Source organism: Diplotaxodon limnothrissa, linkage group LG7, assembly GCF_057381915.1.
Source record: "Diplotaxodon limnothrissa isolate DT_005_m linkage group LG7, D_limnothrissa_male_GT1.1, whole genome shotgun sequence".
In the NCBI taxonomy this organism is placed as follows: Eukaryota; Metazoa; Chordata; class Actinopteri; order Cichliformes; family Cichlidae; genus Diplotaxodon; species Diplotaxodon limnothrissa.
Window position 1 is genome coordinate 37,409,025 of NC_140602.1, and position 144,179 is coordinate 37,553,203.

At 40.1% G+C, this 144,179-nt stretch overlaps 2 protein-coding genes across 2 annotated transcripts in view; one reads left to right on the forward strand and one right to left on the reverse strand.

The window, feature by feature from the left end:
* Positions 1-38,800: 38,800 nt before the first annotated feature.
* Positions 38,801-105,741, forward strand: lrrtm4l1 (leucine rich repeat transmembrane neuronal 4 like 1). Its single transcript, XM_085357070.1, has 3 exons — positions 38,801-38,804; positions 56,479-58,109; positions 105,676-105,741. The coding sequence occupies exons 1-3, from the start codon at positions 38,801-38,803 to the stop codon at positions 105,739-105,741; spliced, it is 1,701 nt and encodes a 566-aa protein (XP_085213196.1).
* Positions 105,742-119,359: 13,618 nt separating this feature from the next.
* The window catches only part of LOC146628721 (putative flavin-containing monoamine oxidase A), a 51,799-nt gene continuing 26,979 nt past the window's right edge, over positions 119,360-144,179 (reverse strand). The window contains exons 9-12 of the mRNA XM_085359662.1: positions 137,364-137,522; positions 135,246-135,332; positions 129,186-129,286; positions 119,360-120,877 (exon numbers count right to left, since the gene is read on the reverse strand). Coding sequence (XP_085215788.1) covers positions 120,532-120,877; positions 129,186-129,286; positions 135,246-135,332; positions 137,364-137,522 — 693 coding nt within the window. The 3' untranslated portion in view covers positions 119,360-120,531. The remainder of the gene's footprint in view (positions 120,878-129,185; positions 129,287-135,245; positions 135,333-137,363; positions 137,523-144,179) is intronic.

Consider the following 144,179-nt stretch of genomic DNA (forward strand, 5'->3'; position numbering starts at 1 on the left):
TAATTTAAGTTTGTAATTATTTTGTAAAAACAAAGTTTGCAATTTAAAAAAAAAAAAAACATCTAAAACTAGCTACGGTCACATGTCAGCAGCTCGGGCAGCAAACAGTCACAAGTCTGCCACACTTTGTTTTATCAGTCAATTTCTATTTCTATTTTTTTTTACACATTGTTATTTCTTCTGATATAAATGTTTCTTGCAAGAAAAACCTCAGTCAGAATAAGTTCAGAAGCATTGATGTTGTGGATCATAGTCATCATGTAGATCATTGCCATATCCACAATAACAAATGGATTCAAACACAAGATCAAAAAAATCACTGCATGTTTTACCTTTTTATTAACACAAGGTAAGGGCTTGTACTGGTACGTACTGCAACACAAAGCCCAAGCAGTGGGGATGGAAGACTTCCAGACAAGTGAAAGGGAAAGGTCAGTGCTTTTTCCAGGTGACTATTGAATCTGAATTATTCATTCATGCTTGAGTGAGTTCCTTGAATTTTCCTGGTGGGTTTCCAGCTGTGGGAGGCAAAGTTTCAACAAGTACTGTAAGTGAGATGACTGGTGGCCAGCTAGGCCTTCCTGGAAGATCCTTACTTCTCAAATTTGTCGATTTGCAAATTCTGTTTTTCATCCAGTTAAAGCCCACATGAGAAGGAGAACACCACAACATTAACAACAATCTGGCAAAGACTTGAGGTTTCAGGTAGCCTGTTGAATGACAGGATAATGAGTAGGTGAGGAACAGGTGTGATGGCTGGGATAGGATGCAAGAGCAACCCCATCCATGGGTGGGACAACAACAGAACCCCACCCAAACCCACCTGAGAGCAAAGATGAAGAGGAAGAAGAGGAGAGACACAAAAACCACAAAAAAAGATCTTGTTGGAGCCATGGCAACATTTCTTTACAGACATAAACCACACATGACGATAATCTAACACTGGATCGGCTATTTTGGACTCTTAATGCAATTCAGGTTTTTACACTTGTACTTCATTTATAGAAAAGTTGAAGTGACAATATTCTGCATACCACTAAATACCACTATAACAAGTCACATATGCTCAGCTCTTCAAGTATGAAACATCACATTTCTAACAAAGCGTTATTTAAGAACTTTTTGTTTAACTATATTAACTTCTATGATGTATGTAAAGATTATTTAAATTTAAGTGAAATGAATCAACACGGTGTATGCAGGACTTTTAGCTAATTTGCAGCCCTCATCCCTGGTTCAGTCTTTAGGATATATGACCCTGGTAAATCATGAAAACAATAACAATAAAACAATCAGATAATTAAACAAAGTATATTGTTTTGTTTTGGGGTTTTTTTTTTTAGTTCAGATTGGCTTCGGCTTGTGCCAAAGTTTTCAATATGTGTTATTTAATATGACATTTGTGGACCTTAACTGTGGATGAGGACTATCACAGTGTAAGTTTCCATTTTCCGTCTCCTAGCTTTTCTCATTGCAGTGACACCTTTGTTAATGTGTAATAAAATTATGTGACTAATTCAGCCTGGCCAGGGCTGGTCACAGATTTAAATATTAATCTTGGATATTAAAAAAAAGAAAAATCAAATTCTCAAAGGTTAGCAAGTTATACTTATTTTTCAGAACTTCATGATATCTGGCCCAATACCTTGAAGCTTGCTTGTGTAATAACACTATGAGTTTCACTTCTGATTTGACTGCTTGGCCCGAATGGTCGGCAAATAAGACATTCATCAAATTTAATGATTTAAATGAGTTGAAATAACCATCATTCATGCAAGACTTCACAGTTGCCTAGTGGCAATTGTTAAGTCTTTCATGTGGGATGTGGTGGAGAGAAAAAAAGGGTTTTAACCACACATACAGCCTAAAAACACTGCCTCGTTTCTACATCCCAGTTATGGGTGTAATTCAAGATGTTCTTTTTAATTACTACATTTGATATAAATACTCAACTCTATAAGAACAAAGGCCACAAGAAGAGTGGGTCTGTAGCCTATGCTCTGAACCATATACAGATTCAGCCTTTCCTTTCATTTCCCTCAAATCCAATGAAGCTGTGGTGTTGACATGCAGTAGGGGGCTGAAGTGTGCTGCTGGCATGGGGGAACAGTGTGGATCCTGCCTGCAAGCACCCTGCAGACCTGTTTGTTGATTACAGATAGAGGTTATATACATAAATGTTTATCATGTATTAAGATGGCAAATACTGTTGTAGAAATGGGAATGAAACATTTCATTAATTAGCAAGTAATTGAACAGTTAAAATGCACATTATTTCATTTCTCTAACAGGAAATATAAATTTAGAAATAAACAGGCAAACCAATTAGCTGAAACTAAAAGAAGAGTCATTAAAATGTTTATTTTAGAAATGTGAAATATTAATACATCAATAATTCAAATAAAAAAAATATATAAAAAAGTCAACAGGAAAATCATTTAAAAATATACATGATTAAGTCGTGAATAATTAATAAACTTTTTTTTCCATTTTTTTTCAGTGCAGTTTAAAGTGAGTTAAAGATTACAGGCTATAAATGTACATTCAGTCCCTTTTGTTGATTTGTGTTTTCGGTCGTTGTGTCCTTGGGCAAGACACTTCACCTGTTGCCTACTGGTGGTGGTCAGAGGGACGGTGGCGCCAGTGTCCAGCAGCCTCGCCTCTGTCAGTGCACCCCAGGGCGGCTGTGGCTACAATGTAGCTTGCCATCACCAGTGTGTGAATGTGTGTGTGAATGGGTGGATGACTGGTTGTGTAAAGCGCTTTGGGGTCCTTAGGGACTAGAAAGGCGCTATACAAATACAGGCCATTTACCATTTTTATTTTGTTATTTTTTCTATTCATTGTTGGATGCGATTTGTCATTTAGCTTCTCTTTTTGGGTCTGATATACTGGTCAGTGATGTGCTGGGACAAATCCAAGTTGGCCATCACATTGACACAATTAAAAAGAATTGTTTAAGGGAGATATTGTCACACAACTTCTGACCTCGACATGAGCTTTTTAGCTGTTGTATATCACAGTTTGGTTAGGGTTAGGCACAATAAGCATTTGGTTAGGTTTTCGAAAAACTGATGGATTGCCTTGCAATCCGGTTGTTCAGTGATGACGCGACGAATCCTACTTCCTGGTCTAAAGTAAAAGAAGATGGCGCCGGTGAGGTCGGCTGCCGTCACGACTGCTCCGACCACTTTTTCTTTGTCTTTGCTTTTTAAGTTAGTTTTCAGCGTTTCTAAATCGGCAAAATCATCACCATTGGGTACATTAGGTATGACAGTGACACTCTTGTTTCTATTGGTATACAATGTACTCACAATTCGAAGTTTTTAACTCCGAATCCGAGCTGGCCGAGTGAGATCTTGAGGGAGAACAAAGGGAAGCGGCGGCGGCCTAGAGGGAAGCGAGCTGGCGTCAGGAACAGGCTGAGAGCTCGTGCACACCGCACACCTCTGCCTAGCATCCTGCTCGCCAACGTCCAGTCACTGGAGAACAAGCTTGACGAGCTCAGGGCCAGGGTAAAGTTCCAGAGAGACATTCGGGACTGCAATCTCCTCTGCTTCACCGAGACATGGCTGAACCCAGCGGTGCCGGACCACGCCATCCAGCCGGCCGAGTTCTTCTCGGTTCACCGCATGGACAGGACACGGGACTCGGGGAAGTCAAGGGGAGGCGGCGTGTGTTTAATGGTGAACAACAACTGGTGCAACAGTGCGAACATTGTTCCTCTCACACGCTCCTGCACACCAAATTTGGAACTACTGTCCATCATGTGTCGTCCTTTTTATCTACCTCGGGAATTTACATTGGTCATTATAAATGCCGTTTATATTCCACCACAAGCGGACACGGTCACCGCCTTATGCAAGCTGCATGAGGCACTCACACAGCACCAGACACAACACCGGGACGCTGCGCTTATTGTGACGGGGGACTTTAATAGCGCCAACCTCAAACGCGCAGCGCCGAACTTTTATCAACACATCATCTGCCCCACCAGAGGTGAAAGGACACTGGACCACTGCTACACTACGGTCAAGGACGGCTACAAGGCACAATCCCGCCCTCCGTTTGGTAAATCTGATCACGCCGCCATCATGCCAAAATACAAAGAAAGGCTGAAACAGGAAGTTCCGGTTCAAAGGAAGGTCGCGCGCTGGACGGATCAATCGGTGGCCGCGTTACAGGACGCACTCGATGACGCAGACTGGGGCATGTTCAGAAACAGCTCCGATGATGATGTCAACGTGTTTACGGAAGCGGTTGTGGGATTCATCGGGAAACTAGCGGATGATACCATGGAGACAAAGACTATCACAACGTTTCCCAACCAGAAGCCGTGGGTGGATAAAACCATCCGCGACGCTCTGAGATCCCGCACCGCTGCCTACAACACGGGACTCACGACGGGGGACATGGACCCGTACAAAGCCGCGTCATATAACGTGCGGAGGGCGGTGAAAGAGGCGAAGCAGCGCTACGGGAGGAAACTAGAGTCACAACTCCAACAGAGTGACTCTAGGAGCATGTGGCGGGGACTAAGGACAATAACGGACTATAAAGCACCAACAACCGGTATGACGAACGCGGCCGTGACTCTGGCAGACGAGCTGAACACTTTCTATGCTCGCTTCGAGGCTGCAGCTAAGGACTCCAACAATGCTAGTGCTAGCGGCGCTAACGGCTGCAGACAGGAAGATACTGCCAGCACCGGAAACGTTCTCGTCACCTCCGAGCATGAAGTAAGGAGAGCCTTCAAAAGAGTGAACACCAGGAAAGCAGCAGGACCAGACGGCATCCCAGGTCGTATCCTCAGAGACTGCGCATACCAGCTAGCTCCTGTGTTCACTGAGATATTCAACATCTCTTTATCTCAGTCAGTGATCACCACATGCTTCAAAGAGTCCATCATTGTTCCTGTCCCGAAGAAACCCCACCCTGCTTCTCTCAATGATTATCGCCCTGTAGCCCTCACCTCAGTAGTGATGAAGTGCTTTGAACGCCTGGTCAGAGACTTCATCACAGAGAGACTGAGGAGGAGCTTCTTCCCGCAGGCGATACGGTCTCTCAATCACACCACCACACAGTACTGACCCAGTACTTACACACACACTGGACATTGTTTTCACTTCATCACTTAAATCACTTTAAGCATATTTGCACTGCACAAGACATAATGTGGATTGCACAACACTGGTCACTACATTCTTCATTTCCAGTTAATACTTGTACAGCTGCTGTTATTGTGTATATATTTATTTATATTTCTTCATACATTCTTATATAGTTCTATATTGTGTATTTTGTTGTACAGTTATTTTATTTTCAACTTTAATTTATATACACTCAACAAAAATATAAACGCAAAACCTTTGTTACTGCTCCCATTCCCCATGGGATGGACGTAGAGACCTAAAATTCATTCCAGATACACAATATAACCATCCCTCCCAAACAGTGGTCACAAATCAGTCCAAATGTGTGGTAGTGGGCACATCTGCTATATTGAGATAATCCATCCCACCTCACAGGTGTGCCACATCAGGATGCTGATCTGACATCATGAGTAGTGCACAGGTGTACCTCAGACTGCCCACAACAAAAGGCCACCCTGGAATGTGCAGTTTTGTCTCACAGCAAAATGCCACAGATGCCACAAGCAATGAGGGAGCGTGCAATTGGCATGCTGACAGCAGGAATGTCAACCAGATCTGTCGCCCGTGCATTGAATGTTCATTTCTCAACCATAAGCCGTCTCCACAGGCGTTTCAGAGAATATGGCAGTACATCCAACCGGCCTCACAACCGCAGACCTCGTGTAACCACACCAGCCCAGGACCTCCACATCCAGCAGGTTCACCTCCAAGATCGTCTGAGACCAGCCACCCAGACAGCTGCTGGAACAATTGGTTTGCACAACCAAACAATTTCTGCACAAACTGTCAGAAACCGTCTCAGGGACGCTCAACTGCATGCCCGTCGTCCTCATCGGGGTCTTGACCTGACTCCAGCTCGTCGCCGTAACAGACTTGTGTGGGCAAATGCTCACATTCGATGGCATCTGGCACGTTGGAGAGGTGTGCGCTTCACGGATGAATCATGGTTCACATTGTTCAGGGCAGATGGCAGCTGAGAATGTCCCAGTTCTTGCATGGCCAGCATGCTCACCGGACATGTCACCCATTGAGCATGTTCGGGATGTGCTTGACCGGCGTATACGACAGCGTGTACCAGTTCCCACGAATATCCAACAACCTCGCACAGCCATTGAAGTGGAGTGGACCAACATTCCACAGGCCACAATTGACAATCTGATAGACTCCATGCGACGATGTGTTGCACTGCATGAGGCAAATGGTGGTCACACCAGATACTGACCGGTTCTGGGTCCCCAGACCCCCAATAGCGCAAAAAACTGCACATTCCAGGGTGGCCTTTTGTTGTGGGCAGTCTGAGGTACACCTGTGCACTACTCATGATGTCAGATCAGCATGTGGCACACCTGTGAGGTGGGATGGATTATCTCAATATGGCAGATGTGCCCACTGCATCACATTTGGACTGATTTGTGACCACTGTTTGGGAGGGATGGTTATATTGTGTATCTGGAATGAATTTTAGGTCTCTACGTCCATCCCATGGGGAATGGGAGCAGTAACAAAGGTGTTGCGTTTATATTTTTGTTGAGTGTATTTTATCTTATTCTTTCCCAGTTAAATTTACCCTTCATTCTAATTTGTGTTGTACAGTTATTTCATTTTTAACCTTAATTTATATTTTATTCCTTCCTAGTTAAATTTACCCTTTTTAATTTTTCATATTTATTTCCTATCTTATTCATAGCCTTTTCCTTTTTTGTTTTCTTTAGGTCACGAGCAGTTGTCCAAGCATTTCACTACATATCGTACTGTGTATGACTGTGTACGTGACAAATAAAAATTTGAATTTGAAAGTAGTCTGCGTTTAATATGGCTTTTGTGTTGTTATGCTCGCTTCGACGCCGCAGCAATTAAAACAACAAACGGCTGCGCGCACTCGGAGTGCACCAGTGAAGAAAATGCATTCGTCATCACAGAGCATGCCGTGAGGAACACCTTCAGGAGGGTGAACACCAGGAAGGCAGCAGGACCAGATGCAATCCCTGGCCGGGTCCTTAGAGCCTGCGCTGATCAACTAGCACCGGTGTTCACGGAGATCTTCAACCTCTCCCTGGCCCAAGCTGTGGTTCCCACGTGCTTCAAACAGTCCATTATTGTCCCTGTTCCAAAGAAACAACAGCCCGCTTGCCACAATGACTACCGTCCAGTAGCACTGACTTCAATTGTGATGAAGTGTTTTGAAAGACTGATGAGAGATCACATCACTTCTTCACTTCCTGCCACCATCGACTCACTTCAGTTTGCTTACCGGACTAATCGTTCCACAGACGATGCCATATCTCACCTGCTCCACACATCCCTGAGTCACCTGGACACTGGCAGAGGGAATTATGTTAGGATGCTGTTCGTGGACTACAGTTCAGCATTCAACACAATAATTCCCTCTAAGCTTTTCACCAAGTTGACGGATCTAGGACTCAGCTCATCACTGTGTCAGTGGATCCTCAACTTCCTCACAGACAGACCCCAATCAGTGAGGGTGGGAAAACAAGTCTCCCCCTCCATCTCACTCAGCACTGGAGTGCCTCAGGGCTGTGTTTTAAGCCCCCTGCTGTACTCACTGTACACTTATGACTGTGTAGCCACATCCGACACCACCTCCATTGTCAAGTTTGCTGACGACACTGCTGTTGTGGGCCTGATCTCCGACAACATCGAGACGGCCTACCTGGAGGAGATTAGGAACCTGGAGACCTGGTGCCAGGAGAATAATCTCCTCCTAAACATCAGCAAGACTAAGGAGCTGATCGTGGACTTCACTACAAAGCAGGCGAGGAATTACAAACCATTAACTGTAATGAAGATAACAGCAAACTCTTCTTCCTCAGAAGACTTAGAGACTTCCATCTGCCACTGAAGGTGCTCAAGAACTTCTACTCCTGCACCATCGAGAGCGTCCTGACGGCAAACATCTGCACCTGGTTTGGGAACAGCACCAAGCAGGACAGACGAGATCTGCAAAGGGTGGTGCGCTCGGCAGAACGCATCATTCAATCAGAGCTCCCTAACCTGCTGTCCATCTACACCAAGCGGTGCAAGTCCAAAGCTAGGAAGATTATGATGGATCTCTCCCATCCCAACAATGGACTCTTCTCACTGTTGAGGTCTGGGAAGCGCTTCCGCTCCCTTAAGGCCAAAACAGAGAGAATGAGGAGGAGCTTCTTCCCCCAGGCTATTCGGGGCCTGAACCAGGTGTAGGACTGGACTCTCCCAAACACGTCACTATAAGACTGGACTCTCACACACGTCACCACACATTTCCTATAATCCTATAATTCCTATAATTTATAATCCTTATCTTTATAATCTCTTCTGCTATTTGCACATTCTTTACTGTAAATTCCTAAGTTAATTTGTCAATTTTTGTAGTAAATTGTAAATATTGTAAAACTTTTCTTCTGTCATTTAATGGTCGGGCATTGTACAGCTACAAGCATTTCACCCCCATGTCATACTGTGTATGGTTGTGTGTGTGTGACAAATAAAATTTGAATTTGAATTTAACATGTTTAATGTTATTTATTTTCTTCTATTTTTCTATTTAATCTCAAAAAGCTCCTAAAACAGTCAGTGATCACTGTTGACCTCCCTCAGCTTTTATTATCACTAATCATTTATTTAAGCTCAGTTTTTAAAACCTTAGGATGTAACTACAGCCCAGCCCATGCAGCAGTATATGAATGACTAACCTCGTATTGTGGATGGTAGGGATGGGTATCGAAAACCGGTTCTTGTTGAGAACCGATTCCCACTGTTTCAATTCCTTGGAATTGTTTGCCATTTTTGCAAACGATTCCCTTATCGATTCCAGTCGCCCCGAATGACGTCACCACGTTGCGGAGCGTCATTTACCTGGCAGGAAACACGGCGCGTAAGCGGCTCAAACGCTCAAAAGTTTACGAGAACGGATGACAACAGGGCAACTTGCAATACTTCCAAAGTAGATACTTAATTTAAGGGAGGAAACACTACGAATATGCAAAAGCATTTGTTCACAGAACACGTGATAACCTTAAATGAATGTCATGTTTTTAATTCCGCTCCGGACTCGTGAATCTCAACCCAGCAGCAGCGGTAACGTTTGCACGTCCTCTCCCGTTAATGCGGCAGGTAAATCATCAACTAACAGTGCATATTATGTTAGCGCGATCTGCCTTATTACAAAACCTGCCATTACTGTGCATTTAGGTGACCATGATGAGACAGACAGACAGAGTCTGGCTCAGATGCTGGCAGTTCTCGCTGCAGTCTACCGGTAGCGTCTCCTTTCAGGCCAGGATAGACGAATGTCACCGAGCAGTGACTAAGTTTGTGGTAAAAGGCTTGCACCCATTTGCCACAGCAGATGCCCCCAATTTTAGGTAAGTGAATGTGTTTAATTGTAGGCAGGGACATTACTGGATATTCTTGTGTAATTGCTACAGAATAATTTATGTTATGCTTTGTTATTGCTACAGAAGAATATTTATTTTATTATTTTACATTTACAATTTTTTTTCCTGGGGACCCTGTGACACCCCATTGAAGAGCCGTAGGCTGGATCTCTTAAGATTTCACTGTTGGGTTTGTAAGGCCATGTTACTCCTAAATATAAAACAAAGTTCTAAGCTAATCGACCTTAGTGTTCTCCTTTTTTAAAAAGAATCGATAAGAGAATCGATAAAGAATCGAATCGTTAAACAGAATCGAAAATGGAATCGGAATCGTGAAAATCTTATCAATACCCATCCCTAGTGGATGGATTATCTCAGTTGTTCTCCTGGCTGAAGTTTGGTCTTTTTACAGCATCCTGCCATGCGATTACATTTGTTCCTGACCACCGAGAACACTCACGTTAACTTTTATCGAGTGGAAAAAAAGTTAGCTTGTTTATATTATGCCAACATAGCTGTGTCGCTAGCGGTCACGTAGCACATCATTATATACCAGCTAGCCCAACTTCAGTAACCCTACAAACGTCACTGCTGTTTAGTTTTCTGTCTTCATTTATGCTGGAAGTGATAACAGAGCTGTACGTTTTAATTTGTTTCCAAAACCCCGCAGTCAGGACATGCTATATTGTATTTAGATAGAAGCTAGCGAGCTAACTTCCTGCTAACTTCTAACTCCGTTAAATGTCATAAATTCCGTTTTCATGGATGCCTGGATGTTAAACTCAATTGTTACACCTGGTAGAGCAGAACGCTGATCATTTTATTAAAGATTAAAGACTTTAGACAGTTTTTCAACTCTCAGTAATGCCATAGTGATCGTTTGATATATGGACCTGTAGCGGAGTTTAGACCCAGACATGGCTAGTGACGTCAGACTGAACAATCGGATAGACTCTTTTGCAACACTTTTCACAACATCAGCAACAAGCTTCTCTTACTTTGGATTGCTAAAGGTCTCTTGGGTTAGACCACCCTGCACACTGAAAACTTTCACTAAAGGGAGTGAGCCATGGCATAAAAATACAATGCCAATGGGGCCTGCCAGTGCTAAATATATGACAGTTAACGCTCAGCCCCAATCTGCGCCAAGGATAAATCACCAAAGAGATAAAACAAGGCAAAATGATGCAATCTGTCAACTTCTCTGATTGTCATAAAGTCTAAAGTGTCTAAAGCTTGTGTGTACAAATAAAATCCAATGCAACAGAAAATCCTTTCATATCTCCTGCAGTAAACCTGATGAATGACAAGATTATAACCCATTTAAAGTGCAGCATACTGTGGACAATGTGGAAAGTATCAGTGTGTAGTCTGAGGAAAATAGCACTTCTTAAATGAAATTTTGCTGCTGCTCTCTTTGTTGCTGGTTCCCTTCTATCTCTTCAGTCTCTGCAACCTAGCAACCAAACCTGCTGCCTATGTCTTTACATCATGACTTGGACACCCACTTAAAGGCAGTCTAAACTGAGCAAAATGAGGAACAGCCTAAAGTCAGAGTCCTTTTGCAAGTATGCACTGTTATACATGGCAGCCCAAATCATTCCCTGGGTTGAAAAGTCTGATATTTGTAATTATTGTTTATCAGAGCTCACATTTTTTCCCAAACGAGGCAACAAGGCAAATATCAGTCTTGGCTGAATCTCATACAAACACGGGCGATTCTGTTTGCTTTATAGCTACACTATACAACATGAAAACCATACAAATGATGAACATTGCTAGATTGATGAGCAGCAGCTTTTTTTCCTCTTTGTCTTTCCTCGTGTTTCTCTGTGCCTCAGCTTTTTCAAACACACACACACACATATAGAGAAAAAGATTCTATTAAGATTAACCTGTATGAAAGTGAAACTTCATCTTCAGCTCCAAATAAAGTACACTAAGCTTCTAAGGTTTATTTTATCAGTTTGCTGAAAAAGAAGTCCTTGATCCTCCATACTCAACACACACAGAAAAATAATAATCTCAACAATCTAAGAATTGTGGTTGTATCAATATATATATATGTCACTGTTGAATTGATTTTTTGACCCTTTGTAACATTTAATCTTCTTGTTTAACAAGGTACTTTTTAAGAGCTGATATAAGCTGCCACAGCCAACATTTGTCAGTGAAAGTGAAGATAAGCCCTAAAATGAAAAGCTATGTCCAGAATGATTTGTCTAGGGTTTGAATTTGTAAATAATAAACTGAGCCAATTCTCACAGTGACCAAAATAAAGATTTTTGGTCACTGTAAACATTCTGGAAAATGTTTATAGTGCTTTCGTTTATAGTGCTTTCCCTACTTTCATTAAGGTGACAAGTATAGTAATAATAACACTTTGAGGTTGACAAGTCAACAGGCTACACTAGAAATGTATGATTTTTTTCAACTTTAGGAAACACTGAACAATTCAAATCTATCTGAATCTATCTGTATGTCTTTAAAAACACTGTCAGTACTTATTCTAGGTATCAGAGTTCATTTTTTAGATATTTTGTTTCTGTCAGTGAGAGAATTTTTTAACAACAAAAAGTCTGAAAGGCAATAAAACACACCACCCCCTAGCCAGATACCATGCTGGGATAATAAGCTGGCCAAGTGAAGAGCTAGAAGCCGTGGACATTAAGACAAGGAAGCGCCTTACCAGTTCCTTGGAGGGTTTCACCCCAGATCCATCACCCACACACTGTACACTAAGTGGAAGGAAGGAGTCAGAGGACTGGTGAGTGTCAGAACCAGTACTACTACTGCCCATCACCCTTCCCAGGGTATGGACCACCAAAGGTAGATCTCCACAGATTTCTATCCTGGGCCATTCTTTCTAGATGTGTCCAGGTGTAGCCCATCTTTTTCGCTTCTGCCTCGAGGTCTCTTCACTAGGTGTTTCTTGGGCGTCCTCTCTTTAGCTTGCCTTGGGGCTTCCACTAGCAAGATGAGGAACTGGCAAATAGAGGAAGAGGCTGATATGCAGAAATCCTGCCAATGGCTCCAGTCAAAAAAATGGACTGAAAGAGAGCACGGAGGCACTAAGCATGCACAAGAGGTACTCATCAGTGCAAGATCAATAGAAGCTGGGGGCAACCACATGAGGCAAGACGCCAGGTGCAGGCTGTGCAAAGATGCCCCTGAAAACATTCAGCACATAACAGCAGCGTGAAAGATGCTAGCAGGCAGGGCACACATTGATTACCATAACCAAGTTGCTGGCATAGTATACAGGAACATCTGTGCCAAGTATGGCCTGGAAGTCCCGAGGTCAAAATGGGATACGGCCCCTAGGGTGGTTGAGATTGACCGAGCTAAGCTAGTTATTGTATGATCCAAAGTAATCATATTACAGGCTTTAGCTCAGGAGGTAGAGTAGGTCATCCACTAATCAGAAGGTTGGTGGTTTGACCCCTGGCTGCACCATTCTGCATACCAAATATCTTTAGGCAAGATAGTAACCCAAAGCACTTGGATACACTTACACAGAAAAGTGCTTATGTGAATGGGTGAATGAGGTTGCTTAAAGTGCTTTGAGTGCTCAGTGTAGAAAAGCGCTATATAAGAACCAGTCCACTTACCATGTTTACATGACCAGACATTCCCTTGGCAGTTACCGTAAAGACCATTGCAGTAACATTTGCTAGTTACTGCTGTGGTAACTAGCAAAACCTTTAAAGTCAAATGTTTTACGTAAAATTTAGCAGTACTTGGCTTGGGGTTTACGGACATCAAAAAGTTTTCACCTTTATCAGAAGTTTAGTATAATCATCTGTTAAGCGTTATGTCTTTTCATACTTAAAAGTTGTATTTCTAATTCTTCATTTCATATTTACTGGTGACCCAAACTCAATATGAAACAGAGAACTCAATATCGCAGTCATGGGGGTTGATCAAATGAACATGATATAAACGAAAATCAAAAGAACTAGAATTGATTATTTTTTTTTTTAAATACTGACGATAATAATTGCTGCACAAAACAGAGCCCACGATGATCTGTGGTTTGTTGCCTTTGTAACATAATTTTAAATGTAGTTTGCAGAATCTTCTATCCAGGTGTCGGAGTCTGTGTGAGATTACTACAGCCTCATAAATGCAGCTGTTCCTCTTGCTTACTTATTATCATTCTCCTTCCAGAACAGTTTTTCCTGATTGGAAAACTTTGTCTCAAATGGCACTAATAGTTTCAGTGTCCACTGTGGCATCAGAGCAAAACTTTAGCCTTGACTATTAAATTCTAGTCTTGCATAAACTGCCTCCATACTTACTGTTATTTTTGATTTGATGATACTTAAGCGGGAAACAGTCTAGTAAAACAACCTTTTCTTCATTAACTGTAATGAAGATAACAGCAAATAAATAAATAGGTGAAGAAAAATTTGATTAGATTATGATAAAATGTTGTGATCCAGCCTGTCAAAATAAAATAAAATGAGAAATTCTAAAGAAGCCTCTGTTTGGCAGTAGAACATAGCAGTGGGCGGATTGATCCAAATATTGATAGATTGATGCTTTAGTTTTTTTCTCTTCTGTAAATTCAGTATGTTGCTCCTGTTTGTCAGAAAGTAGACATGTCTGTGCAAACTCTGTTCCTGTCATGCAGGCACACTTTGTTACGCCCCCTTTTGCACGCTCTGCTGTGTTTAGTTGTCCTACGGTCATGTGACTCATATGCCAATGAGCAGAGCTATCTAGGCTGACTTAAGCGAGAAAGCAAAGCAATGTGTATAGGTGCTTTGCAGCTTTAAATTAAAGTACTGCAACCAATGATACCTACTGAAAGGAAATTCTCTACTTTGGCAACACCACCAACTTATTGAAAGACATGAAAAACCATGAAAAAGTGAACTTTGTCCTGGAACAAGTAGTAAAAGAGAGAAAAAAGAGAGAAAAAATGGAAATCCATCAGACAGACCCAGACTCCCAAACCAGAGACAGAGCCCATTGTTACAGTCCTTTGAGAGAGGGAAAGAATAACCAGGTAGGTCAGTGGTGAAAGTAATGTCTCAGTCATAACTGACACTGGATCTTCAGCAATTGTCGTAGTTGTTACTTTAGGCAATTGCCTACTGTAGCAGAGCAATCACCTCAGATATTCAGATAATATATTCAACCCACTGAACTGTGTTAAATACATTTTATTGGAAATGGAAAAAAAATACCTCAAACACGAGCTATGAAAAATGTCTCACTATACTAACCTTTTCGTACTGAATGTCTGGTCAGGTATTTCATATTATATCGCGCATTTAAACAATGAGTGCTTTAGCAGACACGTTTACATTCCAGGTCTCATTCAAAGTTGAAAGGTGTGTTTTATTGTGTTAACGAATTATTATGGAAAGCAAAATTCCGAGTGATTTAATGGTGATTAAATTTGATAATTAAAATTCAGCTTATGAATCATAACACAATGCTCCCCTTTACATAAGCTGTCTTTATAAGTTGAAAGTATTGATATTGGCAGTCCTGGTCCTGTATTTACCAGGTTTTGGAGTTATACCAAAATTTGCAGTATCACACACCACGTCGATACATTTTCTGGCAACAATTTCGCACTTAGCCTTGAAATATTTCTAAAAGAAAAACAAGTTCAGGTTGATGTTTTAAAAAAAATGCATTAAGCGTGGTCACCATAAAAGCAAGATTAAATGCTGCCTGCATCTATTCTCACAAGGGCAAGAAAAACAGTCTTTGATCTGACAGCGTTTTCCATTTCCAAATCTAGGGTCTTAACTATTTACTCTTATGTTTGGCTGAATGGCTTGTGTTTTCTTTGGACTGCTTCTTAGACTGTGATGCATGTCTTTTCTTTTTCAACAGTCAGCTCTCATCAGTGCTTTCCAGCTCCCAGAGGTTGCTAGACTGGAGTCCTCAGTTTGAATCAAAGCAAATTTTCACCTTTCTACACATCACGCTCGTTTCTGTGGTTACACTATACACATTGGCAATGTAAATCTGCACAGAATAGTTTGAAAATTGATTCATGTATACAGCAAAGTAGCTGTGGCCAAATTAAATCTAACCAAAGTTGAACTGCAGAAGTGGAAATTTTGTTGTTGTTTCGCCTTGTCTTCTTTTCTTTCCTCTTCTTTTTTGAGTAAATGTTATGAGTCCTGAGCAATACCTTCCATCCATTCTTAAATACACATTTCATCTATTCGATCCTTAGTGGCTTGTCTTGCCTCTCTCAATCCCAGCTCGCAGGCAGCATTATGGGTCTTTGTGCGCTTATGCCACAGCAATATTAGATGCCTCCGCCTTCATTTGTTTGCTGGTCAGGTTTAAACTCCAGAAAGCTTGGTTATTTTTTGGTAAAAGTATGCTCCTTCAAAATATTATGCCTGTATGTCCAAAAATTCATGGCTGTCAAATGTGTGTACACGTGATGCAGAGAGGTCTTTTATGAATGACGAAATTGCAAAGGACTGGGAGTGACAAACACACTGGGAGTGACTCACAATTGCCATAACACAGTCCATAACAGCACAGATGCCAAAGGACACCATGTGTGCATCTCTAAGATACCAGTTGCTTGGCAAAACATTTTTGACGGCCTGGGAATAGATGTAATTCTTCTATAAGAAAATTTGCTAGTTATGTATACCTTTGATTTTCAAACTCAGGACTCTTCACATAAAGCAAAACTTCTGGCACGGATTAATGGAATAGGCTGAAAGGCAGTTTAAAGAAAACACAAGCGTTAGAGACAAGTATAATTGGTAAGACCTTGGATTTGAAAATGGAAAACCTTGTCAGATCAAAGACTGTTGGCAATATTTTTTTAAAAAGTACGTTTTTTTTCCCCCTTTGTGAGAATGGGTGAAGGCAGCAGTTGTTGTTAAACTCATTTTCACAGCAAACCCATTTGGGGCTTTTTCTCTTGTAGGAGGTATTTTTCTTTTTTAAGAGAAAAATGATAATAATTTGCACTTTGTGGGAAACCATATCAGTAATGCTAACATTTGTAAGTAGAGTGAGGGACTGCTGTTTCTGCTATGTCACCAGCTAACTCGAGGTCTAAATACCACTCGCTGAAGGTCAGTTGTTTGAATAGACATTATATTTTGAGCTATAAAATGTAAGAGCTTTCGAACTTACACTCTACTAGTACAGTGAGTGCAGTAGACTAGAACACTCTTATCATCTCCATCTAAAATAAACAGCTTATGCAACAACCAGGTGCTGCTAACCAACTGCATTTGATTAACCGATTATCAGTGCATGTGACCATCTCTATAAAAGCAAGAGTTTTGGCAGTTTGCTGCTCTGGAGCATTTAGGTATCTCTTAACACAATACCACAGTTCTGAGGAGTGGATGTCCCAGAAAAATCCACCCCTTGGTCAGACTCTGCAGTGCTTAAATAATAACATAAAAGCCCAAGAAGAGCTACATCTCATACTCTACAGGCCTCAGTAACTTTGCTAAATGTTAAAGTTCAAGAAAGTACAACTAGAAACAGACTGAACAAGGATGGCTTGTTTGAAGGGTTACCAGGAGAAAGCCTCCTCTCCATAAAAAGAAGATGGCTGTATGGCTTAGCTTTCCAAAGCTGCATTTAAACAAACCACAAGACTTCTGGAATAATGTCTTTTGGACACCTCAAACCAAAGTAGAAATGTTTGGCCATAATGCACAGTGTAACATTGGTGAAAACCAAATAAGATAACCAAAGAAAAGTTGGCCAAAATGTCTCCATGACGATGTGAGACACTGATAAAGACATTTCATGTTATTGCATTTACAAGCCATCCTATCCAATAGTTGATCTTACAGGAAACTGTAAAAATAAATAAATAAATAAATAAATAAAATGAAAAATAAAAAATACGCTTTTTTACAGGAAACTTCCATTTTCACATGCATTTCATTTTCAGCACTTACATCTAAAACAGTCACGAGGTCTTAGTGACCAGTAAATAAAAATAGTTGCTTTTACATGTTTTTATTTAAAAGCAAACACTCACAATGAGACCGTGTAGGTTTATGGTGTGATGATGGATCTTGATTAGTGCCAAAAAGATGCTGTGATATATCTTGATGATAAGTACCCAGTGGAGGCATGGTGTAATTATAGAATTAATCAGTTTCAAAATTCCATTTATGAAAATTCATTTTTTGCTCTCCACATGGACTCTTTACCAACATAATGGACCCCACTGACTATAAACAAACTCTAAAAAGTAAACCTTACCATATGTGAACAAGTATAGAGCATTTTGATCATCAGCTACTTGAGCTAATCTGAACAAGCCATTGGTGTCTGTAGCAACCGATCTTCAGTGTGTGTGAATGGGTGAATGACTGAATGTAGTGTAAAGCGCTTTGGGGTCCTTAGGGACCTTAGTTATACAAATGCAGGCCGTTTAATCCCAACTGTGAAGGCCACAACTTCTAATAGATTATTTTCATGTTGCATGTTTCTCTTTGTTTGATTGGTGCATTCCTTCCACATTTTTTCTGTGGGAGATTTACATTTTTTTTTCTTTGATACCGCTTCTTAGCCCACATCACACAGTACATATTATGACAATTCAGCTAAAATGGAAAATAGGGCTAAATATTTCCATCCTGCTTAAAAAATGTCTTAAATGTCTTTGCAATGAAAAAGAGATAAATGGCAAATGCTGCTCTCACCTTTTCTTACAAGAGCAGAAAAAAGCTTTTTAAATGCTCCATGAAAAACGACGGTGTTTGATCTGACAAGATTTTCCATCTTCAAATCTGGCATCCTCCCTATTTATTCCTGTGTTTGCTTTTGGCTCTGTTTTCTTTCCACTACACATAAAAGGTCATTTTAGACTGTGACAAATATAACTATTGTAAATCTACTCAAATTGGTTTGAGTATTGAAAATTATGAAAACTGCTAGATTTTCCTTTGTCGAAGGAGCTGAGTTTAACCAGAAGATGTGGGGTTTAGGTTTAGTTTTGCTTTGTTTGACTTCATGCCAAGCAATAACTTCCTCTCACTCTTAAATACAAATCAAATCATAAATCTATCTGATCCTCTCTCAGCCAAAACTCACTCCCAGCATTATTGCTCTTTGGGTAGTAAAAGTGGTCTTTGTCTCAAATCATGGCATTCATATTCAGGAGGATCTATTCACACAGGCTATCAAGTAGCTGATGATTGGATGGTTGCTATGAAAACCAAATGTTTGTTGAGATCACTGAAAATGAAAGTAATCCCAGGGTGATGTGATTTTTCTGACATATGTACACAGTATAAGCCTGAACAAACATTCATATACATTTCAGGAGTGACACTGGCCATATATATATATATATATATATATATATATAGCTGAAAATTTCCCATTGATTTTATCTTTCTACAGATAAATAGTTAATCATAGAAATAGTTACTTTTTATCTATATTTATATAGATAAAAGAGTTAGATGTCTGTGTGATGTGGGTTTTTTTTTTTTTCTATAGATGAGAGATAGACGTGTGTGCGCATGTGTGTATGTATATAGTAGATATACCTATAGCTTTAGATATACACACACACACACACACACTGTCAGGGCTCTGTGTGCGGGCAGGCAGAGATGAGGATCCAAATGCAGGACTCGAACACAGAATTGAAACTCAAAACCCTCAGCTTTATTGCTGGCAGGAAAACAAACATGAAGTGATGATGGAACACTGAGACCAAGGACACACAGGCATAATCTGATGGTACGACGCGACACCGAGCATGGGAAAACACAGGGCTTATATACACAGGGTAGTAACGGGGGAATCGGCAACAGGAGGGAGACACAGCTGGGAGAGATCAGGGCTAACGAGACAAGGGGAACAAAGCTGCACACACTAACATCAGACAGGAACAAGAACCCTCAAAGTAAAACAGGAAACAAAACACACTTTACTAAGACACAGACTAGACAGAGACAGACTTGACACTGACCAAAGGCTACTAAATGATAATCATAATCACAACAGTATCAGATCATAAATCATAATATAGAAAAACACCAAGATAACTGAAACACCAAGTACCAGAGAAACATAAAGGAAAATCCATGATGCAAAAGTACCAAAACATAATGAACTCAAAATACTGGGTCCAACGGACCCAGAACCGTGACAGTACCCCCCCCTCTAAGGGCTGACTCCCGACAGCCCCAAACAAAAAAAAAAAAAAAAAAGCACAACAAAGCACCAGGCCAGGGCGGGCGGAGTGGGTCCAGGATGGAGGGACAGAGCCCAAACAAAAAAAAAACAAAAAACAAGGAGCACCAGAGTCCAAAAAACGCAGGAGAGCATATCAAAAACAAAACGAAACCAGAGCTCACCAAGAGTCCACAAAAAGTTCAGGGGGCCGACCGTGCACGCGGCAACGGCGGCGACGGGCGTACAGTTCTGGAGGCCGACCGTGCATACGGCAACGGCGGCGACGGGCGAACAGTTCCGGAGGCCGACCACTTGGAAGGCAGTGGCGGCCACTGAGCAGGTTCGGAGGGCGGCTGCGATGCCAGCGGCGGCGACAAACCCTTTCCGGAGGCCGTCCCCGAAGGCCATGATGCCACCTTAGAGGCCCGGAAAACGGCCGGCAGAGGCGAGGCGGAACGGGTCGAGCTGGCTCTGACGGCGGCGTGGCAACCACAGGACCAGGCGTGGATGAAGACACGGAGGCCGGACCAGGCGTGGATGAAGACACGGAGGCCGGACCAGGCGTGGATGAAGACACGGAGGCCGGACCAGGCGTGGATGAAGACACGGAGGCCGGACCAGGCGTGGATGAAGACACGGAGGCCGGACCAGGCGTGGATGCGGCTGCGGAACCTGACGGCAGCGGGACGGCTGCAGGTGATGATGTAAAAGTCGCGGGGGACGATTCAGCAGGTGATGGCTGAACCAATTTCCCCGGACCATCAGCAGGTGTGAGGATGGGCTGGCTGGGTCCCCCAGGACCCTCAGCTAACGAGGCGTGGTGCTGGGTGGGCTCCTCGGACCCTCCAGCAGACGTGGCGTGAGGCTGGACGGGCTCCTCGGGCCCTCCAGCAGACGTGGCGTGAGGCTGGACGGGCTCCTCGGGCCCTCCAGCAGACGTGGCGTGAGGCTGGACGGGCTCCTCGGGCCCTCCAGCTGGAGTAGATGCAGGGCCAGAGGCAATAGGGACCCCTGACTGAGGGTGGAGATGAGAGGCTGATTTAGCAGAAGACAAAGCTAACGATTCCTGCACTAGCTGCGCTACTGACTGGGCCATGGACCGTAATAAAGTCTGCAAAAAGTCTGATTGAGGTAGCGACTGAGCCATGGATAACTGAACTTGAGGTGATAGTGGTGGTGGTGGAGTTGGTGACTGGGCTACAGACGGCTGCTGACCGGAAAACTGAGCTGAAGGTGGCTGCTGACCGGAAAACTGAGCTGAAGGTGGCTGCTGACCGGAAAACTGAGCTGAAGGTGGCTGCTGACCGGAAAACTGAGCTGAAGGTGGCTGCTGACCGGAAAACTGAGCTGGGAACTGCCATAAAGGTTGTAGTGATGGTGGTTGTGATGGTGACTGAGCTAATCCTCCTGAGCCTTCTGAACACGACAAAAACTGCTGGAAGGGCTCACCTGAGCCTCCAGCTGACACAGGAACGGGTGCCGGCACCAGCTGAACACCAAACCCTTCCACCCGAGGAACTGAAACGGGTGGAGGGGAACGCTGGGCCCGAGCTACCCTAGAAGCAGAAACAGGAGGAGCGAGAAGCTCAGGAATGGTCTCAAAATGCCCAATATTGCCAACTGGGTCTGGGCATATAGTCTTAGCAGAGTGGGCAACCTCAGAAACATTCAACCGGGACACAGAACAGTCCCTGGGAAGAGCCACGGTCTTAATAGACTGTAGAGAGGTGCAACTAGAGTCCTTAAATGTCCTTGGGGAACAGACAGCCCCTTCCTTCAGAGAGCCTGAGTTACAGCCTGCAATTTCTGTCCCTACCAACTGCCTGCGCCCTTGCTGAAAAGTACATGGTTGAAAGGCTGGCTTAGAAACATTAACCACCCCCCTTTCAGCTGACTTGAAAACAGAACTTGAAGCCTCCGGAAATTTCACAGCAGTTCGAACATTTCTCCCCCCAGATTTAAGTGGAGTAGTCTTAATCATTTTAACACTAGGTTCAGATTGGGCAGAATGAAAACAGGTTCTTAAATCCTCAGAGCAGGGGTTCACAGGGTTAACAAACACAGACTCAACTACCTTTAAGTTAGTGGATTTAGATTCACTTGAATGGCAGGTAGTCTTCAGAATCTTAGGGGTGGATTTATTGTTTGTTATGTTCATGAGTTCAGGAGGTGCATGAGATAGACAGTCTTTGTTGCTCACCACTGCTGACTGTCCAGAGGAAGCGGAGCGACGGCTGCGTGAGCGTCGCTCACTCTGGGAAGAGGGAGATAAGCCAGACTGCGAATCCTCCTGCAGACCGGGCCGAAAGTCTTTCGGTGGGCCGGGCTGGGACGAAGAGGCGGGAAGTTTGTGTAGCTCCGAACGTGGAAGTCCCAAAAACAAAGCAAAGGATTGCAGTGGAGTAAGCCCAGTGTCTTCCACCACATAATCCTTCTTTCGTCGCTGCTTGCCCCTCCTGCAGGGCCTGAATTCTGAGAGCAGCGGTGGAGTGACGCCAGAAAACGGAGGAGCTACTGCCGTCGAGGGAAAGCGCTTGGCCCCTCGCATCCCTGACGGAACAGCTGATGGAACGGCGGTAGCCATCGCAGTTTGGAAGCTGCGGGGCCCACCCAGAGCCAAACGAGACCCATCGAATGGTGACTCGTGCTCCCAGGCACACCTAGCCCCCTGCCTCTCCCTCTCCTTGAGGAAGGTGGAGACTGCGAGTCGCCGATACCATACGGAGTCTGCTGGATCCATTACTGGTCGCGTCGTTCTGTCAGGGCTCTGTGTGCGGGCAGGCAGAGATGAGGATCCAAATGCAGGACTCGAACACAGAATTGAAACTCAAAACCCTCAGCTTTATTGCTGGCAGGAAAACAAACATGAAGTGATGATGGACCACTGAGACCAAGGACACACAGGCATAATCTGATGGTACGACGCGACACCGAGTATGGGAAAACACAGGGCTTATATACACAGGGTAGTAACGGGGGAATCGGCAACAGGAGGGAGACACAGCTGGGAGAGATCAGGGCTAACGAGACAAGGGGAACAAAGCTGCACACACTAACATCAGACAGGAACAAGAACCCTCAAAGTAAAACAGGAAACAAAACACACTTTACTAAGACACAGACTAGACAGAGACAGACTTGACACTGACCAAAGGCTACTAAATGATAATCATAATCACAACAGTATCAGATCATAAATCATAATATAGAAAAACACCAAGATAACTGAAACACCAAGTACCAGAGAAACATAAAGGAAAATCCATGATGCAAAAGTACCAAAACATAATGAACTCAAAATACTGGGTCCAACGGACCCAGAACCGTGACACACACACACACGTCTATCTCTCTATCTATCTATAGAAAAATAAAATTAATTGGATTTTTTTTTTCAATTGGAAATTCTCAGTGCTCATCATCTTCAAGTGTTGTTTTCTTTCATTGCAAGTGTTGTGCACTTAAGGTGCGTGCCATTTGTCTTGCCTCTACTCATCATGTGTATGGCCATGATGGATAGTCTTCTTGCGATAATGATAAGCTCAGAGGAGCTGAGGATGCATGCATGAACTGTAATTGCTATCTGTCGGATTCAGAGAGGAGCAAAACACTGACAGAAAGAACTACACAGAGTGGTTCTTTCTGGACATGCTGTGGCAGCCTTACCTATATTCATGAAGCAGATCTAAAACATGTTTAACTTTAAATCATATCCTTTACATTTTCTAAATCCCCTGTCTCACAGGATACGGTACACCCTGTGAGCTCTTTCTGTCTTTGCTTTCAAAGGAAAAATTGTGTAATATGGAGTAGACAATATCCTGAATGTCCAAAATGCAGAAGTGGATCAAAAAGGCTTGGGGATATATTCTTAAGCCTGATATGACACCAATTGTTGCTTTTTCAGTAAATGTATATTGATACATCTCAACACCAAGTACCCATGTTTAGAGCTGAAAATGACACGGAAAATAGTGGAAACAAGAGTTCCTGACCAATGATTATTTGTATTGGTTGGAATATACTTGTTCCTCATCATATATAGCATTTGAAAAATAGATGATTCCTTGCATTAACTTGTCACTAGGTGAAACCACAGGTTGTCCAAAGTAGAGCTCTGCTGTTTTTCTGTTCCATCATTTATAATGTCCTGAGTCTGTGCATGTCGCATGCTGGCAGATGGAGTTATGGCAAGTGAATAATGTTTACATAACAAATGTGTGGAAAGAGGCATCACTAAGGATCTGAGGCCCTGATGATTGCTTCCAATATGCCCCATTGGATTATGACCTATATACCTCTATATACATCTTTCTTTTAGCATCTAGGAAGTTGGACAAACATCAGTGCTAATTTTGACTGTAAAAAACATATTGCTGGCACAATTCCCAGTGTTTCCAGGTCATGTATTTGATAAAGCTGTGAACCAAGCCTTTATATACGATGGTCAGATAAAACCACGGAAGCAGTTTTATGGTCTGATCCAAGAAAATAAAGATATATTTTATGTTTCCCAGCAGAGCAGCTGGTGTTTTTTCTCGTTTTCAAGCAAGTTTGGTAGAAAACTTGGTAAAAAATTTCCTCATTGAATTTGGCCATCCACCATGCCCTGATAATGTCCTTCTATTTATCATAATATTACAGGAAAAACAAAAATCCAAGTAGAATGATATAACTTTACAACCTTCATTAGACCTCTCATGTTTAGGCAATGTGAAAATTACAGTAGACGATGGACATAGAGATAAGCAGAGTTTCTTATTCTACATTGCATCTTTGTGCTGACTCTGATAACAGCAAACATGTTTCATGACTTTCTCTGACTGTTTTAGATGTGAAAATCTACTCAAGTGAATGCACTTTTAGAATGACAAACACGTTCACGTTAAAATGTTTTCACAGGAAAAACTTTGCACCCCACCATTCAGTAGCTTGTAGAACCACTTTTCAATTTAATGAATCATTTTCTGTATAATTTTATCAATCTCTAAAAAATCTTTGTGGAGGAATTGTGGCAAACTCTTCTTTATCATCTTACTTTAGTTCATTGAGCATTTGTTTATGAACAACTATATTAAGGTCTAAAGTAGACTTTGGGCTTATTTTTTTCAGCCATTCTGTGGTTGTGTTCTGTTGTATTAACAAATTTCTAGCTGTCGGACAGATGGCCTCACATTTGATTCTACAATACTTTGGTTTAAAAGGAGGTCCTGGTAGATTCAGGGACTGCAAGCTGCAAAACAAACCCAAATCACCCTTCCCCTGCCATTGTGACTGGCAGTTGATATAAGGTGTTTGTGATGGCGTCACTATAAATTTTGAACAGTGACCTTGGTTTGACTCCAAACTGTGTATTTCACTGCTCCATTATCCAAAAAAGGCCCCCAAAAATAAAATTAAAAAAAGAGAAACCATACTTGTTCATTTTTTTTCAGCATCAAAAGACTGTCAGAAGGCTATATCCCAATAAAGGTTCAGTAATTACTGAATAGCACTTACATATGTAGCCATGTGTTTGAGAAATTGCATTATACACTGATTTGCGCTCATGCACTGAAATAATTTTTGGCTCTCATTGTTGGGTATTGATAAAACTTCACTGGACAGGATAAGTGGTGTCTTATTATGGTAATGTGACCTTATCTGCTTGATTGACCTCTACTTATACTGTTGAATAATTGATATGCATGTTTACAATTTATATCAAATTTAACATGCGCCGTTTAATCTAGTTAAGAATCATACAAAGCCTGAAGCCTTTTCTTGTATTTTTAAACTGATGTACAAGAACAGGACAGCACTTAAACTTTCCCTTTTTGCAGCTTAGATACAAGATGTTTCCAAGGTCTCGATTCAGTCCTTTTCTTTTAAATCTTTCATAACTCTATTTGTAAAATACTACGTAACCAATTCCAGTTTCTCGCTATGAATAGAGAAGAAGTAAAAGCAAAAATCTGTATAAATATATTAGTAAATAGTAAATATACTTGTACTATGAAGAGACCAATAACCTACAATAATGAGATGGAAAACTACAGACCGTTATGTTTTTATTCTTGCAGCTGTGAATCCCTTTATTTTAAGTCATTAAAACTGAGAATGAATTTGGAAACCACACAAATGTAATTATCAGCCTAGTGGGACAGAAAACCAGCAGGATTCTGCACCTTGAGAGCTCCAATTGAAAACCACTGATATGCAGAGATATACCAGCACGCCACTCAAAGCTCTTCACATAATCTGAGGAATGTGGTAAAAACCAGTTACCGCATGCATTTTTTAAGGGCTACTGACCCTGCAAGCTGCAAAACAGATCCGCTATAGAGATGATAAAACTCAGTTGATATTTCATTTAAGAAACCAATGTAAATGAATGAAGTGGTTACAAGTCAGTAAATTGGCCAAGGAATAACTTTCCAGCAGCAGTATTTCTATAGAGGAGTAGTCCAGAATTTTGCTAATAGACATGTTTTGTCTGAGATGATTGACATCACTCTCATATCTACAATATGAATTAATGGAGCTATGGTTTGGAGTTGTTAATCGTACCTTAGCAAGAAGACTTGAGTCTGTGTATAACAGCTTGTCTGGCTCTCTTAAAAGTTCAACAATACAGCACCTCTAAAGCTCACTAATTAATACTGTATCACATTTTACCAGCTGCACCAATGTGGCTGGCATTGTTTTAACTTTGTGTGTGTGTTGTGTGTATGCATGTGTGAGAGGGAGAGAGTGAGAGTTGCATGATGGCCAACTGTATTCTGAAGGGACCTAAAGAACTATCACAAAAAACTTTAGACACTTCTTTGGGAGTCAAAAGTAACTGCCATGTGATTCATGAAATGATCGAAGCCATGGACGGTGTTATGGCAAGATACACGGAAATTGTTAAATCTAAAAACAAACTAAAGGCTACATTTAAAAATTGTTTTATTATTTCTCACTGAAGATAATGATATTCAGCATGATGATTGTCTTGCGAAAGCCTTTTTTTTTTTTTTTTTACCAACACTGCCAGAAAACCAGTGGAGGTTCTTTCTATGTCCACAGACCTTTCTGGCAAAAAAAAAAAGTCCATTGCTGTTGAGTGTTTATCCTTTTACAATATTTAATTATAGCTCTGACATACTTATAATTAGTAAGGATTTACTGTTTCATGCTAGGCTCAAACTGCAGCACATTTAAAGTCTTTATAAGTTTTGGAGTCAACTTACATTACTCATATGAGGAGAAACTGCTACACAGTCATGTGCAATGTTAATGAATGTGTAGGTAGTAATAGTAATGTAGTAATGTTACTAACAGACAAGTATCAATAATACTGAAGCAAAAAAAAAAGACAAAAGGCTGAATGTGTTGTAGATGAGAAAGTGGTTATAAAGAGGCGATGAACAAGAACATTGAAGATGTTACCTGTCCTTTATCTGTCATATACATGACTTTAGCATAGTCATGTATATGACAGATAACACCAATTTATAGGACAATTTAAAACCCAGCAAAGAGGATGATAAAAATTGAATGACAACAGGAGAAAAAAAGTTTTTTTCTTTTTTTTAATCACGTTAACTGCTGATTGCATGCAGTATTTATGTCTGTGTGTCCACAGAAAATAATGTAGATAATTCTTCAATATAACTGCCCAAACAGGTGCAGGTGGCATTTGAAGATGGCTGCCCAGTGGCAAGACTTCTTAAGGGTGTTTGCCTCTGGGCTAGAATATTTACTGTTGCTTGGCAACACTGGAAGCTCCTTGTGTTTTCCTATATATTGAAAGTTTTTACTCTCTACTGTCCAACACATTTTCCCACATAAAAAGAAAAGAAAAGAAAACATTTGCACAGTAAGTTCTGATTGCCATTTCAAACATCCGCTGTTGACGTCTGTCTCCATCTTTCTTACTGATTTTTGAGAAACTGTTCATATAATCACAATCATCTGGCTTTTATCCCTTAAATATCAAATACTTTTTTTTATCAGTGGTGTGGCTAAATCACAGTCAGAATCAGAATTGGGATGCTTTATTAATCCCAGAAGAGGTTGTGTGAGGTTGTGACAGTAAGAACAGTAATTAAACAAACTAAATTTAATATTACAATATATTACAAAGTGACAAAATATAACAAAAAACTCTAATAAATACAAATAGCTCTAATTATAAATATTCCAGTATATTCCACATAATTAAATATAAATAGTTGACATTGAGGTGCCCCTCTTATTATATTGACTTATATTACATTTTCTCTGTAGAGGAAGTGATATTATGGGTGTGCAACTATTGCAGCGTGTACTGTGCTTTAGAGTTAGGAATTGAGCTGAGAGAGAGATCTACAGGCAGGAATGATTTCCTGTGTTGTCCGGTGGTATATTTGGGTAATCTCAGTGAACATGCTTCTGTGACTGGCCTGCAAATCATGGAGTGGGTGGGAGGAACTGTCCAGCATTGTCCTTATCTTGGACAACAAAATAAAATGACTTTTGTTTAATATAGAAATTTGAGAGTTGTAAACACCTCATATTAAAGTGAATTTGGGAAGAATATCAGTGAAAACGGGGGATCAGATTTCTCTTTGGACAGTCAGTGAATTAGAGCTAGAATGGCTCAAACCCCTGCAATCCAAAACCAGAATTTCATCATCATCATTCTGAAATGTACATTTAGCAGACACGTTATTAGGTTCACCTGTTAAATTAAACTCCTGTTTGTTATTTTTAATACTAATATCTAATCAGAAAAATATATTGTAGATAAAGTGATTTAGTGAAAGTGATTTGTGTCAAGACGACCTGCTAAAGTTTTAACTGAGCAACCGAATTGGGAAGAAAGTGGATTTAAGTGACTTTGAATGTGGCATGGTTGTTGCTTACAGACAGGCTGTATTTCTAAATATTTCAGAAACTGCAAATCTACTGACCTTTTATCATACAACAATTTCTACGGTTTACAGAAAGTGGACTGAAAAACTGAAAATATCTAGCGAGCAGCAATTCTCTTGGCCAAAATACCTTGTTGTTATCAGAGAGCAGAGGAAAATGGCCAAACTACTTCAAGCTAAAAGGAAAGTGTCAGGGTCCTGGGACTGGGCGACCCAGGATCCCTGAGCAGTTATGTATTATATTATTATTATTATTATTATATGTATTTTGGTATTGCTGCAGCTCTCCTCCATGATTGTAGATGTGAGTGTGTGTGTTTATGTCTGCGGGGATGCTTGGAGGATGGAGCTCAGCCACCTGCAGGCCTGAGGGGTGTGGCCCTGCGGAAGGACTGGCCACACCCGAAGCCACACACCTGCCGCTGATCAGGGCTCGTCGGGGGAGCTACTTAGGAGAGTCTTGGAGCTCCCACCGACGCGGGATCATTGCATGAGACTCCACGTTAGTCGTCCAGTTACTGAGTTAGTGTGTGTGTATGCCCGCGTTGTATGTGTCCTGACGGCTGCGTCTTTTGTTTCCCGCAGGAGGAGCGTGGAAGACACGGGAGCAGCTGACACGGGAGCGGAGAGCACAGAAACACGGACTATTCACGGGGAGACACGACACGGGAGTCTGGGAAAACACGGGGATTTATTGTTACGTTGTTTGGATTGTCACCATTGTAAATAAACACTGTCTATACATAGAGCACCGCGCCTGGGTCCTCCTTCCCCACTCCTTCCACGGTGTGCCATGCCATACCGTGACAGAAAGGAACACAAACTTGAATAGCCACTTGTTAAAACCGAGCAGAAGAGCATCTCTGTATGCACAACAGCTCAAAGCAGATGGCCCACAGCAGTAGAAGACCACACCAGGTGCCACAGCTGAGAACAGGAAAGTTATAATTTACACAGAGTCAACAAAACTGGAAAAAAGAGGATCTGAAAAAATGTTGCCTGGTTTGATAAATCTTAATTTCTGCTATGATATTCTGGCATGAATAACATGATATCCCAGCCTTTTACTAATGCTTTGTTGTATACTTGTGATAGCAGTGTAATGGAGTGTCATATTTTGTGACCCTTCAGTAGTAAATAAGTATAATTTAAATCCAATCCACAGCTCCAAGTCCTTTGGGATGAGAGGACCTTTGGGATATAGTGAAATGAAACAGTGACATCGTGGATAAGCCGTCAACAAATTTGCAGTAGCTACAAGATCTTATCACACCAATATAGACCAAAATTTCAGAAGAATGTTTCCACCACAGTGTTGATGCCAAAAAGAATTAATACAGCTCTGAAGGCTAAAGAAGGTCCTAGTAAGGTATACCTGAGAAAATGTCCTAAACAACAAAATTTGAGATTTCAACTTGGATTTTGGAATGATGTTGTCTGTTGGTTGTTGGTTGCTGTCACATTATAGACTCAGCAGTCAATAGTGACCAGAACACTTGTTGAGAAAGTAAAGCCACTTATCTCTGCATGGCTAAACTACAGTGGATAATTGAAGACTGCTGAAGTAAATTATTCAGATTGAACACGCTAAACTGTGTCATGCAAATTATTTTATTACTTTACTTTCATTGTGGCCTTTACTCCATGGCTTTGTCCTTTCATTTCTACTTCAGTTACTTAGTTCCCACATTTCTACAAGAAACCGACATGAAGCTGGTGAATCAAAAGGTTGAAGAGTGGCAGCATAAATACTCCCAGCAAGTCAAATGGTTGGTGTATATGAGGGCATGTCTGTGATAATACTGTCTGGTGGCAGCACAGTATTGTGAGCTCCCAGTATTTTCATCTCTGCCTCTTGAACAAGAAATCTTTCCCCATGAGAGACTGACACCAGAAGCTTACATGTATGTCTGATGTTTCAAAAGAGCTGAGGATGTTAATCTATCAAAACATTTAGCTGTAGCTAAGCTACAAAAGTAATCCTGTCAATGTTATCCTACTTATTCCACTATTTGAAAAATCAGACAAATATGTGGAATTAGTTAATTGATATATGACTTATATCGCAAATTAAAGTTAAATTTAACAACTATAAATAGTTTAAAGTCTAGTTTCTACATTACCAATGCAAACGTCTCTCGTGATTGTCTACTTCAGAGTCATGACTCTCCTAAGATAATTTGCAGACAGTAATGCCTTACAACAGCAGGGCGATGTGATCAAGAAAGATGGCTGCCTAGTTGAGACATTTAACATTTCATATTCACGGTACAAGATGTTGTTGTCCTAGATATGACAAAAAGTTTTCACCGTCAACTTGCAACTGATTTGCAGCAGCAGAATCACGTCCAGATCCTAGTCTAATTAAATAAAAAACAGTATGCCAAAAGATTGGGAGAAATTTGATGCCACATAAAAAGTTATGAGAGCAGGCTTTTAGTCTTTCAGTTTTATATACGGCCAGTGACCATGGTGGAGAATTTTCCTTTTTTAATTTGTGAGAGTTTTGCAGATGTGATATAAATTTAAGCAGATGTCACAACAACTAATTGTGTATTATGCACATGATAGGTGTTCACATATCTGTTCACATAGATTATAAAACTTCACCGCTTACAGCTTTAAGCCAAAGTATTTCTCCAGGTTTTAATATATCCTTGTCCAAAATAAAATTAACATGAATGAAAACATAAGTGAATGGAAAAATGTGGCGCACATGCTCCGATCATGAGCAGGGTCAACCTCCCCAGGGCCCTGTATAGGCATAATTTTGCTCAGGAGCCCTCCTAAGTGACCCATGAGTCATTTAAATCATTTGCGATTGCCTCACAGTCACACCTGACACTCTAGCGCTCCAATCAATCCTTCCTCCTTTAAAACGTCTTGCTCCATCTGTCGGTCCAAGAGGAATTAGATCTACAGAACAAAATGGGGTATAAACTGACAGCATTTACTAAATAAAATATTTCAGTTTGTAGGAAATTAAGTGAATATTAACTTTAAAAATTAAACACTATTTATACCAATTTCACTGACTACTTAATAGTATTTCCTGCAAGATAAGCTTTTATATTACTCACTTTGGCCTGCCAATCGATATTGCAAATTAAATATTCAATCAATACTGAATGTCAGTCCAATTTCCATCTTGTATTAGTCGAGTGCCCCCACTGAATCTGTCTTTCCAATAAAAAACAGGTCTTTTAAATAAAGGCTAAATATTTGTAATACCTTGCTTGGCTGATGTACAGAATTTCATCCCCAAAGACAGGCAGATGTAGACATGTGAGTACTTATTGTGTTTTCTTTGAAAGTTAAATCTCAGCCCACATAAATATATCAACAGCAGTGATCACAAAACGGTGTATAACTGAAGACAGTAGTGAGATCTTTAACCAGGTCTTCCCACTAACACCTGACCTGTCCAGAGGTTCAGTCAATGAGCTCGTCAATAGCTTCAATGCTAAAATGTTAAATGTAATGGACACTATTGCTCCCATTAAGGTGAAGGTTATCTCTGGAAGGAAAAAGTCTCCATGGAGAAACTCCACACTAGTGAAAAATGAAAAAGGAGAGTGTAGGAAAGCTGAGCGCAGATGGAGAAAAACAAACCTCCAGGTTCACTATGACATCTATAAAGAGAAACTTCACAATTATAATTTACAACTGAGGAATGCAAGGAGGTCCTACTTCTCTGACATCATCACTAAAAACAGCCATAATGCTCGGGTCTTATTTTCTACAGTTGACAGGCTAACAAACCCTCCTGTGTCAGTGGCAGCTGAACTTCATTCAACCATGGCCTGCAATGACTTTGCCAAATTCTTCACAGAAAAAATCCAAAAGATTAGACAAGCAATTGGTACATCAACAGCAGATCCAGACTATGTACTGTGTCCACTGAAAAACTGTTTAAACACCATGAAACAGTTTGACCCTATTAACAGCAAAGACCTGGAGGACATCTTAGGTCAACTGAACTCCTCCTCCTGCTGTTTAGATGTCCTGCCAACAAGTTTTTTCAAAAAGGTCTCAAAGACTTTAGAGTCAGACCTGTTACAGATCGTCAACTTTTCTTTATTATCAGGTGTGTTTCCAGAATCACTAAAAACTGCTGTAATAAAACCTATACTGAAAAAGGACAATCTTGACAAGACACAAATGAACAACTACAGGCCGATCTCAAATCTCCCATTTTTAAGTAAGATCATTGAAAAAGCAGTTTCTCAACAGCTCAATTACTTCTTAAAACAGAATAACTGCTATGATGCCTTCCAGTCAGGTTTTAGACAGAACCACAGCACTGAAACTGCTCTGACCAAAGTGTTTAATGACATATGTCTGAACACAGACAGTGGAAAAATGTCAGTCCTAGTTTTACTGGATCTCAGTGCAGCATTTGATACAGTTGACCACAACATATTACTCAAACGACTGGAGAACTGGACAGGTCTTTCAGGAACTGTACTAAACTGGTTCAAAACATACGTAGAAAACAGGAAATACTTTGTATCAATAGGTAACTTCACATCTGAGCAGACAAGTATCACATGTGGAGTTCCCCAAGGTTCCATCTTGGGACCCCCTCTGTTTAACATTTACATGCTCCCACTGGCACAGATTATAAAGAACAACAAAATAAACTATCACAGCTATGCAGATGACACACAAATATATATCACAATGTCACCAGGAGCCCGAGGCCCTGTACAGGCTCTTGGTAAATGCATTGAGGAAATTAATGACTGGTTGTGCCACAATTTTCTCCAGCTAAACAAAAACAAAACTGAGGTAATAGTCTTTGGTGCCAAAGAAAAACGATTACAGGTCACCAGAGAACTTCAATCGATACACCTAAAAACCACAAACCAGGTGAGAAATTTGGGTGTAGTGATGGATGCAGACCTAAACTTAGAAAAACACATTAAGACAATAACAAAATCAGCTTACTATCACCTCAAGAATATTTCAAGGATAAAAGATGTGATGTCTCAACAGGACCTGGAAAAACTAGTCCATGCATTCATCTTTAGTAGGCTTGATTACTGTAACAGCATCTTTACATGTCTACCTAAAAAAAATCAGTCAGACAACTACAGCTCATTCAGAACTCTGCTGCTCGAGTCCTCACTAAGACCAAAAAAGTGGACCACATCAGTCCAGCTCTGAGGTCTTTACACTGGCTGCCTGTCCGTCAGAGGATAGACTTTAAAGTTCTGATGCTGGCCTATAAAGCTCTGAATGGTTTAGGACCAAAATACATCAATGACCTCCTGACCCAGTATGAACCATCCAGATCCCTCAGGTCATCTGGATCCGGTCTTTTATCAGTTCCCAGAGTCAGAACCAGACACGGAGAAGCTGCATTCAGCTTTTATGCTCCTTATATCTGGAACAAACTCCCAGAAAGCCTCAGATCAGCTGAAACACTCAGTTTATTTAAATCCAGGTTGAAGACTCACCTGTTCTCAGCTGCATTTGAATAAAGCACCAAATCCGCACTTAAGCTTAAATTTCAAAACTTATATTTTAACTACTGATTTTATCTACTGTTCTGATTTTATCTGTTTTGATTTTATATACGGTTTTGTTTGTTTGTTTGTTTGTTAATTAGTTTGTTTGTTTGTTTGCTTGTTTTAATCAATTTTAAATCATGCTTTTTATTTGTTTTTGTTTCTAATGTCTCTGTAAAGCACTTTGAATCACCTTGTTGTTGAATTGTGCTATACAAATAAACTTGCCTTGCCTTGCCTTGCCTTACTTAAAACTCCCTTTGTGCTTGTTCTACTCTGGAGTAGCCACCAATAAGTCCACTCACATAGAAATAAACGTTCTGCTCACATTATCTACAACATGAGGTATTGATCACATGATCTATAACCTTGGTACACACTTTTCTAATAAAATTAAGGTCTCCGTTTCTAGTTTCAATTTTTACTGAATACATGATAATATTGTGTAAATTATAGAGTTGTGTTTGACAAGCTGTTACCGTATTAAATTTTGAAAATCCCCCCCTCTTCTTCACTCTTTGTGGTTTCAAGACAGGAGGGGATAGGACTTCAGTCATAATGGGCAATGCTATGTCCATCTTTATATAACGTCTACAGTGAAAGTAATACCATGTTTTGTCATGTCTGGTCATTTAAGTCTTCCCTTACTCTTACCACCATCCACTAGCTAATCTAGTTCCATCAACCATCCTCACTCTGTCATGGTGGACACTTCTATCTGATTCCACATGACATCTCTTTGCTGACACCACACTTTGTTGCAATTCAATCCTCCTCCTCCTCACTATCAGCATTAAGACCTTGTCTGCTGTTAAGAAGAAGGAGGAGGGACTGTGCATCAGGACTTTAAAGCCCTTCTGATTTACAGCTCCACCTCCTTGCGCCTCTGGCTCCAGGTGGCAGAACAAGCTACAAACCTTCAAACTTGCTGCTCAATATGCTTGTTAAATGAAATTTTACAGTACTTCTCACTCTTAATCGCAAGTGTTTTCTCTGTCTGAGCCACTGAAAGTGTTATCGGCAGATTCCACTTCAAAAATGTGTAAAACGCTATGGAACATGTAGCATAGCTGAATGTTTTTGAGCTGTGTGGTATGCAAAGAGCTGAAAGGCTGAGCCTTGGGAGCTTCAAGGAGACATGGTCAGCTTGCTAGTTGAAATTCAACTAAATAAATAAATAAATTCATGAGTAAAATAAAGGCGCTCTTGTTAGTTTACAGCTGGTTCAAAGAAAATGACCATATCTGACATTCAAAGATGTTTTGATCCATAAAATATCACTGTGCTTCTACAGCTGTTCAGCTCAGCGACACGAGGAACAAACAAATAGGTTGGAAAACATGCTGCTTTGCATCTGTGTGGCCCAGTTTGTACTGACATTGCTTTACTCCTCTTATTACACATGAACCCTGCCTTTGAAAATCAGTGGAATATATATATAACATATATACAGAAAATTTAGTAGGCTCTAAATAAAGAAGCCAGGCTGCTCACATCAGCGGAGGGCCCGCTGTCCTTCACAAGCAAGGATGCAAACATCCAGGGAATACGTCAATGTTGCCTGCATTATTTATTTATTTATAATAAAGAAAAAAAAACTTGTTTATTGCTCATGTAAGTGGACACGTCCCAAAAGCATGCTTTTTTCTCAGAAAATCTCACTGAGCAATGCTTTTGCATTAATTATTGTTTTGACACTAATCGGGAAAAGGGATGGTGAACAAGTGCAAGAGACAGAGGGAGAGAAATGGTACTGACGAGATGTAAGGAGAAAAAGAAGGAGATCATCAGGGAGACAGACAGAGAGAGGGTGAGGGAGTGTGTGTGTGTGTGTGTGTGTGTGTGTGTGTGTGTGTGTGTGTGTGTGCGCACAGACAGATTAAATATTAAATATATCCTTATACATTTTCTAGTAGAATTTTTAAAGAAAAAACAAAACAAAACTGATCAGCAAAAGAAGTACCCCAAGGCCCACCAGACATTTGTGCCCAGGGGTCCAACAACATAAAAACAACTGTTGGAAATTGTTGGGTATTTAACCCCTTGTTGTCTCATTGGAGGTGGTCCAGAGTGTCGTTGCCCACTAATAATCATGTGAGTTACCACATGAGACAAGATGTGAACAATGGTGCAGGTCATTATCATCACCAGAGCAGAGGTGTGATTCTTGTATGAGACATTTCCCAACACCACCATCATTTGCGCTATTGTGGTCACATAAATGAAGGTGTAAGTGGGAGATGAAACACCTGGGAATGGATCTCAAGACTTGTAGCTGGCTGCTGGCTGGAATTGTAAGTCACTGCCTCCGTTCAACAATACTCGTTCATTCATTTTCTCAGTCCAAAATGTGAACATTAGCATCTTTCTAACACTAACAATGTCCTTTCTCTAGATGCAGGCGTCCAGCTGAGTCTTGTCCTGTTAACGTAGCTTTCCTGTGCTATGCCTTGTGTTTGTTGAATGGCCGTTTGGTTTCTCCCATGTAAAGGATCCTCACTGAAGCCTAACCAGTTTTGTCTGAGCTTGATGCTGTGTTTGAAGTGTCCTGGAATGTAATGCTTGAAGAAATTTCTTCGGAGTTCCTCTGACAAACGCGCAATTGAAGAGATGACAATCTTGTTCCATTAGTCCCCCTTTTTCTCCATCAATAATGTCTGAGGTTCTTTCCTGTGCAAGTTCACTAATTTAAGTAATTTATGTTTGTGTACTCCTTGACTTACGTGGCAATGACCCTCAGGACCACATTTAACAGGACAACTACGGGTAAAATATCACAGACTCTCAGATGTTTTAGAACAGAAGAAGCCTCCTGGATGAAAGGTGAACTCACAAATCAGGAAGAAGTCAGTTGTTCTTTTCAAGCACTCAGTGGAAGCAAATTATGTGTTTGTGACAGTCTGCTAATACCTGCTAATAAGCACCTAAAGAGACCGTTTAATATTGGTTCTTTACTAAGTGATCTGTGATGTGTAGACACAACACTGGCTCATCCCTTGAGTTTGGTGCCTTTTTTTAATACTTAAATGATTCACTGGTCAGTGTTAAGTGCCATAACAACAAGAAGAACAATGGTCAGTTACAAGGATTGAAAATGAGTGAAAGCAGCCAGTGTCCAAAGAAAAACTTGGAATGATCTCCACAAAGCCTGGAAACAAATTTAAAAAAAAATTCTGGATCCTTGGAAGCAAAATATTAGGAAACAAGTAGCAGCTCGAGACTTTTACACAATACTACAACACTCTAACTTTTGACTCTCAGGCTCTTGAGATGTGGACTGTTCCTCAATAAGGCACTTGTAGTGAGAGTGAGAGTGAGAGAAAGATGTGTGTAAACCTTGCACTTTCAATGTCATGGTGTTATAAAACGTTCAGTGAATCACTTTAGCCCACAGTCTGTCAAGCCTAAACTGAAAGCTATTTCATAATGGGCACATTTTTATAATTGATCTTCCTTTTTTAACTCTGTGTCTGAATCATCTAAAATAAAGGAAGTACCGTTTGGGTGACTTAACACCATCCCAGGGATTAGTCAGAATGTAAAGTGAGTCAAAAAAGGAAGCACCAAATCAAACATTTGAAATCATTATAAACTGGTATCGTCAATGTAAGAGAGGAATGCCATATCAGAATGTAATTTTTTACAATTACGCAAAACTTAAACAACCACTATCTCTCTGGTTTCTCAGCAGTAGTGTCATGCCATCCTACAGAGAAATATCTGGATATGTTTCAATGTTTTATTCCTCTATTTTTAATTAGCCCGACACCCTGTCCAACAGTTTCCCCGCTCTAACAGGTTTCCCGTCGATCTATCTGCAATAATTATGCAACACGAGGTGGGATCAGGCAGGCTACCCACTCATGATATAATGACGACCACATATAGCCCTCAGCATATCCTCCACACCTGCATAATAGACTTGGAAAAGCATGTTAAATGGGGGGCGGCTCCTCCGCTGATTTGTGGTGGCGGTGGAAGAAGCAGGCGAACCTAAAGAAAAAAAATAAGAACAAAAGAAAATAAAAATTTCATATATGACCAAAAATATGCCTGCAGCTGTTGAATGCTGCGTCGAACGTGTTCTCCCTCTCTCTCTTTTTCTTTCTCCCACATGCGCGAACACACGTTCCCTCGCGCGGCCGTGCGCGCACACGCAAACCTCGCCAAAGCACTGCACAGGAGCCCCCGACAGTGCCCGTGCTTGCTTGTGCTCCGTGCCTAGCGCCTCTGCTGCTCCGCTGGACGATTGCGCAGAGGACACCTGGCGCACAGCCGTTCATTGCAAGCGATCCCAGTGGTAAATGCTCGTTTTAACCTCTTAACTTTTGCAGCGTGACTGTTTTGTTTTTTTGGTTGCAGTTTTGTTTTTTTTTTCTTTTTTTTTCTAAAGATACCTGCTCCGAGACCAAGGGTCTATCAGGGTAAAAGAACCCTGTAGAGCCAGGCGTTTGGCTTCCAACTTAGGGCTTAATGACACGGCTATTCGCGACAGGTCTGGAAAGTTGCTTCGTGTGAGGAAGCATGTGCGCAAACTTTAAAAGCTTTTTTATAATCAAGAGACAGTTTTTTCAGAATGAAGGCAGGTGAGTCACCCGTGGCGTAAGGGGCGAAAAGAGCTCCTCGGCTCTCCACGTACTGGAAAGACAAGAGAGAAGAAGTCGTGATCTGTGCGGTGGATAGCACTACGGAGGACTGAGGGAACGGACCGATGAGACAATATGGGTAAGTAAGTGGAGAACTGTGTCGTTTTAAAACGATTCCCGCCCTTTGTGAATGTGTAGACGTTTAGGGGGAAAAAAATCCCCAAGTCTTCTGTGGCATATTAATGCGCAGCAAGCTGGCATCTCCTTTATTTAAGAGCAGGAGACTACTTTTGTCCTATTCGCTCAGAATCTGTGTGAGTACTTGAAAAAAAGAGGCTTTCGTTTTCTATTTGGGAATTTGAGGAGAGGGGAGAAAGGAAGGAAGAAACAGACGGGAGAGTTCATGCTTGTGAATATCAAGGCGAGGAGACAGAGAAGACTACTGTCACCTTGTTGGTGTGGAAGTGATGTAGCCCTAATCTGAATCAGTCGACGAGACATTGCAACACGAGCTGAAGCTGAACAGCTCATTAATTGTCCTTGATTTTTATGCTGCAATGGCAAGTTTGTTCACCCAATCTGAACCTGACCTGAAACGGGCAAAAAAAAAAAAAAAAAAAAAAAATGGTGGTGAGATGTGCCTGTTTTCTTTGGCTTCCACCTCATACCCCCTCTTGTTTCTCCTTTCTAAGCACTGACATGTTTTGACTGCCCCTCTTCTCCTGACAGCTCTGGGTACCTACAATCTCATCCCACACTGCCTATCACCTCCTCCATTTTACTGACTGTGGGTGCTCCAAAGCTAAATTCACTCCTCAGCCTTACAAACCCACACTTCTCTTCAGTGTTTCAGGGGATTCTTCGTGTTCTGCAGCTCCAGCACTTTTTTTTTCTTTTTTTTTTTTCTTTTTTTTACATATACTTGGTCCTCAAACAAGTTGTGGGTGTTTGGGATTGTCACTGAATATGCGATGAAATGACGCTGTCACTTTCAAGCAGTCTGGAGCTGCTCAAACAGAAAACCTCATGTTTCATGTCCTTTCCTTTCAGTGCAACTTTTGTTGTTGAATAGCTCAGTGAAAGACTATTATTCATATCCAGGCATGCACGAGCGCGTACACGCACCATTGGACCAGAGCATGTGGTGCACTGAAACCTATATGAGTTGTTTTCTTTTTTCCTAACTCTTCCTAACACTGCAGCCACTCTTTTTGTTTGACTTGATTTTCTGTTGGATTTATGCGCCTTTTCTTTGTTTTTATTTTTCTATTACTAAATCTAATGAAAAGCTGAAACAGGCCCAAGGAAAGCATGGTGCCTACACATCTGTGCAGAATTGTGGCATTTTCCCAAGTAACGAGGAGCTTAGTGCTGCTAATGAGCACATTTTAATTATGTCATCACAATTACTATAACCCAGAATAAGTGGCTGCATTTGTTAGGATATCCACACTTCTCACTAAAGCGCTCTCTTACATCCCAGTCGCACCCATCACCTTGTTTTCCCTCATTCAGGGGCTGATTAATTAGGGGAAGTTTATGCTGTTGGCAGGGCTGAAGTTTTCTTTGTGAATTCAACAATAAAACTTGGCATTATCTTAATATCATATACAGAAAACTAGCAGCTGAACAGTTTAGCATCAACAGAAGATTGCTCAATTGTCCTCTCATTAATCAATTAATAGCTTGGTCTAACTGTGAATAATTCCCATAACAACTTTCTTCACTGTGCCTGTTTTGCAAGACTGACTCAGCTTCAATGCATTCAATTTGCATTGATTAAAAAAAAAAATAGAAATGCAATAAAATGTCACATCTCACATTTTTCTTTTTGACCATTTCATGTTCAAAACTGGTAACAAACAATCAAGTAATATTTTTACAGTGCGTAATTTATCAGTGTGCAATTTCACTGACAGCTAAACAGCGATGGATGTGAACTCCCCGCTCCATGGCCCAAGCAGTGAAACTTGTATTCATCCCACAACAATAAATGACACAAGGAAGCTACATTTTCAGCTCCAAGAGTGAAGCAAGAGTTTCTGTGATACGGCATCTCTGTGTTCACCAGTCTGTCCGTACACACTCATCTACTGTAGCAGAACTGAGCAGACAAGAGCAACAGAGCCGTTAGACTGAAATAACGTCCCTTATATTCAATAATCCGTCAGTTTCCTCAAGCAGACTGAGACGCTAATAAGTCCACGGAGCACTCTTGAAAAGCCTCAACTGAATGTCTTTGAAAACAAAGAAAAAAGAAAAGAAAAAAGAAGAAGTCACCTGTGTGCACAGCTTTTTTTTTCTTTCTTTTTTTTTAAATTTCACATTTTAAGGCTTATAATAGTGCAGATAATTAGGAGATCTACTGTTGTTTATAGGTTGCTCTTGGCAGTAAACCATCCACTTTTCTGCAGCTCCTGCAGTCTACTTTTTTCCTCAGCTTCTTACATTCATGTTGCCAGTAATACTGCCAAGTTTTAATCAGATCAAATATAGTAAATAAGTTTATGTAAAAGACAAGGTCTCTCTGCCCTATGGATTAAAACTATAACAGAACTTGTTGCAGTTTCCTTTAGACTTTGCACGACTTTATGACTTTTACAAAACCCTGTCTCTACTTTATAGAAAACATCGAGACAAAAAAGTCTGACTTTGAACAATCTAAACAGTTGTAGCTCTAGCTACTTTAAAACCTGCTGAAGCCACCACTAAGAATTATTCTCTTTGTGAGGAATCTTTCCTTATTCTGAGAATGACTGAAAGTCCCCATTAGTCATTTTTTTTGCTGAGGTTTAGTAATATGTTCTGTACTGCTTCCCACTCGTGCCATCAAACTGTCATAATATAGCAGATTCTTTCAGTGTACCTCCAGGTCATTGATTTGAAGGGTTTTTGTCCCTGTTGTTGTGCAGACTGTTGGGCTATTTTGAAAAGCAATGCCTTTTCCAATTTTTTTTCCTTTTCTTGAAATCCTGCAATGACTTCAGCTGTGAATGGCTTTCCCAAACAATGTGTCCTGCACATTGAACTGATACGGTGAAATATGGGCAGACACACAAAACTGAGAACAAAGTCTGGCAGTAAGAAGTGGGAGCTGAGCTTGGAGAAGAAAAAGATTCTGCAGCTAGAGGCATATGATAACGTTTTATGCCACTGAGGTGCATCACGGCCTGAATTTGGTTGTCATGGTTTTACATTGGATTATGCAGGCTTCTTAATATTTTGGCTTGATTTGCTTTCTTTGCAAGTCCACCAGCCTGAGCAACAGAAAAGATAATTAATTATCCAAAATTATTCTGGTCTGCTACGATTCTGCAACTAAAATCACTTGGTAAATAGGAAAGAGATTTGGGTTTTGGTTAAAAGAAACCGCCAATGACATCATCGAACACCTCTTACTCAGTTACCACAGTCATTATTCATGTGGCCACAAGAGGTCACTTGTCAGAAAACTTTAAACATAGTGAGTTGAGAAATAAAAACAACATTTCTGTCAAGCTTAAAGGTTCTTTATGCTTGATAGTTAGATGTGATGATATAAGGTTAAATTTTCGCTTAAATACTTATTTTCTGTCAGAAGTTGAATATGATAAATGTACTGTCAAGCAGTACAGTGAACTCAGTGTGATCTTCGAGGCTAACGATGCAAGCAGCAGGAAATCAAGGCTAGTCAGACCAGGAAATGTTTTTCAAATTCTCTAATTTTCCAGCTTTTGTGAGCCAGTTGAAATGACAGGAGTGGTACTTGTTATGGTCTTCTGTTGCTGTGTAGCCCATCTGCTTCAGCGTCCAACATGTTGTGAATTCGGAAATGCTCTTCTGCACATCTTGGTTGTAATGAGTGGTTATTTCAGTTACTGTTGCCTTCCCATCGGCTCAGAGCAGTCTGGCCATTTTCCTCTGACCTCTGGCATCAACAAGGCATTTTCACCCAGAGAACTGCCTCTCACTGGATATTTTCTCTTTTTCTGATCATTCTCTGTAAACTGTTGATATGGTTGTGTGGAAAAATCCCAGCAGACCTGCAGTTTCTCAAATACTCAGACCAGCCCATCTGGCACTAACAACCATGCCACTTTCAAGGTCACTTAAATCAACTTTATTCCTCATTGTGGTGCTGAGTGTGAACTTCAGCAGGTCATCTCAACCATGTCTAGATGCCTAAATAGAGTTGCTGCCATGTGATTCTCTGATTAGTTATGCACCTTACAAACAGTTGAACAGGTGTACCTAGTGTCGTGGCTGCTGAGCATCCATGTGTTTGTCATCAATTTTAATTATTGAAGACTGTGTTCTATACTTCCTATTGTATTGAAGTATAATATATATCTTGATACTATAAGTAATGGTTTCTAGTTAATATGTTAGACAAATCATAACAATATTGTTATTGAAAATGTCTTGACTGTGTTCATTTTTTTTCTCTCCCCACAATCCAATTTTCCATCACATTATCCGGTGGCAGTGCCTGCAATCTTCAACTTCATTCAACTTTTTATGGTTATATTTAGACACTCAAAGAGAGTCGTTAAGGTTACGGTGACTTGACAGAGGTGTTTGCTTCAGCTGACTAAAAGCACAGTTTTTCTCTAAGCTTAACCAAAGAAATTTCGTTGCCCAAATCCTAAACAAAAATCTGGATGAAACCTGTGTCGCTGACTAATGGCGTATCTTCTTAAACTGGCCGCAACTATTATGCATTAGGCAGACGATGAATTCAGTTGTAAAATGCAACTCATGACTATGTTGCACTCCCTGCATGGAAGTACATGACATCACTTTATTCCAGTAATGTCACCCACACTCCAGACCTGTGCACATGATGACAATTTGTTATGTGTAAGAACCTGCAGTGGTTCTAACTTTGGCAGAGAAAGTGTTAATTTATGTAGTAGCCCATCGCTCATATGACCTGTAAGAGGCTGACTTAGAAATTAGATTTCCAGGGGCTTTAAAATAATGAAAAGTAATGACCAACACTGTCATTTATTCTGACTACCACAGCATCCCTGTGTATGCTCATCTTCATGTGTGTGAAGACACATGAAGAGAAGAAGAAACTGTTCAGATAATATTTATGCCAGTTTTGTGCCTTGGATATGTTTTATTCAGAGCAATTTGTGCATTGGGTGCTTTATTCTGATGAATTTCTGCCAGGAGTCTTGATTTTTCAGGTTAGCAAAAGCATTTTGGAAAAAGAAAATGCACCTTGTCTTCAACTATCTATGCTACCCCACTTTTTTTTTTTCCTTTGGTTTTCACTGGAGCCAGTTAAAAAGAAAATGTAAGAAGCAGTTAAAATAATGAAGGCAGAATCCACGATCCAGAGTTCAGATATCTAATGCAATATAGCTTTCTCAAAGTAAAATGAGCTGGTTACAGCATGAGCAACAGAAATCATTAAACTGATTATAATGCACATTGGGACTGACTAATCACTGGCACAAAGTGTTGAATTCTGATTAAACATAAATGTGTCTTGCCACAATTTTGGATGAAAGTAGCCTGCAATGCTTTCGACCTTTGCTGATTACCAGCATGCCACCACTCACACGCGCACGCATTTGGACACACACTTATGCATTAACATCATCTCTGTTGTTAATTCCTCAACATTTACAGCAGACGCGCTTTGCAGTGGCTAGCTTAAACGGTTCAGTTTGTGCTGATCTTTTGACATCAGCACTTCTATTGATCTGCAGAGCTCTCTGGCTCTCTGCACCGATTTATAAACCAATAAGCTGTGCATGTGTGTGTGAGTGTGTAGGCCCATAGGAAAGGCAGGAGCAGTAAAGTTCTTGATATGTACGATGTTATGGGGCTGTGAAGAGTTTCAGCTGTCACTGACAGCCTGAGATGGAAAGCGCTGTGGGTGTAAAGATGGAAGACTTTGTGATATGGCTGATTTATTGGGTGGAACAGTTTGAGAAGCAGCCTGTCTGCCTCATGCAGTTTGATGCTGCCTGGACTTTAAAGAAAAATCTTTGTGTCTAAATGCTGATTCTTAAAAATTATATAGGTAGGTAAATAAAAGGCAGATCCACCCCAACCAGAACAGTAAATTCCATCATAATAATGGGACAGTTCATCCCAAAATCAAATTTATGTAAAAAAATTTCTGGCCCGTAAATCTCTTTATCCATCAAGATTGTTTTGGTGTGAGTTGCCCTATTTTGGATGTATCCACTGTATGAAGATGTCTTCTTTCTTTTAAACATAAACAAACTAAATGGCACTGACCTTGTGATGTGCAGTGTGCCAAAAAATACATTTAAAAAAAACTCAGCAGCAATATCTCATTGCAGAAGTCATGACCTAGTTACTCCAAGCAATCTTACATAGTGACTTTTTCTGTCTTTCTGACAAACAGTATCTGCCAACCAATAGAAATATTCAGCCATTTAATATTACAATATGACAAGGTGGAGATCATCAAGTGGTTACATTGTGTCTCATAAACTGGCTGATTTTTGGATTTCTATGTAATGATTACTTGAAGGGAAGTTTTGTGTTTATTTTTTTGGAAGACCAAATTCAGTTAGTTCCTGTATAGTTAAAAGAAGACAGACAGTTGTACAGCTAGTATTTCCAAACTGGACTAATTGCACCAACGCAATGTAGATAAGTAGCACCAAAGGCCAAAGGAAATAATATGAAATTTTTTTTTTTGGAGTGAAACGTGCTTATTACTTTATATTGTGCATTGTTATTTGTGAAGAAATTGCACTTAAAATTTTGTGTATCTTTTCAACCAAGGAATTAAACGTCTTCCACTAGACTAGAAAAGATAAAGAGTACAATAGCTAGATAAAATAGCAGATATCAAGGTATAATAAAAACTGTCCGCTGTTTGATAACTTTAATTACACTCCTGCAGCTTCCTGTCTTTCATGGATCTTCGTAAGACACGTCATGTCAGATCAAAACATTGCAACCACCAGATAATTAAAGTTTTAATGGGGACGTTAAACAGTACTCTGACATCTCTTAAGTACCACAGATTTCCATCTATTATTCTCAGTTTTCAATATGTCATTTTTGTGATAGTCTGTGATATTCAGAAACACATAGGCTACTCACACATGCATAAACAGATGTGTATTTATGGATATTCATGTGGCTCAAAGTCACACCAATATCAGGCCAACAGTATGGCTGAGAGAAAACTGTAGGCACCAGACCAGAATGGGCTGGCTGAAGCTCACTTTAAAAAGTCACATGGCTAAGAGCACTTCCATCCAACTCTTCTCATTAAGGCTGGCTTTTTCGAAAGCGGGCAGCTTTCATGGGCATGAAAACCTGGTGGTATAAAAATGTTGACATTCAAAATTACCAATTAGCCCTTTTAAAGGTCTTCCTCTTTGCAAATTAAGAATGTGGTGTGTACAAATACTCTACATTAGGTTGTGACTTGTGTGAGACATCACTTTAGTCGTCATGTTTTTATTTGCTGGGCTCCTTCGTTTAAATGACATCGGTTAGAGCGCCAGTCTAAACTGTAGTAATGATTATTTAATTGGTCGACACCTCCAAAAAAGAACAACAAGTGAAAGAATTAATTCATTTCCTTTTTGAAACATGATTGCCAAATTACCTGATGTGGTCTGGCAAATTATTTTCAAGAAAATTGAAAATGTTTTGTTTTGGTTTTTCTGATGGAAAATAAAATAATTTAAGATTACCTTAACCCTTTAGTTTTAGCTCATGGAAACATAAGCAAGATTCATTTATTTTTAAAGAAGTAAGTTCATGGGTAGGTCATGGCCACTTGCTTTAAACCATTTAACTAATTAACATTTTGTGTTCATCTAATTTTTGTTCCGTTTTTAAAATGTAATGCAAATCCTCACATTGCTAGGCAACACGTACCTTTAGACATGATGTTTCACACACTCTGGCTCATAGATTTAAAGCTCTATCAAATTTGAAAAACCTGAAGTTAATTTTCAGTAATTGTTTGCACATACTCAAATTAAAACAATACAGATCACACCCAGTCTTTCTCCATTCCAGCTGCGATACTGTGGTATTCTTTCTGACACACACAGACATTATTTCCCCTCTCCTCCCCTGCTTCTATCTGTCAGACAGACATCCAGAGATGTTAACTTTCTGTCGCACCACCACTTTCCCTGCCATACTTTACTGGCAACTTTATCCAAATGTCTTTATTTTCCGTGGGGTTTCAGTTACATTTACATTCTGCTTTCCCCTGCAGCAGTCCCTTAGACCCACAGGCTCGTTCTTCACTGTAGCTAGCTAAAGAAAAGTCCTTTTCCTGACATTCTTTGACTAAGCCATGAATTTGCTGTCTTTAACTGCAGGTTAATATTAGCTCTTTCATTTAGGTCTACAAACTGATTCCTGCATCAGTGATCTCTGGTTTTACTGTCTGCCCGTCACAACCAAGAATTCTCAGTGGAAGCAGCATATCCATCGTTAGTCTTTACTTTCAGCACCTCTGCACAGGATTTATAAATAGGTATTGATGTTTGTTACAGTTAGTTGTGGATAAATAATAAATGCATAAACAAGGAATTATGTTACTCATCCTATTGATCTGGAATATTATATGCTTAAGGGGCATTCACACAGGAGGCGTGTTGGCCTTTGGTTGCCTGAAATGTCACTACAGGCTCCAGTTGCTTAGGTAACCCTGATATATGTTGATTAACTTTAATTGCTCACCCCAAAATTGAGAAAAGTTTCACTTGGGACCTGCCTTCTTGATGCTGACAGCAGTTATTTTGACTGCCGTGTGTTCTGTGTTCTTTGGTTGCCAACAAGTGACTTCAGTTTCTTTAGATTTAGAAAATCCTGATTACAAAATTAGGTCTTAAAGAGTTAATCTATAGGCGTGCCTATTGGCAAATTACAGATTTTGTATTGTCATATTTAAAGAGGCATAAACACACACAAAACCATGCAGCAACAGGTTTCTTTTTTTAAATTTCATGACAAGAACTGCTAAGCTTTCCTGAATGCACGTACCTTTTATAAATTAACAATGCGTAGAGTAGTATAAGCAACAGATTATCAACCAAAATTATTCAGTCATGCTCCCAAAACGGTTGAATTCTCTGCAATTTCCTTGACAAATAGCCAACCAACCCACCAACTGAACATCATATCAGCCACTTTTTTCCCTGTTTGAAGCAACTGATGCAAGAGTTCTTTAAGTGCACTGAAGAGCACTTTGATCTGTTCCCTGTCCAATTCTACATTTGTGAAGGGCGGTGCAAATGTACCTTACTTTTGTTTTGGGTTAACGTGCATAACTTTAAAATCCTGAATGCATACTGCTTTTGTTAAGTTACCAAGATGTTTAATTTATCTTTCCTTTTTTATACGCACTTGTTCACATGGCCACTAGAAGTAAGTTCACTTTTAAGATGTGACTATATTTCATAATAACAGATTTCATTGTTATTATATATGAAATTCCGGTTCAGCAGAAAAGTAGAAATGGAGAAGATCTCAAGGCAAAGAAGCCTTTCAGATGACACTTTGCATCTGCTGGGCAGAATGTCAAAGCATACCCTCAAACAACTGTACAGAGTGGATGCACAAATGGGGTCTACGTGGAACACTCATCAGTCTTCACCCTTATTTATCAAGTTAATGACATAAAAGTTAATTAACATTTGGCTAATTCTTTGCTGCAGTGGTTGCACTTCTTTTCTGTTTGCACACAACTCTATGCCTCTTTTCCTAGTGAAGGTTCCAGCAAGAGCAGCTCTGTCTGTCTTCATTTCCCCATTTAACTGCTATGCTTGAGTAGGTCGTGGACTCAATAGACCTCAGTTACTACGTCTCCCACAAATCCAGACAGAATAACTGAGCTCACAGAATTGACTGCTCATTTCATTTAAAATTTTAATGGATGCTGCCCCATTTAAGCTGTATTTTTCTATTACTGCTATTAAGCTCCACTTTTACATATATTTTGCTCACCATATGCAGTGTATTGTGTATGTAGGACTGGCTGCTTGTCTGTATGCACGTATGTGCAGCTCCAGTAGTAGTAAAATAAGCTTTTATCATAAATCAGCTGTTTTATACTGCTTCATGCTTTCGCTGCGAGTTGAAATTACAGCTGACTCCAATTTTCAAATTAATGGCCGTAAAATAATGGGTTTTAAGTGTGTAAAAGGTACTTCATTTCAATATTGTAATGCCACTGTGTCCAATTAATCACAATTGCATGATAGGCCCCGTGACTGGTAATATGTCACGTTCTTCTGTCCTCTGGAAGTATTTTTAATTCTATGTGCCTTAAATCTGAGTGAACACACTCAATAGTGTAATATATCACACATGCTGTAGTACCATACAGTTTTGCTTGCCTAAGCTCAATCACACATCATACACTTTAAAATTCTTAGATGCTGTGTCAGAACAGAAGTGTCAGGTTAAAAAAGGATGCACAGGAAGTAGGACTGGGAGAAATCGTGTTACCTGAAGCTTTAGGTTATGCAAAAATACAGATTAGAATGTATTATACTCTTTTATTTCTAGACTAAAGCCTCATATTGGGATCAGTATTTCTCACAGTCACATCCTATCTTAATTTAGTTTAGTATGTTGGCATATTTATAGAGAAGAAAGAAAGAGAAAGTGACAATTAAGCCTATAGTGTAGACGGTCTTCTATTTTCCAATTTAAAACAGGCACAGCTGCAGCGAATGTTTAAATATAAAACGCTAGCTATACTTTTCTGCCAGTCAATAACCTTTAAAAGCCACCTCATACACCCCTCCTTTTAATGTGTATTATCTTTTATATGGTAGAACATTTAATAAGAAATATTTAGTTTTTTTTTCTTCTTTTTTTTCTCCACACTTTCATTTCTTTGAAGTGCCCCAGCATGTGGCCTGTTGCAGCATGTAGTACTATTGGCTAACCCACTTGGGCACTCTGGGTAATAGCCTTTGCATCAGTGCCTGAGCACTGTGCATTCAAATGAAATATCAACTTGTCTCACCGCCAAGGAAGATGACAGCTGACTCTGCTGGGCCTGCCAGAGACCACTCTGTCCTGGGGGGAGGGGCAGTGTCACTTTTATGGGATTTCGGGAAGGTTGCCACTGGAACCTGGCCTTGGGTGAGGTAATTGGAGAAAATATATATTTTAGGATATTGTGTAATAACTTTAGCTTTTTTTGCATTTGAACCCATTTCAGCTGACATTTAGTGTGCACATTTAAGTGTAACTTCAGCAAATTACCTCTGTTCAGGACGTTGTTGAGCTCCAGGGATACCGGAGCACAGAACTTGTTTCTTAATTAATATTTATGGTCTTCAATTGCATTTTCATCAGCTGCAAATTGTGTTGAAACATTGGTCGCTGCACAAAATAAAAGAAAGTCTGCTCTACTTGTCTCCTACATACTTGACTAAGAGTACAATTCCATCTTATAAGAAATCTGTTTTTAAAACCTTTTATTGCTATTGCAAGAAATCTTTAAATGAAATGCTAAACTAATAAAGGTGGTGTTAAATTTGGTATGGGTTTAGTCTTTTAGAAATTTTTGACACTGTCCCATCTGGGTTTTTTTTGTTTTTTTTGTTTTTTTTTGTTTTTTTTGGCCATCTGAGGCAACAAAAATTATATTTGCATCTAGTTTGGTTGCTGAAACGTTTTCTGTTATGTACATGTTGAGAGTCATTGTGTACATTGAGTGCATAGGAAATATAATCTAGATTATCCTTACTGAATCAGTAAACTAGGTTACTTAATGCATTCACTAAAATATATAATATATTTTGTGGTAGAAGACTACTACTATTTTACTACTACGCCAGCTCGACCAATCATCGGCTTTATATGGATTTAAATTTAGATGTACCCACAGGTCATTGGAAATAAAACCGTTCATCTGTTTATCTTTCTCTGACCTTTGAATTTACTCTTTATGTGTTGACAAAATGTACAATGAGATTTACCGTGGTTCTCATTTTCAAGGTCACTTTTGATTTTTCTTTAAGACTTGTGGTAGTCATTAATGTAGGATTCTTTTTAAAACAAATAGTAAGAGAAAATTAACTTCAAATAAAAGCTAAAGGGTGAAATACACTTTACAAGGCTGTTACATAGGTTATAAGAAGACATTTGCACAAAGTTTAATACAAATCGTTTCTGGCTTATAGGGATTTGTACAGAATCTGATCTGATATTGTCTGTAGTGATGTCACTTGTTGCCTGGAGACTTCCGTTCAAACAAACTCCTACTGCTCTTTGTACTTAATGTAAAATAGGTGGCAGTGACAAACTGGAGCTTAATGCAATGTTGGTGCTGCTGCACTATGCTGGTTTTGTTGAAATCTCCAAGATGTTAAATCTACAAGATATGAAATCTTTAAAACCCTCCGGCTCTGATTGGTCACGCTCTACTGAGAAGAAGGAGCCTTGCTGCTGGAAAGTTGTAGCTTACCACAAATCCCATATCAAATCTGATCTGCAGGGGAATGGATTTAATATCAACCTGTGGCAGCTCTATTTTATTTAAGCTGTATTTAGATAAAGGTTGTAACTTAATGATTTTCTATATATGATTTTTAATATTTTGGTTGTGTGGGGGTTTTTTTGTTTTGTTTTTTTTGTTTTTTTAACTTTAATAATGACACAAACACAGCTATATTGAAAGACACATTTTATATTATTAAATAATTTATTTGTAATAGTTATCATAGATATATTTACTTATGCCCTGGTGTACATCTAATACGTGAAATCAATGGAAGCCTATGACTGCCTGCATGTAGCACCCCATTTAATTTCTGATTAATGAAACTGTACTGAGAGTAAACATTTCTCTTAATTGTATTCTATAAAGCCTCTCATGGGAACCTAGCGCACATATGTCCAAGGGGCTTTTATTACTATTCTCTCTATGCAGAAATCCATGCTGAACCATTGTGTGCTAATTAAAGACACTGTCATGCGTAGGCGTCTATGAGCCCAGTGGCACATTATTGTGGCTGCATAGCTTTGAGTTTTCTGCCATCTAATAACCTCCTCTTGTTTTTTCATATTTTGCTATTCTTTTTTTTAGGAGTACATGCACATGAAATCCCAGATGTAGTTTTAGTGATATGACATTGTGAGGTTGCCCTGGGGTTTTACAACACAGCCAATGTTCCAATGGGATTATCATTTAGGGAAAACTGATGGCTGCGTGTAGTGCAGCAAATGCTTGGAGAGTTCACAAAGTAGTTACAGGAGGTGATGGAAGTGCCACTGCATCTTTTGCTTCAAGGATTAGAGTGATTTATTTATAAAACCATTATTTTTTTGTTGAGTTTATCTTGACTTATTTTCATGCACTCATTTGCTTCCGTTTATTTCCCCCAATAACCTGCTGTACAATTCACAAAATAGCTTTATTCTTGAAATTTATTTACTTATGTTTTGCTATTTTATGATATAATTAAATGTAGAGTGCTGAACTGAATTTGTATGCCTGTCTGGATCATAGCAGGATATGTAAGAAATCTGAAAAGTATTATTTTGAATGATTTTCCTTTTAACAGTCACATAACTCATTAAACACAGGGGAAGGCTGGATGAGATGCTGAAACCAGATAAGTTACTTCAAAGAAAATCTGTACCTCTTATCTCTCAAGATGCAGATTAATGATTTCTTGACATTTTGTGTTATTCTGATAACACACACTTTCTCAAAGTTGGTGTGTGCACTCCCAGTGGCCACAAGGTAATTGTTGTTGGAACACATTAAGACAGTGAAATCGTGTCCTCTAAAGCATAGACTGATGCATAGACTAATTCATGTTCACAGGAGCTGTCGACCAGGTTACCCAATGTAGTTTCCATCCATCTTTCTTTATTGAATGTAATGGAATAATGTAAAATAATAATAATAATAATAATAATGTATTCTGATTCTTCTATTATAATTTCTCCAAGGAAGGCATGGCAAAAACTGCTAAAACACTGCAAATTTAAAACCGCACTGATTCAGGAAGCGTACAGGAGTAAATCAAATCACTGGTTAAATGTAATTTCCGTAAAGGTCAAAAGTTACCTGCCAGTGTTGAAGTATAGCATAGCTGCATTTTGCAGTTTGTGGTGGCAGCTCATGTATGACATTGGATGTTTGTTGCCCATTTTAGCATGAAATTGTCACTGTGCTGTATGACAACCCCTAAGTTGTGGATTAATGATGCATACTAATATTTTCTGCATACCATTTTCTGCACAGGGGAAGAATTGCCTTTTATTTTCTTACTTTGCAGCTTACAGCAGCAGGTTAGTATAGAGAAAGTGCAAGAGTTGAACTGTACAAAAATTGGATTTTCTGAAGCTAGTAATAAACAATTATTTATTCAACCTCTTTTTAGTTTCATTAATGTAACACAAAATCATTCAGGACAGTTTATACAGTACGAAAGAGAGCTTGTAGTGTTGTAGAGGAAAACCCTGTGATCTTTCCATGAGTAAGCAATTGATAATTGTGAGGAGTAAAAAGACCCACTTAACCCTTTAGAGCCGATCGGAGCGGGAACGCTCTGTTATGCGTAACTATTTTTAAATCCCAGTAGCACTGCAACCAAGTAAGCTAGCGCAAAAAATTTTTTTGCATATGAAACCGGAGGAGTTGTACTTACATCTTATGCCATCAGCTTGTCCTAGGTCACGGTTTTCTTCCACATATAGCTTTGCAAAAACTGCATAAAAAGCGCTTGCAGGAACAAAAACATAATATTCCAGAAACACGCTTTACCGATCCGATCAGCTGTCCATAACACTTCCTACGTTGGAATAGACGTCAGCGCGAACTTTTGCATTTCCGCCATTACCTGCCCGAAACCGGAAGTGACGTCATTTTCGCGGAAATGTAGTCTTTTTTGCGATCAGGGCCTCAGGGCCTCAGGGCCTATACTGCTCTTTTTAAAAGTTATCTTTGACTTTATGACTTTCTGTGTCGTTTCTGGGATGCTTAGGACTCATATTGCACTGCTGGAAATAGTTTATTTTGATGCATATGCTGCTTTTTTGCAAATTTGCAGTATAATATTTATTTTCGTTTTTCCTGCAGTGTATAAAAATTGGTGTATTTCAAAAATAAAACTATGAAGACACTCAAAATAAATTTCCTGTGGTGGGAAACTATTTTGTGCAACTTTTTTGTATTTACAGTTTTGAGGGATAAGCCTCTTAAATTTCTCTAACTACAAATATATGTTAAAAAATCAAAAACGATTTTCAATTTTTTTGTAGTTTATTGCACTTTTTTGCAATTTATGTAATTACTATGCACTTAATGAATACATATTATTAAAATCTGGGCTATAATGGTTGTATTGATGTATAGCAACTTGAAATGCTCCCAAAAATGGCTCCACAGCATGTAAAAATATAATATAAGCTCTGGCGGACTTGGTTCTATGGTAGGTCTTAAAGGATTAACAAGAAGAAACATTGGGCAGCACCAAACTCAGGGAGGACAGCTTTTGACTCAACTGGGTGGGGTGAGAGGAGAGCAAAGAGGGGGAAAAAAAAGTTGATCATTAAGAGATAGCAGACACTGAGCAGGCTGTTGGGGCCAGTAACTACAGACAAGACATGTACAGCTCTGGAACCAGAGATACGGGCAGAAAGGTACAAGAAGAAAGAGGACAGAGAGGAAAGGGCACAAACTGCAGGAGAGAGAATATCACAAAGTTAATTAAATGTAAAAGTGAAGTCTAAAGTGTGGAGAGTAGAGGATAATTACTTAGAACATTATGGGAGGTCCCCATAGCAGCCTGAGCTTATAACGATATTATGATATTACTAAAGGATGACACAGGGATTACAAAAGTCCACCTTAGACATGCCAAACAATACTTTTTCACCATTACTGTGATACAGAATGTGCTCAATTTTGACAGCACTGGATAGTTGAAAGCTGGAAGTTCTAGAGACTTCGGTTATGTGTGGATACGGATATGCAGTCAGGCCCCTTAGTATTTGGACAGTAAGGCGTTTTTGTTTGGGTTTTTTTTTTTCTACTTTTGTAAATCACACAGGGTTTTAAAATCAGTCAAGATTTTATTGAACTGCAGACCTTCAGGTTTAATTCAAAGAATTTACCAAAAGGAATGCGTTGTTGTTGTTGTTGTTGTTGTTGTTGTTATGATATCTGTTTATCTTTAATGATGTTGGTCCATCTGTCAGTCCTCAACGTTCTGGAAAGAAATAATCTCAAAGGATTGTTCGTTGAACATAAGTTATCTTATAACTCAGACTCAGAATGTGTTAGGACAGTGATACATCTTTAAACATACAGCCGAATCTGAAATCAAGGTCTGCCTGTCAGCATTGATATGAAGGTGTGTTTACATAATTTGAGTGGTGTGAACTTGTTTTGGTTGTCTTGCTGAATGTCCAAAAAATGTGCCAAGATCTAAGATCAGCTTTAATACTTGGACAATCGCTGCATTTGCATGGCAGATGAGGCTGCCACTGAAGCAACACGCAGAAGTTGTGCTAAGGCCTTGTTGATAGGCTGCACAAGGTCTTAAGGTCCTATATTGGTCAGAGGGCCCGGTGGCGCCAGTGTCTGGCAGCCTCGCCTCTGTCAGTGCGCCCCAGGGTGGCTGTGGCTACAATGTAGCTTGCCATCACCAGTGTGTGAATGTGTGTGTGAATGGGTGGATGACTGGATATGTAAAGCGCTTTGGGGTCCTTAGGGACTAGTAAAAGCGCTATATAAATACAGGCCATTTACCATTTATATAAAAGACCTGAGATACTATAGTCTAATGCAGGGGTGGGCAACTCCAGGCCTTGAGCGCCAGTGTCCTGCAGGTTTTAGATATCACCCTGGGTCAACACACCTGAATTAAATGATTAGTTCATTACCAGGGCTTTGGAGAACTTCAAGACATTTTCAGGAGGTAGCCATTTGAATCAGCTGTGTTGGATCAAGGACACATCTAAAACCTGCAGGACACTGGCCCTCGAGGCCTGGCGTTGCCCACTCCTGGTCTAATGGTATTGTAAATGATTCACAGAGCCATTTGACAGAACAAATGTCATGTAGGGTGTATGAAATCATGGAAGCTTTTTTTTATTCAAAACAACTTGATGAGGGCTAATACTTATTCTGAGAAAATATCTCTTTTACATCATCCTGTAAACCTAAAATGCTGCACATTTAAGCAGTAGGTCTTCTGGTTACTTAATCAGATGTGTATATTTTTTATCATGCTGTTATCGACCTTGAGAAGTCTGTTCAGAATATTCATTTATGAGGAGAACTATATGTCAGTTAGTGTATTTCTTTTAAGAAACCATTGTCATGACCGGTTGGTTACGTAGAACCACTGTCCCAACTGTGTGTTAGGTCATGACATGACTGGCGGGTTTTTGTAAATATGATTCTTTTCATGACATAATGTAAAGAAAAAGAATGTAAAGAGAAGTCATAAAGATACTTAAATAAGGGCCAATCTCAACAGAAACAGAAAAGTACCACTGCTGAATGATAAACTATTTAGATCACTAAAGAAATAATTTAAACAAACAAACAAAAAACCCACAATTTAAAAAAAAACATATTTACCAGTGTCGAATTTTGAGATCTTTGTAGAAGAGATTTTATATTTAAGTCGTTTTCAATGCATGTATAAAGCTGTTGTTGCACCAGCCCAAGCAACACATTGCTGACTTTGCATGGTAAATCAGTAATAATACTTCTTAGTCCTTTTTGTTTGACAGCATGAATATTTTGAAATTGTAAATATAACTTGATCACCATTCACATCTTTACGTTTTTCTCTGTATCTCTTTCTCCTAATGTTTTGTAGGTCCATTGCTGTGTGATGGACGACTGACACACCTCCTCTTCCCTTTGCTTCTTCTCTTGCGGGCTCCCCTGTTATTCAGTTTTGGTGAGCGAACATGCCCTAATAGCTGCCGATGTGAGGGAAAAACTGTCCATTGTGATTCATCTGGATTTTTAGATGTTCCAGAAAACATCTCAGTAGGCTGCCAGGGCCTTTCCCTGCGATACAATGAACTGCATACGCTGCTACCATATCAGTTTGCTCACCTCAGCCAGCTTCTCTGGATCTACTTAGACCACAATCAGATTTCAGTTGTTGACAGTCGAGCGTTCCAGGGGGTCCGCAGACTCAAAGAGCTCATTCTGAGCTCCAACAGGATTACAGCCCTACACAATTCAACATTTCATGGAATTCCAAATCTTCGAAGTCTGGACTTGTCCTACAACAAATTAGAAAATCTACAGCCCGGTCAATTCCATGGCTTACGAAAACTACAAAACCTTCACCTACGCTCCAATGGTCTCTCCAACATCCCAATTCGAGCATTTCTGGAGTGTCGAAGTTTGGAGTTTCTGGATTTGGGTTACAATCGAATCAAAGCTCTTACCCGCACAACTTTTCTGGGTCTACAGAAGCTGATGGAGTTACATCTGGAACATAACCAATTCTCTCGGATCAACTTTTTTTTGTTTCCACGTTTAGCCAACCTAAGATCACTTTATCTGCAGTGGAATCGAATTAGGGTGGTCAACCAGGGTCTGCCATGGACATGGTATACACTGCAGAAGCTTGATCTGTCTGGAAATGAAATTCAGACTCTGGACCCAGCTGTGTTTCACTGCTTGCCCAACCTGCAAGTCTTAAACCTGGAATCCAACAAGCTGTCCAATGTGTCTCAGGAGGCAGTGTCAGCGTGGATCTCACTGACCTCAATAAGTCTTGCTGGCAATATCTGGGATTGTGGAACTGGGATATGCCCACTTGTTGCTTGGTTGAGAAATTTTCGGGGTAGTAAAGACACAACAATGATATGCAGCAGCCCAAAGTATCTCCAGGGAGAAAAAGTCATGGATGCTACAAGGAGCCATGGTATTTGTGAGGAAACCGATTACATTCTGACTGAAACACCTTCACCAACATCAGAGCTCATTTCGGAAGCCACTGCCGAACCAACCTTTGGCCCCACAAGTGGCATTCCACCTATGCCACCGACCAGTACCTTTGGTCCTCTCCCACCATTTAGACCTCGACCCATTCCTCATCCTACCTTTCCCGGGCATATGAGCAAAGATCCCAGAGACTCAGTGGTTCGCCCTCGACCCACTCACATACCACCCCCAGAGATAGAGCACATGACTCTGCACAAAGTGGTTGTGGGCAGCGTAGCACTCTTCTTCACCATGTCATTAATCTTGACAGTTTTTTATGTTTTGTGGCGGCGCTACCCAGGTGCAACCAGGTTGCTGCAGCAGAGATCCATGGTGGGACGGAAGCGTCGCAAAAAGAGTCCAGAGCCAGAACAGAACCTCAGCTCCCAGCTCCAAGAGTATTACATGAGCTACAATCCTGCTGCAACACCGGAAGCATTGGAGGTGCTAGGCAATGGCACTGGTTCCTGCACTTGCACAATTTCTGGCTCCAGGGAGTGTGAGGTATGATCGATCGCATCAGCCTAAAAATAAAAACTCAAAATCAAAATACAAGACCCAACAGAGAGGTAAATCCTTTATCAAGTATGTACTGTAAAAACACTAATCACAGTAAAGCACCCTTAACTCTTCATTTAAAGCACGCTTGACTCCAAATGTTAGATGTCTCCAATTATTCCAGTTTTTTATTTTGAAACCGACTCTAAAGGGGAAAATACAAAACAGCTAATCTGATCTGATCTAGGAAAAGAAATCTACATCATGGTCTCAGAGGACTGCATTAACACAATAATTAATGCATGCATAATTTTTTGTTCTCTGAATTATATTGGTTATGGCTTTAATTACCATTCTTTTGCTTGGAATTTATCTTTGTATCACTGGTTATCTGGATGATCTTTTCAAAGCTACCCTTTTGAAAATGTTCTTCATGGTATGTAGACTTGAAAGCACAGGGAATAATTGGAAACTGTCTAACTAATTTGTAGACACTACTCCACATTAGCATTGCATGGCTTAGATGTTTTAAAGCTTTTTTGGCTTGCGTGTTTGGAGGAGTGAGAATGATGTGTTTCTGTGTGCGTGTTTGTGGACTAATGCATAAATGTGTGCCTACATAATTAATTTTTCTATTGAAAAATGCCAAATATACTATATTTAGCATCTATTAAGGTAAAATGGCAAGGGTCTACGAAGTGCAATGCTGTTAAGTAAGAATTTGGTAGTTTTGCTGTCACAAAGTGAGAGCAGCTGATCAATACTAGATAGAACATAAAGTTCAAATATATTGCCTATCGTCAGCTGAACATCCATTATAGATGTCTAAAGTTGATGATCTGCACTGAGTGTGTCTGGCGCACTGCATGCCTCCTCACTTGAGGAAATTTATGTTAATCTGCATAGAGGGGAGGCACTATGGTAATCCCAAAGCTTATGATATGGCTTAAATGAGGATCCCTCTGCTCTGGTAAGGAGTGAATGTATAAACCATTGTAATTACAACCACAAACATGAAGACATGTCTAATTTTGGGACGGAAATTTTACCTTTCAAAGTAATGACTGCACACCTGTGTGTTTTTCACCAATGGGCCCAAGATAGTTTAAGTAAATTAAAATACTTAAAATATTTTTGTCTAAATATTTTATTTTAAATGTGATTGATTTCAATTAAATTGAAAAAAGGGGGAATTGGAGGATACAATACATCAAATAATAGTTTTTTTTCTCTAGCTATCCTAACTCATATTCAAACTTTGTGGGTTCTAATGTGAAAGAGGCTCACTGAGCAAAATGTTTAATTTTGAAATTTAAATTGTTTGGTACTATTCATTTTTACTTGAGCTATAAACTTAATTTTCTCACATTGTGAAGTTATAATATAATAAGTAAATGTCAGTAAGAAAATATATATATTTTTTCCTTCCCTGTAGGTGAAGTCAGCATTACAGATGTGGGGAGGTCGAATGAATTACAGCAAGTCAACCAAATCACCTAATCAAATCAGCCTGTTCCATATACTCTAAGTCGTAACTCACTTGATATTGACAATGGAGCAGGTCCAGCTTTTAACATTTTACATCAACAGTAAAATTGTTTTCAATCTCCTACTTGCAGTTATAGCAGTATTTTTATTCCAGTTTTCCTCATGGCATATGTTTACAAGGACATATTGACAGTTACAATGGTAGCTGGTTTGCTTTCATGATTCACTTTCATGATATTGGGCTATTGTAGAGTTCAGTCATAATGCACTGCATTATGATCGAATGGATAATGTCAGCAGTAACGATAAAGAGAAATGTACGAGGATTAAATTGATTTCAAGTGCTCCCAAGGTTTAAAAAAAAATGGTGTGTGTGTTAAAATGACATGTACTTATATACAGAATAAACAAATGGCGATCAGTTTCATGCATAGATTTTTGTGAGCAAAGCAGCTAATCAAGCAGTCTGACTTCAAGGATGAATGAAGGAGCACTTCAAAGATGCAGTCCAGTGGTTAAGGGGTGAAACTAATGTCAAATCTAAAGCCAATTAGGATGCTATTCATCCAGAGGGTTATGGCTTCTTTCAAAAATTATCCACTTCCCCTTTGGTGCTTATTCAGTTTCAATTACAAGATGTCTTGGTGGCATAGAGGAGGTGTTTTGATATCTCTTTCCCAAAGCTTGTAATATTTGCTGAAGAAATCTCAATTTTGTGCAATGAGCCATAGCTTGAATGGATGTTTGCCCCTAAACTTTACTAGTACCCCAAAACTACGCCAATTGAAAACTCTTAAAAGAAACATACCTTTGCTTTTGTAAATAGAGAATCAGATGCCTGATTACGCCTGGGTTTGACCAATGCTAATCTACCCTCCAGAGATCAGAAACACAGCTGTATAGCTTTTCTCTGCTCTGAATAAATGAATCTGGGGCTCATCAGTTGCAAATGAAAACCAGCCAATAAAAGGTATCTTGCTCACTTGCATACTATGAAGGTTTTTTAAGCATTGCTTACCCTGCTACAAGGCCAAGCATCCAACACGCATTTACGCTGAACAAAGGACATTATGTTAAATTTACATATCTTTAGGCCGATTTTATTCAGTGGAGTATTTGCGGTTTTTTTCTGAACAAGGATGTTATTAACTTTTCACTGTAGAGAATAATGTGGGAAAACAAACTCGGTTAATAAAGTTAATTCTCACTTTCAAAATCCTACTTGGAATTTGGTAAAAAGCATTTAGATTAATAGTTTGTTGGGCTTTTTTTCATTGTTTTGTTTTTATAGATGTATTCAAATTCCAAAGAAGTCCATAACATCAGAGTTAGGTTCTTTGTAAAGAATTGAAAAAATGAATGTCTTTTAAAGATAAAAAAGTATTGTATACTTCATTTGAAAAGATTAAGAGATCTATATTTGTACAGTGTCTTGTGACTGCTGTGTTAGTCACCAGCACACAGCTTGACTCCAGTTTGATACAAACAAAAGCAATGCTCTGATTCTCTTTTAACTGCAAATATTTCTGTAGCAATCAGTGTCAGTGTAAGTATTGTTTCTCTCCACATAACCATAATCCAAATCTCATCATCTCAAAAACGATCTTTCCTTTTCAACATCACTGACGGTGTCTACAGTAGTTTGCTTGGGGGCGTTCTACACTGTTGCCTATTTCAGCCGTTTAATAATTGAGAAGCTGGTGTCAGCCTGGTTTAGTTTGATGAAAGTGCCATCTTGCTGGCTGTGCCTTTCATTACGGCTGTGTGCAACGCCAGCAGTCCCTTTTGGGTGGCAATGGGGACGAACAAAAGCTAGCACAACACATTTACTCTGGTGTGGCTAGAATTCGGTGAGGTATTCTGACTGACACGGCCCAGCAGGAGACAAGTCGATGTCTTTTTTACTTACATCCTAAAGATTTTGAGGCAAGAAACTCAACACTTAAAAGCCTGTGCAGCTCCAGAGGTTTGGGGGTTTTTTTGGGGGGGGGGGGGTTTCACAGGTTGAGGTTAGCTGCAGTTATGCATGGCGTTTGCTGAGATCACCAAAATGGATCAGTAATACACCATGTACAGAATTCAAATATGGGCAGGTCTCTCATGTAGGAGTTGTGGAAAATTTACAGCTATTGGAGAAAAAAAAAACAGCTTTAGACGTGGTGCCTAAATGATTGCAAGCATTACCACAAATAGAAATGAAACACGGCTTATTTCAGGAAGCTCATATGTGTGGGTATACTCTGCTATTCGAGATCCACAACTATCATCCTATTCATCTTATTAAAACTTCCCTTGAAGCTTTAATAAGCCCTGGTAGGCCTATTGACTCATTGTTTCTATACCAAAATAGTGATGTTCATGAATCTTCAAAATAGTGAATGCTGAAGTTTAATTTACATAATAGCATTACATTAACAGGCGGCATGAAGTTTAAAGCATAAATGGGTGACTCTTTTAAATATTAGAATGATAATCTTTGCCTTCTGATTCATTTTGTTGCTGATCACATTCGGTTGGCAACACAGTGCTGTATTTCATTGTAGATGGGTTCAGCTACTTTGAAATATTGGAAAAATTGGAATAGTCTTTGTTATAACACTGAATATGTTTCAATCACATTTTTAGATTTCTAAAATTATTTTCTAAATCTTTGGAATGCCTTTTAAATAATAAAAAATGATACCCCAGTTAATACACAATTTATTATAATTAAACTGAAAAAAAAAATCAATGTAATTTAAGAAACATATTTCTTTCTGTCAGCAGTAAAACAACTATTAACAAATTCTGTTATAAAGTGATATTGTAAAAGGTCAATTATACATATTTTGACATAGCTACAATTATAAGAAAAAGATAGTAGTAAAACATACGAGCATGGTTGCAGTGTGAGCATTACGTCATGCTGCTCAGCTCTGTGGCTATAATATAGCAGTGCACAGTTTGAACTCATTGTATTCAGTTTTGGTGTTGATAAAGTTGACAATTCTGCCCAGACAATAAAATTCACAGACTCTGTGTGTGAGCTATAATAACAGGCGAATTGGTTCATCTTGTTTATTTTTTTTTTTTAAAGATGTTTTTGCTGCATTTCTTTTTAAGACTTCAAAGCATAAATTAACTTCATCTTGGGCTTGTTTGTGATCCTCGTACATGTTGACAGATTATTGAGTAGTACAAATTGTTACACATACCCATAGGGCAGTTAAAATAAATAATACTGGGATGCATATTTTGATCTTAAGAGCTCATTACATGTATTTTTGGTAAGCAGTTGTAATGATTTTAATGTTGTACAGTATTGTGTTGTATGTGTGTGGAAAGGCAATCATATATGTTTAAAATACTGTTATAATAGCACGCTTTGACATAAACAGTCACTAAAACAGTTTAAGAAATCAACATGAGGTGAGTGATGTTTGATTGTCCCATAGGAGAAACTGAAAAAGTAGATTTGGCAGTTCATTCTCTCATTGGTCTTTCCTCAAGCGATCCCTGCTTCTGGGAGATACTGTGCTGGTATCCTACCCCCACCCTTTACGTTAACATGGCTTTGAAGAGAGGCGGGTGTTACACAGTCAGCCCCAGCGTACACTTTGCATGTCCCCTGGCTAATTTCCCCTCTAGTCCCGTTCCACTTGACAGGCGTTCTTCCAAAAACCATTTAGAAGAACACTTTCATTTTCCGCTCTCTCTCCCCTTTACCTCATCAGCTCTAAGGAACCATTAAGAGCTTAAGTGCAAGCAGGCATACACTACTGAGAAAGATCTCAATGAATATACAGTAAGTCTCACACCCCTGATTCCAGTTTAGTCATTTGCTCCCTCACTTCCCCTCCTGCCCCAAATTCTCCCTTGCAGGCACTAAAACAGCTTTTAATATGTGCATCATGCAATCCTCTCCGGTCTTACATTATTAAATTCATCATTTCTGTGATCGAGCAAGATAGAGTTTAAAGTAACTGAATTATTAAGAGTTTTTTTGGTCTATAGTAAGCTTTCTGTCTTGTTTTCTCTTGTTTTTTAAACTTTCTGTGTCTTATGCTCCAGAGAGCAAGATCCTGCTGCTCCTGTCAGCCAATAACTGAACCTCTTTTAATGGAAACGGAGGGCTAATGAGGGAGCGATATATATTTCTGGCTGCACGGCCCAAGTATTTTTCCAGTTGACATAACAGAGAAAAACTGCAAAACATCTTACTTTATCATCATTTAAAATGGCGGACAGTTGGAACAGCTGCTTGTATGACAATGCCAAGATGTCCCTTGGTGAGAAGTATTTCCACTTCTTCGGTGCAACAAACCTCTTAGCCCTCTCAGAGGGACAATTTCATGCCCTCTTCCCTCGATTGCTGGGTCATCCTCAAAAGAACTCCCAGGAAGGTTGTGCTGGATGATGATGCATGTACTAAAATGTAGATGTGATTCTGCACCCTAGGCACTCCCTCCTATCTCACATGAAGAGATGCAGTCATACATACACAACACAAACCCCGGTGAGTGGTGTATTCTTAGCAGCTTCTGGAGCCTGATTTGGCCCTGGAGCTAAGACAAATAAGGATCTTCTGTTTTACTGGATATCACACCAAAAACAGAGAGGAGATTCTATAGTATATTTTTTTTGAACAGTTTTTAGACTGAAAAGGGGAAAACAGCTCAGTGGCACCTTATATAAAAGATCCACCTCCGCGTTTGCCCTAAATTGAATTTTCTAATCTGCTACCTGCCCCCCTCCTCTCCCTTCTTCTTGCCGTTGGCTTTGGCAGCCACTGTATACTTCATCCTCAGATAACAGTAGCATCAACCCACCCACCTCACTTGTTCTGTCAAAAACACACAAACATCTTGTTTTGCTTCAGTCTTAATAACTGCAAAGCTGGCACATGTACACACACGTACTAAAATGTGCAGATACAAAAATGAGAATAAGGATAACTCACTATGTCATCACATTCACTGCAGAGACAGGTCGAAAAAGATATTAACATATATACAGTGGGGCAAAAAAGTATTTAGTCAGCCACCGATTGTGCAAGTTCCCCCACCTAAAATGATGACAGAGGTCAGTAATTTGCACCAGAGGTACACTTCAACTGTGAGAGACAGAATGTGAAAAAAGAATCCATGAATCCACATGGTAGGATTTGTAAAGCATTTATTCGTAAATCAGGGTGGAAAATAAGTATTTGGTCAATAACAAAAATACAACTCAATACTTTGTAACATAACCTTTGTTGGCAATAACAGAGGTCAAACGTTTACTATAGGTCTTTACCAGGTTTGCACACACAGTAGCTGGTATTTTGGCCCATTCCTCCATGCAGATCTTCTCGAGAGCAGTGATGTTTTGGGGCTGTCGCCGAGCAACACGGACTTCCAACTCCCGCCACAGATTTTCTATGGGGTTGAAGTCTGGAGACTGGCTAGGCCAATCCAGGACTTTCAAATGCTTCTTACGGAGCCACTCCTTTGTTGCCCGGGCGGTGTGTTTTGGATCATTGTCATGTTGGAAAACCCAGCCTCGTTTCATCTTCAAAGTTCTCACTGATGGAAGGAGGTTTTGGCTCAAAATCTCACGATACATGGCCCCATTCATTCTGTCCTTAACACGGATCAGTCGTCCTGTCCCCTTGGCAGAAAAACAGCCCCATAGCATGATGTTTCCACACCCATGCTTCACAGTAGGTATGGTGTTCTTGGGATGCAACTCAGTATTCTTCGTCCTCCAAACACGACGAGTTGAGTTTATACCAAAAAGTTCTACTTTGGTTTCATCTGACCACATGACATTCTCCCAATCCTCTGCTGTATCATCCATGTGCTCTCTGGCAAACTTCAGATGGGCCTGGACATGCACTGGCTTCAGCAGCGGAACACGTCTGGCACTGCGGGATTTGATTCCCTGCCGTTGTAGTGTGTTACTGATGGTGACCTTTGTTACTTTGGTCCCAGCTCTCTGCAGGTCATTCACCAGGTCCCCCCGTGTGGTTCTGGGATCTTTGCTCACCGTTCTCATGATCATTTTGACCCCACGGGATGAGATCTTGCGTGGAGCCCCAGATCGTGGGAGATTATCAGTGGTCTTGTATGTCTTCCATTTTCTGATGATTGCTCCCACAGTTGATTTTTTTCACACCAAGCTGCTTGCCTATTGTAGATTCACTCTTCCCAGTCTGGTGCAGGTCTACAATACTTTTCCTGGTGTCCTTCGAAAGCTCTTTGGTCTTGGCCATGGCGGAGTTTGGAGTCTGACTGTTTGAGGCTGTGGACAGGTGTCTTTTATACAGATGATGAGTTCAAACAGGTGCCATTCATACAGGTAACGAGTGGGGGACAGAAAAGCTTCTTACAGAAGACGTTACAGGTCTGTGAGAGCCAGAGATTTTCCATGTTTGAGGTGACCAAATACTTATTTTCCACCCTGATTTACGAATAAATTCTTTACAAATCCTACCATGTGAATTCATGGATTTTTTTTTCACATTCTGTCTCTCACAGTTGAAGTGTACCTCTGGTGCAAATTACTGACCTCCGTCATCATTTTAGGTGGGGGAACTTGCACAATCGGTGGCTGACTAAATACTTTTTTGCCCCACTGTAACTAGACACACTGACACAGGTAAATTGTGTAGTAATTATGCATTTAATGTTAGTAAAGCAACTGACAAATGTAGCAAGGATAAAGAAAATAAAGGTAGGAAAAAAAAAAAGGTAAGGAACTTGCAACAAATGTTTCTGGCCATTCTTGAACTGTAATAGAAGGCAGTCTGACCTCTGCGACACGTATGTTAAGTTAGTAAGCAACAGCAAAAAAATAGGTGAATAAACATATATTGAACCTCTGTCTTAATGTGACACTCATATGCCATATGCGTTTCATACCATTTACTGCCTTAAACTGAATCAATCAATAGATCAAAAATGAATGGGCAGTTCTTGTCACCTTCATAGTCAGCAGGATTTATTTCAACAACACCCATCTAGTCAAGAGCGTGTCTGTTTCATGCCAGAAGCCACAAAACCTCATTAAGTGTCATCACACAAAAAAGGGGATTTCTATTTCTTTTTTTTTTTAAATGAAACTAACTTCTTAAAAAATTTAATATTACTTAAAATTAAGCCACACAGTATGAAATTAACTTCAAAAATGAATCTACTTTGTATTGACTTTCCATTTGCCTGCAGTGCTAGTCTTGCAGAATACAGCAATTCATCTCCAGCACACTTCTTCATCCTGCTCTTATTTAATACAAGTAAATGGGTGTAAATGGGTGTGGAAGACAGTGCCCTAAAGCTAGTGAAGCAATAAGATCTTTGTGTGATTGGCTAAGTAGTTAATAAACAACTCACGTAAGACGTTGTCCTTGCTTTTTATTGCTGATACTCTTAGTAGTTTTTAACCAGAAACTTTTATCCGCTATTCTCCATTCTTTGAAGAAACAATGGTGTGTTGAGAAAAGATTTTCAAATTAAGTAGGAATGCTGGGATGTGGGATAAAGTGTGTTGCCTTCAGTTGAGATTTTTCTCAATTGTATTTGAGACTGTTTTCTTTGCAGCATTGTGCAGCTGAACAAAACTCCAGCAATAACCTAGCATGCAAATGCCAAGATGGAAAAATGCATATGGTTTGTTGGGATGAGACTGCTGATTCTTCATATTAGGTTTAGCAGAATACATTTACTCAGGTAGAGAATTATGAAGTGCAGTAAATACATGTCTTTCTACCAAACAGTGTGGCGAGGAGTGGTAGTAGCACAAAATCCACATGTACATTTATGTTGGGTGGCGGCCAGGAGCGGAGGCCCTGGCGGACTGACCCCCGGCTGCCAAGACTGGCAATAGGGACATGGAATGTCACCTCTCTGGTGGGGAAGGAGCCTGAGTTAGTGCGTGAGGTTGAGAGGTACCGGCTAGATATAGTCGGGCTCACCTCTACACATGGCCTGGGCTCTGGAACCAGTCTCCTGGAGAGGGGCTGGACTCTGTCTCAGTCTGGAGTTGCCCCTGGTGAGAGGCGGCGGGCTGGGGTGGGTATCCTAATATCCCCTCGGCTTGCTGCCGGTACGTTGGGGTTTTTCCCGGTGGACGAGAGGGTTTGTTCCCTGCGCCTTAGGGTCGGGGAACGGGTCCTGACTGTCATCTGCGCTTATGCGCCGAGTGGCAGTTCAGAGTACCCAGCCTTCTTAGAGTCCCTGGGGGGGTGCTGGAGGGTGCTCCACCTGGAGACTCTGTTGTCCTGCTGGGAGACTTCAATGCTCACGTGGGTAACGACAGCGAGACCTGGAGGGGCGTGATTGGGAGGAACGGCCTCCCTGATCTGAACCCGAGCGGTGCTCTGTTATTGGACTTCTGTGCTAACCACAGTTTGGCCATAACGAACACCCTGTTTGAACATAAGAGTGTCCATAAGTGCACGTGGCACCAGGACGCTCTAGGCCGTAGGTCGATGATCGATTTTGTAATCGTATCAGCAGATCTGCGACCATATGTTCTGGACACTCGGGTAAAAGAGAGGGGCTGAGCTGTCAACTGATCACCACCTGGTGGTGAGTTGGATCAGGTGGCGGGGGAGGACGCTGGACAGACCTGGTGCACCTAAACGCGTAGTGAGGGTGTGCTGGGAACGTCTAGCAGAGGCCCCAGTCCGCGAGATCTTCAACGCACACCTCCGGCAGAGCTTCAACAGCATTCCGAGGGAGACCGGGGACATTGAGTCCGAATGGACCATGTTCAGCGTCTCCATTGCCGAAGCTGCTGCATTGAGCTGCGGCCGCAAGGTGGTGGGTGCCTGCCGTGGTGGTAATCCCCGAACCAAATGGTGGACACCAGAGGTGAAGGGAGCCACCAGGCTGAAGAAGGAGTCCTATCGGGCTTGGTTAGCCTGTGGGACTCCGGAGGCAGCCGACAGGTATCGACAGGCCAAGCGGAATGCGGCTCGGGCAGTGGCTGAAGCAAAAACTCGGGTGTGGGAGGAGTTCGGAGAGGCCATGGAAAAAGACTTTCGGACTGCCTCGAAGAGATTCTGGCAAACCGTCAGACGTCTCAGGAGGGGAAAGCGGTGCTCTACCTGCACTGTGTATAGTGCTGGCGGAGCGCTGCTGACGTCGACTGAGAAAATTGTCAGGCGGTGGAAGGAATACTTCAAGGACCTCCTTAATCCCACTGACACGTCTTCCGAGGAGGAAGCAGAGTCTGGGGATGAGGGGAATGACCCGCCAATTTCCGGGGGCGAGGTCACTGAGGCAGTTAAACAACTCCTTGGTGGCAGAGCCCCTGGTGTTGATGAGGTCCGCCCCGAGTTCCTGAAGGCTCTGGACGTTGTAGGGCTGTCCTGGTTGACACGCCTCTGCAATGTTGCGTGGAGATCAGGGGCAGTACCTGTGGACTGGCAGACCGGGGTGGTGGTCCCCATCTTTAAGAAAGGGGACCGGAGGGTGTGTTCCAACTACAGGGGGATCACACTCCTCAGCCTCCCTGGGAAAGTCTATGCCAGGGTGCTGGAAAGGAGAGTTCGTCCGTTAGTCGAACCTCGGATACAGGAGGAACAATGCGGTTTTCGTCCTAGTCGCGGAACACTGGACCAGCTCTTTATCCTCTCCAGGATACTTGAGGGTGCATGGGAGTTTGCCCAACCAGTCTACATGTGTTTTGTGGACTTGGAGAAGGCATTCGACCGTGTCCCTCGGGGTGTCCTGTGGGAGGTGTTGCGGGAATATGGGGTGTCTGGCCCATTGCTACGGGCCATTCGATCCCTATACAACCGTTGCAAGAGCTTGGTTCGCATTGCCGGCAATAAGTCGGATTCGTTCCCGGTGGGTGATGGGCTTCGCCAGGGCTGCCCTTTGTCTCCGGTTCTGTTCATAATTTTTATGGACAGGATTTCTAGGCGCAGCCAAGTGGCGGAGGGCTTTCGCTTTGGTGGCCTCAGAATCTCATCTCTGATTTTTGCAGATGATGTGGTTCTGTTGGCTTCATCGGGTGAAGGCCTCCAGCTCGCACTGGAATGGTTCGCAGCCGAGTGTGAAGCAGTGGGAATGAGGATCAGCACCTCCAAATCTGAGGCCATGGTTCTCAGCCGGAAAAGGGTGGAGTGCCCACTCCGGGTCGGGGATGAGTTCCTGCCCCAAGTGGAGGAGTTCAAGTATCTCGGGGTCTTGTTCGCGAGTGATGGGAGAAGGGAGCCGGAGATCGACAGACGGATTGGGGCTGCAGCTGCAGTAATGCGGACGTTGCACCGGTCCGTCGTGGTGAAGAGGGAGCTGAGTGTAAAAGCGAAGCTCTCAATTTACCGGTCGATCTACGTCCCTACCCTCACCTATGGCCACGAGCTGTGGGTAGTGACCGAAAGAACGAGATCGCGGATACAAGCGGCAGAAATGAGCTTCCTCCGAAGGGTGGCTGGCCTCTCCCTTAGGGTGAGAAGTTCGGCCATCCGGGAGGGGCTCAGAGTAGAGCAGCTGCTCCTCCACATCGAAAGGAGCCAGCTGAGGTGGTTCGGGCATCTGACAAGGATGCCCCCTGGGCGCCTCCTGGGTGAGGTGTTCCAGGCATGTCCCACCGGGAGGAGGCCCCGGGGCAGACCCAGGACACGCTGGAGAGATTATATCTCTCGGCTGGCCTGGGAACGCCTTGGTATTCCCCCGGACAAGCTGGAGGAGGTGGCTGGGGAGAGGGAGGTCTGGGCCTCTTTGCTTAGGCTGCTGCCCCCGCGACCCGACCCCGGACAAAGCGGATGACGATGGATGGATGGATGGATGGATGGATGGACGGACATTTATGATTTCAGCTTAATGCAAATACCAGTATGGAAACATTGTCATTCACAAGGGTATCAAATACTCACATTTTCAAAGCCAGTAGCATCAGACTGATATTAACAAGGTTTCCTTTGGTATTGGTGTCTTGATCAGGCTGAGTGTTGGCTATATTAAAGTTCAACATTCCAAGGGCACTGCTAGTTATAGGTTAACTGGCTAAGTTAACTCACTGAGTTAATCCAGGGAAAATGGTACAGCCAGTGCAATGCACACCAGTGTCGAAGGACAAAAAAAAAAAGTATGATATTTCAGACTGGACCAAAGCAGCAGACCAAACGTCCACTGCAGGGCCTAAATATGCTGTACTTTATGGAGCTGATTCTTTTTTCTTCTCCATGATGATCCTTGTAATCGTCTTTCAAACCCTCACAATGAATCTTTACTCATTAGTTGGAGCCCTGTAGTGTAGCATTCTAATTCTGCAGGGAATAAGCATCCACAACTATCTTCCCATTTGTCTTATTAAAACTTCCCTTGTAGCACCTTTTGATTCCTCATTGCTGTTTTATTTCCAACTGTGAAGCATTTGAGTTTAGAAAATGTGAGAAAATAAAGGCTGAAGGAAGTCGGCTGGAATGAAAATGTGGAACAAGGAGGCACTATGCCATTTGTGCTATTTATATCATTAAGAGGTTGGTGGCTAATGTGCAGCCAGGCAAGGAATCCCATGAAATCACCTCTATGTAGGAAGAGCATGGCTGTAGTAGCATAAGAGGGTTTACAGCAATGACCAGTGTATCCTGACAAGCTGTCTGCGCTAGACAGACTGTACCCTATGAACCTTGAAACTGTGTGAAGGTAGTTTAGTCATAAAAAATACTTCGTTGTTCTCTTCAAAAGACATAGGTTAGAGTAATTAATTGTGTGTCAATAGTTTGAACTGCACAATGCTTTTTGGTTATGAAATCTCAGAGTTATTTTGGGCTCCAAGGCCTATCAGGTAAAAATAAAAAAAAACCACCAATTTAACCAATTCAAACGGTTTTACATACATTTTTTAAAGTAAGTACAATATTATTTTTGCCTTCTTTATGCATTGCTTATATAATAAGGATCAAATAGGACTGCAACTTTTGTGCAGAACTGGGGGGGTATTGTTTTTTCTTTTTTTTGTGTGTGTGTGTTGTTGTTTTTGTTAGGGGGGTGGGTGTGTGTGTGTGTGTGTGGGGGGGGGGGTTCTCTCCTCCTGCGCAAAGTTGCTGGTTCTTTCTCTACAAATGTTTAAATCATTAAAGTGTGGTTTCCTAAAGGGAACAGAAATATTTGAGGAGATCACATATTTTTAAATGGCTCCCTATAGGCACAATTTTCTTTTTGAAAATCCACATCCACCCATGAAAAAAGCATGTCTTAGTAGACCAGAATAATGCTGCCTGAAGTGCCTTTTCTACTCAAAGTGACCCGTGCTAGTTTAAAAAGTTTAAATAAAATACCTATAGCCTACCTCACACACCTCTTACATTTATGTTGCCCTGTGCTTTCTATGAGTAATGGCTGCATGGCTACTGTTTGTAATAAATTTTGCTACTTAATTAAATTATCACTAATTGATCTTGCATATTATCTGAAGACATCCTCTGTGTGAACAAATTAATCCCACTTCCCGTCATTATATTGCTGTATCCATGGTCCTGTGGTGCACCCTGTGTGACTGTGTCTTATAACAGGGTGAAATGGCACTTGGTAGGTTAAATCGTGACTCAAAAATGGCTGTAGGTTATCTGTCTCTCCGTGTTACCCGTGTGAGTAGTGACCTGTGGTTGGTGAGCCCTGCCTCTTTCCCAGTGTCAGTTAGGCACAGCGACTCCATGACTTTGAGGATGACTGGAGCTATGGAGCTATTTTTATTTATTTATTTTTATCTAATTACATGCATGTATTATAACTGCATTTTCTTCCTCATTGTATTGATTCAGCACGGGTCCATTTTGACATGATAGCATCACACACCACCTACAGCTTTGTCATATACACTTCTTAACACTTTAAAAATGCATCAGATCTCAATAGAAAAAAACCCCAAAACAAGACAAAAAACACATGCTGAATATCTGTCTATCCTGATATAGACCGGGTAGCGTGTTAGGAATGAAAGGATGCCACATCGTTTAATGAAAATAAAACGTGCCTGTATCCATGCCTCACAATGTTGTGGCATGCTCCTAATGAGATGACGGACAGTGTCATGGAGGATATCCTCCCAGATCTGTTCCAGGCAGTCACTGAGCTCCCGGACAGTCTGAGGTGCAAGCTGGTGGTGTCAGATGTGATGGAACAAATGTCCCAGAGGTGTTCTGCTGGAGCTTGGGGGCCTGACAATGGTTTAAATTCCTTCATCCTCCAGGGACTGCCTGCTTTCATGTCTGTAACATGTTCTCAGGGGGAACCCTGCTTATGACTTTTTTTGATCAGACATTCACACCAGTGGCTTGCTAAAAGTAACTTTGTAGTCCTCCATCAAAGTTAATGCTATACTTCCCTGATGGGTTGAGGACCTTCTATGGCCCTGTCCAGCTCTTCTACAGTAACTGCCTATCTCCTGGACTCTCCTGCATTATTAGTGGTGATCATTTTTGGATAAGAATGTGTAAAGTTAGTTTTATATTCTGGTTCATAATATAATGTACATTCAAGTTTTGTTAAATGTCACATTGAGGCTGTCATTTATTAACTGCTGAGTATGACACTGTCACTAGTAGTTGCATTTGGAGTGCTACTTGCACTTTTGCACCCTCTGGCAAGTGTCAACAGCCACTTCAGTAGAAAAAAGGGGAAAGGAAAACAATATCTCCTGTAGCTGTTTGGCAGTTCGTCAGGATAAAATCTTATTATGTCAGACAGTCAAAAGTGATTTGGAACATGTGAACATGTTTTGCATAAAACAAAAAGAAAAAAAAACACAATGTCGTAATGAATTAACTAAGCTAAAATACCTGGTAGTAAAAGGAATAATAGCCAAATTCCTACTACATTTAGATGCATTTAAATTTCTGCGGCCTGCTCTTACTATTAGAGACTTTTTTTTTGTATTAAACAAATTTTGTCACGGTTGATTAAGGCTCTGAAGTGAGGAAAGTAATGATGGATAGATATGTTTGGCTTGTAAATAGTACATCTATTTTTGAAAAATAGAGATAAAAATTATATGTCATCAAATTATGTATACCAATAGGAAATGACACGTAGGCTTTTTGATCTAAAGAACCACTGTAGATTCAGAGGAGGAAACGTGTATGAGTAATGCTTTCCCCTCTTTCAACAAGTACCAAAAATATAACTGAATGAACCATTTAGGCAGAGCCTGCTCCCATGTAATTTTGTTTTCTGCACTATCGTGTTCAAACGCAAATGCCTACACAATATGGGAGGTTTTTTTTCCAGAGTAGAAGGCATACATGAGTGAGAAGAAATACAGCTTGTTCTCTGAAATAGTGAATGGAGATAAATTTGAAATTTCGGCCCCATTACACTAGTCAGTTCAACTGAATTGTAGGGGTGATGAAATCACAATGAGATCTTCTTACACTTAAAGTATATTTGCAATAAGGCACATATGGTGCATGAATCTCAGATCGGAAATCACACATTTCACAAGACATTGCAGTCAGTCTTGAATACTTGGCAGCAATGTTCCCAAATCTGTTTAATAAGTTTACTCTTTACACATTAAAAGTTTAGCTGTGGTTTAGTAGCTAACAAATTTCATTCAAATGAGATACAAATTTTTTTTTTTTTTTTTTTTTGTTCATTTCACAGGATCATGTCCACGTCCCATCCTCAGATATATACTAAATCCTTTAATCCAGGATCAGATAAGTACTACAATAGTTCAGTAGACCCATCATATGAATGTATGTCATTATATTTATCTTCTGATTATTGTATATTTTTCAGTAAAGTTAAAATTTGTTTCCTGGAGAAACTGATGCTTTAACCTGACACTAGACTGTGTCTCAAATCAACCTCAAACTATTTCCGTATATACTGAGGTAAAACACAGTTTAAGTCTCCCTTAATCTCAAACCTTACCTGGTCTCAAATCTTCATTTTATTTATACCAGTGCTTCCTAGAAATGGAACAGCTTCCCTATCTGCCTTAAAAGCATTGTGTGGTATATGGATATTAATAACTGATAGCCTGAGATGATTTAAAGTCATCTGACATAATCCTAAAATTAGCAAACTTTTTTTCTTTTTCCCTATAAAATTCCAAAGATGAACATATTAGAAATTGCTGCTTTACACACCCAAAAATTAGAAATGAACGTCTTTCCTTTCATATCATGTGAAGACTTCTGTCAGTCTCTTAAATGTTAGTGCATCAAAAACATTCACAAAAAGAAGGCTTGGCATAAAAATGGAATAAACCACCCCAACCAATCTGTACCACGTGATCACTTAGATCGTGATCACTTAGACTTAGTGATGGTTCTGTTATCTTTTAGGCATGTGTGACCGTTAATGGAACTGGCATGCTGGCATTTATTGATGTTTATACTGCGGACAGTATCAACACAATGAATTCAGGGTTCTAAGCCAAGAGTCAACATCAAAATTCAATGGACAATTTTCATCATTTACAAGACCATTAATTATAAACATGGGTTCATAGTAACCCAAGAGCTTGACAGTATCTGGCTGACCAGTCAAAGTAGGTCTTTGACTGGTCAGCCAATAATTAGATTACATTTACTTACCGAAGCATAAATCAAAGGCAAAGGGATCACACAACAAGCTGACTGTGACTACAGTGAAAGCATCGTTGAAGGTGTCTGCTGATGAAGGTCCACAATTTCACACCGCTGTAGAATCGAAAAGATTTTTCACAAATTTTTAAACATGGTTGTATATTGTGTATTTGTCCAATTACTTTTTAAAGCTCTAAACTTTGGGATTATGTGCTAAAAGGGCTCCCAAACAGTTCTTTCTGTATTGAAAACTGCTCAAATTAAAGCAGAGACTTGACACTTGAATGTGCACTTCATTGTCTTATGTCAAAATTAATTTGCCAAAGCACAGAGCCTGAATAGTACTGACAAGTGTACAGTCTGGAGTATAGCGCTGGGTAAGCGGTACAGAAAACCCTCCAACCATGATAGAAATCAATTACTGTAAACACTGCACATGCAGTATATAAACCATAGCAGTTTGGTATTATGGATAAACAATGGGGTGTTTGAAAGGCTTAAATTGAGTTGACTTATTTCTTTTTTACCTCTTATAAAATGAAACTGTACCACTGCCTAAACACAATACAATTAATCATCTAAAAAGGTTTTTATCATGATCATTACATTATGAAAGAGTCCATTTTAATTTACATCTTTGCCTCTTACTGATGCCAAAACCTCCCTTGTGTAACCGTTGGCCAAACTACTGTCCAGATGAAATAATTGAATAATAAAAGTGTTTACAACATCTCTATCATACTTAATCATATTAAAATGTATTGTATTGCATCAGACAGTCCTGACTTGAATTTCATTTACTCAGTGACTACAGATCATGATTCCCTATTAAAATATTTATTAAGTCAGTTTGTGAAGGAAACACAGAAGCAAATTATAGTTTCTCACCTTCTCATCTTCAGATTTAGAAATAATCTGTAAGACTGAGCAAAGGCTCAGGAGACTTGCTGCAGGACAGTTTTGCACCATATTACATGAACTCACATATACTGTTGGTTCCCTTGTGTCACTTTGCTAATGAGTTATTCACGCTTATAAAATGTTGATTAATTGAACGGTCTCTGACTACATAATAAAACACGTGAACTCTGATTCAGGGTGACTTTCTCCCTATATTAGTTATTGTTTCATTTCATGATAATATTTCATAAAGTGAGTCACTGCAGTCTTATTCCCAATGTAAAATAAATAAATAAATAAATGAAGGTCTAAAATAGGAAAATGGAAAACTGACCTCCCGTTCGTGTCACTCTTGCAGAAATCAATAATCACGATTGTAACCATGTTACCAAGATATGACCTAGACAAATACAAGTAAGATGGCATTGGGGAAGGACGAATTAATTTTTAATCAAACAAATGCAGAAACTTGGTTGTAAAAGCTGAGTGTTATAGAGAAGAACTAAGGAAATGCCATTTCTGAGATGAGAGGATCTGCGGGGAGCCAACATGACCAAAGAAGAGCCCCTGCATTTCTAGCGGGGTCCCAGAAGACGTGTGGGGAAAAACGGGGAGATTTTGATTTAAACACTGTACCTCCCAGTGCACAGCCAAACTGTGTGATCTAATAACATTAATTCTATGAGAAAATGTGTCAACTGTCAGTTGAGATTTTGCTGTAGTGTTCCTAATGATTATATCCGTGTCTGGTTTCATTAAGCCATTGTAGGCACTGCCGAGGGCTTGGGGACCCATGTATCTGGATCCACACTGCTGTACAAAAGTTTAAGATGTTCAGATTTTTACAATATGTAGCCTCATTTGGAAGGCATCTGATTTGCCTCAAGTGAATTTCGCAGTGTGGCTATGGTAGTAGGTTTAGAGTTTGTTGACTACTCTTAAGACTCCTGTATCATACAGTACAGCCTCAACAGAGACCTGGTCTCAACAATCTATTTGAACAGACAGAAGCAACAACAAGGCTTTTCTTCATAGATTAACTGGGAGATTAAACATTAACTCCAATTTAAGATTACCAAATTAACTATTATTAACCAAATTACCTATTAGCTCCACCAGTCTGAGAAGAGATATGGATTTTATGATGGCTGTAGATGCTTTTGCACAGAAATAAATGCTTGTTTGTACAGCAAGACAGCCCACATTGTTACTGTGTGTTCATGACTGTTTAATAACTATTTGTCAGACTCTGTGTTTGACATGTTTTTAGACTTTTAGTGTGGGAATCGGTGACAGCTGATAGAGCAGCAGACTGATGGCTTTGGTGGGAATATGTATCATGTTTTCTTAGAATTCGCTAGAGAGGGGGAAAAAAAGATTGCCTTTTAGCGATGCTGTTTGGCTGATTGTGCTTATTAAATCCTGCATTGATACATTCATTTGGAGTGAAACTCTACCAGTTTAACTGCACTCATCTCTGCTTAGGTTTTGGATTAATGCAGAACACCTGGCCGATATCCAGTATCTGGTACATTTTAACGAAAGAGGACTGAGTAGTTAGGTTGAAACTCAGGTAATTTCTCTACTTATAAAGCTAACATCCCTGATACAGATAATAGATGGTTTTCCTACCTCATCTTCAACTGATATCCTGTTAGACATCCTTGTGCTCATCCCTAGCCCCAAGGCTTTAAGCATTTTACTAAGGTAAAGATGGGTTTAGTACACAAAAAAAGAGTAGACCAAGGCAAAAAAGAATGAGACAGAACTGTGTCAAATATATGGGGAAGCTAAGACTAATAAACTGCTGGAACTGTAAGAATATATCCAATGATTGGACAGAGGTATGGGGGAAAATGCAGTTTAAATATACAGGGGAGACAGTTGCACACATGTGCAACGTGCTAGGGTGGAGTAGGCAGTGATGCAGGAAGGTGGCACAGGAGGGCAGTAAGTAGGGAGAGTTAGGAATCATGCCAAGCCTTCACATTATGACGTTATTTTTGTGCCACTATTCTGAGCACACGTAAAAAAAAAAATGTGAGCGCACGTACAAAAAATTTGCAGGTGCAAGTCAAGTGTTGCATTTTGAGGAGAAATTTATTTCAAGCGAAGAAAAGCTAAATTTGAGTGAACAACATTCATTGCTGCATGCAAAAAAAAATGTATTTCAGTGTTTGCTATTATCCATACACACACACACACACACACACACACACACACACACACACACACACACACACACACAAAATAGCAGCCCCTCTCGCTCAGTTTTTGCATTTGCGCTTGCTCGCAATGTGTTGCTTGCGCTCTCAACATTTCTGCCCGTGCGCGCTCAAATCTTTCTGTACACCGTAGGGCTGCCACGATTACGTCGACTATCAAAATCGTCGACGACTGATTTAATAGTCGACGGGTCGTTTGAACCTTTGTAAGATCATAAAAGACGCAGGAATAAGTAGTAGGATTTAAGTGTAATAACGGACTGAAACAGAAGATGGCAGCACTGCATGTACAAGGATGCCAGCTGCCGTTAAACCCCGAAGAAGAAGAAGCTCTGTCCCAGAATTCATAGCGCGGCCCAGCTCAGTTTCCAACAATGGCGGCAGCTAGTTAGTTTTAATATTACTCTTATTATTCTTTCTGGGTCACAAAATAAACGTTTAACATATTTTCAAGTGAGAATGTAGCTGTGTAAACCTCAAATATCTGCTCAGTTTATCAAGACACCACATATTTTCAAAAGCGCTCCGACGTTTTCGGAGACATCTGTTACCCACTAGCTCGATAGCTAGCCGGTGAGAACACCGGACTCCCGGCAAATCGTTTTCAAACCCACCGCCGTCTTTCGCTACTCAGGTTAAATATATATAAGTCACTTAGATAACTTAAAAATGTTATTGTTTGGCTTTTTTTAGTATTTTATTTGTTCCTGAGTAAATCGGTTTGGCTGAGATTAAAGTTATAGTTTTTACACAGCTGAATAAACTTCAAGCAAACAACTGATCAGAATCAGAAAGGGTTTTATTGCCAAATGTTGAGCGGGTTTACAACATTAGGAAATTGCTGCGGTGCTTCGGTGCAAACATACTGTTATAAATACTGTTATAAATTTAAGCTTAAATAGACATGAAAATAAAAATGAGAATAAGAATTAAAAGTGCTAAGTAGATAGATAGATATATACATGAGTGCAGGTGGTGATCAGTGCCAAACATGGAATGATGCAGTGACACAGCGTAGGGTCATGTGTTAGTGGTGGGAACAGGCATACGGTTATTGTTCATGTGTTCAACAGCAGAGGGGAAGAAACTGTTCTTATGGCGAGAGGTTCTGGTGCGAATGGACCGGAGCCTCCTGCCTGAGGGGAGCAGGTCAAACAGACTGTGTCCAGGGTGAGAAGGGTCAGCTGAGATCCGAGCTGCACGCCGCAATGTCCTGGAGGTGTACAGGTCCTGCAGAGATGGGAGTCTGCAGCCAATCACCTTCTCAGCAGAGCGCACAACACGCTGCAGTCTCGGTTTGTCCCTGATAGTGGCTCCAGCGTACCACACGGTGATGGAGGAGGTGAGGATGGACTCGATGATTGCAGTGTAGAATTGCATCATCGTCCGTGTTGGCAGGTTGAATTTCTTCAGCTGCCTCAGGAAGTACATCCTCTGCTGGGCTTTCTTAATGACGGAGGTGATGGTTGGCTCCCACTTCAGGTCCTGGGTGATGGTGGTACCCAGGAAGCGGAATGAGTCCACAGAGGTGATGGGGGTGTCAGTCAGGATGATGGGGGGGAGTGGAGCTGTGTGCTTCCTGAAGTCCACAATAATCTCCACTGTCTTCTGGGCATTCAGCACCAGGTTGTTGTGGCTGCACCAGGACACCAAACGTTCAACCTCCCTCCTGTAGGCAGACTCATCCCCGTCCGAGATGAGTCCAATAATCAGAAGTGTGAGATGCTCGAGAATATACTCCGGTGTCCTGTTACAGTATATTTTAGATAGCAAGGAGTTTATTAAACTTCACCGAAACAATCTGCAAATTTCATTAAAATTTAATAAACTATCATCTTGTCTTTATTTTTAGTTAGCACATACCTTAAACACTTAAAGCTGTAAGCTAATGATAGTTATATAAGAGCAGATGCATGCTGGTGCAATAAGCTGTACGTTTTACGTCCAATGGATGATGATCTGATTAGTCGACTAATCGCAAAAATAATCGGTGACTAGTCGACTATCAAAATAATTGTTTGTGGCAGCCCTAGTACACACCGTTATATTTGTGCCACAAAACCAGCCAATCACAGACTTGGATGCAAAAAAATCGGACTTTTTTCGTCACCAATCAGCTCGAAATGACGAAATGCAGTATCCCAGAATCCATTTCGTCCAAAATTCAAACGAGGCAGTGGCGGAGGAACACAGAGTGGCAGCGTTTAAAATATCACTCTTTCTGGTTCACAAAATAAACTTTTTAAGATATTTTCATGCGAGAACGGTGCTGTGTAAACTTCAGGGTGAGGATGCCAGTGGGTAACAGGCATCTCCGAAAACATTAGAGCACTTATGGAAATATGTGATGTCTTGATAAATCGAGCAGATATTTGAAGTTTATTTGAAGTTTGGCTGGTTTTGTGGCACAAATATAACGGTGTACAGAAAGAGTTGAGCGCGCACGGGCAGAAATGTTGAGAGCGCGAGCAACACATTGCGAGCAAGCGCAAATGCAAAAACTGAGCGAGAGGGGCTGCTAGTGTGTGTGTGTGTGTGTGTGTGTGTGATCGCGTGCACGGATAATAGCAAACACTGAAATACATTTTTTGCACGCAGCAATGAATTTTGTTCACTCAAATTTAGCTTTTCTTCGCTCGAAATAAATTTCTCCTCAAAATGCAACACTTGCACCTGCAAACTTATTTTACGTGTGCTCAGAATAGTGGCACAAAAATAACACCATATCACATATCCAGATCATTTTACTTCTTACCCACATTTTAGTGTTTAATTTTAAAATGACTAAATTCATACACCTTACACATCTTCACTTGACAGCTCACAATTTCAAAGTGAAATTGAGACAAAACCTGAAATTTCTTGTTTACAAATTGTTTGAGATTAAATTGGTACTTGAAGACCCTTTGTCAACCTTTTCTGCCCTCATTCTTTTTAAATAAGTCTCCATAGGCTTTTCACACCTGAAATCGTGCAGTTTATGACATTCTTCTGGACTGATATTGTCAAAGTGCTTGGAAACGTCCAGGTCTCAAATGTTCCCTCTGGGTTTTAGTTGGGCCTCTTATGGACAAAACGAGACTTTTCTCAATTTAGTGGCCAAATTAAAATTAAACTGTCCGCTTTCACTGTGTCCCTATGGGTGAGATCCACACCCATAGTATCATGCTGCCACATGCTTCATCCAAATATTTCAGTTTCTGACTCAATGGTTTTCCTTATGCTCATACACAGCAAAATCTCCAGTGTTAAATTAACACTGGAGAGTGTCTATATGGGTCCACACCTCTGAGTGTTAAATTAACACTTTTGACAGTGTTATATGTTTAAAAGTAACCTAGTCAGTTTTGAAGATTAACAATGGCTAACACTGAGCAGTGCTGATTTTCTAACACTGGAAAATAACTCAAAATGTTAGAAATATTCCAGTGTTAGAAAATCAGCACTGCTCAGTGTTAGCCATTGTTAATCTTCAAAACTGACTAGGTTACTTTTAAACATATAACACTGTCAAAAGTGTTAATTTAACACTCAACAGAGTTGTATTTAACACTCAGAGGTGTGGACCCATATAGACACTCTCCAGTGGTAATTTAACACTGGAGATTTTGCTGTGTAGATTTGTTTTAAATGCTCGCACTCATAAAGTATTTATTGATGGCAAGTTGTTGACATGGTCGTCCTTGTGTCAGGTTATTTTGTCTCTGCAGAGAATTTCTGAAACTCTATTAGCGTGAATGTGACAGCTCTTGGTTTTTACTCTGAAGTACGTCGTTTCTAGGTGCTCCTATGAATACTCAGCTTTTGAATTTATTTCAACCCTTCCCCTAATGTGTGTTTCACAAATTCATTGTGCCATTTTATTCTTTTTTCTTGACACACATCCTTTTATACACACTTGTGTACTTTTCTAAAGAATTTAATTAGCCACAGTGGAACTTTTAATTTAGTTCTTGACACATCTCAAGGATAATTGAAGCAAAGACGATACACCTGACTATAATTTGGAGAGCCCTGGGGTTTGATTGTTGTAAATAAGAAATTGTACTTTTTGTAAGTGTGTTGATTATACATTACCAATATACAGATTATAGGTTATTTAACATACATTATTGTTTAGAAAAGTTTTAAAAATTGCTTATCACCATATAGTGTGATGTTTAAAAAATGATTTGCGTGCTGCTTTAGCTCACGTGGTTGAGGAGATGACACATGCTGTGGTTTGATTCTGCTGACCATTTCCCTCTTGCTCGCTCCTTACAAATTAAAATAATAATAAAAAAAAACATATGTACAAATGTATTATGTATATGTTGCAATTTCAAATCAAACAGTACAAATTCACTTTTCAAAGATGGAGGAAACATTCAAGTCAATAAACAATCCAGTGGGCTCAGTGAAGACAGCAGTTAATAAGGTTAAGAATACACAAAAGCTAAAACAAAAAAATCTCTAATGTTTAGTTTTTGTTTTTTAAATTCTTTTGTCACCATTTTGCAGTTGTTGCTACATAGTAGTTTGCCAGAAGTTGGCATATGTCACCGTTGTCATGTAGAGGATTCTTTGTAATCACATTAGTTTTGGTTCTGCACGATGAGGTGGAGTGGAGAGTAGTAGATCTTGTGGTAGGGTAGTTTTATGGTTCTGAACTAAGCAGTTTCAAGAGCATCCAGCTGTGCTTTCTATAACCAGCTCCAAGGTTTTGCTGAAATTTAGTAAGTAGTAGTTAGCTGTGTAACATAGTACCTTGCCACTCCCAAGTAGGCCATTTGATCAATGATTGTGAACCGATATGCTACTGCAGTATCATCAGCGCACATCAGTCCAGCAGAAACACATTGGATTTACCCTGGAATGAGACAAATGTATTTTTAAACTCTAAATCAGTAAATTTGAATTTATTTGAAAAGGGGTTCTATTTTATCACATGCCTCTATGATGAAATAAAAAGACAAGCAATTCTGTCATTAAGTTTTCAATTTGTTAGCATTTGCATTAGTGTTTGGCAGGTTTAACAGACAGCTGCAGGAGAAGTGTTGTTGAAACTGCTGAGGCTTTACATTCACAGATGAAGGACGAACGTTAACAAGTGTGACAAGGAGACAGAGAAAGTAACCATATGTGTTCTGACAACGGAAGGTAGAGAAAAGGGGAGTGAGGTGAGTCTGTGCATGCAACAGAGTGAAAGACCCTCTGAAAATCCTGTTGTCCGTGATGCAACACTGTTCTTTATTCTTCTAGTTTAAGTATATTCATGATTCAAAGCAGATAATCACTGAAGCTTTGTGTGATGAAACGTACTTCAAAATTAGTCAAATCTTGCAGTCTAACCTCGTCACACTTTCCTAGCTGGCCCTTTTGTGTTACCTAATGTGAGCAGCATTTTAAGGCACAGGAAATAATATTGGTGGTATCCAACATTTGGATATGAGACTCAAATGCTGATATGTGAGAAGATTTTCTGTTTTAAGTCCTGCAGTGAAATAACACAAATAATGTATGACACTGTGGCCACGTCCTTCATTACACTAGCAGAACATTCCTTTTTGAGTATGATTGCTGAAATGATGCATGTAACCTAACAAGGTCAAAAATTATTACTTGCCTTATTTATGTATTATTGTTTGAGATATGTGAAGTCAGATTTATTGCGTGCTACATAATATATACAGAGAAAGACCTGAAGGGAAAAAAACTGCTGCTTCTAATGCGGTCATCCATCACCTGCCTGAATCACAGCTATCATAAATCATAACATTCAAGCAGAGATAAACATGCATGTGCATACACTTAAATAAATATGCATACACATTGAGATATTTCATTAGGGGTGTGCTCACTTTGCTCCCAGCCACAAATCACTGAATCGGATGTGCTCAGGGAAATCGTTGAGCTCTACATATAGACCATGGATTAAATGCCTCCCTTAATTTGTACAAATAGAATATTGTTTGTTTGTTTGTTTTTTCAACTTCACATGACATAAGAACAGTTTACTTTTACTTCTGGTTGTACTGGCCTACTTCAAAGTGGATATCTTTACTGTGCAGTACTATGCAAAAATGTTGAGCCACACCTTGTTTCAGGAGAACAGTTCTCCTGACTTTCTAAAGGTCTTTCAAAGCTTTTCCTTGGATATTGGCTGTTTGTTTGTTTGTTTGTTTGTTTTTTTGTTTGGTTGTTTGTTTGTTTTTTACCCTTTCTGCGTCCCATCCTTGTGCTTGACCATTTTCAGAGGCATGTTTTTCTTTGTTTGTTAAGCCACTAAACGCTGACTTATGGATCATTCAGACATACTGTAAGCAAGGTTACCTAACTCAACAGATGAACCAATGCTGTGTCTACGAATGACAGAAAACTTGGCAAAGAATAGTTTTTATATTTTATCTTTAGATATTTTGATACTGGCAGTTTGTCACAAAAACACACCATTGGTTCCCATTTCTTGAGCTGAAATTTTGAAAAATGCCTATGATAACAAAGTTCTACAGGCATAAAATTGTATTTCTACCCCAACAAGGTTGATTCCCAAAAATCTAGTAGTAAAAAATTTGTCCTATCATGCCATGGTGCTGTGGGAGTCCCGTGGACAAGTGGAGGATAAAAGAAGCGGTGGCAGGCTTAAACTATTTACAGCAGATGATCAGTATCTGTAAGTCACGTCCTTAAGGAATAGAAAAAGTGCAATAAAGAACTGACATCAGTTGCATCTGTTGGCCCATCTACAGTTTGCTGAAGCCTAATCAGAAATGGTATCATGGCAGCTGTCAAGAAGTCATTCTTAAGGAATGAATTTTCTGTCCAGAAGAACTGGACTGACAGTCAATGGCAACGACTCCTATGGAGTCATGAATCCAAATTTTACATTTATACATTTCAAGTCACTGTAAACATGTATGGATGAGGTGTACAACAGTGAATGTCGGCAGCCTTGTGTTAACAAAATAAAATAAATATTGTATGCGCTGTATTTCCAGTGGTATTGTGAATCTTGTCACAATACCACTGTTCTGCGTTCTTGAAGACAGAACGCAGAACAATACGATCAGATTTTGACCCACAATACAGTGCCATCTGGAAAGCATCTGACTGGCAGAAGCTTCATTTCTCAGCTTGCAAACATATTGCCAATACAATATAGCATACCTGAATAGAAAAATAAATATAGAATGGAATGCGATCAGGCATGAATTTCTTTCCTGGATCTCGACATTATTGAAGCAGTGTGGAATCATCTAGACACAGAATGGAACAAAAGGCAGACAGTTTCTTTGAATATTGTCCAAGAACTACTTGGTGCTTAAAGAAATTACAAGGTTATTTCAAAATATGTACTTCAAAGTTGCTGTTTGTTTGTTCTTTTACATTTGTACAAACTCTGTTTTTGCTTTATATACAGTATGTGTAGTTGCCCAGATCCCAATATTTCTATGTAGCACTGTGAGCAACAAGTCACATTTGACAGACCTTGCTAAAAACTAAATTAGAGGTCCTTAATGGATGAATTTCAAGTCATTGGTGGAGAGTCTATTATTTTACCTTATACCTTTTATTTCTACTGAACACTGTTATATAAAGAGAGCATCCTAATTACTTGTCTAAGGAGCTTGGAAAGAAAAGCTTCAAGCTTAAGTTGCTTGAAGACGTTTCAACTCTCATCCAAGAAGCTTCTTCAGTTATAGGGTCAAATGGTGGAGAGTCCCAGATTTAAGCTCTGTGGGACTAACCCACCCTATCATGTGATTTCCTGAGGTCAGAAATCACATTATTGGGTGGGGCTAGGTTTCACAATGAGTTCACCCGAAACCTTGGCTGATTGTGACCTACACCCATTTTCACACCTTGGCTCATGTCATTAGGTAGAAGATCATTAGGGGGTCCATTGTCCCTCTCTGTGGGTTACTCCCACAGAGCTTAAATCTGGGACTCTCCACCATTTGACCCTAGAACTGAAGAAGCTTCTCGGATGAGAGGTGGAACGTCTTCAAGCAACTTAAAGAAGTCCAGACGCTTTTCTTTCCAAGCTCCTTAGACTACGCTTACTTGGATGACTGAGAACCTTCACAGACACCCTAATTACTTCAAACCATCTACAGATATCTTTGTTCACAGTGGCTTTTATATTGTCATGTTCATGCAGAATAAGTGTTGCAAATTATTAACCAAGAAATACGATTGGTTCCTAAAGAATAAGAGGATTGAGTATTTGTTTTTGTTCCAGAAAGAAAGTCAGACTGAGGGCTTTTTGTAAGTATTCATGCTGTAGAGATCAAGAGCTTATACAGTGGGGCAAAAAAGTATTTAGTCAGCCACCGATTGTGCAAGTTCCCCCACCTAAAATGATGACAGAGGTCAGTAATTTGCACCAGAGGTACACTTCAACTGTGAGAGACAGAATGTGGAAAAAAAAATCCATGAATTCACATGGTAGGATTTGTAAAGAATTTATTCGTAAATCAGGGTGGAAAATAAGTATTTGGTCAATAACAAAAATACAACTCAATACTTTGTAACATAACCTTTGTTGGCAATAACAGAGGTCAAACGTTTACTATAGGTCTTTACCAGGTTTGCACACACAGTAGCTGGTATTTTGGCCCATTCCTCCATGCAGATCTTCTCGAGAGCAGTGATGTTTTGGGGCTGTCGCCGAGCAACACGGACTTTCAACTCCCGCCACAGATTTTCTATGGGGTTGAGGTCTGGAGACTGGCTAGGCCACTCCATGACTTTCAAATGCTTCTTACGGAGCCACTCCTTTGTTGCCCGGGCGGTGTGTTTTGGATCATTGTCATGTTGGAAGACCCAGCCTCGTTTCATCTTCAAAGTTCTCACTGATGGAAGGAGGTTTTGGCTCAAAATCTCACGATACATGGCCCCATTCATTCTGTCCTTAACACGGATCAGTCGTCCTGTCCCCTTGGCAGAAAAACAGCCCCATAGCATGATGTTTCCACCCCCATGCTTCACAGTAGGTATGGTGTTCTTGGGATGCAACTCAGTATTCTTCTTCCTCCAAACACGACGAGTTGAGTTTATACCAAAAAGTTCTACTTTGGTTTCATCTGACCACATGACATTCTCCCAATCCTCTGCTGTATCATCCATGTGCTCTCTGGCAAACTTCAGACGGGCCTGGACATGCACTGGCTTCAGCAGCGGAACACGTCTGGCACTGCGGGATTTGATTCCCTGCCGTTGTAGTGTGTTACTGATGGTGACCTTTGTTACTTTGGTCCCAGCTCTCTGCAGGTCATTCACCAGGTCCCCCCGTGTGGTTCTGGGATCTTTGCTCACTGTTCTCATGATCATTGTGACCCCACGGGATGAGATCTTGCGTGGAGCCCCAGATTGTGGGAGATTATCAGTGGTCTTGTATGTCTTCCATTTTCTGATGATTGCTCCCACAGTTGATTTTTTCACACCAAGCTGCTTGCCTATTGTAGATTCACTCTTCCCAGTCTGGTGCAGGTCTACAATACTTTTCCTGGTGTCCTTCGAAAGCTCTTTGGTCTTGGCCATGGCGGAGTTTGGAGTCTGACTGTTTGAGGCTGTGGACAGGTGTCTTTTATACAGATGATGAGTTCAAACAGGTGCCATTCATACAGGTAACGAGTGGGGGACAGAAAAGCTTCTTACAGAAGACGTTACAGGTCTGTGAGAGCCAGAGATTTTCCTTGTTTGAGGTGACCAAATACTTATTTTCCACCCTAATTTACGAATAAATTCTTTACAAATCCTACCATGTGAATTCATGGATTTTTTTTTTCACATTCTGTCTCTCACAGTTGAAGTGTACCTCTGGTGCAAATTACTGACCTCTGTCATCATTTTAAGTGGGGGAACTTGCACAATCGGTGGATGACTAAATATTTTTTTGCCCCACTGTATGGGCATTAGCTCCCCAGAAAGAGCTCCCCTGTTTAATTGTTATTGTGTTTTGTTCTTTGTTTTTCTTTGAGTAAAAATATGCCTGGTTGTGGTGCTTTAATTTTCCTGCCTTGTTGATGGTTAGAGGTGTTCCATTCATGTACATGAACACACAAGAGTGGCTATTTTCATACATAAACTTATAACTTAAAATTAAACTATATCCTTTGTCTCATTAACTTTATATTTCACAATTGGCACATTCTGTGAAGTTCATATTGTCTGCCTGCCTTTGAGGGACTTTGAGGGAACGTGCAACTTCACACAAACAGGGCGGAGAATTAGAACAGGGTAATTGGTGCTCTGAGTGGAGCAAGAAGCTTGTGATCCTTTTGAGTGTGGCAGGCATATGTCTGTGTTACTTCCAGCTGTCCTAACTGAGAGCAAACTAATTACATCATGTTTGCACAATGCTAATTAGTATCCTAATTAAAAACATAACCGCTTTAGCGGGGGGTGGATGAAAGTAGGTTCAGCTCTGGACATGTAACCTGTGTTCTTGAAAAGACCAGGACTTAGTCTTAAAAGTGCTCATTTGTTCACTGGTATGCCTATGTAGCATAAGAGAAACATTTATAATTATGAAGCTTTTAATGATGGTGTTTTTTTTAGTAGGTTTTTTCTATGTAATTATATACAAGCAGAGAAAGAGTTGTGTGAGTTTGCCACGCTGTTTTCAGAGTTTCATTAAAATTACTTGTACTTTTCTTTGTTTTTCAGTAAAAATACATGGATTTAAATTCTTTTTCTCGCATACTTCATCCACACACAAACACTATTTATTTATTTATTTATTTATTTATTTATTTATTTACTCATTTATAAGTAACTCAGTACAGTTTATTTATAGAATATTTTTTACGGACATAAAGTGCCTTACAATAAAATAAGCAAATGTTAGGAGTAACCACAATAAAATATGAAAGCTAATAGAATTACACTTTAGTAGGAATACAAAACCATATTTAAAAAAACAAAAAGGATTTAAAAAAGAAGGCCTGGTTAAAGTTTTGAACGAGTCCACAGAGTCGAATGTATCTCTGCAAAAGTTGATTCTGTTCATCTGGACGTAGCGTTTTGTGGGAGAAACGTTTCGTCACTCATCCAAGTGACTTCTTCAGTCTCAGCTGACTGCAGGTTTCCCCAATCTTATAAACAGACATTTGCATAATGACTGAAACCAGCCCACTGAAAGAACAATGGGCTGGGAGGTCAGTTCCTTAATGTTAATTATGCAAATTCTCATGACCATTGATCAACAACCATTGACCGGTGTAGATGTACATAGACTGCAGAGTCCTGGCCTGATGAGGTAGCTTTTCTGTGTTGTGCCATCCGCTTCGCCAAAGGTTGTTTGGTTTTCCCGATGTATAAATCCTGGCAATCCTCCTGGCACAACACAGAAGAGCTACCTCATCAGGCCAGGACTCTGCAGTCTATTTACACCTACAGGCCAGTGGACACTCTTCCAATGATGAGGATGTACACATCTTGGACAGGGAGGAACGTTGGTTTGAGTGCAGAGTCAAGGAAGCCATTTACGTGAAAAGGGAAAGACCATCTCTGAATCAAGGAGGGGGCCTAATGGTACATCTTTTGCCATCTTACAATGCTGTGATTGCAGCCATTCCCCAACTCTCTGTGAATGGTACTCACGGCCATTGATCAGTGGGTTTTGGTCAGTGGTTGTTAATCAATGGTCACACACCATGGTGTCAATGGTGTGTTTAATAAGAAGTAGGTTAGGGTTAGGATTAGATAAATAGTCTGGAGCTAGTCGATTTAATGCTCTGTATGAAAGTATGATCCATCCATTTTCTTCCGCTTATCCGGGGCCGGATCACGGGGGCAGCAGCCCAAGCAGAGAAGCCCAGAGCTCCCTCTCCCCAGCCGCCTCCTCCAGCTTATCCGGGGGAACACCAAGGCGTTCCCAGGCCAGCTGAGAGATATGATCTCTCCAGCGTGTCCTGAGTCTGCCCTGGGGCCTCCTCCTGGTGGGACATGCCCGGAAAACCTCGCCCAGGGGGCATCCTTGTCAGATGCCCAAACCACCTCAACTGGTTCCTTTCGATGTGGAGGAGCAGCTGCTCTACTCTGAGGCCCTCCCGAATGGCCGAACTTCTCACCCTATCTCTAAGGGAGGGGCCAGCCACCCTTTGGAGGAAACCTATTTCCGCCGCCTGTATTCACGATCTCGTTCTTTTGGTCACTACCCACAGCTCGTGACCATAGGTGAGGGTAGGGACGTAGATTGACCGGTAAATTGAGAGCTTTGCTTTTACACTCAGCTCTCTTTTCACCACAACAGACCGGTACAGCGGCCGCATCACTGCAGCCGCTGCGCCAATCCATCTGTCGATCTCCGGCTCCCTTCTCCCATCACTCGTGAACAAGACCCCGAGATACTTAAACTCCTCCACTTGGGGCAGGGTCTCGTCCCTGACCCGGAGTGGACACTCCACCCTTTTCTGGCTGAGGACCATGGCCTCAGATTTGGAGGTGCTGATTCTCATTCCCACCACTGAAAGTATGAGAAATACCTGGAAGCCAATATAGAAAGTATAAAATTAGGGTAATGTCAACTTGTTTGCTAGATTATGTAATGAGCGTGGCTGTAACATTTTGTATCGCTTAGAGGTGGGAAAGAGATGATTTATCTAATATGGTAAATAGGATATTACAGTAATCTAGATGCAATGACACAAATGCATGAACAATTTCCTCCAATTCAGGGGAACAGACTATAGCTCCCAAATGAGTGTCCCCTAAGTGAGAGAAAGAGAGGAATGTGATCAAATATTTCACTGAGATTGCGAACACTGGAGTTCGCAGATGAACAAAAGGAAGCAATCACTGCACTCATTCTTAAAAGCTTTTCAGGAGGAGCCATAATCATGACCTCAGTCTTATTGGAATTTAAAACAAGGTCATTGTTGGAGAGCCAGTCAGTTATCTGGGATAAAAAGAGAACTAGGTTGGACAGCATATCCAGCTGGTGAGGCTTAAGACATATGCAGCTAAATGTCTTTTGCATAAAAATGATAAGAAATGCCAAAAAAAAAAAAAGATTGAGATGCTGGCTAAAGCAAGGATCTAAAAAGAGAATAATAACTGGTCTCGGATTGAGCCTTGCAGAACCCCAAAGGTCAGAGAAAAGTTAAAGGAAAACTTCCTTACCCTAACAGAAAAAGCCCTTTAAGACAAATAGGACAATATTGTCAACTGCATCAAATTCTATATAATTATAGACTGTAAATAAAAAAGCCTGATTGGACGGGCTTTGACTAATAGAAGCACAGTGCAGTCTGTCAGCATACAGTGGGGCAAAAAAGTATTTAGTCAGCCACCGATTGTGCAAGTTCCCCCACTTAAAATGATGACAGAGGTCAGTAATTTGCACCAGAGGTACACTTCAACTGTGAGAGACAGAATGTGAAAAAAAAAAAATCCATGAATTCACATGGTAGGATTTGTAAAGAATTTATTCGTGGAAAATAAGTATTTGGTCACCTCAAACAAGGAAAATCTCTGGCTCTCACAGACCTGTAACGTCTTCTGGAAGAAGCTTTTCTGTCCCCCACTCGTTACCTGTATGAATGGCACCTGTTTGAACTCATCATCTGTATAAAAGACACCTGTCCACAGCCTCAAACAGTCAGACTCCAAACTCCGCCATGGCCAAGACCAAAGAGCTTTCGAAGGACACCAGGAAAAGTATTGTAGACCTGCACCAGACTGGGAAGAGTGAATCTACAATAGGCAAGCAGCTTGGTGTGAAAAAAATCAACTGTGGGAGCAATCATCAGAAAATGGAAGACATACAAGACCACTGATAATCTCCCACAATCTGGGGCTCCACGCAAGATCTCATCCCGTGGGGTCACAATGATCATGAGAACAGTGAGCAAAGATCCCAGAACCACACGGGGGGACCTGGTGAATGACCTGCAGAGAGCTGGGACCAAAGTAACAAAGGTCACCATCAGTAACACACTACAACGGCAGGGAATCAAATCCCGCAGTGCCAGACGTGTTCCGCTGCTGAAGCCAGTGCATGTCCAGGCCCGTCTGAAGTTTGCCAGAGAGCACATGGATGATACAGCAGAGGATTGGGAGAATGTCATGTGGTCAGATGAAACCAAAGTAGAACTTTTTGGTATAAACTCAACTCGTCGTGTTTTGAGGAAGAAGAATACTGAGTTGCATCCCAAGAACACCATACCTACTGTGAAGCATGGGGGTGGAAACATCATGCTATGGGGCTGTTTTTCTGCCAAGGGGACAGGACGACTGATCCGTGTTAAGGACAGAATGAATGGGGCCATGTATCGTGAGATTTTGAGCCAAAACCTCCTTCCATCAGTGAGAACTTTGAAGATGAAACGAGGCTGGGTCTTCCAACATGACAATGATCCAAAACACACCGCCCGGGCAACAAAGGAGTGGCTCCGTAAGAAGCATTTGAAAGTCATGGAGTGGCCTAGCCAGTCTCCAGACCTCAACCCCATAGAAAATCTGTGGCGGGAGTTGAAAGTCCGTGTTGCTCGGCGACAGCCCCAAAACATCACTGCTCTCGAGAAGATCTGCATGGAGGAATGGGCCAAAATACCAGCTACTGTGTGTGCAAACCTGGTAAAGACCTATAGTAAACGTTTGACCTCTGTTATTGCCAACAAAGGTTATGTTACAAAGTATTGAGTTGTATTTTTGTTATTGACCAAATACTTATTTTCCACCCTAATTTACGAATAAATTCTTTACAAATCCTACCATGTGGATTCATGGATTTTTTTTTTTCACATTCTGTCTCTCACAGTTGAAGTGTACCTCTGGTGCAAATTACTGACCTCTGTCATCATTTTAGGTGGGGGAACTTGCACAATCAGTGGCTGACTAAATACTTTTTTGCCCCACTGTATATTCTAAATTTGATTGCATAAATGAATATTTTTAAAATATTAGACATTCCATTGTGAAAAAGAACAATCAGTTGTGTAAAAAAAAAAAAAAAAAAAAAAAAAAAAAAACAGGCAGCAGCGGCTGTGTGTCTTCTGAGCGACACTGCAAAGCTGGATTTCCAACCAGAAAGGTTGTTAGAGACAGGGCTGTGGGGAGGTTAACTGAGCACTATCCTGTTCTGATTTTGACACACAGAATGCGCTGTGTGTCAAAATCAGAACAGCTGTGGTTTGGGCAGCTGCCTAGGTGCAGCTCTGGCTGCTTCAGACCTCAGATGCACGAGAAGAGAACGAGGGTGAGAAAAAGATGGAATGAATAAGCCCACCTTAATTAGGGTACATGAGTGAATAGAATAGATTTTGTCTGGGGGTTTTTTGTTTTGTTTTGTTTTTGGCTCTTTCAGGTCATTTTAATACACTTTTTATACATTTTTATTTTTATACCACAGCCAAATTCTGTGGTAAACAATCAAGGCATGATTTAAATGCAGAACTTTAGGATCAATTAAAGTGCTTTAACAAAAGTACTGTGTTAACTGTTTAGGAATTATTTCCATTTATGTACATAGTCCCACATTCTCAGATTATCCAATTATACAAACCAACCTAATTTGAAATATATAGGTTTTTGTCCGGGGTTCCCCCCCTCACTTGGAATAACCTTAAATTCTCTGGACTTCATACATGAGAGCATCTATCAATTGCAGATTTTGACAGTGACTTTGCCAAAGGATTCTGTGATCATTCACTTTAGTTTTCTTTAATGATCTTCCAGGCCTTTGGGTATTAACCAGCTGGCAAGTTCATTCCATTTTTTCCCTTCTTTGCACCAGATTGTTTTTCTACTCCTACAGTTTTTATATCTCTTTGTCTTTTGGTCTAAAGATGTCCTCCTTCGCTTGTATTTCATCACTATACAGCTCTTCACAGAGAGTTCCAGTGAACAGCTACCAAATACAAATTGGCAGCTTCTGATTCCAAATGCCTGGAATCAACTCGGGATCATTTATCCGCTTAATTTGTCCCAAGATAATAGGTGGCAATATAAGTGGTTGTGAAGCTGCTTGTCATTCAATTGTATGACTATGTTTGAGTGGACTTTAATTCCAAAACATTTAATAGAATACTTTTGTGAAATAGAAACTGACATCTGCCCACCACAGAGCATATATAGAGAGAATATAAATAGCATATTACAGAGGACTGATATTTTCAAAGAAATGCATTTTAAGTCACATTTTCTTTTGTTGATTATCTGGAATTTTTTTCAGAATTAACTAACTTTAATGGAAACCCATCCTCTTTTCATCCTGCACCCATATGATTTTGCAACTATGATTCTAACACAAATCAAATAGCCAAATAATGAAGTCATTTGGCAGCACTTTGTTTACAGAGCATGGTTTCAGATAATATTCTGCAAGAATGAGTAACAAAAACACCAGCAACCATACAGCCAATATACACAACACAAATCACTCTCACAGCACTCACAGCCAGTACATTCCCTCACAACATAAAGTGTCAATTATAAATCCTAACTAGTGATCAAGAATATAGGTTTTACAGGTGTGTGTGTGTGTGCGTGTGCGCAAGATATGATATAGGAATTCTGAAATCGGCAGTCACAAACCCACAGAGATGGGGGTTATGCAGTGGGTCGGTGTGAAAGTTAAGAGAGAGAGGATTTTGGAACTAGACTGGAAACTTTGGATTCGCTAGGTCTCTAAAATGAAATTATTGTACTGGCTTGCTTCTGACACTGAGGTCCAAATGCTGAAAAAAGCAATCGCATGTCAGTGAACAGAGACTAAAGACAGAAGCAAGCCTAATATGAAAGCACTTCACAGCGTGTAGAAAGCTTGCTCAAAGGTTGGATTAAAACACCTGTCAGTCCATGATGAAAATCATAAAACAATCCTTGGAAACTCATATTGCCTTCAAAAAACTTGATTAAAGGTTTGAATACTATTAAAACTGTAGGCCTAGTAGTTGTCAAATTATGATTTTAGAACTAGATTAGATGTATTTGTAGCCTAAAAAAACTACAAAAATGTTCTGCGGTTTATTATAGCATCCCCTTTGTGCTGTTTTTGAAGTCTTTTCAGTCTGTTAAATTAGTGTCAAGATTTTAGCATTGCATTCTATCTGAATCTAATATTCATCCACACGTATTTTAGACTGTTAAAATTATATACTGAAATTAAATATAACTGATCATTCAAAACCAGCAGGCTCAAATATAATTAACCTTTATTTTCTTTTTTTTTCTTTTTTTTTTTGGCCTGTCCCGTTTGGCTCTTTTGCCATCAGAATTGTTGTCTAAAGGCAAAGAAAGATGCCCAACGGATTTACTTTACCAAACTGACCATCCCAGCCTTGCCGTAATGGTCCATTTGATTCACCTTTTATTGTTTATTTTATTTTCACTTACTGAATACGGGACAGACTTGACTGGGGGAAAGAAGGGGAGAAAGAAAGAGGGAAAGAGAAACAGCTGAGAAGAGGGACGGGGGAGAAGGGCAAAAGACAAAAACCAACAGAACGGGCAGAGAAAAAAAAATGCATATATCAATCACCTGGATCACCTGCTGAGAAAGAAAAAAGAAAGCAAGCAGAAGAGAACAAGAGTAATAGAATAAACAACATCACAATGATATATGGGAATATGACAGTAAATACTAAATGTTAAACATTATTGTGCAGCACATAAGATCAACAGAACACAGTGTGCTTTGAGGTAGGAGCCAAAAAGGGTGTAGTTTGTGGGTGTGATCACCCGTGTGTACACCTGTGAGCATGGACGCGCTTGTTTTTTGTTTTTTTAAAAGGTTCCTTCATGTAATAATCTGCTAGAGGGTGTGGGGGGGCCACAGCCCCGTCCTCCAGGGCGTGAAGCAGGTGTGGAGGAGATCAAAACTCCAGACATCCAGAGGCCCCCAGAACACAAGAGACCAAGGAAGACCAACAGAGGGGCAGCTGCGCCACTGTCCCGGAAAGAGCTGAGGAGAGTCCCAGATGAGGGCTCACTCAGCAGCCGCGGAGCAGAAGCCAGGGGGAGTTGCAGTGACGCGCCCGTGAGCTCCGCCGGCAGCCAGCCGCGCCTGAGTGACCGAGCCCCAGGCCGAGAGGCCGGGGGCACCCCACCTCCGAAGTGGCCCGAGCGAGCCCCAGGCTCCAGGCCCCGATAAGCGGCCGCCAAGGAGTGAGCCGGTGTGTACCTGGACGCCCATCCCCGGACACAAAGAACCACCAACGCACCGATGTCTGAGGGGGTCCGCCACTGGCAGGGGAAGTGGTGGTAGGGGGAGAAAGGCCTCCAAACCTTGGAGGGCCTGAGATGTCCCCAGAGAGGTGGCGCCTGACACCCAACCTGACATATAGACACAGACATACAGGCACACACAGATACAAACATCCATTCCCACCCTCATGCTCTCATATGCACTTACTCCACACTCAACCAACGTGGAGACATACATAAAGAGACGTTGTACACACGATCACACTCCCCAAGCATACTCTACAAACCGGGTCTAGGTGCCCCCGCCCCTGGAGGGGGGAACTGCACCCAGACCCAGGTGGTGTTTCCCTTTTCCCTGCGGTGGGGGGAGGCAGACCGCCCCGACTCCGCAGCAGCAGGAAGGCTCCACACTCCAGACCGCAGTCGGACGGCCAACTCCTCCTCCTAGTCCTAGCCCCCCTGCTCCAGCAGGTCGCAGAGAACGGGGGTGAGAGAAGACTCCGAACCTCCCTCCACCCGCTCATTGTAGTGTTGATGCATGTGTGTTCTAAGGTGCATTTAAAACCCAGGAGGGCTTGGAGCTACCTGCCAGAGAGCAGCAGGTAAGCGCATGGTCCCTCCTGCTAGCCCTCAATGTCTACGTGTATTTAAAATTGAGAGGTGGGCAACGATGCCAGGGGTGGGGTGTACACCCTGATGGTACTTTGGACTCCGTGTATCGTGCCCACCCCCAAGATCCTATATGTATGTGTAATGAGAGTGTGAGTAATGTGAATGTCTAAGTTGTGGGATAAAATTGAGGCAGAGGCAGCCAGAAGGGGACAGAGGGGAGGGGGGGGGGGGGTAGCCTCCTCTGCACCCTGGTGACATAGCCCTACTCCAAGGCCCTGCATGTGTGGGTGGTTGTGGTGGAGCGGGAAGAGGGAGGCAGCTGGAGATGGGGAGGGAAGGAAGGGAGGGGCAGGTGACCCCTCCCTGGGGCCAGCTCCCCCGCTGACCCCAGTAGGCACCCCCATACTCCGCGACCCGCCAGGGAAAGGGGGCCCAGGCCCATCCAGACCGGGCCCAGTGCAGCAGCGCCGCCCGGCCCCACAGAGCCCGGGACAGTCCACCCAACCCCACCACAGAGAAAACTGCACCCACCCCACCATCCACTCATCTTCCAGACTACATAAGACAATAAACACCCAGGCTGAGATCTTCCTCCACCTCTCCTGTATCTCCCCCTCCTGCAGAGGCAGCTCCTGAGGAGAGGAAAGCTCCTGCAAGATGTGACAATCTCCCCCACCAGTTGAAGAGCCCCCCAGGTGGCTCGACGCACCGGCGGCACCCTGCTCCAGGGCTGGGCCCCCATGCACCCACCCGCCCACAACCCCGGCAACACACCAACCAGGACCCAAGCCCCCGAGGCCCGGTCCGGGTCCCAGCCCAGAGACGGAGCGCCCCCAGAACCTCACGCCCATCCCGGACCCACCCAGGGGCAGCCAGGCTACCAGGTCAGTAACCCACGTCCGTCAGCACAGACCCTCCCCCTAGCCCCGCTGCACGCAGCCGCGAGGAAACAGTCACCGGAGAGCCAACAGAGCCCCTAACCGGACATGACCGCTACCCCGGGTTGAGCCCCCCAAGGAAGATGCCTCCGGGGAACCCCCCGACGCCCTAAGCCTGTCCCTACCCCCACACCAATCACAACAGTGAAGGCGGGACCAAACTATGACCCCCCACCCCCACTAGGTGATGGAGCTGATCAAAGGAGCCCAGAGCAATTGATCTGATGTGGTGGCAGAGGCTGTATCAAGACTAATGTAATCTAATAGATAATTTCTATATTGGTTAGAATTAAGATTATTTTTATTTTTCCAGTTCATGAGGACTGTTTTCTTGGCTATGCATAGGGCAGTGAAAACCATATGGGCGATATTCTTTTCTGAAGTGACATTATCTAAGCTGCCCAACAAACACACTAAGGGGGAAGTTGGAATGTTACATTTCAGACACTTCGATAAGTCTTCACATATCTCGCGCCAAAACTTCTGAACTGGTGGACAGAACCAAAGAGCGTGGATATAATTGTCCGGTGAATTGGTTTGGCAGTGTGAGCAGTTGTTGGTAGACGTAAAGCCCATCTTGAACATCCGATGACCTGTATAGTGCACTCTATGTAATATTTTGTATTGAATTAATTGAAGACTGGGATTTCTAATTAGATGAAAGGTTTTTAAGCAAATCTGAGACCAGAAGTTTAGGTCTAAGTTAACTGATAAATCCGCTTCCCATTTTGCAATAGGAAGTGATATTGATTCATCTGTTTTAGAAAGCATTCTGTATATTTTGGATAGTAATTTGGGGGGTTTAAGAGTAAGAAATTGAACCACACTTGGTGGTGTTTGTAGTTCAACTTGACCCGGTTTAAATTTCTTTTTTACTATGGATTTAATTTGTTGATATTCTAAAAATCTTTTCTTGTTGATCCCATATTGTGTAACTAGTCCGTCAAATGAAATAAATTCTGTTCCTTCTAGTATATGTTCTAAATATTTGATTCCTTTATCACTCCAATCTGAAAAGTTTATCATATTATTGTTTTGTAATATGTCAGGGTTGTTCCAGATAGGTGTACGTTTGCATGGGATTAATGAAGACGCCGTCAATTTTAGAAACTCCCACCATGCTGTCAGAGAAGAGCTGATGTTGATGCTTTTAAAGCATTCATGTCGTTGGATGTTTGAGCTGATAAATGGTAGGTCTGAGATCTCTAGATTATTGCAGAGTGCTTGTTCTACATCTAGCCAAGGTTCATCTAAGAGGGTGTGTTTTAGCCATCCTGAGATAAACTGAAGCCTGTTGGCTAAGAAGTAGTGCTGAAAGTTAGGCAGTTCTATTCCTCCTTTATCCTTGGTCTTTTGTAGTGTTTTTAAGCTTATACGTGGGGGTTTATTTTTCCAAAGGAATTTGGACATACATGAATCTAGAGATCTGAACCAATCTTGTGGCGGTTTAGTTGGGATCATTGAGAATAAATAATTTATTTTTGGTAAGACCATCATTTTTATAGCGGCAACCCTTCCCATGAGTGATATGGGTAGACATTTCCATCTAGCCAGATCATCTTCTACCTTCTTTAAAAGTGGGATATGGTTTAATTTAGTTAGATCTGCAAGCTTGGGAGAAACATTAATACCTAAATATTTTATATTTCCCGATTGCAGTGGTGTAGAAGAGGAATTATGGAAGGAGCAATTAATCGGTAGGACTGTAGATTTTGACCAGTTAATTGAGTAATCTGATATTCTTGCAAAAGAGTTTATCAATTCAATCACCCCAGAGATATTGGTTTGTGAATTTTGGAGAAAGAGTAACACATCATCCGCATAAAGGCTGATTTTATGTTCCACGTTCTTGCATTTTATGCCCTTAATTACTGAATTCTGTCTAATTGCTGCTGCTAGTGGTTCAATAAAAATTGCAAATAGTGAAGGGGAGAGTGGGCATCCCTGCCTGGTGCCCCTCAAGAGACAGAAGCTGGAGGATGTCTGGTCATTTGTTCTAACACAAGCTGTTGGGGAATTATATAATATTTTTAACCAGTTTATGAAAGAGGATCCAAAACCAAATTTGTGTAAAGTTGCAAATAGAAATTTCCAGTTAACTCTGTCAAATGCTTTTTCTGCGTCTAAAGAGAATATTGTAGTTTCTAGGTTTTTACTGTATGAGTAGTCTATCAAATTAAGTAATCTACGTGTATTTGTTGATGAGTGCCTACCTTTTATGAAACCAGTTTGGTCAGGATGAATTAAGAGGGGGGTTATTTTCTCCAGTCTCTTTGAGAGAGCTTTGCAGATTATTTTAAGGTCTACATTTATAAGGGATATTGGACGATAGCTTGAGGGATATACAGGGTCTTTGCCTGGTTTTAGCAGGAGATTAATGTTTGCAGAATTCATATTTGATGGAAGTCTGCCCTTTTCTTTAATTTCCAACAACGTTCTGTAGAAAACTGGTGCTAGAATCGACCAGAATTCTTTGTAGAATTCTGCAGGAAAGCCATCTGGACCTGGAGCCTTATTATTGTGCATACTTATCAGGGCTTCCTGGAGTTCACCTTTATTTTCAAATCTTACAATGTCAGATGAAATGAAACATGACTTTCACCATGGATTTGATTTTTGTGCCAAGATCAGAAAGTACAAAACACAAAAATAAATACATAGAGATAAATAAGAACTGTTTATCAAACGTTGAATAAATACATCTGTACACACTTTAACAACTTGGTCATTTTTGGAACAACTAATTTCCCACTGCTAATCAAATACAGAAGGCCATAGAAACTCTTAACCACTAATGCAATTTAGGCATACAGTGGGGCTGGCGCCTAGCCCAGTTGTCATTGGTTGAGAAGCAGGGTATGCTGTGGACAGGTTGCTAGTCCATCACAGGGCTAATACATAGAGACAACCACATTCACACCTATGACCAATTAAGAATCAACTCTTAACCTTGTATACACATCTTTAGACTGCGGTTGGAAATCAGAATATCCAGAGAGAACCCATCCAGGCTTAGGGGAAACATACAAACTCTACACCAGAAAGCCCCAGCCAGCAGATTGAAACCCAGAAACCTTCTTGCTATCTTGAATTTATTCATAGCTGTGTAGAGTAGTGCAATACTTATTTTACTCAAAAAAGAAAGCTTACAAGCAAAGGGCTCACATTTATGGGCCCTGGTTGTATGCATACTTTTTCAAGAAATTATTAAGTCATACTTACATTGACTATGGAATACTCTTGTACAAGCAGGCTTCATCTGAAAATTAATTTCACTGTTATCGAGAGTGACAGTAAAAGATTAGAGTAGAGTAGAGTACTGGGGATACTTATCAACAATATCAGCCACAACTGTTTAGTACATGAGTTGGAATGTGGGACTTGATTCACTATGAATAAATCATGAGCCTTCATACAGTACTACTTTTGGGGACATGCTTTGTGTTTCAAAGTAAGGGCCTGCACTTTTATAGCGCTTTACTTAGTCACTATGGACCCCAAAGCGCTTTACACTACATTCAGTCATCCACCCACCCATTCACCCACCTATCCACCCACCCATTCACACACTGGTGATGGCAAGCTACATTGTAGCCACAGCCGCCCTGGGGCGCACTGACAGAGGCGAGGCTGCCGGACACTAGCGCCACCGGGCCCTCTGACCACCACCAGTAGGCAACGGGTGAAGTGTCTTGCCCAAGGACACAACGACCGAGACTGTCAAACCTGCAACTTTCCGAGTACAAGACGAACTGTCAACTCTTGAGCCACAATCGCCCTAAGTAATGCCACTACAGCAGACGGCCCTAGATTTCTGTGCCAGGCCTATTCACAATGTTACTCCTTGAGAGGCTGAACCCTACACATCACTTCTGTCCCCAGTAAATCTGTATAGGGGGACTGATGAGGTTGGTGCTACAAAAGCCAAGCCATCTCTGTCTGTGTATTCAGGGGGAACTGTCCATTTTGAAACCACCAGGATCAACGCCAGCTTCTTATGTCTTCTTTTCTGAACAACTAGCAGGACTGCACAAGCATCCAAGAGGGTGGATGGTTATGGGTTGGCAAGAGATCTAAAATGACAAAGTAGACGTGTCATTTGGATAAAAAAAAAAAAAGAAAGAAATCTTCCTCAAATTTTTGGATTCTCTTTTGGACTATCTTATCGCCTACTGGCTTTACTGTGGACATTAAGTTTGTCAGTTCAGATGCCTGGAAAGGGCTGCAATGTGGGGGAGATTTTGTGTGTGTGTGTGTGTGTGTGTGTGTGTGTGTGTGTGTGTGGCACAGTGAAATAGGTTCTCTGTGATTTTCAGTTGTAAGTAAACAGCAGCTACACTTCTACCACATATTGCAATTTTTCAGTGGTGGGAGGCAGGGACCCCTGAATATAGAATTTATTGAGCTTTTTCCCACCTGTTTTAAACTCCGGGAAAGCTACTAGAAAAAAGAAAGCACACCAGCGTATGTGTTGCTTCATTGAATATACCAGTAGTTCCTGCAGAGGTTTTAACAAGCAGGTGAAGAAGTCAAGTGCCCTTGCAAATACATTTTGCTATGGTTTTTAAAAAAAAAAAAAAAGGTCAGCATTGCTCTCCAGTTGTCCTGCTAAACAATGGTGGGAAAGCAACAGGAGAGAAAAAATGTCATTTTTCTACAATAAGAAAATACTTAACTGCTTAAGTGAAGTCCGTTTTTCTGATGACTGGTGACAAAACTTCTTCATTGCTGTGTAACGGCAACCTTCACTGTTTTTTTTTTTTGTTTGTTTGTTTTTTGTTTTTTTGTTTTTTTGAGGGGGGGGATAGGACAACCTTCACTGTTGCTGTGAAGGACGTTAATGATCTTTTCTTTTTTCACCAGTAGAAGTGATTTGAATGATGGAGTCTGGAAACAAAGATATTCTTAGACATCCAGCATGTGAGGATATAAAACGTATAGCTTTAGAAGCCACTGACCATTTAATGGCTGTTTGCACTGGAAGTGTTTGAAGAGGTATAAGCTTAAGTGTTTATTACAATAGCACTCATTTGCCCAAGAAAATCATCTTGAAGGACCATAATGAGTTTTGCAATAGCTCAGCTCAGATGTCAGTAGCCGTGAAGGAAAGTCTGCACTGTGCTAAAAAGAGGACATTTTGCATAATTGCAGTGCACAAATGCAAGACAACAACATAAAGCTCATTAATTAACATGTGGAAATTGTGGGCTTTTATCATCAGTCCTCACTTCTGCCATCACTCAGCAAGTTATGTGAAGAATAGCTCTTGAATACAGATTAAAATTACAGCCATTCTGACCACATTCTGTAATGTTCCAAGTTGTTTCTGGAATGCAAAGTACAGACTGTGCAAACTGTAATCAGGACCACTACAGTTCTGCATCAATTTATATTTGGTTGTGATGTGTTGTTAGGGGACCTCTTTGCCCATCAATGCACAGAGCAGGAGAGCAGCAGCAAAAGCAATAACAGCCCCGGGTGCAGAACAGAGAAGGCATCTGCAACAACAGACTTTGGATAGAGTTACTGTAAGTGTCAAAGTGGCTTGTAGCCACAGCAGCAACTATAGGCACACTAAAGCAACTTAAAAATGATATGTGCCAATTGGATGCATGGGAGGATATCAACTGAGTGCATTTGTGAATCTACCAGGATTGCAGGCACATCTGTTACATGCATATTTATGAAGATCTATTCAAGACCTTTCCATATATCTTGCTGACTGATGGCTGAAATTCAGTGCTTGTTTATGCATATATAATTGTATTTTTTTATAAATCTGTATAAAGTAACTTGTACACCGTGCCAGGATTTGATTATGTTTTACAAGATGAACAAATGACACTCATATTCTGCATACTGTTTGCAATGTGATAAATTAAGTCTGCAATACTGATTAACGGCAGAAATTACTGAGTGGATGATCTGATGGCACAGTACCTGATAGGATTATTTCCTTCCATTTAGGCGTGTGTCTGCAGAGAGTTGTGCACTTTATTGTCTCTGTGTTGCTACACATGTGTTCAGAGATGCACAGTCTGAGGTTTTGCTGCAAGTTGTTTCTGTTTTTGTGCTGTGTTGAAATTGTCTAAGGTATGACAATTTGTGCAGCTGTCTCCACTTCTTTCACATCCACCTGAGGTAGATAAAGAGTGGAGTGAAGACTTGTCAGCCTGTTTGATAACGTTTAAATCAAAGTTCTGCTCGGGGCATACTCGTCTGAGCCCTTTGTTACAGAGATCTGCTTCACACTGACAACAATCTCAGCTTGAGCAGCAAAAAGTTGAGCTGGAATAATTTTGAGCAGATTCAGAAAGCTTTAGAAATTGCTTAGCCTGTCAAAACTCTGAGCATTTTTTTTTCTTATTAATGCAATGTGGATTTACCTGTAGCCAAGTCACAAATAGGCTCTTTTAAAGGTTAAGTTGTAAAGGGTCTGAGAAAAAAAATGCTCAGAGGCAAAATTGGATAAGGAGGTTGAGTGTGCCTTTGCCTTTTTTTTCCGTGTGGAGATCAGTTCATAGCAGGTTAGAGTAAAATGTCAAACAAAATTCTTACTTATTTGCAGCATCTCAACAAGGTTGACTTGACCTGTGGGAAAGCACTGACATTTAAACTGTTCCAAATTATTCACCTGTGATGATTTCTAATTTACTTTTTCTAGTGTATCCAATGTGCTGTGTGATAGAAATGAGCCTTTTATTATCCCTGTATTTAGGTGTGACCATGCACTTATCCCCCAGGGTGCACTCTGCACAGGTCACCAGGTCTATCAGAGAATTAACATGGATAGAAAGACAACTGCTGAGAGCATGACCAAAAAGTTGACTCTGTTCATCTTGACTTTTTCAGTGGACGAAACGCTTCGCCACTCATCCAAGTGACGTCTTCACTCTCAGCTGACTGCAAGTTTCTCCAGCCTTATAAACAGTACATTTACATAATGACTAAAACTAGCACGACTAACGAACAATGGCAATGTTCGTCGATGAACCTTATAATAAGGTTCGTCCATAAAACATTTCTCCCACTGAAAACACTATGTCCAGAGGATCAGGAATTAACCTTTTGTGATTTTCTTACCTGGATGATTGAGCATGCATCAAGATACTCAGAGCATGGTGGTGTAGTGGTTAGCACTGTTGCCCCACAATAAGATAGTCCTGCGTTTTAATCATGTCTGGGGTCTTTCCGTGTGGCATTTACATCTTCTCTCCAGCTACTTCCTCCCACAGTCCAAACACACAGATGAGGGATGGATGGATATGTATAATGCAAAAGTTACTCTATATTTTTTTTCAGGAACACGTTGTTCTAAAAACAAGAGTCTGGAAAATAACGGGGGAAAATGCTCCTCTTTCAATAACCATAATAATTCATTAAAATTGTTATAATAATTAATCCAGTTGTATGTTAATCATCAAAGAGTAGTAAACAGTTACCGACTAAAGTGAAAAATTTAATATTTTAATTTCAGCTTTAATTAACATTTTCAAAAAGAATACTTGTGTGCTGAGCTGCCTTTTAATCTTTGTGAGACATTTGGGAAGTCACTCCACCTCAGCCTTCCAAGTTATCTAAGCTTATGGGATTTCATCATCTGCTTAATTGCTTACCCTAATTTGCTTTGCTGGCACTGTCACAGCCCCATTGTACTGTTATCAAATCACTGGGCACTGTAATTAACTTTACATTGTAACCACCACCTCTGTAACTGGTGCAGGCCAACTGTTAAATGGTCTTCATTGTATTTTTTTTTTCTGTTCTTGCAGAATGAGTATACATGTCCACGCCCCCTACCCGGTGCCTGGTTGGGAGATTTGCCTACCATCCATTAACCCTCAAACGGACTGCTTTCGGATGATGCAGCAAACCACAGAGACGCAAGGAGAGAGACATGCAGAGAACCCACCAGGATCCTACTCCCATAGTTCACATTTAAGGACACACTTACAATGGCATTCCATGCTAACAAAGGCAACCACGGACCAACACAAGGAGACACTACTGTCTTTTTTTTTTTTTCTTAAAATTTTCATCACATCGCTTCATCACTACACAGATACTGACACTGATGATTGTGAACATACAATCTTACTGTATGTTGCACAGTAGACCTTTTGATGAAAACTCATGAAAACTAACTGGATGATTATGAACAACAACCAAGCTTATTGTATAGATATTAACAGCTTATTGTCTCCATGAGGACAACGAGGCACTGTACAAATTCAAGATGCTTTAAAAAGTGTAAACCGAGCAATGAGTCGTCAATGAAAATGCACTGAACAAGTAATGGTGATCTGTTAACTAATTAGTTAACTAATCTGTTAACTAATCTGTGTATAATTTAAAGTGGGCTTGCATATTTTGTTTCCATATGAAGCATCGTTCTGTCATTTTTCACTTTTTTTACTTTTTTTTTTTTTTTTTTTTTAAGAAAGACTATTCAAAGGCTATGATGTAAATGTGCCTCACTGGAGCAGAAAATTTATGGAACGAGTCACTGAGTTTTTAAGCACCTGCCAGTAAAGAGGAAGTCTGACGTCTGGTGGAAATTAAGTAAGCAGCTGGAATCTCCATTTGGAGCTTGTGGAAAATTGCCTGAAGAAGGCAAACTATCCCCCAGCCAATAACATTTGGTGAAGATGTTTGCTTATTTGCTTTTTTGAAATTATTTTTTTAAGTTGTCATAAACTGCAATCAAACTTTGACTGTCTTGTACGATTTGGAGGACAGCAAGGGCAATCAAACACAAATGAGGGGATAAAAGAAAAAAAAAGTCCTATCAAGGATAAAATGTGATTTTCTGAAATTATAATGTCGTTAACGTTGTACTTTATATATATATAAATATATATATGTGTTTCTGCAGTTTTCAATGACAAATACCAAAGAGCCAAATGGATACTTCTTGGCTTTTGGCTCTCCCAAATAAGAGCCATAACAGATCCAGGAATGGTTCTTTTAAATGAAATAACCCCCCCTCCCCCCAAAAAAATCTTAAGCTAGCCTCAACACCCCTGACGTACAGCAGTGCTCCATTACTGAATCGGCTTTTCTCATGTGTATAATGTGTATGTCTTTGTGGAAAAAAAAAAATCTTACAATTACAGTCTTCATAAGGAAGATGACTCTGAGCACTGCTTTACATTGTATGACTTGTTTAATACATGCTTCACTTTCCTTAAGATAATCAGCCCACCTCTCTCCTCAAAGGAGAGTGCAGATGTTGCTGTGTGTAGTTCCTGCGTGTGCTTGTGTTTCATTCGTTTTGAGTTTGACACACCGAGTTTTGGATTGTTTGTTTTGGACCTCTCGACATAACCTTTCTACGGCGGAAAATGATAATTTTCTATTGTAAATTTCTGTCCCTCCTCCCTTGAATTTGTTGATATTTAGTAAGCAGCTGTATTCTTTATTCACTTTCGACAGTATGTTTTATAAAGAAAATAATGACTTTATTGGTGAGCAATATGAATTGGTCCAATTAAAATATTCATTAATCATTTTTCTTGGGTTCTAGCTATGTGTTTGAGGCATTTTCTTTGGCATGCACTGGAATTTAATAAGCTTGTACTTGTTTCATGTCTCCATTCACAAATGGTGAAATCTGTCTGATTCCCCACAGATCCCGAGTGTCGATGCTGTCACACCAACATTAGCCTCATTAATTTAGAGAGCAGAACATTGATCTCTGTTTGACCATTCTGTTCAAGGTGATGCTGCAGGCCTCACCATGCCTCTAATTATGCTTCCTGTGTAATGTGCTGCGTATCTCAAGAGGGGGCCCTGCTTAGTGAATTTGCTCCACATTTGCTGCGCTTGGAACATGTCAGGCTGTCAGCTCAGAGGTCCAGATGGCCAATCTGTCGGGCAGTCTTTATACTCTTCTCTACCTTTATCCCCCTGCAACTCCCCCTTGCTCACACTTTCTTCCTCCTTTCTGGGTGCCCATACTTGAGTCGTTTTTAGTTTCTTTATATTATTATGACATACAAGGCCAATCCTATGCATAACAGTCTCACTCTTAATCCTTTCTTCCCCTCCATCTGCCTCAAAGCATCAGTGGACTCAAATTTATCAAAGGAGATTTATTCCTGATACTATCTAGCTATACAGATTATAAAACTTGTTGCAAATAAGTTATGTTTGAAATGGGTAAAAAAAAAAGATTAACACCATATACTTCAATAATGTAGGTTTCATTTCTGGGCTGTTCCATTCGAGTGCAGTAGCTTCACGGAGCTGATGAAGTCAGCTGGTCATGTGTCAAAGTTGTGAAATTTCCAATGGGAGTGAATGGAAGTGTGAGTGGTTCATTAATCAGCTATTTATTGACAGCGCACAGTAGAGACAGACAGGAAACACGCAGAGAGATGGGGGTCGGCCTGCATCCAACAGTTAATATTTGTATCGATCAATACCCCAGTTGTGTGCTTAATTAATTAATAGAATGATCTAGTCCAAAAAAGAAAATGGCACGATAGAGGAACTCTTCCAGCAAATGTGTTGTGAAATTCAGGAGCACAAAAAAAAGATATTCAATTTGCAGTTATAGAAAATAGCATTTATCAGGCACCAATAGTAAATATTTACCACAATCAAAAAAAGGGTTGCAATTTAACGTCTCTGCCATTTGTATTTTTAGAAACGCTAGACTAGCATTATTTAATTTTAGAGAAGCACTACTTTGAATGGCCTGTTCTTCTCTATTGCGTATTATACATTTCTGTGTTTGGTCATATTTTCTATATTTCTCTGTCGCCTTCTCTTTTTTCCCCCCTGTCTATCGGTTTTATTCGCCACTGTTCTCTATGATCTCTGTAACTCAGTCTCCGTCTCCGGTGCTGCATGTGCAGTGGCAGCACAGACAGGGCTGTATGCCTGAGAGCAGACACCATGCATAATTCATGTGATTTGGGCTCCCTGTTGACCCGAGTCCAAACAGTTGGCAGTCTATAACACTTGCACAGAAAAGCCCCAGGAAGAAGATGTTAAACTATGAGGAAAATACACTGATGCAAGATTCATCAAGCCAATCCCGTGACATCGTAAACAACGTAACATTCAGACATCATCGCTGTCATCTCAGGATATGAAAGAATAGCTTAAAGTATCTGAAAAACCTTTGAAGCAGCTGCAGTCACATACACTGCAAGTAGGACAATGGATCATTTGGAGAATTTAAAAATATGACATTACTCTAAGAATTTATGATAGCAGAGATGTCAGATTATATGACAAATGAAAGAACAAAACTGAGAATGTATGTAAAGGCAAATTTGAAGAAGAAAGGAGTCAAAAATTATGAGAGACCCTGTTGGGCCTTGATCTATAGTGTTTTCATCCATTGGAATGCTTCCAATTGGAAAAGAGATGCAAGAAAACATTTTTCCCTTCCCTGCTCTTGGTCGTCACTTCAAACAAATATGCCACTAATAAATTTGCCTAGCCTCAACCTGACTCACAACCGAATCATTCTTTTTTTATGTAAGGCATGTTAATTTGATGTGACACTGTAATCTGAAGTTTCATTCAGACAGTAGGATTTGTATTTTTTTTTAATGTTAAAATAGCACTGTGTCTGCTTCTCTAGGAATGACTTCTAATCACTCATAACCTCATATAATCTCCAACTTGGAGCACAGCTCACCAGGTGGCTCTCACTTTAATTACGACTGCTGGAGCTATTAGTCAGCGACTGCCTGAGAGAAGTGAGTTAGAAGCTAAAATATCGAACTCCATCAGTGAACGAATGGCAAATCTTTACGTAAGCACCAGTCACATCACTGCTTTCACAACACACCAGGAGTGGCGATCAGCAGATCATCTGCTTAAGCCATCTGCTCCTTGCTGGGGGACTGCAGGGTTCTCGTTGAGATCATCTTCAGTCATTGCCAACTGCTGGTCTGATATTTTCACATGCTTCCATCTCCTTTCTTTTTTCTTCTTTTTTCTGGGGGGGGGGGGGGGGAACACCATATATACCATGACCATGTATGACTGATCCTTTAAAAGACATAACTGAGTACATATTGAAATACACCTCTGGAGCATTTTCTTAGCTTCGTTAACTTTTGGGGCCCTACAGTACCTTTACAGTAACATAAAGGAATACCTCTTTACAGCAATTCCAAAATTAACAAATGTCAAGAAAATGATGCATCTCAATTAGCCATGTCTCATACAATGTGAAGTTAATGTGGGCTATTTTATACATCAACACATTATATGGTATGTGCATCTGTGGGGCATCATTGAAAAGCCACGCCTCAACAAAGCATCTCCACCCACTGCAGGGAAAAACATAATGAGCTGGAATGAATAATTTTAAACCGAATAATTCACATAACATGTAGCAGAAAGCTAAGATTGGAGGAGCTGATAATAATCATCTCATGGGTATAAAAATCTACAATCTATGTCTTGGAGCGATGAAGTGCGATGTAGAATTTGCAAGAAGCAGATCACCATAAAGTACCTGAACTTAAATGTTACCCATGAATGCAACTGGACTGAGGAGCAAAGTTTACACATATACACGGATTAAAAGAAGTTCAGTAGTTTAGATGGATTTATCAAAACGGGCTCTCTTATGACCACATTTGAGACAAAATATGTTTCTAATGTTTACCTGAGTATGAAATGTGCTGAGAAAATGTGAAGAGGTCAACGTCCTGTACACAGGGATTTTCCCAACAAAGCCAATTGTACAGCCAATAATTGTATGTGCAAGACAGCAGTAGACTTTACATTCTGCCAGCATATGAGCTTCTGCTAAGCCAAGAGGAAACAATAACCAGCAAAATCAATGTATCCCATAATATTCATGCATGAGCACAATAAACCACAATAAAACCTTCGTGTTGGAGCTGCCAGACAGTGCAGTACAGAAAATTTAGGTCAGCCACAATAAATATTAAACTCATTATCAATAAAAATGCAAAAGCAGCACCTGAAATGAGTTCAGTTCTCATGATCATTTTGAGCCCCAGATCGAGGGAGATTATCAGTGGTCTTGTATGTCTTCCATTTTCTGATGATTGCTCCCACAGTTGATTTTTTTCACACCAAGCTGCTTGCCTATTGTAGATTCACTCTTCCCAGTCTGGTGCAGGTCTACAATACTTTTCCTGGTGTCCTTCGAAAGCTCTTTGGTCTTGGCCATGGCGGAGTTTGGAGTCTGACTGTTTGAGGCTGTGGACAGGTGTCTTTTATACAGATGATGAGTTCAAACAGGTGCCATTCATACAGGTAACGAGTGGGGGACAGAAAAGCTTCTTACAGAAGACGTTACAGGTCTGTGAGAGCCAGAGATTTTCCTTGTTTGAGGTGACCAAATACTTATTTTCCACCCTAATTTACGAATAAATTCTTTACAAATCCTACCATGTGAATTCATGGATTTTTTTTTCACATTCTGTCTCTCACAGTTGAAGTGTACCTCTGGTGCAAATTACTGACCTCTGTCATCATTTTAGGTGAGGGAACTTGCACAATCGGTGGCTGACTAAATACTTTTTTGCCCCACTGTAAGTCAGTACCCCAATCAGTCACATCGGTTAACTCCCACAAACAAAACTGTATATACAATCTACTGTATATTACACTCAAGTGACTGCAGTAATAATGGGCAACACAGTGGTTAATTGTTAGAACAACCATATGTAATCAGTCTCAAGGAAAGCTAAGCAAAAAAGCTTTGATTAGCAGTTAGTATGCCCCAGATAACTAGCTGTTATGCACTTTCACATAAATAAGAGGATTGTTCATCACAATGATCAACTTCTCAATTTTGATGCGGAATAAACTAGATGTTTGAATGCCCTTGAATGAATAGCAGCAGAGTTGGGAAGTAATAAAGTATAAATACTAAATCGCTATACTTAAGTAGAATTTTAAAGTATCTGTTTTTTACTTCTTAATTTCAATCCCTACGAACACAAAACTGTTCCTGTGTGTTTGTAGAGGTGGGAATCACCATACATCCCACGATACGATATTATCACAATACTTAACGCACGATACGATATTATTGCAATTTTTTGAAAATATTTTGCGATATTCAGATTCTGTACATAAAGGTAAACTTTATCAATATTCATTTTATCTAACATCAAAGTCTCACACTCAGTCTTTCTCTCATTTCAGTCAGTTTTATTGTTGACAAACTGAACGGTTTGTATTACAGTCTAGTCCAACTTAACTGAATGCAACCATCTGGTACAATTATAGCTATTCTGAACTATGCAATTTATGAAAAATATGCAGCCCCTTCAGCAACTGAAGAATTTGAAAGTAAATTAAAACAAAATATAATTTTACATTAAATAAAAAAGTTTTAAACTTAAAATAAAACATGTTTATTGCTGCCAAAAAAAAGTTAAACACATTTGTACAGTGTCAGGATTCTTGCTCAGAAAAAGGATCGACATGCTCTGACTTCCAGTCCACAAAAACTTTTTTTGTAACAAAATATCGATTTCTGCTGTCCCTGTATCGACACATTATTAGCAAATAAAATATCACGATACTACACAGTATCGATTTTTCCCCCACCCCTAGTAGTTTGCCACACAATGTCTGCTAGCTAAAGGTATAACTGCTTAATTTCCCAGGGAGACAAAAAAAAGAAAAAGAATTAACTTCACTCACAAATGAAAGAAGATGTAAGAAAGAAAGGACAGGAGAATAAGAAGAGAATTTTTTGTCAAAGGTAGGTGCTCAGTGACATTCATTAAATTTGAAAATTAAATCTTACATTTAATGTTCTAATTCATTCTAGGGGTTTGGAGATCAGCCTTGATAGCTCATGAAATATCTGGTTATGTCTTATTGAATTCAGTTCAAATCACAAAAAGCAATGTATCTCAGCAGGCAATGTAGGGAAGAGTGAACAGACCTTTGTTTTTGTTTTTTTACTTTTAAATCTTTTGATTGGTTTGTTTCTGCCTGTGTTCTAAATAATACATGTTCATGGCGTGCAAATTCATTAGAATTTAACTTAAAGTTTGTATTCTGTTATATTAATATTGGTTTTATTATCATGTTAATATGAAAGATGAGGATTTAGTTAAATTTGTAAAAAAAATAAAAATTTTAAATTAAATTAAAATTTAAAACTAAATTATAAATAGGTGCCAGAACAGCTACTTTTTACTTTTATGGATTGAATCAATTTCACAGCCTTCTTTACTTACTACTTATTAGTTGATACTTTACTTAAAATTTAGTTCATTCATCTCAAGGCATATTGTAAGGTAAAGACACTATAGTAATGTAAAGAAAACCCCAATAATGAGACAATGATTATGAGCAAGCACTTGGCAACAGTGGTTAGGAAAAACTCCCTTTTAACAGGAAGGAACCTCTGGCACCACATGGGGGTGGGGCAGACATCTGCCATAATTAAATTGGGTTGAGGGCAAAAGAAGAGAGCAGAGGAGACAAAAATCCAAAATCCTGTATACATAGAGGGTGAAAAGAGATAAGTATCACAGAAATTTTCAGTTTAACAGGGAACCAATGAACAGTATGGGAGAAATGTCTCTTTCTCCCTGCAGCATTTGGGATCAGTTGAAGTATTTGTTGAACTTTTAGAGCAACCTGACAGTAATAAATACAGTAGTCCAGCCTAGAAGTATTAAATGCATAAACGAATTTTTCAGTATCACTCTGATTAAGAATTTTTTTCTAATTATAGAAATATTGCGCAAATGCAAGAAAGCAGTCCTACATATTTGTTTATCAAGCACACTGAGACACATATTATGGTAAAAAAAAAAAAAAAAAAGCATTAAATATCTCTCATAGTGTCATGGGAAGCCAAGGTAAAGCTATCCAGTGTAAGTATCTGGTATGTTTCTAAGAATTTTAGGGAAGCATTAGGGCCTTGATGTCTTTAAGATATTCCTCTAGTACTTAGAGCCCCGAGAGCAGCCATTTGGCTGTAGGGACTTAGTTTCATTTGGCTGTAGTGCTTAGAACATGCATACAGCATGTTCTAAGCACAAAAATCAAAACAAATGTCATCCATAGTCTTCACTTATGTTGTTTCTGTATTTTGATGAATTCTGAATCCTGACTGAGACTCTTCAAATAAACCAACCCTCTGCACCTAATCATTTGGCCTTTTTAGAACTAGTTTTCAAGGATTTTAGACATAAAAGGAAGATGGGAATAGGGATTGACCTATAATTACCTGTAACAGCTGAGATTGATCATATTTAAGATAAAAGTATTAATTAATGGTATGAATTCTTTGACCAGTATTGTAGGAATGGGGTCTAATAGACCCCATGGTTTGGAGTATTTAGATCAGATTGGCTGGAACCTCCACTGGTACTTAAATAATTAAGCTAGTCACCATAAGCAGCACAAGCAAACTCCAGAGATAGATCTGTTATTCACTTTGGTAATCCATGACCCTTAACCTTAAATAACTGCAACCTGAAGAACTGTTTTAAACAAAGACAAAAGGCCAATATGATAATTCAGTTTGTAGGACATATTCTTAACAAAAAAAGAAGTAAAATGATTACAAAAAAACATACAAAAGGGGGGGAGATGTATCACTACTTTGTATAAGTTCACACTTGAAGACTCAACTGAAGATTACAGTAACAGAAAAAAAAAATCCAATGGTGACATCTAGCACATTTTTAAAGCCAACAGAGATTTTTGTTTTAATTCTCACATTCAATACCTGATATTATGTCCCACCACTGTGCAATGTCACCCAGGGGATTTATACAATTGATTATCTGCTAAAGTGTGCAGGTTTAAGAGAGCTGGGTATTTTCCACATAGCAATGATGTTCCCAAACACACTGGGATCAATGAGATGTATCTCCTGAGGGAAAGATATTAAGCATAAATGCAGCCAAAGATCGAATCCTATGAATGAGAGAGAGCATAATTGTGGAGCTGCTCCTACTTCCTATTTTATGAGTTAGGCTAAAAGAATTTCATGTATTTGAGATGAAAAAATGGACTGAGTGGATACTATGAAGAGACAGCCTCGGTCAGTCTTTGACACACCAGACTAAAGAGTATTAGAAATAAGAACCAAGACAAAAACACACTACTGTGCAAACCTTTGAGCTACCACACCAATCATTTCTTCATATTTCGCTGACACATGAGCAAACGTACATGGAAATAAAGCATATGTCAAAACAGAGCTTGTGCAACTCTAAAAACATTGAAAGCCCATGTTCTATATGCCTTCCTTTATTCGTCTCTGTTAGAGAAGAGCATTGTTAGAATTTTTCTAAATAGTCTTCAGGAACAAATACTCTGAGTTTCTTAAAAGACAACGTTCTTCTCTCGCTGTTGTCTGCTCTTGGTTCTGTTCAGTGTCAAGATGAACAAAGATTGCTTCAAGAATGTTAAGGCATGAGCTCTGCGGAGCCCAATTCATAGTTTTCCATTATGTTTTTGTTTTTTTTTTCATGGATAGCGTAATGCCTTTTTGCTTTTTTGAATGACAAATGAAATGGGCTGGAAATGCTCTTTTTTCTCTCAGCAAAACGTGCTTTTCTTCTTCTTTTTTTTTTTTTTTGCTTTAACTAGTTTAAAATGCTTGTTAAAAAAAAGCCAAATGACTATAACAAATAAATATCCCCTCAAAAACTGTAACTATCTACTTTACCATTTAATTTGGCATTCTGTCTTTTTCTTTAGGGTTGTAGGGACCCTATCTCACACACTTAGATAAGTGGTAATCTGTTTTTCACAAGCCACACATGAATGCAAATGAATATGTTGCTGTTATATGTTTTTGCCTCACATTATTTTCACACATTTCTCAAAGCAGCTTGAGACCACTCCCTACTGAATCACCCACCAACATATATAATAAAGTAAAGAATATTATTTATAGGTACCCTTACATCATGTCAATATGGTCCAAAATCTCGATTTTCAACACATTACTTAATCTAATCTGAGAAGAATTAACAAAAGGGCTCCAACTTGGTTCTAGCAAAGTGTCCAATACCTAACAAAGTGATAAGTGCGTATATTAATTTAACTTGCTATCACCTTACTAACGATAGTTTTAAAGTATCAAGTTGTGGTGAAACCTACATTTTACATCGTTTTGAAACATTTCTCATCATTTGTAAATTATTACAAAATCTCTCTTGTAGCTGAAAAGGTGCTAATTGGTATTGAACTTGATGTACCTTCTTAAGTTGTTGTTTATATTTGCAAAACAGAAGGAAACTGAAACTGAAACAGTACGACGATGACTGCTTTGTGATTTCTCTGAGTGAACAACTACAGTACGGTATCCATCCATTTTTAAATTTTTTTTACTTCTGTATATATTTATATGAGAATTAAATTAAATTGTATTGAATAAAAGGAGAAAGTAATACATCTTCATGCGTGGGACTTACATGTACCTAAGGATAGAACGTTGGATTTGTTAATGGGATTTCCCCAACAGGTGAAAATTAATGTGACAGGAAGTGAGTGGATGGGGCGCTTTAGTTTTCAAGCCGGCTGACTGAGACGACGGACTTGTAAAATTGTTTTCCTGTGACACAAAGTCTGTGCCAAATACAAAGGCATTCTCTGTAGCACATGAAGGAGGAGCTGGGACCCAGGCTGGAGCAAAAAAAGGGAAAGAAAACCAACCATTTGTAATCGCGACATCTGTCAGTTCAAGCTAAAAGCTAAACAATGTTTTCTTTAGCGACAGGTGTTCCTTCACTCTCTCGTGCTGCTTTACGTCGAGCTCTGTCAACTCTCCGATGATGATGGCCTGTTATAATCAAGTCATTTTGAAGATTATGCCCTTGTTAAAGACAGGGGTGGGATCTGTAGATTTCATTATGAGGACAGATGGTAGCAAACGCTGTTCACCCTAATGCAGCATTCAAAGATCTCTTTCCTCGACTTCCACATAAGAAATAAGTTATGATTCAGTCTCACAGTGAACATGGTTTAATTCACAGAATGCCAAGTTACTGCAGCTGGCCTTCGAGAGAACTTACCGCAAGTGCACTAATGAGTGGAGAGATGCTATCTTCACACGGCTTAACTGAGACTTTGTCCGCCTTCAGCTATTTCAAGGGTGAGTGAAGCTTATTTTTACCCGTTGGCATTATTGTGCTTCTGTTCTTCTGCGGCTTAATTTGTATATGGCTCACAAACACGGCGCTTTCTTGTTTAGTCCATGCTGTCACTGTCCGTGGTGCTAAATGCGCAGGCAGTGAGTGTTTTTATTTCTGTGCTTTGTCAGTATCTAATTTCCTCGTGTATTCATGAATGACAATTCATTCCGAATCCCCTTGAATGCTTGGCAGCACGGTCACTTCTTTTGGTCTAGTTGCCTGGGTTGCTGTCTATACACCCAGTTGCTATTGCAGTCTTTTTATGACTCCTAGTACAAATCTGCCTGTATATGCGACAGAAACTTTAGGTTGCTGGTTGTGTTTCAGCTGTGACTGGTTTAAGTGAAACTCGGAACAACTGTCTCGGTTGATCTTTTGCAAGCTAGCAAAGACAAATAGCAAGGGATGGCACCAGACTGCCTCTCGGTGATCAGTGGGTGTTAGGAGATACTCATCAGGGGAGAAAGTGGGACTGATAAAAATCCTGTCAATCAAATATGTGCAATCAAGTGATAACGATTAAACAACTCTGTCTTGTAAGATTCTATTGCATGATTTATGTAAACAGTTATGTATAAAATAAATAGTAAAGTAAACCGATGTGATGACAATGTTTTGAAGGCTGCTTACCAGATTTCACACATCAGTTATAGTGCTACCACATGTCAGAGAAAAAGAAAAGTATATATCCAGGTAGCTCCAGATGGAAGTTGCTGAAGAATTCAAGTTGAAGAAATGAGCACTCCTGCTAGGGCTCTTTTACCAGTCTCCATTTTTATTTATTTATTTTCTCAAGGCTCGTGAATTGATGATCCTTTGGCTGCTTTTAACATAAATGTATCTCTGACCAAATTGAGTTGGATTGTGAGCACCAGAGTTTGATGCACAAGCTGCATATATTTTGATCCTTTCTTTTTTTGAACCCTTCACCATGAGTCATTGTCAGACTCTGAGGATTGAAATGTGCAATTGGCACAGCATATTTCTTATTGCTGGTTTAAGGCGGAACATAAATATCAATGTCAAAGTCAGATGTGCTATATGCCCATCATTTTCCTCCAGACTTTTTCTCTCTTCAAAGAAAAAACAAAAACAAAGTTGGATGTTGGTATTGGGTACAAATTGGCGCTAGAAAATCATCTTGTATACATTACATTCTAAAGCGAACTGGCCTCTCACTTTGAAGTGAGTAAATTACAGCTGCTAAAGCAGCTGCATAAATGACTCATCAAGTTTTAAAAGGGCCTCAAAAATCATGATGTTTGTTGAATACGGAAAGTCTTCTCTGACAAATGGCAGTAGAGGCCACGAGGAAGTCCTTGCAAGCATTAACTCAGTGGCTCTTAATAGGATATTTGCATAACAACAATAGAAAAGACAGGATAAACATAGTTGCCGGCATTGTATCAACTAATTGCTCACGTGATGAATGCATCCTTTCTTCCAGTTTTGAATGATTGCATTAATGTTACACTTCTGTTCACAAGCCACTGCGTGTCTAAATAAATAATAATGACATCTATTTAAACTAGCTGAGTTCTGGTTTAGTCCTGTGAAAAGCGTTGTTTATGGCTACACACCCTGATTACACTGCACTGGAAAGTATGAATTTTTAAAGTTGGTGCTATTGCCCAAAGGCAAACACCATGGCAAGTGATTTGACAGGTGTTTAGAGGCTACAGTAATTACAGGAACATTACTTAGAGACTTTGCTAGAAATGTTATTTTGTTGTTTTTTTCTTTGATATTGGATAAAAAAAAACACTCCACAGTGCAAAATCTCAAGAGATAGTAAAAAATGCTGAAATTTGTTTTGGGTTTTTAGTTGATGTACCACAATATCGTGGCTTCAGTCTTCAGTCATTTTTTAAAAATACAAAGCATTTATACTTCTAATGAACTATGGCATTATTATCAGTGATGACTAGGTTTTTGCATCCATGCTTCTACACTTGTTAAACTTTAACATGGACACTGTATGCTGATGCTTGTTTTAAAAATCTGAGCCATTTTTGAGGCTCATGTTTCACTTATGTTGCACATATTCATTCAACACAATAGTTTGGCCAACTATTTTCTACTTAGTACTCATGATATCCCAATGGGAATGGGGATGGGAATGCATTTATCATTAAAATCAAGACCTGGATTTCAACTAATGATTTAAAAAATAGCAACCGACGAGGCAAGCTGCCATTCTCTGGCTGGCAATGGCATATATCATAATAAGGTACCTCTGAGAGCAATGAGGAGTTCTAAAATAGTACAATCCACTATACGTATTACAGACGACTCATAGAAAAATGTACATAAGCATCTTTTTGCATTTTATACTGAATTTATTCAGAACTTACTTACACGAGAACCATTGCACTGATTTCAGCTCATTTGACTCTCAACAAAAAATGGGTCAGTAATCAAATGCTACAAATAATCAAACATGTTCAGAAATGTTAGGACACTGGCCTTGATTCAGCCTGGGCTGGCTTAAGTGAAACCAGGGAGAACAAGCAGTTGATTCAGTGCAAGCTAGTGATAACAAAGACAAATGGAAAGCCATGGCGCCAAAGGAGTCACAGACTACCGTACAGTGATTAGTGGGCATTTGAGATTCTCTCTAGAGGAGACATTGGAAGTGACAAAAATCCTTTCAATCGACTGTGCAATCAAGTGATAGCGATTAAATCACCTTCTCTTGGATATGTCCATTGTGTGACTGGTTCATCCATCTTACGCTCGTTCATCTTTTGATGGTTTTGTGAGTCAAAAAACATGCTTGTGGAATAGCTTCAAACCTTTCATCCAGATGTTATGGCTTTGTGTGAGACCTCAAAAGGCATACACTGTAAAGGCTTGATTTTCTCATGACAAACTGGTTTTAACTGCAGTGCAGACCTTTTTTCCCCTCCTATTTATATAAATAGTTTCTTTTGAGTTTTCTTAGCTATTTTTCCCAAAGGCTCTACCACATATATCTGTATTCACCAGTCACTTCATTAGTTACATCTTGCAAGCAAAAGTAGAGTACATGTAAAGGTCCTGCATTCTGGTCCTAATGTCATAAGCACAACCTTATGACTTTAGGGGGGGCATTTGGTTGTTGTTGTTTTTGTAGTCACTGCTAGTGAAAATAATTTAGATTCCAGCAAAACCTGTAGCTTTTTACCCATCAGCCATAAAAGGCTGATGGGGTTTTGCTGTCACCTTGCCCGGCTGGCAGGCGGGCACTGTGGAAGCTTGTTAATGCAATAACTCGAGAAGGAGACCATTCAAATTGATACCCCAGGTGCAACTACTAAAAACCTTGAATGGAGTTCCAATTTCAGTGGTCTGACCTCAAGATCAGAGGTCTGAGGTCAAGTTTTTTGAAAATCTTGTGAAAACTTTTTGAAATTGATATCATTGGTTGCTGCCAATATATCCTTCATCTTGTTTTAAATTTATTTATTTTATTTATTGCTTTTGTTTAAATGTACTCTTGGTTTACAGGGTTTTTTGTTATCACAGCAGAAGGTTGTGCTTGATTGGTGAAAAGGCATTTGTGAAGTACTCTTTGATCTTTAATACTGTATTTTGATGCTGAGCCAGCAGAAGAACGGCTCCTATTGTCAGTGTTGCTATAACCACAGATTTGCTTGTAGGCAGGTACATGAGTTTGGATGATGGTCTTTGCTTAGAAGCACTCTTGACATTTTGAATGCGCTGCAATTCTTCCTGCTCCTCTGTGGTCAGAGTCATGTGGGACACTTCAGCCAGCACCTCCAGAGCAGCTCTCTGACCAGCTTGCACCGCTCCGTCCATGTATCCACACCACTGGGTGGCTGTCTCTGTTCCTGCCCAATGTATCCTGTAAATCAAGAAATTTAGTGATTCATATACGAATACACACAAAGTTCAGTGTTCCCTTGCCCTTGTACGTCTTATTTTGCACTAGATTCTGAAGCTGCAGGTTTCATCACTCTCCAACCAAAATTCACTGAACCAGCAGCAAAAGAAGATCCAAACTAAGCTTCACATTTCGCTTCCCATAAACATCGTCATGAATTCCCTCCTACTTTTGCTGTTTTGCTTCCCCCACAATAAAATCACACTTTGTAGGGCTCTCTCTCCCTCTCTGTGTACTTTAAGAACAGTTTCCCATCTTAAAATCTCCATTTTCTGCATTATTCGCTTGCTTTTTACCCACTAGTCTACCGTTGGTGTACAGCGCTGTCAGCCGCTGTTTTTTTTTTTTTGTTTTTTTGTTTTTTTTTTAATGACTTCTGACAAGGAAGCCTCACTTCTGCTGTTCAATACCGAAGAAATGTAAACTTTTTAAAATTATGACAAACTGCAAAATGCTTAGCTGTGTCTCTAATAAAACCTCCGTAACTTTGCTCTGCTTCACTTCAGCAGCATCAGGTAATGTTCATATGCTGATTGATGGTCTTCTTCTGTTTTTGTTCTACTACAGAATATTTTTAAGGCTATCTACTATAAAAAACCAGGCCAGGAAAATCTCCGTCATGTTTTTCTGTGTTTTATCCTCAGTTACTTTGACACAAAGGCACCTGTTGTGATTCTTACACCTCTGATGCAGTCTCACAAGTGTCAGTACTGATAAATATAATATTTCTGACTGTCTGAGGCAAAATTTCCCCAATTTGAATCGAATCGAAATCGTGGATCGAATCGAATCGGGACCTTGTGAATCGGAATCGAACTGATTCTAGAAATCAGTGACGATACCCAAACCTACAGTGCATGCATTACTGTCCCTTATCATCAGCTACATTATGCAAAGAGGCCACTATCCACCCTCTGCTGTTGATACAGGTTAGCTATTTTTTTCAAAGATCCAATCAAATAGCTATAGAAGCGAGAGGTAGGATAGTATTGAAGAACTGTCTGGAAGGTCTGGAAAACCAAACATGAGCTCCTAAACAAGCATAATAACACGTAACGTTTCCTGACCTGACCCTGTAATTGAGATTCTGCAGAAACTAAACATGCAATGCAGATTGGGATGGGTGTCATGGCTTGGTGCTTTTGGATGATAGTCTATCTGTGCTTAGCCGAGTCAATTGTTTCTATTTTTTCGAGAGGTAATTTTTGTCATTTTTTTGTGCACTGAACTGAATTGTGCACCTCCTTGAGAATTTATTTCAGTAAATAATTACCTCTAAAGGGTGCTTACTGCATTGGCTGATTCAAATTAGCAGTTGGAGTTGGGCCATTTTATACACACTGTTGTTTTTCACCAGAAGAGGTAGTGACAAAATGACTATTAGGGCATCTACAGTCATTTCTGTCTGCTTGGTTCTTAATTGCAACAACAATTTTTAGTCGTAATTACGATCAACAACTGCACACTGATCATTTGATACCAGTTAGGATCAGAAATATATGGGGCAATCAAACTTTCAGAATTTTGCCTCTGCATATCTTTACAGTAGATTTTAGCTCATAGAATCAAAATGTGACTGAAGTGCAGGCTTTCAGAGGGGTTTAACAAAAGCATTGCATTAGTTGTTTGGGAATTACAGCTATATAATGTCTACTACTTTTTCAGAGGTACAAAAGTAATTGGACAATGACTGTTTCGAATAACTGGGTGAAAATCCAGTAAAGTCAAAGACTGTCTAGAACCCATCGGGATCACCAATGTCCGTCCTTGTTATTCCCTGTCAGGCCTTTACTGTAGCTGTCTTTGGTTTCTGCTTGTTTGTGGGCATCTCTGACTTCAGTTTTGTCTTTGATATGTGGAAAACATGCTGTGTCAGATTGAGATCAGGTTTTTGACTTGGTTGTTGGTTGTACTATGCTTTGGGTCATTATCTGAGCACAGCGGAGAGTAGCTGTCAACACATCAAATTTCATCCTTCTACTTCTATCAGCAGTTAAAACGTCAATAAATACTAGTGCCAGTGGCTGCCTTCCTGTTCTTGACTGTAACCAGTTTGTACCTTGTTGCAAACTCTCTGTGTTTATATTTATGAAGGTCTCTCTTGGTAATACAGGTTGACAAAGTCAAGCAAGAGTTCTCAATGTGGCTAAATTTTGTAAAGGCATTTTTACTAACCAAGGAAATTATTCTGCATTTTAGTCATCGTCGGTGAGCAAACAAAAGTAAGTTCAACACTAATTAATTATTCTTGAAATAACAAAGGACCAGGCCTTGTCGTGCTGTGAAATTCCTTTTCAGTCAATTGTATATTTTTTTTAAGTGCTTTAACATGTTGGACTATTTACAAAACTGGCTCTAATTATGCAATATTTGTATTAAACTCCTTAAATTAAAAGTAAAAAAAGCTTGCACTTGAATCACGCCCTGATTGAGTTAAAATCCACTGTGGAGTTGTACAGAGGCAAAACTATAAAAACTGTGTCATTGTCCAAATATTTATGGACGTATCTGTAAATTATCCACCTGTTTGCGGATATATAGGTAGCAACTGGACATATCCCTTAACCTCATTGCCTCCCTGTGTCTGTTGACTATGTATTTTTTGCCAGCAGTCTCTTTGATGTTTGCGTTTGCACACCTTACGCAGATGATGGTTAATTTGATTTTTTTTTTTAACACAACGCTCAGTCTTACTGGAATCTAACACCAATAAAATGTAGGATCATTTTTGCTTTCACTGGACAAATCCCCTTTTGAGGATGGCATGTTTTAGAGATTTGTAGCTTTTTATTCACAGCTTTCTACACTATAGGTACTTCAACATACTATTAGATATGATGAGGGTTTTTTATGTGGATGATTTTTTTTCTTTGGGATATAATATGTTTTTGTACCACGTTTTGGTGACCTGATGGAGTCACTCACAGCCTCTCCAGGTTAAAGAGAGACAATCTTCCGGGTGGTTCAAGTGCCCTACAGCAAGTAAGAGTGCCAGTCCATTATGTAGTAACTGTTGTCCTATTGTTTTATATTATCTATGAAAAAAAAAACTATTTGCCTCCTCAGTGGGAGTGAATCTGAATGACCTGCGGTCAGAGGTGGGTTATCTAAGGTTTCATATGGCAACCATGCATTTAATTTGGTACATATGATTGGTTCTTTTGTTCTCATACAATTTTTTTTTCTTTGTTTGTGGCTACCCACAAAAAGGGAAAAACCATATGCCACAATAAGACGTATAAACCAATCACGTTGGTTAAAAATGATGCCAGTCTAACTCAGTTTTGATACTTAGAAGCTATTGCTTACACCACCACAATGATTGTGTGCAGTTACATGTTTTAGGCCATCAATTGCATTTTAATACTGAATTAAATTAAATAAATAAATTTATCGAGTTATGTATGTATTAACTTACTAAGGGGCATGCAGTTTTTTCCCTTGGATAATGAAACAGAAAACTTGCATTTACCCGAGTTACCTTTATCTAATATTAAAATCTGTTTGATCTAAAGCTTGTAAATGTGACAAATATGCAAAAAAAATAAAAATAAAATAGGAATAATGATACAGGAGCATGGTGGCTACCTCCTTGCATGTGATAACTGTGTTAGAGGAAATCAAGCCAGTTGAAGTTATGAGTTTAATGTGTGTGAATAATGGGTGTGCTGATTTAACCCCCCCCCCCCCCCCCCCCCCCCCCCGGCTTTTTAAAATTTGTTCATTTGCACTGGGTTCCACATTATTGGCCTTTGCACACACTTTATGAACCGCTGATCTAGACTACTTTAATTATGTTTGTCCAGTTCAACATAACCTCATCTAACTGGTTTTAAGGTTCTTCTGAAACTACAGCAGCCACCAATTTTCACTGATCAATGCAACTGAGAAGGGCTTCACCTCAGCTGACCTACTGGCAAATATGCTTGATGAATTTCTGTTGTCTGAACAATAGTGTTTGATGTCTTTGCAACAAACAGTCTTTACTCTCTATTCACACTATGGCTATTTGTGGATTTCATGGGCTATGTCGATGAAATCCACAAATAGATGTGAACACTGAATTGAACAACTAAAATACCATTCAGCAAAGGTGCTAAAAGAATAGAGCGTAATCAGGAGTAAACAGAGGGTCAATGTGTGGCAAAGCTGCAGTGTGAATGTACACTCAACAAAAATATAAACGCAACACCTTTGTTACTGCTCCCATTCCCCATGGGATGGACGTAGAGACCTAAAATTCATTCCAGATACACAATATAACCATCCCTCCCAAACAGTGGTCACAAATCAGTCCAAATGTGTGGTAGTGGGCACATCTGCTATATTGAGATAATCCATCCCACCTCACAGGTGTGCCACATCAGGATGCTGATCTGACATCATGAGTAGTGCACAGGTGTACCTCAGACTGCCCACAACAAAAGGCCACCCTGGAATGTGCAGTTTTGTCTCACAGCAAAATGCCACAGATGCCACAAGCAATGAGGGAGCGTGCAACTGGCATGCTGACAGCAGGAATGTCAACCAGATCTGTCGCCCGTGCATTGAATGTTCATTTCTCAACCATAAGCCGTCTCCACAGGCGTTTCAGAGAATATGGCAGCACATCCAACCGGCCTCACAACCGCAGACCTCGTGTAACCACACCAGCCCAGGACCTCCACATCCAGCAGGTTCACCTCCAAGATCGTCTGAGACCAGCCACCCAGACAGCTGCTGGAACAATTGGTTTGCACAACCAAACAATTTCTGCAAAAACTGTCAGAAACCGTCTCAGGGAAGCTCAACTGCATGCCCGTCGTCCTCATCTGGGTCTTGACCTGACTCCAGCTCGTCGCCGTAACAGACTTGTGTGGGCAAATGCTCACATTCGATGGCATCTGGCACGTTGGAGAGGTGTGCGCTTCACGGATGAATCATGGTTCACATTGTTCAGGGCAGATGGCAGCTGAGAATGTCCCAGTTCTTGCATGGCCAGCATACTCACCGGACATGTCACCCATTGAGCATGTTCGGGATGTGCTTGACCGGCGTATACGACAGCGTGTACCAGTTCCCACGAATATCCAACAGCCTCGCACAGCCATTGAAGTGGAGTGGACCAACATTCCACAGGCCACAATTGACAATCTGATAGACTCCATGCGACGATGTGTTGCACTGCATGAGGCAAATGGTGGTCACACCAGATACTGACCGGTTCTGGGTCCCCAGACCCCCAATAGCGCAAAAAACTGCACATTCCAGGGTGGCCTTTTGTTGTGGGCAGTCTGAGGTACACCTGTGCACTACTCATGATGTCAGATCAGCATCCTGATGTGGCACACCTGTGAGGTGGGATGGATTATCTCAATATGGCAGATGTGCCCACTACCACACATTTGGACTGATTTGTGACCACTGTTTGGGAGGGATGGTTATATTGTGTATCTGGAATGAATTTTAGGTCTCTACGTCCATCCCATGGGGAATGGGAGCAGTAACAAAGGTGTTGCGTTTATATTTTTGTTGAGTGTAATAAGGATTTTGACTGTTTAGTCCAGCCCAATAGGCAACTTCAACAACAGCAGAATTTCTAAGACTTTAAGACCCAAGTCTGAGATGTCAGAGAGCTTGGTAATGAGCTGGTAATGCTGAGTCTGTCTCTCACAACACGCAACTGCCTAAGCTTAGAGGTAAAGTTTAGCTTTCCAGAATGTATGTTTGGAAGTACCAGACATCACCTCAACTATAGGATAATTGACTGCAGCATATGATTACACACTTGCTTGAGGGGTACTCTGTAATGGATTTATGCAGCAGTGATTCATATCATTGAGATATAGGATACATGATAATGAAAAAGGAAAGCAATATATCCAGTAAGAATAAAAAAAAAAAAAATCAAACATGCAGAAGTGGTGGAGAGGGAAATCAATCAACTCAGCCATTACAGTGGCATGCATAGCAGGTGGCAGTAAACAGTATAATGAGCCGCAGCATTATGATGAAAAGAACGAGAGCTTGTCAAATTAAAACGTCTGCATTTTGGCCCTGATTGAACTTGATTGGTGTCTTGTTTAAATGGGTGATTAAATGATAAGAAGTAAGTGAAACCGTTCAGCTGACAGCCGTCATAACTGTAGCGCTCTTTCAAAATAAAGGAAATGTTTTGTGAGCTTAAATGTGTGTGGGATGTAAAAGTAGTGGTATAAAAGTCAGTCATATAACACAGGTGCGGCTGGATATGCACAAGTATAACATTTATACAGTCTCTAAAACTGGGAATGATGAAGTCAACTAGGATTTTAAAATTGATACCAACTAAAGCAACTAATCGTCTCAGACAAGTTTGAACCCCGGGTGACCTTGGCCTCAATGTCATGGTCAAAGTTGAAGTTTTCTAAAAATCTTGTGACCACAATAAATCGAGAACAAGGTGACGTGGGTTTTTAAATTCATCCCATACATGCAGTCGCCTGTGTGAGTTCGAAACCTTTGATCTTGAGATCAACTTTTCTGAAAACACTCCTGAGGCTGAGGGGTAGAACTGGTGGCCAGTATCTTTTTTTTTTTTTTTTTCTCAGCCATTTAAAGTGGGGGTGCCTTGCATGTTTTCAGCACTCCTACTGTGCAGTGTTTCCTAGTCATATATCAGTGTTCCTTGATTATGGCAAAATCAAGATTCAGAAATTCAGAAGGATAAGTTTTGCTTAAAGAATGTATTTGTTTTCAAAGAAAATGTAATTTATTGTAAACCATGTAAATACATAAAGAATCAGTAATGAAGTGGTTCCCCTGAAGGTTTGCTTGTGGAAAATCTGTCATGACTTAATTTTCCTTTGCATTATTTTAGCTTGAGCTAACCACCTGTAAACAGTAAGAAAGTTCAGGCCTTAACTACTGGAACAGGGACTCATACTGGTATTTCAGAATGAGGCTGCTGCTGTTAAGACAGACTTAGATGGGACTCACAGACTAATCATGAACTGACTGAATAGATGCAGACTTTAACATAGATCCGATGGAGAGTGATAGCTCTGTAAGTTGTTAGAATTCAGTGATACAATGATGCAAGCCCCGGGAATTATATTAAACATATAATCAAATTAGTGTAAACCAAGCAAGCTACTTTTAGTTGCTCCTTTTTCACAAAGGGGCACAACAGTGCTTGTTTTGGATTTGACATATTATCCCAGATGTTTCCTCCCTTGGTAAAAAACAGAGATCTTTTGTTTAAACTACGTATTTATATTTATACTAAAGAATTAATCTTTCTTTAAACAAAATGCTAACTTGGTGTAAAACCTACTGAGGTCAGTTTATTCATATGTCTTGGTTTTTCCTCACACCTCACATACCCTGTTCTCTGCTCTCAAACATCCTCCATGCTGTCTATTCAAGCGTATTATTAACCTAGAATAATTAGTCAGTGTGTGAAGTGTAAAAATCACATTGTCAGTATAAAGATACAGACCATGTCAAATCCCATAATGGGACACTAGCTAAATTTTTTGCACTGGTAAATACATTACCTTGGAAGCACCAGCAGCATTTTTGTCCACCAGTCTTGGGTTTGTCTTCATTACATGTGCTAGATTTGTGTCAAGGTTACAGTATGCCCTTGAGAATCAATTTCCTATATGGGGTAGGGATGTGGCTGAGAGCTACCATCACCTTTCTGCTGTTTCAGTCACGTTATGTAATGAGCTTCCTCTGCTCCCCACGGACTTGATGTCATTATGGAAATGCATTACCTGGATCCCCCTCCCCATCTCTCTCGCTCTCTCTCGCGCTCTTTCGCTCTCTCGCTCTCTTGCTCTCTCTCGTTTTTCAGCTTTGTGCATCTCTGAAGAGGCCATTAGAAATGGATTATAGGGCATTTTCCCATGAGAACACCCCTCCTGATGACCTCTTGCCATTTCTTTAGAACTGGACTACTATGTATCATTAAAGATGTAATCACTCCCACGACTCATGTCAATGATCTGTACGCACTGGGTGCTAGTGAGTAATACCTAGTTGGCAGGGAGAATAGACCTATTTTTTGTTGTATAAAAATAGTATAAACATTCAGCAAATATTCTCAGTATCTCTCATCCTGTCACCTTCTGTACTATGTTAACATTTACAACTGTGAATTCTATAACTCCACACGTTTAGCCATTGAAAACATTAATATTAATCTTGTGTGGATACAAATACAGATGGACGATGAGTTATTTTAATGTAAGGGAGAATAAGTATTGTAATTCACTGGTATATATGCCATTAGTAAGGTGTTTACCTGCCAAAAGGCTTCCTCAGGCTAGGGTGGTAATATGTTAGCAAACCTGGTGCCATGACATTAACTGGACAGCCACCACTGTAGTCCTCCTTGGCCCAATCCTGTAGGAGAAAATGGATTTAATTATATTTTTCAGTATTGTTTCACATCACATGACTTGATTTCATAGTAGTCATAATATTTTTGACAATTTATGAGGACATAACCATGGACCATGGAAAACACCATGGACTACTCCTTGACATTCCTGTATAGTATGCTAAATAAGCTGTTATTAGTTTAATGTTTGCAGGCTGCCTAAATCCGTAAAACTCGTATTACAATCATTCAATATTAAACATTTTAGTGTGAAAACTTAAATATATAATGATTCTCAGGCGGGGACCAAAAAGACATAATAACAGTTTTGATTATACAGAATTTGACTCTTTTTAAGCCCCAGTGAGGCCTAAAGTACAAAATGTAGCATCTAATTTTCCTTTGGAAAATGTTAACTATATTGAATTATTTGTTGAGGAAAATGTGTAATACTAATTAATACCAGTGATGGGAATAACGGCATTACAAGTAACGGCGTTACTTTTTTCAGTAACGAGTAATCTAACTAATTACTATTCCTATCGTTATAACGCCGTTACCGTTACTAACAAGAAAATGCGGTCTGTTACTACTTTTCAACAAACAGACGGTTGAAGTTGTGTTCAGCTTACCGCATCTTATATCAGTTGTACGGAAGTAGCTGTAAGTAATCTGGATGCTACAGCTTTAAGCAGCTGCGCGCTCCCGCAGACGATAATCACGATCACTTTCTAGCACAACACCTGGAGCTAAGGGGGCAAAACAATTGCATGAGTGCTGCTGTTTGACTGAGGAAGAATAAAGTAGTCGTGGTAAGCCAATCACATGACCACTTTAAGATGACAAAGCAACAAGGTGAGTCATGATAAACAATATATACACGTGTTTTTTCCTCAATAGTTTCGTCACGTTTACTGTCTAAGGACAGCGCTAGCAAGCACTCTCTGCTTATGAGCAAACAACAACAAAAAACAGAAAGTTTTAGGAGTGACGGAGAGAGAGAGAAAGAAAGACAGCAGAAAAAGAGAGAGAGCGAGTTTTGTGGTGTGAGAGATTTTTGAAGTTTAGCGTGTTTGGAGTGTGTAGTTAATGTGTTGTCTTGTGTAGTTAGTGTGTAGTGTTGTCTTGTGTAGTTAGTGTGTAGTGTTGTGTAGTTAATGTGTTGTCTTGTGTAGTTAGTGTGTAGTGTTGTGTAGTTAATGTGTTGTCTTGTGTAGTTAGTGTGTAGTGTTGTGTAGTTAATGTGTTGTCTTGTGTAGTTAGTGTGTAGTGTTGTGTAGTTAATGTGTTGTCTTGTGTAGTTAGTGTGTAGTGTTGTGGATAGTTTTGTGCTGTTTGTCAGAACAATGAGGCGACTGCTGTCTCCAGGTAGAAACAGGAGTGATACACCTGCTGCTGTCAGACCTGCAGGTATCAGGCTGTGATGTTCTCCTTTATAGTGAACAGAAATTATTTTTTTGGAGTGGCACAAATAATTTGTGGCATCTTATTGATGCAAAACAGCTGATTGTTCTGTAAATAGTTTGAAATGGTTATTTAAAAAAATCAAGGTAAAAGGTAAATGGCTGCAAATAACTTTGTTTGCAAAACTTGTGCATAGGATTTTAAAATTGACAATTTATATTTGCATTTAAAGTTATGAAATATGATTCATTAAACATGTTTGTGGTTGTTACAGTAAAAAATATAACTTTTTCTACTCTGATTTTATGTTTTTTGTCTGATTTTAGATCAGTTGTGTTAATGCAGTCAAAATGAAAACATAACTGTAAATTCAGAAACGTGAGGTTGTGGTGAAAAGAATGATACCAAACTAGGCAAAGTAAATAGTTTTTAAAGGTAAAATGTGGAGGGAAAATCAAAAGTAGTTAAAAATGGCCAATTATACCCTGGACCCCAGAGGGTTAAACCATTTTTTTTAAAAGTAACGCAACACTGACTAATACTAATCATCCAACACCTTGAATCTGCACACAGGAAAACTAATCTTTCAACTTGCACCTCCTAGGATGTCATCCAGTTAAAGAAGAGTAAGGATGCCTTCATGACAACACATTTAAATAACACCTTAGAAAGGACAACTAAATATAAACATAGAAATAAAAATGTTAAGGACTTATCAGTCACTATCCAAAGTTCTGTGCAGATTTACTTATTCTCTTCTTTTAAACTTAACATTCTTTCTAAGATGGATTATTAAGTACCAGATTAAATTTCTCTGTTCCTTTAATGTCTAGAAAGTCCGTCACACTGCTTAACCCAGAGTGCAGAGAAAATTTCTGGTGTATATTCTCTGTTTAGCCCTCACTCATTACAGGACTGATGTTCTCAACAAGTCCTGTGGATTATTCTGTGACTTTAAGATCGTGCCAGTGCAATCCTGCCATATATTTTCTGTCTCCGCAGCTGCTGGTGAAGTGAATAAATTATCAGCCTTGTATCTGGCCTGTATTCCTTTACAGGCCATAAATGAATGTGCTACGTCATGTAATACAGCTGAGCTATTTGGTTTATGTTTGACACATTTTTAGGATGATAGGCAGATTAAAATTAAAATATCTTTCAAAGTTTATTGCATGTACATTGTTGTTATGCAGGACTGTAGAAGATGTAGTATCTCGTGTGCAAAATGGGTGATTGTGCCCCATTTGGAGACCCAGCCTAAATTCAGCATGCTTGCCTTCCAGTGACTTATTTATTCAGGTTCTGCTTATTTTGACATCATGTTTTTAAAGCAGCCACCTAAAGTCTGCCATTGAACTTTCAAAATGTGACCTTTTTTTAGTGTGTCCCTAGGGGCTGTCACAAGTCAAGAATTACCTTTTTTATGAGCCTTATTTAGAGTCACCACTATACTTTTTGATTCTATCCTGGCTTTCGTCCTCATTATTCTGGCGGCTGATGACACAGTCATGTTAATTGTTTGTGTATGTTCTTCATTGTGGTGTTTTTTGTCCGTCCGTCCATCTGTCTAGAGCAGGGGTAGGCAACCTTTCTGATGGCGAGTGCCATTTAAAATTTCCTCAGAAGTCAGTGTGCCATATGATTGCATTAGCAATGAATTTAATAACGCTCTATATGAACAGTTACACACTATATAGAACCACTTTATAGAATTATATTTGTTCGCAGATGTTGGCAGCTATCAGTAAATAGTTATCAGCTATTTTGAAACAAAAAAAGACTTTTTATCCATAACAGTAAATGAACTGTACAACAGAAAATACAAATGCTATTTATGGTCTCCTCACAAGAATGATAAGAAAAATAAACTAAGCCAATATGGCATGTCTGTTAATACAGAGACACAGGTCTCCAAGTGTCCAGCATTCAGATGGCTGCCTGAGGACACTCATGTGAGAGAAAATCTGATCACACAGATATGTAGAGCCAAATACTGTCAATAAGGCCTCTGCAATGTTCTGAAGACAGTTAAACTTGTCAGGTAGTGATGTCCAGCAGGTGAAAATGAAAGCTCCATGAACACGCACAGCTGTGGATTCTAGCTGCTTCGATGTTGCATTAACTGGCATTAACCCAGCCAGTTAATGCGAGAAAAACCCAGCTGCTCATTAAAGCTTTCTGGTTTGATCAGAAAAGAAAACATTGGTCCATACACCTGAAAGTCCCAAAAATGCATTGTGTTTCGAGTCTACGGATGTATCCGTGTATTTCCGTGGTGCTGATGCTGTGCTGAGCGGAAAGCTCCTGAAGCTTTTGAAGTGTCGGAATGTGGAAAGCTAACAATGTCCCTCTCACCGGTAGGTGAGTTAGTAAGTAAGTTATTTTTTTTTAGCCAATTACAAGTTGAATCTGGTAGTTGGGGCTGTTAGCTAAGATATCGTCAACTAATGTGTCTATGCGAGCTGATTTGCAATGTGCACCGCTGGCCCGGCCATTTATTTTTTACCCTCTCAGATTAATTCACTGCGTGTCGTGCCCAGGGCTGGACTGGGACAAAAAAACAGCCCAGGCATTTTGACTAAAGACCGGCCCACCAGGTATTAAAGCCATAAAGCCTTTGAATGAAAACAAACGCTGTCTTGTTGGTATATGTATGATTTCTATACATTTTACATAAGATGAAAACTTTGGTTGTAAGCTTCAGATAATTATTTAAGAACAGCCAGACATTTTAAATGAGAATGAGAAAGTATTTCTTTGTGCCCCCCTTTCCCTGTTAATGCCCTACCTGCCCCCCTGGCAAAACTTTGCTAGACCCGCCCCTGCACAGTTACCAGCTGTCAGCTACATAGAAAATGATATTGGTGTTATTTGTCTCTCAGAAACAGTTCATAACTTCCCTTCAACTCATCCATGTCACCTAAAAGGTAAACCTGTTTCTCCATCACCTGTTCAGCTCTGATGGTTCAGTAAGGACATCTCCTGGTTTCATCTTCATGTTTCCCTCTCACCACATATCCAAACCGATATCATGACCAGCAGCTTTTACAGCTGTGGCTCCAGCAAACATCAGCTGATACTAGAAATTAATATTAAATACATTCTAACAACAGCTGATCAAGCTTAAACGTGCTGCTGTTGTTTAGCGCGACATCCGGCGGTTTCCTCTTTCTGGCGCAAAGTGGGCGATAAACAAACAAGAGAGCCGATCAGCTGATCATTGATCAGTTTCATGATTAAAGTAGCAACAGGAGAGAATGAGAGGAGAAGAAGAGGCAGCTGTGCAGCGTAACGACAGAATAACTCCACCTTTGTGTCTTTTTCCATCCTAGCTGAAGTCCGGGACAAACTGTGTTCCTTCTCAGCTCAACACGAAACACGTAATATTTTCTCTGAATGTGGGACGATTCCGTCTTTTTACGGGGCGGTTGGCAACTCTACTAACTAACCTTATGAATAAAACAAAGTTCACTATCAGTAACATAGTAGCACCCACCCAGCTGTATAGAAACTCTGTCATGCTAGCTAGTACGCAGTACGAGTTATTGTAACTGACTCTAAAAAAACAGAACAACGAAAATAAACTCCACCTAAACTTGGTTCATATCTGACCCACATAGACTGCAGGTCATAACTTCTTACCTGAAGTTCAGTTCACCTGACACTCGGACCGCCCCGTCTCGGGTCTCTCCTCCTCCTGCCTCCCCTCTCCCTCATCCACCTGCCAGCCTCCACCACTTGTTAATTTTACTGAATCTGTGGAAGCTCCGCCATAGCCACCACCAAACAACTGAGTTATTTTTACACACCGGCCAGCATCTGGCCAATCCACAAGCTTTCATTGTTTATACCGTTACAAAAAAAAAAAAAAATCATCGGGCCACCGATGGCTAGTCCAGCTATGGTCGTGCCATCAGTTAACCCTTCGCATGCCAAGTGTGGCACGCGTGCCTAGGGTTGTCGAGCCCTGGTCTAGATTGATAGAGATATGGTGTTCTAAAGTAAATCAAAGCTAAGATAGCACTAGCCATAAGATAATTTGCCTATTATGGTGGTATTGCCATCAACTTAAGTGTAATCCACTGGTTTTTCATTTCCTAAGGTGCTGGGAGTTCAGGTTTCTTGTATTTGCTCATGCACTCAATAAAAGAGCAAACCATGCTGTGCTTGTGCCTGAGATGTTTTAAAAGCGGAGTAATCAGAAGCAGTACTATCAGGAAAATAAGAATAACAGAATGCAGCAGCTACTCATTTGGAATTTAAAAAGGCAGGTCTGTTAACAGAACTTGTCCACTTTCCACACTAGAAAGGGATGCAAATTTGGAGGGTTTTAGACACAATTTATGGTTTGTGGAAATGATTCTAGACTCACTGTGAAACCCCAGTGAAGTCTAAAATAACTTTTAATTTAAGCATTTTTTCCCCCTAATATAATACAAAAACTTTATACCTTAAGAATACAAACCAGAAAACTGCAAAGTGAGTGAGAGAGATGGGATCCATTTTGGCACTGTACAAAACCACCTTAAACTAAAAATATTGTTTTATTTCACCAGACATTTGGCACTTAGCACTTACTTTTTCTTCATAATGCATGAAAGATGCAGCCTCAGGACCTAGATATTTGACCAGACTGGAAAGCACAGCGTTTTTCCTTTCTCCAACCTGTAAACAGAAAACAGAAACAGAAATGTGTGTTGTAACTTGGCACTTTCTCTAACTCAAGACTGTAACAACATGCTTTGTGCTAAAGTATGAATGTATTGTCTAGAAATCACCAAGTTGGACAAAAGAAGTAAAGAATTTGTGCAACTCATTCTCACAGTTGTATTAGCACACATGATGAGCAGCTGAGGCCTGGTAACAAAAGGAGATCCAATAACTTAAACTCTGATTGTGTTATAGAGATTCTAGGAAAATAATTAAAGCCAAACACATCATGTTTTTGAGTGTTTCTGAAAGTGATCTATTACAGTAAATGTATGTAAATCAAACACAGATGATTTCCTACAAATGTTTTTATTTGTAGTTTTTTTATGTTTCCTAATAAAATAATAAATAATACATTATTTTTTGTGTGTCACAACAGTCACGGATTTGTCTTTTACACTCTGACCGACTCTTCTAACATCAGCCTGTCATTCTGTTTGAGTTTCTCTGTAAAACCAAACAAGAATGGCCTCCTATTACATAAAACATGAGCTGAGCAATAATATTTATAATTCAGGAACGTTGTAGTTAATTCTAATTTATTTATTTATATTTATTTATTTATAAAGACTTGAGTTCAACGAAGGTGAATGAAGTGTCAAGTTAATTTTGGAGTCATCCCATTTGCTCCAATAAACGGTAAAGTTTACACTATTTTTTTGTGCGATCTTCAATCTCTTGTATTTCTGCATTGGGAATGTTGGCATACTACAAAAAAACAGGCAAAGAAAGAGCATCCAAGTGAACATTTAAACAAATTTAAAACTGCAACAATAGAAAGCCAGCAAAGTGCAAGAGACCTGAAAATGGAAAAGAAATACAGAAAAAAAAACAAAAAACCAAAAACACATAAAATACATAAAATAATAACAAATTCATACTTTGTAACAGCACATACTGTGCGTAATTGCATGCCTGATGCCACGTCTACTCACATATACCACCATAGTTTGGGGATTTTTCTTTCTTTTGTGGGGGATGTGGAGTTTAATTATTTAGCATCCTACACAGAATAAAGCAGCATAGTGATAGTTACTCAAGAGCTTTAGCCAGTCAGGATGACTTAGATGGCAAAAACAACTGTAGAGATGGGGCTGAATGTATTTATATTTTTATGTAAAGGGAAACACTGCTACCTGTATGTATGTATGTATGTATGTCTCTATGAATATAGAAGGAAAGCGTGTAGGCTGTGTGCAAAAAGCATGTTGCAAACCTCATACACATGCTTAAAGGCATATAAAGCCTGCATTCGTCCTATACCAAAGCTATTGCTGAAAAGAATTCAAAGGAATTTAAAGGATTAAGGCAAGACTTGTACAATTCCAAATAATTTTAAATGCTCTTTGTTAAGAAATAACAGATTGGTTGGCCAATAACATGAACAACCACGCATCTTAAATTTTAGTTAAGTCATTCTCTATTTTTGTGGGTTGTCTTTTACAACTTAAATCTTAAACTTAAACCTGGTAACGGTAATTATAAACACCTTCCCTTTATTTATAAACACTTAACAAGCAAAAAATACCCACTGTCTATTTTTAGGAATGCTCTTAGTCTTCTTTCTACCATACAGGTAAAAAAAACACTTCTGTCTGTTATTCACTTAAGTTGCAGTTACTGAAAGCTTGCATCAGTACCCCACAATTCTCAGTCTAAAGGCAGTGCTTTATCTGCACTCGGGTGATGAGCAATCTTGAGTGCATTTTTAAAATGCTGCCACTGAACAATATCATTTTGAGAATGCATTCTATGTGGCTTTTTTTCTCTAATGCAAACAAGACTTAACCCTAAATATACCCATGATTGTGGAGCTCTTTAGTTTATATCTACTAGCAATGGACATCCAAGTAAAAGCAAATGATCCTGATGGTGGAGGAGTATGCAAGTTTCTGCTTATTAAAACATGTTGAAAATACTGTCATGTTTAAATGACATGTGCATAGAAAGTTACTTAAAAGCCTCTCTACAGCATTTTTCCATTACCTCTTTTGATTCCCAATGAGAAGCCTGCTGGCCAGCAATGAACCCTACCAGAGCAGCATTACCAAAAGGGCTGGTGGCATCAAAGGTTACACAGAATGGACACTCGGTGGCGGACCCTGCCACTATTTCCCCAGAAAAGCCCTTCTCCCTCCAAAAAGCCTGCGAAGAAATACAAACATTCTTAGCATCATCAATAATGGCAACACTTTAATACTGAAACGAGCTACAAACCATTTGCATACAGTCATTCCTTGATTACACGTTGGGGAAATGTCATTAAATTTTGACTGGATTAATTTGAAGGTTTGGCAAAAAAAAAAACCAACAAACTGCTTTGTCAAGAAAAGTTGTTTAAGCTAAAACAGAGGGGAGCTACCATAGATCTGTCTGAAAACAATAACGAATACCTTCTGTGCTTCATGATTAACCTCCTAAGACCTGAACTCTTCCACAGCATGCATTTTTAATTTCTCTTTGATATTTGGGCTGATTGGGACCTGATAAATATAAAAACAAAGAATTACCTGATTTTTTTTTTTACCTAATTTTTGTTTCTGAGAAAAATGAGAGCTACATATGAGGATATTCATTTGAAATTTCGATAGAACAGTAGCAGTATAATGTCCTGGTTAGTGGATATCAGGCCCTTGTAGAGCAAAATTGAGTATTTTGTTCTAAATAACCCAAAAAATGTGATGTCCACATATGTGGACGCCAGGTCCTAGGAGGTAAAAGTGATAATGTCAGGAGGAAAAATAGTCTTTTGTGCTCACATTTCCCTCAATGTCTTCAAATTTGAAGATAAATCAACAGAACCTTGTATTGACAACTTTTAGTTACTCAAAGTTGTCAGTAGGATATTGGAACTTCTTTACACATCCAAATGTGAAATATTAAATTAAAGGAAAACAGTAAAGAAGCACAGTGCACAATGTGGTTAGCACTGTTGCCTCATAGCAAAAAAAGTCCCAAGTCTAAATCCTCCACCTGGCTGGGGCCTTTCTGTGTGGAGTTCCCATGTTCTAGACGTGTTTGCATGAGCTCTCTCCGGGTACTCTGGCTTTCTCCCACAGTCCAAAGACAAACAGTTAGTGGGGTTAGGTTAACTGGTGATTCTAAATTGCCCATTAGTGTGAATGGTTGTCTGTCTCTGTGGTAGCCCTGCAATCCTGCAGGGCTTGCACAATCCACCAGGGCTAGCAGGATTGTGCTAGATAAGGATAAGTGGATGGATGGATAGAGAGAATACCCTTCATGAAATCAGGATGGTTTACTGTAGAGCTGTTCGATATAACGATATATATCGGATGACGATATAAAAACGTCTATCGTTTCATTTTACGCTACCGTTTGTTTCATGGTGTCGCAAAATAAACTGTTTACGGCAATATTTTTTCATCGTTTTGATGGTCACTGTAGTGGCTATATTAATTTCTTAAAGTTCTCTCTTTCTCTTATATTTAATATAACCACACTACGGACGGACAAGCACTTGTTTTTATGCGTTGTCGTTAGCAACAAAACTAAAACCACCGCGTGTTTATGTTCCACATAAACCTTTCACAATAAAGCTCAAGATCCTGTTTAGACTTTTCAAAATAAACTGAATCACGTGAAAGAGCAGATTAATTACAGATGACAATTAAAAAAGAGCCGTCAGGTGCTAAAAAATAAACCTTAGAGTCAAACGTTAGAACAGGCTTTTCCCCGCAGCACGCCGTGTAATAAATACTCACAAAGAAAACGGCGGCCGTTACAACCTATGTCTAAAAATTTATAGTTTCATGCATCAGTAAAACACTCGACTCCAGGTACACGACGCCCAGCTGGAAACACTTCACGCAACTTGAGCTTTACAGAGAATGTTACATTTTTGTGATTTATATCGTTATCGGGACAATAGATGTTTTAATATCGGGATATGAGATTTTGGTCATATCGCACAGCCCTAGTTTACTGAGCACTTACTTTGTACCATACTGATACGCTGTTCACACAACACCTTAGTAATAAGGTTGAGGTCCTGTGTTGGCCACTCAGTTACTGAATACCTGACCTGACCTGAAGTTACCTGACCAACTTCTTTAAAAATTTGTGTATAATTTTTGAACTTTTGGTTATTATCTGGTTTCACTTTAGAATGATGTTAAACCATAGTAGTTGGGACCAACCACCTCTTTCAGCATCTGTGTATTTATTCTACATCTCACAGCTGTTTTTCTTTTGGTTCAGACATCTCAAACACAGACTGTTTGTTCATAGCACATTTTCCAATGTTTCTCTGTCCAGGTTTTGTGTCCCTTTGCCCATGTTGATCTTTTGGGCCAATATCAGGAGTGGCTTTTTTCTTTGCATCTCTACCCCTTTTGAGACTGTTATCGAAACCTAAGCTGAAGCTCCAGACATGCAACTACACTAGGGAACAAAAAGCGGTGCTTCTTTAATCGGCAATTACCATTACTGGCAAAGGCTTTTTATAATGATCAATCAGCCTTAAATTAGGTAACACATCACTGGATGGGCCTCTGTATAGTACATCTATGTAGTTATTTTATAAAGGAAAATCCCTGATTTGTGGTGATTAAATATTAAATTGATTCCTCATTAAATTTCTTTCAAAAACAACAGATCCAAAACCTGTCAGTAATTGTGGGTTTTATTTTGTTTTTTTAAGAAATGTGTGCTCAATATAAATATACAGTCTGTGACAGCTTTGTTTTACTGAACAATATTATAATATTAGTAATATTATAAAGTATAATATGTCATAGCTAATGCAAATTACATGTTCATGTGTAACTATAATTTTATTTTCATATATTGGAGTGTTGGTAATTTGAATACATTTCATGTATGTGAAGACCATCCTGTGGCAGTAAAATAGCATGAGATGTACAAATGTAATACAGATGCTTCATAAAATTATAATCATTTGGCTCTGTCACACACACTAAGTGTTGCTTTCTGGCAATCTCATAGCCTCATGTAATAATAAGTAACTTTAATGTTCTTACAGCACAGGCTTTTGGAAAGTAGGGACTTTTTTGAACCTGCATCAAATAACACTTTTTAAGAATTTATTCACTTTGTGACATGGGGAATTTTATAAGAAAACATAATATGACCACTGCTACTAGCAGCATTGTATCACAAATTATGGTATTACTAATGCTACTATGTATTCTGCATTTACATTTGTATAAGCATGGGCTGTCACATTTACATCCACATGAATTTAAATGTGTGATGAGTCATCTTTTTATGCTGTTTCTCTCTAACATTGTGATCAGTGTCATTGTATAATGGCAACTGTGATTCTGAAAGCATATTTCTGGATCTTGCTTTGAATTTGTATTCTCTCTTTTAATTATTTCCATTGTATTTTTGCTCAAAATAAATAATGACTTTGCTTAATACATGATTACTGGAGACTTGGTTTCAATTACAGTTTCCTTTTTGGATCTTGATTAGTTATTCACTGCTAAGAACCCCAACAACCACCCACAAAAAGGCTAAATAGATTTCAACCAAAATGTGCTTACATTGTGATTGAAATTAAGCTTTTATTTTTTATATTTGATATTTTTTATGTTTTATATACTTTATGACAAATTCATCTATTATCTACACAGGGCATATCAACTCTCCCAGGCTAATTCAAATGCTAAACGAGCATCCAATATGCTGTTTAAGTTCACATTATTTCCTATTCTAGAAACAATCCAAAGAGAAAGCAGATTCTGGCAAGACAAATGCACTATATTGCCAAAAGCCTTCACAGATGCACAAAACTGAACTGGAGTAACATCCCTTTTTTAATCCATAGGGTTTAATCTTTGATGTGTGCTGGCCTTTGGAACTATATCAGCTTTAACTCTTCTGAGAAGGATTTTCACAAGGCTTATGAGTAGGGATGGGTACCGGCATCCGGTGCGTTCTGACATAAACGGTAGTAACCAGACCGAAAAGCAGCGCACATTTCTGTGCTTTATTTCGGTGCTTTTTTTTCCTGAGATGTCACACACTTTGGATTCCAGCCAATCATTTTACCTTTGCGAGCGTAGTAGGCAGGCCCAGGTACGTACGTTCTTTTAGAGCAGAAATACAGATTAAAAACGCCCAAGGCGAACCGGTCAAAAGTCTGGCTGTACTTCACAGCAAAAGATGCAAACTCAGCAGCCTGCAACAAGTGCTTTAAGGTGATACTGTGCAAAGGAGGTAACACCTTGAATCTGATGAAACACCTGGCGACGCATAGTGGTTTTTTTTTTTAAAAGCCGAGAAATGCACCGTATTTGATAGCTTGCTGCGAGACCTCACACCAAGCACATCTACTCCGGGTGGGTTGCCTGTTATCGGTCCCGGAGTTTGCAACATCCCCCAAAAACCCGAAGAGGAGAGTCCTGGCCCCTAGCCCTGCCAGTGTAGCAGAAATGATGACGGGTGATGATGGCAGCAGCAGCCGTTCTTCTCTGCGTGAGTTTACGTTGAGTAGGCTAACCACGTTATTACATTAATGCACGTAAGGTGAACTAGCAAACACCTCGTAGTTACATGCGGCTGTCTTCTTGTTTGATGGCAGATACTCCCTTCACCCTGGCCAAAAAAGCTAAAATGACCAAAGAAACAGTGGAAAACAGTTAAACATGAGAGGTTTTTGGATAGTTTTTTTCCCCCCATTGTTTAAACACTGCTTCCAGCCAAGAGTGATACCATAAATCCCCTATAGCTGCAGAAAAGGCTAACATTGTTATCTTTTTACAAAAAAACAGCTGAACATGAGAGGGTTTTGGACAAAGTTTGTGTTCTTCATTCTTTAAGCACCGGTTCAAGCACAGTTTAAGCACCGGCACCGTTCCAAAAGTACCGGTTTGGTACTGGTATCGGATAAAACCTAAATGATACCCATCCCTACTTATGAGTGTGTTTTAGGGAATTTTTGGCTATTCTTACGCATGCACATTTGTGAAGTCAGGTACTGATGTTAGATGAGACAGTCTGTCTCACAGTCTGTGCTCTAATCCCATCCCAGAGGTGTTCTATCAGGTGGAGACCAGGACTCTGTGCAGGCTAGTCAAGTTCCTTTACACCAGGGGTGTCCAACTCCAGGCCTCGAGGGCCGGTGTCCTGCAGAGGGGCCGATGGCGCGATATGGCAGCCTTGCTTCTGTCAGTCTGCCCCAGGGCAGCTGTGGCTAGGGGTCCAACGATACACAAAATTCACGGTTTGGTTTGATACATTGGTGTCACGGTTCGATATTTTTTTGATACAAAAATATTTTCATGCTTTTTTAATTTGTCAGTTATTAAAATTATAAATATATATTTTAACTCAAACGTACAGTTTTTAAATTTAATGTTGCTTAAACAAAGGGATAAAATAATAAATCTATCTGATTGAGGAATCACTCATCTTTGGAAAAGAGAGTTTATTACAGAGAAATGGCTCTTTCCAAAATAAAAGCTATACTATACACTTCTTCTGGGGTATACTCTCAGCAGCATATTAAACATATCAGGTCCCCATAAGGAGAATCATGTGCTAACAGCTGTCTAAATGACTCGGGCAAAGTTTGTAGCATGCATGCTTGTTGTTTTTGTCTGCTTCCACTTGTCTTTGCACTAGGATGATGTCGACGTAAATGTGCAGTCATATTCGCTGTGTTCCCACTAGTGCTGTCAGGGTTAATCTGAAATGACATTAACGCCACAACACGGCAAATCTCCGTTAACGAGCTACCGCGGATCGCCCAGTGCGTGGGGGTGGACGGCGTCAACGCGTTAACGAGCTAACTGCGCTAACGCAGTAGTTCCCACCCATGTAATTGAGCATTGCGTGGCACATCCGACATATTGTTTTACTTTTGTCCATGACGCGCTTACCTTCAGGGTCATACGTCACATGAAGACCAAAATAGTTCCAAAGGCCAGATCTGAATGAGGGTGGGGGAGCTGGATCCTTAGCTTCCTGTCTGACAGATGCCAAGTGGTCAGACTGGGCAGCATCACCTCATCCCCGTCACACTGAACACTGGTGCTCCACAGGGGTGTGTACTGAGCCCTCTCCTATACTCACTCTACACCTACGACTGCACAGCCACTAACAACTCCAACATCATTGTGAAGTTTGCGGACGACACTACAGTGGTGGGTCTTATCACCAACAGTGATGAGACAGCTTACAGGGAGGAGGTCAGCGCCCTGACCCACTGGTGTCAAGACAACCATCTCACCCTCAACGTCGCAAAGACAAAGGAGTTGATAGTGGACTTCCGGCGGTGCAGAGAAGTACACACCCCCATCACCATCAATGGCGCTGCTGTGGAGAGAGTGAGCAGCTTCCGGTTCCTTGGTGTACATCTGGCTGAGGATCTTACGTGGTCAGTACACACAAACAAAACAGTGAAGAAGGCGCAGCAGCGCCTCTTCTTTCTCAGGAGACTGAAAAGATTCGGCATGAGCCCCCGCATCCTCAGGACCTTCTATCGCTGTGCCATTGAGAGCATCCTCACTGGATGCATCACCACCTGGTATGGCAACAGCACCGCCTACAACTGCAAAGCTCTCCAGCGAGTAGTGCGGTGCTCTGAACGGATAATTGGAGGTGAGCTTCCCTCCCTCCAAGACATCTACAGGAAGCGGTGCCTGAGGAAAGCGGGGAGGATCATCAAGGACTCCAGTCACCCCAGCCATAAACTGTTCAGACTACTTCCATCAGGAAGGAGGTTCTGCAGCATCCGGTCCCGTACCAGCAGACTGAGAGACAGCTTCTTCCACCAGGCCATCAGACTGCTGAACACTTCATAGACACCTCAGC

Bases quoted from the DNA above. Each gene is read 5' to 3' on its own strand.
- lrrtm4l1 (XM_085357070.1), top strand. The intron at 58,110-105,675 runs GTATGATCGATC...CTGTTCTTGCAG, and splicing joins CTGGCTCCAGGGAGTGTGAG to AATGAGTATACATGTCCACG.